The sequence below is a fragment of the Pelecanus crispus genome, chromosome 4 (assembly GCF_030463565.1).
Source record: "Pelecanus crispus isolate bPelCri1 chromosome 4, bPelCri1.pri, whole genome shotgun sequence".
NCBI classification, from domain to species: Eukaryota; Metazoa; Chordata; class Aves; order Pelecaniformes; family Pelecanidae; genus Pelecanus; species Pelecanus crispus.
The window spans coordinates 5,051,283-5,195,461 of NC_134646.1; the positions used below are offsets into that span (position 1 = coordinate 5,051,283).

The 144,179-nt window shown below is 38.3% G+C and overlaps 1 pseudogene; it reads right to left on the minus strand.

The window, feature by feature from the left end:
- Window positions 1-37,123: 37,123 nt before the first annotated feature.
- Window positions 37,124-109,904, minus strand: LOC104032107 (bifunctional heparan sulfate N-deacetylase/N-sulfotransferase 4-like; annotated as a pseudogene).
- Between the last annotated feature and the right edge of the window lie 34,275 nt (window positions 109,905-144,179).

Here is a 144,179-nt window from a genome sequence, read left to right on the forward strand (position 1 = left end):
GCTCTACTCTTGCTTCTGTGAGTTTAAGAATGACTGTTCTAAATCACAGCAAAAATCTGTCCAGGATACTGTCTCTGATAACAGATAATAGTGAAGTGTAGGGACTTAGATCAAGCACACAGTCATATTTCTCTTCTGTGCTCTCCCAGTTTCTAGCAGTGTGCAGCTGAGAGATTTCATAAAGCAAAGATCTGATCTTTGAATTTAGGAAATGAGGAAATGGATATTTCCTTCCTTCTTACGTATTTGTCTAATCTCTTTTTCACCCTTATGAAAAACGTGTGGTATCTGCAACTCTTTTGTCACATTAATTTCCAGCTTAACTGCATGTTGTGTGAAGAAGTCATCCTTAGTTTTGTTTGCTTGTCCTTCCTTGAAAAGGACGAGAACTCAGGCTCCTCCACCCTGGGCACCCTCCAGTTCTTGCTTTTGCTCAAGAGCTCACAGGCCATAGAGGGAAACAAATCAGACACGGGGTTCTGTCCTGGTTTCGGCTGGGATAGAGTTAATTTTCTTCCTAACAGCAGGCATAGTGCTGTGTTTTGGATTTAGTAGGAGAAGAATGTGGATAACACGCTGATGTTTTAGTTGTTGCTAAGTACTGCTTATGCCAGGCAAGGACTTTTCAGCTTCCCATGCTCTGCCAGGTGCACAAGAAACTGGGAGGGGGCACAGCCAGAATAGCTGATCCAAACTGGCCCAAGGGCTATTCCATACCATACGGCATCATGGGCAGTATAGAAACTGGGGGGGTTGGCCAGGGAGCAGTGATCGCTGCTCGGGAACTGTCTGGGTATCGGTCGGCGGGTGGTGAGCAATTGCATTGTGCATCACTTGCTTTGTACATTATTATTATTATTATTATCATTATTATACTGTTATTATTATCATTACCATTTTACTTTATTTCAATTATTAAACTGTTCTTATCTCAACCCAGGAGTGTTTCTCACTCTCACTCCTCCGATTCTCTCCCCCATCCCATCGGGGCAGGGGGAGCGAGTGAGCAGCTGCGTGGTGCTGAGCTGCTGGCTGGGGCTAAACCACAACAGGTTCCCACTTCAGCTGTAGCAGAGGGAAAAGCAAGAGCAGGGCTGACACCAGGTTCCTGATCCCAGGCATTTAGCAGGGACAGGAGCACGTGTAAGAGTCAGAGATGGGGGAGAGGAGACAGAGGAAATGGGTAAACCCTCCAAATGATCATCTCGTTTGTCACTTTTTTTATTCTATTGGTGGTAGATAGGATCAGCCAAAGTTAATCATTCCAGTGGGACAGGAAAAAAGAGCAATAGACTTCTAAGCAATCCATTCAGCTGAGCTAGTAAAGGGTTTGCTGATACCAATTTTAAAGAAGTTTATTACAATGTGATTTTTAAGTTGTTACTAATGACCTACAATGTCTTTGCACGAATGCACGTATTATTTATAGCGCAGGCAGAGTTTAATCCCAGGTATGAAACGGGTAATTGATGAGTAAGTTAAGTACTAAGGTATAAAGTCACAATTTATCCTGGATTAAGCATTGTGAACTAACCGAGAACAGTACGCTGACATGTTTCTTAAAGAGATAACTCTCTTTGAATTTGGTTCAGTGCACTTTCCTGAATTGAAAAACACACTTTGTTATCATCCTGGCAATATTTACCAATATTTAAGTACCTGAAAAATAAGTCACCTAAACTTAAGTAACTTTAACTTACCTACTTACTTTCACAATGGTATTGTGAAAATGGATTTATTGTGTTGGTGATAGATAGCATAAGCCAAAGTTGTTAATTCTCATGATACAGGGCAGAAAAAAAGCAACAGACTACTGTTTATAAACAATAAATTACTGTGAAATGGGGAGCCTATTAGTGGCATCATAGAACCTGTCCTGAAATTCCTACAGTCAATGTGGTTTTCTTCAGCTTTGTCCCTTGCTGTCTGAAAGGTGCAGAGAAAACACTTGATTTATGGCCCATGAAAGCGTGAGCGGAGATTAACATAATAGGAGAATATTAAGCTCTTGCTGTCTACTATTAATCGACTTGCTAGCATTACTTTGATCACTAAAATTGGTACAGAATTTTTCCCACCATTTATAATGCTTTACATTCTATTCCAATATTCATGACAAAACCAAGTATACTGAAGAGCAGAACAACAAGAAGTCACATCAGCTGGCTGGTTCTGATTAACTCATACCACATGATGAAAAATCACTCTCTTCCCTTTGTCTCCAATAGTCCTATCTACAGCAGTAGGCTCCATTCAGAGGGACCAAGTACCACAGTTTTGCCCTTTGCCATTGGCATGTGACTGAGGGACCATTTTAGGCTCCTTGAGGGATTGCTACCCCGAAAATGAATGCAGCAAACCACGGTTCAGAGTCAGAGTCTCTGAAAGGCACTTTATACCCTACTGCGAGGGCCAGCAACACGTGCACCACTACAAACACCACCGGGCCCAACGAAACCAAAATCTGGGAGATGGTGCGGTGTGAAGAAGCAGGCTCCAGGGACAAATCAGCAATGCCTGAGTACGCAGGCTCTCCTGACACAGCTCAGTGCCATGGGGTTCAAAATCAAAGTCAGGGCCTATTTATTTATTTTTAAAAATACTCTAACACTGGTATAATTCTTATGTGAAATTTCCCTGTCATTCACTTCAGGCAGCAAGGGGTCTCTTATTTGAGTCTAATAAAGCAAGTCCCTGCTGTTCTGTGGTACACTTTATGCTTTTCTACGAATCAAACCATGCACTATCGTATTCAGCCTGATTTGCTTTCTGGACCCAAGCAATAATTGGTGGTATGGTATTTATTTTGCTTAAACAGCAAGCAACCACAGTTCAGAAATGAAAGTATCCCAAATTATTCACAAATTATTCTTGGAGTATCAATACAAAAGGAGGTCAGTAACGAATTAAAACAACATTATTATTCCCAATTCCTTATACGCGATACACACAAACGCATTGCAAATTGGCAATACAAAATCCTGACCATCAGTAGGAACTAATGACTCCCAGTTATTTTCTCTGCCCAGCAGCCTTAAAAATCGATATTCTGAAGAACAAACAATTCTGATTTCAGTTCACTGATACTTGAAAGATACCTAAGATTATCCAGCTTAAAGTACTAGTGCCACATGAGGTCAAAGCTGTTGTCAATGCACAAATCACAGTGACTGCAACACTTGTAATTTCTGATACGGTAACTGAATCACGGCCAAATAGGCTGGGAGTTACACTGAGCTTAATTTAGCTCACAGTGTTCAGAAAAATGCCAGTTTTGAGCACGAGAGACATGCACACATTATTTTTCAGCTAACTTGGGGTTAATTTCAATACCAGAGGATCCCCTCACAGAGGCTTTGGCAGCAAGATGGAAGTGAGGTTTAAGCAGCCCAGGAGATGTGTGACCAACTTCACGTAATGCTCAACCCGAATTAATGAGCTACGTTACGAGTCATGTCTTCATTAATTCGTAGAGCATTTCCCATCTCCCTAGGGAGCCCCAGCTATATTGCATGGCTAGTGCTCTTTAGGACCACGGCAGTGCTGGGAAAGGGCACAAGGAGGAAGAGGAGGAGGAGGGAGCAGCTCTGAGCAAGGGGAGCGCTGTGCTTCTGTTCCCTTGGACCAAGGAAACCATGTTGCTTTTGAACCCTGCGGGCAGATCTGTGACGTGCGTTTAATAATACAGGGAGAGTTATTATAGACAACTGACTAATTAACCTTTTTCTTTTTTTCCTGTCAATTTTGCAAAATTTAGGTTTAGATTTAAATTTAAGGCAGCCTGCGGTCCCAGCTTGGTATTAGAGCTGGCTTGTATTCTGCTTACTCAAAACCCACGCTGATATTAGGTCACTAGGTTGCAGCTGAGACACTGAATATCCAGATTTTCTACTTGATACCATAATTGTCATAAAAGGTTGTCAAGGGGATTAGTGTTTTTCTTGTGTTTGCCATAAAGATATACGTGAACAGGTATTTAACCATCTCCTTTATTTGAGCTGGCCCAGCAGAGATCTTGCACATACATCTAACATGGAACTGTGTTTAAATTTTGGCTACTTGCATAAACCTAAACCCAGACAAGTGTCAGGAAAGTCAAAATTCAGCAGAATATCAGCTTTTGTCTGGAACAGAAAAAGCAAGGACCATGGCTTTCATCTAACTACTATTCTGAAGTTTCAGCACTTGCTAAGTATTTTACTTGGGATGCTCCTAAACAATCTGAAGCCTCCAATAACACTTTTACCACGGCAATAAAATGGAACTTTTGTAGATTGTTTAGGATCCCCAGAGAATACATGGTGGGGGAAAGGGGTGAAGCCTGGTGAATTGAAATATAAAGTGAAATTGGAATTGAGGCAGTTATGGAACACTGATGAGCTGAATGGCAGTTCACAGAACCCTCACTAAGTGATGTATAAAAACTTCAATACAGTTTTATTTTAGGCTTGGCTGCACAAAGAAGTACACGCTAACAAACTGAATCATCAAAAATAAATTGTTTCAATGTTCATTTCTTTTGAATTAGTATCTGTAAGCTCGATCTCATCACATTCATTTTAGCTTGTGTTCTGATCTTACACATGACAACATATTCTGAGGAACTGTATTCTGTTTGTAGAATTGGGCTACTTGTTTTTCTACAATGAAGATGTTCTTTTCCCAGAATGGTAGTTATCTACAGTGATGTTTTTTAATTAGGAAAAATACTTTATGTACAAAAGAGTGTACAGTGCTCAGTATTAAAGCTGCAGGGGGAAATTTTGAAAGGACACTAAGGAATCTAGACACATAATGCCATTAGCTGAAATACTGAAGAACATATGTATGTTCTCTGTAAAGAACCAAAATTTACTGGCTAATGTTACCTACCCCTTGGTAACTGGTAGAAGATGCAACTAAGGCAAGCCCTGTTTAACTAGCCCTCTTACAGCAGAAGAGAGAAGAAAAGACGAACACCACAAACTGGAAGATAATTCAGCATCATCTGCGTGTATGATCTGGAGACAAGACTTAACCACTCTCATTAGATGAGACTGGGATGAACGCACCTTCCTCCTCATCCTTTTCTTTCATTGCACTGAGCAGTCAACAAATTGGGCAAAAGCTGTCGCAAAAGACGTACGGGCTCTGTTCTGAACCCCTTGGACCCAGCCCCCTCCCCTGTGCCAGCCGGCCCCACATAACACACCTTGCAAAGAAAAACAGAGGAGTCAGAAATGGCAAAGCCATGTTGGCTTTATGGCTCCACCTGCTTCAGCTCACTAAATCCAAATTACAGTTGCAGATCATGAACTTTATTAAAGCAATATGTTTTTTGTTCATCAAGGACAGTTATAAGCATCTCTTTGTTAGAATTTCATAGCAGGTTAAACAAGAGATAGCTATTACAAATGCTTTTTTAAAACCAAACCAACCAACCAACCAAAAAAAAAAAAAAAAAAAATCAAGATTTTACAATGGTTTTACCAGAAAGAAAAAACCTGAGTTCATTTCATCTCTCCTGTGAAATATTAAAATATTTAAGTACTATCTTCAGATTAAAGCTTGCTATTTCTGTTTCAGACTGGTAACATATTAGTTATCCAAACAACACAACTGGGCTTTTCCTGGCTATGTATTTTAATCTAATAGAAGATATTCTCTCTTGCCACAAACCCCACCTCTTTACAGCCTTACACCATCACGCATACAACAGTATTCTCACTAGTTACTCTACAGAGAGCATCCCTTGGAGCGAGAAGCACGTTTTTGAAACTACCACAGTTTCTGAAGTCAGTGTCAATAGAGCCTTTGGACAGCAATATTGTTTTCTAAATACAATTGATGATTTTTCAGTGATAATAGATGACATAGTTCCAGCATATTTCACGGAGACTGATCAGATGATAATTTTGCCTGTCCTAGCATACCGAACTTCCACCAGCAAGGACATAATTTAAATTTCAGAAAGCCTCCACGGTGCTACAGTTATTTCTCTGCCCAGGTCTGAATTGCACTTGAGAGCCCATCCCCTTCTTTCTCACTTCCACACTATGTGGTAAGGTGCGTTTAATGAGCACAAGCAAGGTCAAATTCCAGCTGCTTCTCTTTGGAAGGGTAGAGGGATCTACACAAAGTTTACTGAAATTTGATGCAGTTAGAAATGTCAAGAGACAATACAGTAACCCCTGAAGACAGTGGTCTTAAGGCTAGTACGCTGCCCATCTAACCCCATCAGTGAGATCCAAGCATGCCTGCGTCTGAGGCTGTTGATTAAGAAAATAAACTACACACATATGCATAAACGGTCCGCTGTGGCAGTACAATATTAGACTTGGCTGCACTGGAACAAAGTGCCTTCATTACCTTTCTATGATAAATATCTCCCTTGCACTGCTGCAATTATCAACGGGCTTGATTAAGGGATTGATTTGAATGCAAACAGCATAATTGACCCAGGAGAAAAGATGAATGGATATGGCTGACGCAGCCTTTAAATAAGTGTGTTACAAATAGATGGTAGCATTGGGAAATGTCACCAGTCACAATTTATTATTTTGCCATTCTCCTTCAAATGAAAAAAAGGAGATTTCCTTCTGTTGCATACAGCGTATATACAATTTTCCAGCATATGATGCCTTTTCACATAGTCTTCAAAAGTTTTAAATGGGTCATTTTATTTAGCACATCCATAAAGTCATGATATATAGTAGCTGGGACATAAAAAAAAATTGTAATGAACATTCAGCCAGAAGCCCTTTTATAAACAACAATAAACAAGAAGATTATTGGAATAATACTTCAGCTTGTTGTCACTTTCTACTGAGGGGGAGAAAAAATGGAATGAAGAGCCAGAACTTTTTGAACTACTGAGATCTGATTTCCGAATCATTCAAAGGGTAATAAACTTGCCACGCGGTGTATCTATCAAATGCCCGGGACATCTATCCTTTATTTACTACAGTTTCATCCCCGTATGGACTTAAGTTAATAGCAGTTAGCATTTCTTTTGTGTTTTTCATCTACAAATTGCCCTATGCATAACATCTAACATCTTCTCAGACCTTTGCGAGATGGGTGAGTGGTTTTTATTATACCCCCTTCTTAAAGATGGAGAAACTCAAAAGTGAGGCAAAGACTTAGGAAAGTTAAGCTCGATGTGTCAAAGCTGGGTCTAGCTGGATCCCACTGATGGATTAAGTGGAGAAGACCTTGTCCTGCAGACCTCTGCCATGAAGCACCTCCCTCAGTTTTCACATTGAAGGTTCTTGAGACTGGCCTGTCCTGAGGTCCGCTTTTCAATTTAAGCTCACGTTATTTCCCTGCCTCAATGTACCCGATAGGGCTGTGTTTCAGAAGAAGGCCTCTGAGAGTCTGCTTTGAAGTCGTACCAGAAACCACGTTGTTCATCTGGACACCTGCTCCTCTCATGGGCAAGGGATGGACCCAGGAGCGTGGAAAACCACACTCAGTGTGAAAAGGACGGGACTGGCTGCAAAACGTGGCATTTTCAAAAACAAATTTCAGAAGAGTATACATGGAAGTGGTTTTCAGCTAAGTCGCATAAACACCACGTGGTCAGCCTAAAAATATGTAATGTCCTGAACTCTTTACTTCCACGCATTGGAGAGCCTGGGACTTGGAAATGAATTCCTTGTTGGCACTTGGCAACTTTAGCTTTTGCAACATTGCTAGTATTTTGAAGACTTCTCATATTTGTCCACAAATATTCATTCTTATGTATCTCAATGAAGGCATAGTCTCAAGAATAAAAACTGCATCAAGAAGTACACAGTAAAGAGAGTTAATAAACAAAGGAAAATAGAGCATCTTGGTTTTGCTTATGAGTATGCCTTGCAAAGGCTAGTCCCTAACCTATTTTTCTAAGTAAACTAAACGATGAATTTGGTTAATGTACAGAAGAATAACTAAGCTAATACAATTACTGAAATGACAACATCTATCTTGCATCCTAAAATTGCTGTTGATGGATGAGTGACACTCTCTGAAAGGTAAGGAGATTAATAGCATTGCTTTCATTTGTCCTGGAGCACTAGGGGAGTCTGCTCATCTCCAGTACGCATTAATCTGCTCTTCGAGATAATATTCTATAGATTTGCGTTGTTCTCATCTCAAACTCAAATTTAATTCCTAAAACCACAAAGAAAACTTTTTTTTTCCCCCCACAAAAGAAATGGAGGTACATTTACATTAACTTGAAGTTCATCAAGTGGCATGAAAAATATACACTCTTTGCATCATGGTTGCTTGGTTTGTAATGGTACCTGCTAGAAGTCACTCCATTCTTAGCATCACTTAATCCATTTCCTTCATGTACTGAAAAATAAATCTCTAAAACGCTGTCATTTCAGTCTGCATCAAACCAAAAGAGAATGAGGTTTAAAAAAAAAAAAAAAGTCACTTTGCATTGAAAGCAAGAAACTGAGACCCCACACTTGGCAAGTTCTTTTCCTTGCTGTCGCCTCAACTCTGCACACTTATTAGCAATGAGACAGTTATAAACTAAAGGCATCTTTAATCTAGTAAAAAATAATTCAGACAGACAGCAGGCTGTGCTGCTTGGCACCTCACAAACACTTGTAAAGTTGAACACTTGCTTATCCCTCCCAGTAACCCTAAGCGAATACCTGCCACCAGCCCTGCAAGCGAGCACAGGGTGCCACCCAGCAACTCTGCCAGCAAAAAGAAAATGGGCGAGATGAAATCTGAATACGACTGCTAGTTTGGAGGGGAGCACATTCTCCATCCAGACTGGATGAATGCATTGCTGGGAAAGCTAGGATTGCACATTTTGGAAGACTGTCTTCCATTTTTCACCCTTGAGCACCGCTAGTGAGACCGAGCGACATGAAAGCCACGTCAGGCTTTACAAACTAAACACTTTACAAAGGAAACCAGCTCTAGACACAAAATCTGAGTACCAGCTTGAGCTGTATTTTGTTTCAAAGGCCACTTTAATTAGTATCTGTTGTTTTTTCATATTTGTGCACCTACAGTACAGATGAAGCAAGAGTAGTTCAAGTAGTACCACAGAACGGTACTACTTAACAGGTCATAGTTATTGGACACGTTTATTCAGGTAAAAGAACAAAAATTTGAACTAAAGTTAGATTTCTTTAAATATGCCTGTATAACACAGGTATTTAAAGTCACAGATTTTTTTTACTATTAGGTATTGCTAAATTTAGTTATTATTAACTGGTAATTTAGGCAGTCTGAAAGGTTCAGGCTGTTTGTGGCAATTCCAACCAAAATCACACGACTAATACCAAACACAAGTTAAAACAACATCAGTCACATAGTAACCTGAAAGGACAGGAAAAGCCTCTTCACGCTATGAAATGGCTACTTTAAGAGCATGCTAATAAATCTTCAGGCCATTTAGAAACTAAATTATAGGCATCAAAGTAATGTAATTCTTCAACTGAACAAGGAGTACAGCTCTCCACATATATTTATTATATAAAAAAGGGTACAATTAGAAGTTATTTTGAAAGAATGTCTCTTCTCAAATGTCATAAAAACATGTGACTTACGGAAATGTGGTAAATGACACTAAGAATCCTCATGCATCCTGAGACTGCAGTATTCGCACTACTGCTTTGGAATACCTGAATTTCTGTCCATATTTCAAAAAGGAGGTAAAGAGAGATGTGAGTAGGCGATACAGCAAAACAAATTTAACTTATGACAAAACATATTTTTCTTTTATAAAACTGTCTGCAGAATTTTGCCATCTTTAAAATTGAAAAGCAAAACCAATTCCACCCCGAAAAAGAGCTGAAAAATATTTACTTAATGCAAGTTCATTAAGTCCAGCAAGTTCCTGGACTCCAAGGAGGATACAGTCTGTACAAGGCCTGTGCCTGTGAATGAAATGAATGTCAGCACGCAATTCCCTTCCTCAGATTTTCCAAACCTGCCTTGTCCAGTGAGTCCCCAGTTTCAAGAAACTCCACTTGCCAGCTAGACACAGGTACTGAAGCGTCCTTTGGATGTGTAAATCAAGTGTACAAAGATAGCCAAGCCTGCTCCTTCTGAGCCACCACTGAAAATAAAAGCAGCGCAGCTCTGTTAACATACCCAGTGATGAGAGGGAGGGACAACATGGTAGTAATACAGTCTCTAATAACTACGCTGAAAGAAATGTGGCAATCTTTTCTACTGTATAATATGGTTAGGTATTGCAGTAAGTAGCGACTGGCATCCAGATCTTTCCCTTGTCTCAGTAGATCCCTCTGACCACAGAGTCATTCATTCTCACTGTTCTAATAAATATTCACATATTTTATCTAACCTTGGGTGGGCTCCTCAAAAACAGAGAGAAGCAACCCTTTTAAAACTAATCTACTTATTGCTGACAGGGTTCCCCAGCTCCAAAGACGTTAAGTGCAAAATGCCAAGAAAAAAGATACACTGGTGCACCCATGTCCTGACAGAGAGTTCTAACCATAGACTTCTGGGTTCAAAAAATGCCCAAAAGGTTGTAGTGAGGTGGGCGTTGGGCTCTTCTCCCAGGTAACAAGCGATAGGATGAGAGGAAATGGCCTCAAGCTGTGTCAGGGGAGGTTTAAATTGGGTATTAGGAAAAATTTCTTCATGGAAGGAGTAGTCAAGCATTGGAACAGGCTGCCCAGAGAGGTGGTGGAGTCCCCATCCCTGGAAGTGTTCAAAAGACGGGTAGATGTGGCACTTTGGGACATGGTTTAGTGGGCATGGTGGTGTTGGGTTGATGGTTGGACTGATGATCTTAGCGGTCCTTTCCAACCTTAATGATTCCTAGTTTTTACTTTCATTAAAAAATAATCCAGCCACCAAGCCAGGAAACATGAAATTGCTACTCTGCCCTTAACTGGTTTAGTGGTAGACTTGGTAATGTTAGGTTAATGGTTGGACTGGATGATCTTAAAGGTCTTCTCCAACCTAAACGATTCTATGATTCTATGATTATTACCTGTAGTCATCTCAGCAAAGGCTTCCTTGATTTTTTTGTACGGAAAAACCCAAGCACTCAAATAAAAAAGCTGGTTTATGTCGTAAGTTTTGTGAATACTCGATGTAGTCATTGACTTAACCAGATCTATAATTAAATCAGCTATCAACAGTCTGTAGAGTTACTGATTAGCTTCTAGCTTGCCGATGTATTTCTAAGACAACACTGCCCTGTGAGGAGCAGCTAGGTCCTAACATGGTAGGAGGGGACAGAAAAGATGAGAACAAATCAAACTCACATCACTTGTATGTGGTACAGTGCCTGAAATCCTACTGCCCCCATAAATAAACCAGCAAAATAATAAGTACAGGAGCCCATAATTAGATTAGTTAACCAGCCATTTAAAAGGAAATCGAGCTCAAAGCACTTAATGTTGATTTTTCAAGCCAGAGCCCTTGATTGTCATGATTAATACAACTCTACCCAGGTTTCCCAGGCTGTTTACTACCATGTAACTGGGAAAAAATTGAGCAAAGGGAATGCAAATCATAGCAGTAAAAACGCTTTACAGCATAAAGCTATGCAGATAGAGGTCAACCCACCATCCTTCATGCAACATCTAGCAGCAAAGGCAACGTACCAGCCCAGCAGCCAACAGCAGCCGAAAAATACAGATACTCCAAACAATTCTACAGCCTTGAGCTAAGCTACATGAAATCAAATACAATTCAAACACAAGGAGATGAGAAAACTTGAAACTCTCCTGTTTTTACTTTGTGATCTAGCTCAACATAAAAAGATATGCAAGAATGCTTAAGCACCGCTTGGCCTCAGTTACGCTTGTACCCCTGCTTAGCCTAAGTATCCTCACCTGCACTGCATTTTCCCATCTCTTCATGTGGGTGTGGTGTTTCATTACACCGTGAATCCCGCAATCAATGTATCTTGGATACACCCACCCTTCTCTTTACATTGCTGCTTCTTTGCTTGCTTTCTTCTCTTTTTCTTTTTCCTTTTGCCTCCTTCAATCATTTGAAGACTCAGAGTTTAAAATATAAAATATTTATTATGTGCACTTTCAGAAGAATAAACGAAAGATGCTTTGGGGCTAGAGATGCAGCTACTCTTGAATAATTCAAGTCATGTTTTTAAGTGAAACACTTCACATATGGAAGCAGCCACCAATACCCAGGTGCTCTGCTCCTGCAAGTATTTTATCCCGTTCTGATCTCTAGTTGCCCTAAACAGGCTTAATTTACCTTACATTACCTTTCATCTGCTTCATTTTCAAATGTGTTTCAGACAAATAAATAATAGAGAGTACGAGATAAATGCACACAGGCAAAGTTGACAGCTGTCAAGCTTACCACCACCAACATATATTAATGTTCCATGTCTCTTCATCCATCCTTTTTATGTATTACTCTCGATGACTGACTTTTGTATTAAATGTGTTAAGAACAGATCTGAAAAGGCCACTGCAGGGAAAAAAAAGAAATATTCAAATGCTAAGCAACTTTTAAAAACCTGCATATTCTATATTCAAATTAGGCTTCCAATTAAAAGAAAAGGCAAAAATTTTAAAACGGAGAACCCAAAATATACTAACATCCCCTGCTAAGCTTTTAGTTGAAACACTAGCCTAATGCCTTCATTAACATTATGAGTGGCATTTATTATAAAAGTAATAAAGTCATTTAATTACTAAGGAGAGCTTTAGAAATATGCGAGCTGCCTTGAAAAGATGTGGCATTTGAAGACAGGGTGCTCTCACAACAGGGTTTTAGCTGCAGTTGGATAGTTTAGAAACCCAGATGTGGAGATCATCAATCACACTTCAATCTTATTTAACAATGTAAAAAGTATCCAGAGAGAGAGACTAGGCTATTTTAAAATTAAATACATTACACACTTCTAGGATTTTTTATGTGTGTGCAGATGGACTATTACTATAAATTGAGTTTTCTCTGCTTCTCTGTCCATCACAAACACTCATTTGTGTGTCACACTATCCGAAAGAAACAGTTGAGAAGAGCAAGTTATAATGCACTGAGGATCAGGTAAGCAAGGAGGACACAGGTACCTTGCCAACACACAGTGAAGATTTTCGGACTCAAAATCCCACTCTCTGTGGTTCCTCAGCCCCTTCTTTGTGCCTGCTGCAGGAGTGAGGGTGGCTTTGCCGCTTCCCCTGCCCTGAGCGGCAGGTGCAGAGCAAGAGGGCAGGTGAGGCTTCCAGGAGAGGGAGGTCACCTCTGCCAGGGACTGAGGGTGGTGGGCGTTCATGGTTGAAGAAGGCATCTGGAAGGGTGGTAGATGTCCATACCCCATCGATTTGAGGAAAACAGAAAAAGCCCCTGGGGAAGGAGTGACTCCTAAAGCCTCTCATAGGACCTTGCCCTCAGCATCCCTCTCACCTTCTCCTTTATGCAGGCTCCCAAATCCATTGACCCCGTTGGAAACTTTTTATCCTGCTCAAAATACTTTAAAACTTCCTTGACTTGGCTCCCATCAACCCCCAGGATGCTACCAACCTTTGACAAACACCTAAAGTCTTGCTGATAACTCAGTGCTCTGCTGCTGTCACCAGCACCATAAAACTGAATCCCAAAGGATTACTGGGGTGATACTATCACTATTTCTCCCACTGCTGTGGAATCTTAAACCAGCCACACACACATATGCTTGCTTTTCTTTCATGCTCACTTTCCTTTTCTCTTTAGAAGGCTTCTTGTATATTTAAATATACCTCTGCACACATGTATACATACACATATATGTGTGTGTGTGCTCAGTTACCCGGACACTCACTTGGCCTCTCAGAATTAGTTGTCTGGCTTGTAATACATGTTCAGATTGATGCCTGTGTGTATTTATCCTGTATTTGCAAAACATGGGTATTTGCATAGTGTCTAGCAATATGCTCGGTTCTATCTGGCTATCCCCTAACTCTCCCTACTGTGCTCAAGCTGTTCATTACCGATTGCCAGAACTGTGAGAAAATATCAGGGTCCAGTTGCTTTGTCCATGCCCCAGCATAGGCTGAAATCCTGAATTCACTTCCAGGCTTCAAAATGCTCCCAGTGAGATCTGGATGTAGGATAACTACACAAATTTTCACTTTCTCTTCCATTAAGCACCCACCCCCGGCCACCTTTGGGGACAGCTTACTGAGCTTAATGGACTTTGGCCTGACTTCAGTGGAAGCTCCTATGTTATTCTGGGGTGTGGTTTTCCAGTCAGTGCCTCTCCCACACATTTTATACGCTAGTATTTCTCACGGGGTCAGCATAGTTAATTGAGACAGAATTTACATTGACTCTCACGCGCATTATGGTTTCACACACATTTACTGGGCCAAAGTGGGCACTGACATTACTGGGACAGATGCTGTTAGGGGCTCAGGTCTTGCTGCAGACGTATATCCACTAATGAGTTCTACCTCTTTTTCAATTGCTCTTTGAGGAACAAAACCAGGAAAAATGTGGAGGTAAATAGGTGACTTGCAAAGAGAAACAGATTTAAAAAATAGCTTGACAGTTCTATAGAAATATTTCCTGAGCTTCTATCCGTGCATACTAACCACGCATTCGATATCATCCTTCATGATAGCCCAGTGGAAGCATTTGTCAATGAAGCTGTTCCTATTCATGTGTTTTTCAAATGTTTATGGCACTTTCATTTGTACTGGACATGACATGATGTCAGTGCAGCACTCTCCCTCCTTCCATCTTTGTGGTATTATTAGTGACAAGAAGGCAGGCATGCTGTGTGCATAGTAACAGCTTTTCAAAGGCAAATAACCCAGCTGCTGTGCCTGATTTTTATTTTATAAAGGGCATCAGCTAATGATTAATTATAAAATCAAAATAATGCAAGACAGCCCAAGGTATCTACTTTTTCAGAAGCTGTTCTGGTCCAGGCAAAGTGTCTGTATTCCCACTGTGAACTGCGTTAGGCAGACACAAAGAAGGGACTGCATCTTCAAAGGAACGAGTACTTACGGTCATGACTAACTTCTCTAGTCCCCCCCCCGAACCCTCCCCATATTCTCCACTTAAACCTTGGGAAGCTGCAGCTTTATTAAAAAAACCCCCAGTTTTCTAAAGCTATAGCTTCTTTTTTAATTAATAGTTTAAAGATTTTTGGATCCATTACAAGCTTTAGATACACAAAACGTGACTGGCTACAGAATTGAGGCATTTTGTCAATTGACCACCCACATACCTACAACCTACATCTACGCACCTACCCTATCTCTCTGTCCCCCTTGCCAGAACCCAGGCAGTTGCCTTCAAGTGAGGAGAGACCTTTCACTGTTAAGATCACAAAACTCTGTGCTGAGTTTTGACAGACTTTTTTCAATGGCTTCAGAAAATTCCCCTCTCCGCTCCTTTGGTGGAATTCCCCACCTACAAGACTGGAATAAGGATGCCTGGAGAGCCAGTACTGAAAGCAGCCATCACGAAAGCAGCCAGAGCCAAAAGCATTTTGAAATCCTACAGCTGGAAATGGGATGAAAGAACAAAGTTTTATCTTATAAAATCTTTTCTGATTTATTCTATTATGCCAGAAGATTAAAACCCTGAAAATTGCCAGCCCTATTTAACATGGTGTGCTGTTGCACAATGCCTTAAAGCTGCTACGTAAAATAAGCTTACCAACCAAAAAAGGTGATTCATGGATATTGCACAGGTCATTTCTGATAAGCCAGGTGATCACATTAATTACACAAAAAAAAAAAAGAGGGAAAAAAGAGAGACAGAGAGAAAAAAATAATACGTATAACTCAGTGGTGAGTGGCATAAAGAATCAGTTACATCCAGAAGAAAATCTTCCAGAAAGAAGCTAAGCTTATGCCACACTTCAGATCTGAAGCAAAGCGGTATTTCATTATGATGACAGAAATGAAGCAATGCAACGAGCTTTACCTTGAGTAATGAGTATCAGCTATCATCACCAAATGGCTTCAGGTAAATAGTCCAGTACAGAATCAACTTCTTGATTTTGCATCTACCTGTGTAAACAGCCTGAGATAATCAAGTGCAGAAATTTCTGCAGAATATTCATTCAGTGTTTTACCTATGGGAATCACAGCCGCTTACTGCAGTGAAACTGCTTCTTCAATAATCACCTAATACTGGTCATTAGTCTGATATACAGATAATCAGAGGAAATTAGCCGGGGTCATCTCTTGGTCTGCATGGCCACTGGCTCCCTGTAGACACAGCCTGCAGCGTGGGTCCATCATCTCCTGGCAGCAGCCCGCTGATACACTGCAGAGCATCTCCCCTGATGCTGGACGCCTGGGTTTGGGCAAATTAATCGCTCTCCATCTTCCACGCCACTGAAGCTACTGTGCAGCACCTTTGTTATCATCTCACCAGTTAGCTGGGAGCTATTGCAGAGTTTGGAAAGCCAGTATAATTTTTTAGCCATCTTATTCTCTTATTTCCTCTTTTTATTCCTGATGTAACATCCATAGAAATCACTGCAAGGGTCTGGGGTTTTTTTTTTTGGGTGCTGAGGCCTAGTTATATTTTCTCTAATGAAATGTTATTTGCCAGTGTCATTGTGAGTTAAGTACATACCAAAATCAATCCCAAGTTCTTTAAGCTCCTAAAGGTTCTCCTTTATGCTTCGATTCTTAAGGCAGTTTTCATCTAACTACTGCAACATATTACTGAAGCCAATGGTTTAGCAGGCTTCAAGGATGAATGGGATCTATCTATAGATAATAAGAGCCTTCAGACTTAACCCTTAACTATCATTAAAAAGGTTTAGAAAGAATGTAAAATCTCATACTACAGATCTGGAGTCTCCAGGTAACAAGGGTGTGAAAGAAATTCATCCTCTTGAAAGGTGAATCTGTATTTACCTACTGCGGAATTTCTGTAGCTCTTCCCAAACCATCTAATTCTAGTCATCACCAGTGATCTGGTAGCCTTGCTCAGTCACTGAGCCCATCTTCTTGCTCAGACATATTTTCTTTTGCTGTGTTTACAGCCTGCCCATTTTCTTTGCTGACTTGTACGTTCACTTTTTTCATCTTCTTTGATAGTTTTCTGAAGAGCACACTTCCGTGTTTCATTATTTCTAATATTGGATACAACTGTAAGATTTAGGCCAGAGAAATACAAGTTAAAAGAGTAATTTCCCTTGTAATTTATTCATATCCTTCTCAAAGTGCGGCTATACTAATTAAGTAATGGTTAAGAATAAAGGTAAATTTACTTTTGATACAGATATCATATTTTAAAGCTATGAAGAATTAATTATACTGTAATTACCAGGTTCACAGTCTGTGAGCACTGGTCCTTTGATACACCTGCTAAGCTCTGCAGCATACCACTGTTCACCCTTAATGTGCCACTAAAGTTACAAACTTCACGGACAATGAACTGGCAATAAAGAGTTTTAAATTCTGATAGGTCTACCAGAAGCAATTAACTGGACGGTGTTCTAGTCCTCATTTTTAGTAGTTCAATGAGTTAGCACTGCCAGTTTTACTTCTGACTTCACTTTTTTTTTTCCCTAATCCCAGCATTTTGTAATGTTTCATTATTTGCGGCTTAAGACTTTGTTTTGGCTTGCTTTCCTTTATCCGTCTCCTTTGGAGCAGCCCACGCACGCTGTGGGCACACAACGTGGCTGAACGGAGAGCAGCATCCCTTCAGCTCCTGCCGAAGGAGAGCTGGCCATGGCACTGGCACAGCCCCTGCCGATGCCAAGGGGGTTGCGGCCGCTTTCTGGACCTGAGCCCATTTCTTGGCACAGCATTGCACTGGCCCATGCAGAGGTGCCCTGTGGAACTCCACCTATCTATTCAGGGAGTGTTTTGGATGAGGTTTCTTTTTGCTTTTGTTTGATATCTCTGAGTTTGATTTTATACTGACTCTGAATCCAAGAGTTGAGTTTGACCACAATAAAGCATGTATGTGTTGGGCTGAAGCCGAGAATACTATCTAATCTAATACCTTTTATGCCCTAGGATCTTCAGTCTGTAACCCGAGTAGTCCTATTCGCAGCATACACTGAGTTTTTAATCGTTTACATTGAACATAATAGCAAGTGTTCTTAATACTACTTACTGCCAGATGGGTTTGGGAGGGTGCACTTGACCTTGCAGTGTCGCAGACATATCAGTTCCCTGTCATTTGTCCTGGAAATAATTCAGCAGCTGGGAATATTTCTTAATTATTATGAGGTTCCCTCCTCAGTCTTTGTTTTTCACTCAGACTCTCCAGTGACTGTAATAAAGATCAAATGTGCCTTACCATTTTAAACACAAAACCAAAATCTGTAAATGTTGCGAGTTTTCCCCAAAGTTCGGTTAATTCTACAAATACTGATCAACATTTGAAGTGGTCTTCAAAACAAAATTGCAGTTCTTTTCAATTTACATTAATATTGGACAGACTTGCAAAAATCATTAGTGATGCTTTTCTCTTTTATGTGCCTTTGATTTTACTGTGCAGCTTGAATAACAGAGCAGCAGCTTGCCTGGTCTCTCTTCTCTGTCACGGTGGAGTTAAAAGTGTGGCCAGAGGATGACATATCCTAGACAAAGGGAAGGAAAAGTGGGATTTGTGGTGGCTTCACAGGTGCCCGACGAAAGAGGAAATAGGAGAAAATGCGGGAGGAATGGGCAGTGAGGGATATTCCACATTCTGGCACGGGGAGGAAGGGGGAAAGGGCATGTCCACAGGGATCCTGGAGCTGAGCAAAAATGAAAGCACAAACAGAGCTTTACACAAGGATGAGAGAAGATGACTTGAGAAGAGGAAAAACAGCAGCTCAGGCAGAGCCCCGAGCAGCCATGGCTTCAGAAACACAAGGGTGTGCATCTGGGGATCAGGCAACAAGCAACTGCCCTGTCCCACGGTCTCAATGTGTCTAACACTGTGAACACCATCATCTACACCGCCCAAAGTAGAGAAAGGCACGTTTGCAAAGCCGTTCTTTGGGCACCTCGTAATAACAGAGTTCTCTCACAGGCAAATATTAGAATTTTAGCCACTACCAGACGTTTGCCAAGTGTCTCATGAAACCAGAAAGTCCAAGCTCCCTCTCCAAATTCAGCTTTCAGAAAGTTGAATGTACTGTTACAAGTCAATGGGGCCCATTTCTTAATTAAAAAAAAAAAAAAAAAAGACAAAAAATCATGGCTAGCTAGCACATCCCAGCTCTCTCCCCAGCCTTGGAGGTACTCTTGAGGTATTCCTGCCCTGCCTACCACTGGCTGCAACGCTCAACTTAGTTGCAATTGATATTCATTATTTCCTTATTTAGCCTGAGAAATAATTAGGTATCCTATGTCCTTCTACGGACATATCCAGAATGGAGTCATAATGTAGCCCATAAATAAAACTGATAATAGTTCAGTAGCTTGACAGTTTGACATTCCACAAATGAAGAAAAAAGGACAAACAACTGAAAACGGTTGTTTCATTTTTTTTTAAGTATAATTAATTACATGTGTAAATACATTAGCTACAACTCTGCACAAGCAATTAGACAACTAATTATAGAGAAAACGCAATTGAAGGCTCAAACAGATGACCACCCGTCTGCTAGCCATCCCAGGTGTTTATGTGCTCTCTGGGTTGTTTATTTAGGTTTATAAAAACACATCTGTTCACAGAACTCGGACACAACTACAAAATGTAATACACAGAAGTACAAACAAACACAGCCCTCCCACACGCAAGATTTTTTTCCTGCCGCTGCTGTCAGCCCAAGAAATAGTTCTTGTACCCACCAAAGCACACACACTTCAACACACGTGCTGAAATGCCGCTCTTGTCACTGGGTCTTAAACATGCGACCAGGTGTGCCGCTCAGTAAGTCCTAGACTAGGTTTGTGTTTAATTGCTTTTCTTAAAATAGGGGGGTTTATAACTTTTAGATGTATTTCTGATCATTCTTCAAGGCAGAATTATCAGCCAGAAACAGATACAATTTTTTTAAAAGGATCCTCAGAATCGGATCTTTCACTGTTCTTACCCTTCTGTAACGTACCCTACTTAATGCCCAGAGTTACATTTCCATCAATCCAGACATATGCAGGACAGTGCATATGGTCCACGGGACATACATGGGATTATGTTGCTTAGAAGAAACTGTAATGCGAAATTGGTACCTTTGCCTGGTTTTCATGTGTCCTTTACCCTCCTTCAGAAGCAAGCCAATGTCCTACGACCTCCATGCTTAAATACTGATCTAAAATTTCAGAAGCAGCCTCTTTTTCTTGGAGTTCTACTCCTTTTCTTCCTGTTTTGGTACCATTTTCCTGGTAGAAAAAAAAATGGGATAATGCTTTACGTGAGAATGTGCCATTTCTGCAGGATTGCTGTGGTTCTTTTAAGATCTGCTGGTTTACCTCACTAAATACAGTATTTGGGAAGGGATTTTTTTTCAGTAATTTATTCCCTTGAGACAAGTTCACAGCAACTAAACTAATTACGCATGAGTCTAAGTAAACATGAAAATGCTAATATGCTTCCAAGTGTCTGCACTTAATGAATTAGTTTTTGTTTTATATTTATCTTTTAGGCTGCATGAAAGTCTCCCATGTGACAGGAGCACTTCATTTCCTTTCCATGTTCAATGCCATCTCACTTTCTACAGCTCCTGTCTCAGTCAGGATGGGAGAGGTTGCCCCAATCTGCGCAGCAATGCAGGTCGGACAGCCCAGCAATAAGCCTGACAAAAAGGATCCGGACTGAGAAAATTAAAAAATAGAGTGCAATTAGGAAGAACACTCACCTTTACGTAACTGTTCATAAAGACTTCATCAGGTTAAAAGTGCAATTTTAAAATAAAATTTTGTAAAAAATTTAAGTACAATTTTGCACTGAAAATCAGGTTTCTTTTTAAAATAAATTTAGACTTTTTCTAGACTTTACTATACTATACCAGATAGTATTTGCATCTATACTACTATCCTCTGGCTGCGTTAATACTGCAGTGCCCTAAATAGTGAACTTTAAAACTTCTGTAGTTATTTAAAGGTTACCTGCTGGTTCATGGACACATATTTTTGGTCTTCAAACTCTTCTGTGGACTTAGTCTTTTCTTCTTCTAGCAGCTGGCACCAAAACCCCTTCTCATGGTCAAATTTCAAAATAATGTCATACATAAAAATACGGACACTTTTCAGTTCACATACTAATAAGTTATGAGCAATGGGGGAAAAAATGCATGGCTTACGACACCTCTTCCAATCTCATTATCTCTCACACACTCATTGAAAGTTTCACACAAATAAGATGCTGTAACCTGCTGTAACACCTCATCTTAGTTCTGTTTGACTCCCTTACTTTTAATGTTTAGTAAAACTCTTATGAGAACTGTTTTCTGTACCTAATGAGCAAGAAGGTAACCTGACTGCTCCAGAGTTACACAACACCCTTTCTTGACAGAATACTATTTTCCTAACGTAACAGAAAATTATGAGCGGAACTGCAAGTCTGATTCTGCCACTTTTAAGAAGTAGCAGGTAGAACAGCAACACTTCAGTCTTTCAGGTATAATAATTATATTACTTTCTCAGCATTAACGAATGCTACTTACCCATGTAGGATCCTTGATGCTAAGTAAGGCTATTTGGGCAGCAATTGTGCCCGATTAAGAGATTATCACTCTACTTTTTGCTGATCCCATTGCCCATTTCATCACTGCTGGAGGTTGCAGACTTCTCCAAACTGTCAAGTAATGGCATGCATAATTGCTTCTAACCTAGTTCTGTCTAAATGAATCCAACACTTCTAATAATAGGGGTTATCTAACACAGCTCAGTTCGGCAAAACTGGCTTATGGAGAGAGTACGCCTGCAGTTACACTGACATCTCTGAGAGGCTGGTGATTTCAGGGAATGGGTGATGAACAGCTGAAGATGAGGTGTGGAACAGCAGGAAAACTGGTAACACAAGTTAACTGAATCCAAAATGGCAGCCCGATAGTAGTGCTACTGTGCTCTCTCACCTTCACCTTTCAGATAGATGCACAATAAATATTGATGTTGGGTTTAACGAAGCACTGTTTAGGCAACATCAGACTTTATCAGCTGGTTCGTTCTCATGCCTCCTTTTTCTTTTTAGATCTCGGAGTATCAGCAGAGAGAACGCAATTACGGTACTGTTAGTGAAATCATACAGCCTAGCTGTAAGCTTTCATCTTGTCAAACTTAGGGGGAAGGAGACACTGCCCTTTGTTTATTTATTTTTAATGAGAAGCAAGTCAATATTGACACAGCAAAGACAGACCAAGGTGCTAACGCTAAAGCAGGTAACAAACGCTTTCTAAAAGTATGAAATAGGCCTCCTTGTGCTGAGTTACAGACCGTGTGAAGCACCGCTTTGAGTGCCGGCACGTTCCTACTGGAAGGGCTGTTTCACCATGGAACGTGACAAAGTCACTCGGGAGTGACTGTGGGAAAGGCTTAGGGAGCTGCTTCCTCCCACTGCCTTCAGACACACACTGGCTGAGTATGAGGGTGTCAAAACTGTTGACCAGTTTGTAATCGGCTTCGTCTGTTCCAGAGGGCAACTCAAGGGAGCTTTTAAGGCACTCTCAACTGGCTTAAGGTCTGAAGTTAATCAGAATGGAAAAGCATGGCTGGGGTGGCTGGGCAAAGTAGACCTTACATGTGTATAGCAGGGGAGAGCTAGTAAATATATCTCTGTAACAACTCTCTCTGCCAGGAAAATACTCTCTTCCTCTGCTGTGCCAGCTCAGTGCATCTACCCAGGGCCCTCCGTCCTCCCCTGACGCTTTTAGAAACCACCTTCCCACCTCCTGCAGGTACCTGTGAACCACCTTACAAGCAACTTAGTAAATCCTCCTTCCACCTCTCTTCAATTTCCTGCCCCCTCCCCCTTTTTATTTTTCCTCTTTTCTAGAAGTTAACTTATTCAGAACATCAAAACACCAAGCCCAAATTTTGAGAAATGGCAGAGCTCAGGGGACTGGTATACTGGAGGGCTACAGAAGTTGGTTTCTGTATCTACAGACAGTTGTAAATCTGGTTGCGTCTGATGGCTTTGTTAACAAGATCCAGAACTAACTACGTCCCTAATTCCTCCTTTTCTTTCATCTTCAGAAAATGCAACAAAGTTCTGTGTATCTACAAGTGAAACGTTGAAATTCTGTAACTCAAAAAATCTCAGCTCCACTACTTGAGACTTTCAAAAGTTTTACAGGCAACAGAAACGTATCACTGAGCTGAATATATGGCTCAGCTAAAAATGTCTTTTATAATCTAACACCAAGCCATGAAATGCAACAAGCGAAAGAAAATAATCATCAATGTTTTTGTTGTTTTTTTCCTTTCAACTGCATTAAAAAGTCCACAAAGATGTTCCTGAGGACATGAAACCAGTGGGTTTCTAACGTGAAAGATGTGAAGAGTCACAAAATTAGGTGCCTTATTACTTTTAAAAGTCCTTGGTGATACTTGAATTCTTTGACAGATTTCTAGTTAATTTTAAAACAAGACTATTTACCTGTGTTTGTCTCTTTTTGCTAACTATTTGGCTGGCCCCACTGTATCTAACATTAATTTTGGTATCGGTTCCAAAAAGGCAAGATTTCACTCTGCGAGTCTAATTTCTTTGGGGGAAAATGATCTCTCCTTTTTTCTACCTTCTTATAATGTTCTCAGAACTGTACCCATATACCAATTATTTTGATAAGTGAAGGACATCTCCCATACTCTTCCAGCCTCTGATTCTCAGTCTTGCCACAAAAGATGGTGGCTCATCACTACTGGCTCTCAGCAGATACTATTATTTTCAAAATAGTGAGATATTGAGATTTGAGCAAAAATTTTGAACATAAAGCTTAATTTAAAATCTTCCTTGATATATAAATATTAACTGGAAATAGCTGGTTTAAAGAATAACGTGTTCTGAAAAAAAAAAAAAAGTTCTCGATATTTTCAAAAGGAGAATGTTGTTTCTTAGTCTAGCTCTTTTTAAATTTTAGTTTACACTGGTTGTTTGCTGGAGATTCAGTGCTGGGAAGCATTTTGGCAATTAACAAGTCTCAGACATTTTGTAGCTACCCAGGAAGGACCTGAAGTTCAGAATTCATGAATTGGAAAAACCCCTGCACTTAAGGAATGGTTGTTGAGAATTTCTGAACAACCGTTGTAAGGATCTGATGGCTGCAAGTTACCATCAGCTTCAGCCCCCCTCAACTTCTCCCATGCTGAATGGTGTGGAAAATGTTTTCATATAAATCTTTTTTTCTGCAAAATAATCATCAAATAGATCAAACAAAGACAGCAGAATAATTACAATGCAGAGAAATTCCAACAAACTTCTGAACTTCGTCCATTTCTATAACTGCATCATTTCTCAGTAGCTGCCCATCTATAATTAACAGCTGTAAAAAGAAAAGAGTATCTTTAACAAATTTAGCACATACCTGGTTAAGCTGCCACAGTTACAGCTTTAACAGAAGAGAAAGAGAGAGGCAGTGGATGAGGAAAGCCGGTGTGGTACAGATCCAGAGTGGGTATGGGGGATGTTATCTGGCCTCCTTTGTACGTTCCCCTTGTGCCTATCCTAAGCGTTTTTATCAGTTTGCCAGCGATACGTTTCAGCGATGAATATAAAGTCAACGCCATTTCAGAAACTGGCCCTCCATCCATTCAGACAGAGCGGCTCCTGCATCCCTGTTCACACCTACTGAGTGTGTTGTTTAAGGCTTGCTGAAGATTCGGGCAGAAATTGTTGAATCAGTTTACATTTAATGACTGCTTCAAGGTTAGTTTTACCACTTTTCGAGCTAGAAATTTAGTTATAAATTTTCTCTCCACACTTCACAAGAAAACTTTCTGTTCTGGAGCCCGGAAGATAACATTTACCACAACTGATAGAGGCAGTGGTGGCAATCCTGATGCAGGGTCAGACATGATCACTTGTGACTTAAACAGCCAGGATTTTCCTGGGAGGAAGCTGCGGGAGGAGAGCTGCCAGGGACTGCAGCTACGACAAGCTGATCAAATTATCGTATCAACACCGCTTAGTAGTTTGCACTTGAGGCGCAGAAAGCTTTTACGGTGCCTGAGGTTTTTACCTCTTTCCAGGCACACGAGCTCCAGCTGCTTCATAATCAAAGCTTTCAGCAACCAACACTGAAATTGGAGGGGTTTTTTTGAAGCTTCCTCCATCCAGCCTACAAAGTTTTAAGTGAAAGAGATGGGATTACTTGAGTAGCATCACAGACCCACTCCACTACCTCCTGTCCTTATCCCTCAGCTCGGCAGGAAAGCCCACCAGGCTTCAGGTGCCGCCCAGCATCCAACGCACACATCCCCTCAAATGGTGAAAGTAGGTGGTTTTATGTCACCGTAATAAGTTTTTTTTAAGTGCTTTTTATCCAAGACTTGGCATTGCAGGTTCCTGATCGTCATGGAGCCTGAACAAAAAGCAGTATGTGTAGGTCTCCTGTAAAATAGCATTTGCTCGTCACATTTGGACTGACACTTTCATTCTTCTTCTTTTTTTAAAAAAAAAAATCCTAATTGAAAGCCCCGCAGAGAAGCCGTCAAGTTAAATTTATGACAAAGGTAGCTGCTTCTGCAGGTTGGTTTGCAAATTGCCAGGTAGAAATGTGACTGACACGTGTGTCACATGCGTGACAGAAAAAGAGCTCGTTCTGAAGAGCTTTTAAAAAATCGGCATTTTTATGATTGATCTGAGGTTTGTGAAACGGGAAGACAAAGAGCATTTATAGGCCATGTTTCAGAAAATTACTTCCTCAGGAAAATTTCTCTTAAGGACAGCATTTAAGCATAAGTTTAAGCATAAGTCCCACTGAGATTTCAGCAATATTGAAGGCTGAGTACAGATTTAAATGCTGTGTTAAGAGGGCTGATTTTCTGACAGACTTTCAAAACCCACTATTCAGGGAATATGCATTTAAATAGGGGTTCACACCTCCAAGCTACGCAAACATTGCCAGCAATAATGAAATGCCCGTATGCAGACATTTCTGAACCACAAAATTCCAAAATTTCCTGTTAGCTGAAATTTATTCATGTCCTTTTGTCTGAAACCTTTTTCCCAATACTCATTTTAACAGAAATTAGTAGATTAACATATTTTATCAACTACTGGAGTTCTACCTTTGATTTTAATTAGGCTTGGGTCAGGTCCTGAAAAAACAGACAGGCTATTTCAACAAATGAATTGAGAAAGTCTTTGCGTCTTAGAAGTGGTACATAACAGTGAGTGGAATGTATATTCATCTGCCTTATTATGTAATTACTTTGAATAGAAAAATCTGTTTTTCCTTGTTTTCAGGAAGAAACACTAGGTCTGAAGAATTTTCTTAAAGAAATCAAAATTGCCCTTATAACAATGTCTTTGTACTTTTGGATTATTTTATCATCTTTTTTTTCTTCCTTTCTTTAAACAGTCTGACTAAAACACACTTCTACTTTCAAAACCTTTATTTTCACAAGTTTCCTCATTTCATCAACACATACGTTTTCTCCAACGCCTTTCAGAAAACTCCATTATAATCAGAACTTGAATTTAAAGTGAAAAAAGAAAGTGTGTAGTGAAAAGGGCAGAACAGATGGGGGAATAAAATAAACCCCAACAAAATGCAAATTCTTTCAGCTGTTGCTTAAATATAATAAAGCCTCTAACATCACAAACAAGGTTTTTCTTTTCCCAATGCTCTCCCTCCTTGCCTTTGAATTTTTTTTGCGGTAATTCCTAATATTGCTGCTGTAACTTAGGCCACTTGGATATGAAAAACCTTGGGAGCCCTAGCACACGTGGCACAGGATACCAGTTGTGGTGTGTATTGATTAGACTTGCTAAGAGCAGGTTTTACCACCAGACTACTTCTGATGTCAGTTTCTTTAGTCATTGTTATTTTTATCATATATTTAAAGTCCATGATTAGGAGTATTTGCTCTAGCTAGCCTTCGATGTCTAACATGGCTGCCTAAATTAGGAGGCTTTTCAACAGTGAGTGGAGAGACGCAGAGTCCTTCACAGTCTGGGGGCTAATTTCCACATCCATCATCAGTTATGGTCATACAGGCTGTCTAACGCCAGGAAGGCAGCACACCCATTTATTAGGGACCCTTATTTCCTCTTCTAGTCCCCAAAAGGAGAGGAAGGTCACCAGGTTTCACAAAGCACAGAAGGAGAAGCCTCATTTGTTGACCTGAGCATTCATACAAAGCCACCAGTCTGCATTAGAAGAAGTAGGTATAACAGATGGACACACGTTTTTAATGTGAATTATTTTATGTGTGGGCAATTATATCTATATGCAAAAAAGAGCAGCCCAGCCTTGATGGTGAATTTGGAAAGCTAGACCTTCAATAAACTTACAGGATCTAGCTCTCTATTTCTCACGTGAAAGCGGGAAATACAAGATCACCATCTTCTTATGGGAATACTGTACCACCCAGGCTCAAGGCGTCCCTTCTGCAGGATCTGTATCTCCCCTGGGACGTGCAGTCCCGCTATGACCACATCAGGGAAGGTGTGTTTCAGGGCTGCTGGATCCTGAAGCACACCCTGGTGCTGCTGGAAAATTGTTTTTAAATCCTAATGCACTGTTGGAGTGTCATAACACTACCACAACCATGCTAAATTTATTCAGTGGGTGACATTAACAAATGTGACTGTTCCAGATATACTGTGGTAGGTGTCATACTGCACTCTTTTGATAGTTTAACATAGTGGAAAAACTACAATGAATGGTAGCAACAAGAGGCTACATCATTATACCTGATCCCAGGAGTATGCCTGATCTGATGGATCAGTGAGAATGGTGATAATCTTGGCCTTGGGGGCCAGAGAAGGTGCTCATTTGGGAGCTTTCTCAGAATAGAAATAATTGGCACTTTTCTCAAAGAGGAAATGACTTGTTGCATTGACTGGAATGGGGAAAAAATTCCAGGTACCTGGACAAATGAGGGAGAGAACTATGGATTAAAAAGCAGAGTTATTCTAATCCCTAAAGTATGAACTATGAATATTTCTATTTATTTATTATAGGTAGGATGTATCTCCAGGATATATTTATCTGTGCGTGTAAATGATGAACATTAACTGAAATTAGACTGTAAGGATCTAAACCCCCTAGGACTGTGTTTATAGAGAAAGCATCAAGCAAATATATGTTACTGGTATTGTCACTATTTAATAGCAGAGTAAGGTGAAAAGCAGATATCCAGATTTCCACTCCAGTGCTAGTATAACTGCTATGCTACGCTTCCTCCCAGAAGAGCCCAAAGTAATCAATTTATTTATCAGAGCAAAAAATATTTGAAATTTTACAATTTCCTTAATATTGATTCCTGCTCACTGATGAGCTCTAAAGAGCTCTGATTTACATCACATTCAGTTAATATTACCAGTTCATTTATAGTCTACACCCAGAGTAGCTTATGACTTCATCCATGTGTAGTCACAGAAGCATGGATGAAATTAGGTATTTATGAAGCTCAGGTACTAATTATTGGAGACTGGGCTGGCTGAATGATGCCTTTTATCTGCAGGGTACTGCAACTAGACAAGTCTAATCTGGTAAGCTTCAAAACGCAAGCTAGGGGTTCTGATCACAAACTAGCCCACTTCTCCCAGACAAGAAAAAAAAAACAAAAAGAGTAAGAGGAAAAAACCCTGCAAGTCTTCAGATAATAGTTGACTGACTGAGACCGACCTGTTTCCTCCTGCTGATGGCTCAATGTTTTCACAATGTTGTGGAATCACCCATCCTCCTCCCTTGTCACCTCCTACCCTCAAAGATGTACACAAAGGCTTGTTGTTCCTAAGAAGAAAGAAGCATCTGCAGATGCTGCAATGATTTGGTTGGTTTGTTTAGGGGATGCCTCCATGCCTCCTTCCTGCTCGCACAATCCTGACAACAGCGGCTAACTATTGCTGCTCCCCTAGCTGATGGGCAGCCAGAGCAAAGGGTGCCTGTTCCTTGCTATTTAGGGCCTCTGGCTGACTTCTGACAAGAAACTGCTGGTGAGGCAGTTCCTGTGATTGGAATTCTCAAGCTAATCCCAACAGCTCCATTCTGTCTTATATGTTTGTCATGAAATAAACATTATTGGTACCTGAAATGGAGCCACGAACAGCTGTGCTAATTATACCAAACCAGCACCTTTATTTAATCACCCTTTTTATCATTATTAACTAACTAGTAAATTGAGTATTTACACAACACATCAAAAAAATGCAGAGTACACATACCTCAAAAAAATCTGCGCCTGCCTAGAAACCATTACCACCCACAGACTGTAGAGTTGATAAGAAAAATGCAGTTAAAGTAGCTTGATTGTGTAAAGTGCCTGACAAGCATTCTCTCTCAAGCATTTTTTTCTTTAAATTTATGGAATAATTACAGTTGCTACTGGAGCAGTTTTACGTATGGCTGCATTACTGCATAGTATTAATCGTAATTGCATAATACAGTTTAGTACATTCTTCCTTCATATACTGACTTACAATATTTTGATTCAATACAAAAAGTCTCCCCTCACACCAGTTTACTTCAGTAATTCTCAGATCTAGTACTTTTCCTAAATACACTATTTTCAATATGTTAGTTCATTTTGCACATTTTGGTGACCTTCTGTGAGAACCAAAGGCACTGGATCTTGCAGAATGCACCCTTTGAAGTAATTTTCATAATAGCTTTGTCATTAAGCACTGCTTTTTACTGTAAAAATCACCAAAGACTTTCAATGCCTTTGACACAAATAGCTCCTGCTATTTAAGGTATTGACAAAACACATAATAACCATACCTGGTTGCTATGGCAGGAAAATTTAAACTCTTGGGTATAAAGGATTTGGCACGGCAAAATGGTGGGAGTTAAATGGGAAAGGAAAGCTCTCTCAGCCAGTATGAACTTGCAGGATTTAAAGGAGGAGTGGGTACTTATGTAGTAAATGGCAGGACTATTCAATTACTGTAAGGTATGTACGAAAGAAACAACAGCTGTTCTGAAGCAGATACAAGCTAATGTTCAATCACTAAGGTTACGGGGAAACATCTCTTTCGATAGATTAAACCATTAACTACAGTTTTCCTGGATTTTTTTTCAGTCCATCCTCTGAAATAAGTCAATGAAGACCATTATAACCGATGCTATACTGAAATATGTACCTCTACAGTCAGACTCACTATGGCAGTTTCTTATTCAAGCAATTCCTCAAAACAGAGACTTTGGAGAAATTCGATAGTAATAAAGGGAAAACAGTGCTTTTCCCAAAATGGACAAGAGTTATATGAAACCAAAGGGATTTGAACAGTGTTCCTGACAGAGGCTGCTATCAACTTGTAATCCCCAAAACCAAAACCACAAATGGTGGCAATGGTAGAGAAACATGTGGCCGCAAGCATCTTCAATAGCATCATGTACCTATTTACGCTAGAGAACAATCCTTATCATTAGCGTGAAAAGAAAAAAAAGCAGATGCAAAAAGGTGTAGTATTTATCAATTTGCTACATTTAAGTAATTTTCTTACCAGCCAATGCCCTTACATTAGTTATCCCCATCAAAAAACCTGCAGTTTTCCAAAGGGTCTTGATCCATGGATATTACCAGCAATTGAAGAATGGATCATTAAGAGCCAGCCCAGAGTAGCAGCACCTTTTGAAAATGAAAAACAAACCAAGTCAATCTCAAGAAACAACACATTTATTCTATTTTTCCTAAGATGTAATTATTCTGACATTCATGATGGAAAATCTATGGTCTGGACATATAAACCATCTACGTCAAAATTTTACTCCAAATAGTTTAAACTATTAACAGGAACAAGATGTTAAACCTCTAATTTTCACTGCTTGCTTTGCTGCTTCTCCTTCTCCTTTGTTTTGACACTCAAGATAATGAGCGAAATCAATTCCACTTTTGCTACAAGAGTGAGTGCTCCTTTTTTATCATACTCAGATAATAAACAATAGAGCCTACCAATACAATACTTGGATACATTCAAAATATGTATCAATTAAAAGTGTGGTGTCTTTTAATCTTGGAAGCACTGAATTGGCATTGAATATCATACATTATTTTGTGAGAGGCTTTATCAGAACATAAGTTTTAGAGAAAATTTGGCTTATTATTATCAAAACATGCACACTACTAAAGAAATTCCTCCTCCAGTAACACAACAACAGTACCTCATGGCTCTCTAGGAGGCAAACAACTGAGTTTTCTATGTATCAGTGAGACTATATGAACTCCTTTGCCAAATTCAATGCTTAAAAAAAAATCTTTTAAATATATTTACATCCTACACAGTTAAATTCCTTTCCTACATGTTTCTTACCAGTTTTCTGAGGTCCTATTTTGATCCTATTTTGAGTAATCGGTCACAACTCTTTTCCTTGACCAGATGTCTCTTATCACTGCATGGATCCTCACAGAAAAATACTATATTGCAGGTGAACAGTTTTCCAATCTCAAAAATGCTGAATTTCTTCCTGCAGAAACTCTTCACTGCTCAGTGCTGTAATACTGCTCAGCCTTGAAGCTGACACCTTTCTGGTAGGTCCCTTTTGTCCAAGCCATAATGAAGAAGATGATGAATAAATTTTGCCTTTTACTCCCCCCAAATTAAGTTGTTCAATTACAACTATTCAAATTATTTCAAATAGCCTTTGTCAGTATGAATTTTGTTTCTCTAATGAGAAAGATCAACCATTCCTTTCATAAGTGCATATATAAATCTTAATGAAAAAGTCACAAATTGAAAAATGCATTCAGTACGATTCCCACCAAATAGAAATACCTTCAAAAATAAATACTTTCACAACAAATTAACATTGCTATCAGCTCTAGTTAGAGATTTAGGTAAAAGTAATTCCAAAATTTGTTAATGGGTATAGATGTCCAGGAAACAATATGATCTTACGTACACTTTTCCAGGTGGAGCTGCCTGGCATTCTCATCTCTAGCTGAGGGAATCACAGTAGCTACAGGACTAGGACTTTGAGACACTGACTACTCCTAAAACTTGCAGTTTCAGGTTGGTCCACTTCTGAAAAAAAGTTGGATAGGTTCAAAGAGGTGTATAAACCCCAGCTGGTCGTCATCATCACAACTGGACAAACAGGTCACGAATGTGCTGATCTCCAATACAATGACAGTTTTGAGCTCACTGTAGTCTTTCAAGATCATGATAACACATGGAAGGAAATGGAGAATTAACTCAGGGAACTCTCCTAGTACTCTAAACTTGGCTAGTCAAGAACTAATGACAAAATGTCTTTGCAAGACTCAAAAATTGCTCTCACACCAAGAGTATGCATAAATTTGTTCCTGTTAACGTTTTGTAGAACAGTGTTCACTAATCATCTTCTCATCTCTGAAAAACCACATAAACATCATTGCAAAAAAGCAGTTAAAACAAGTAATCCAAAGTGGCATAACACTTAAATTTTTTATAGAATCATATTTGACAAATATTTAGAATTTGAAACTAGTATTCATTCTTAACATCCCAACCTGCATTTATTTTTAGCATAAATGTAGTTCAGCTGACCTAAGCAGAACAATTCATGATGCTAGACTTGCACTTAAACTATCTTTAGGGCCAACATAACCCTCTGAGATGTAATTTTACTCCACCATTATATTCACTGAAACCCTAGCATACAGCGTACTTCAGATGTAATATTAAGACCACCATCTTTCTTAAAGATTTTCTAAATTAAGGCATAGTACAATGAAAATTAAAGGTATGATAAATGCCCTTACAATCAAGGAAGTCTTCATTTTCCCTCAGATTTATACTAAAAGTCTCCCTCTACAGTTCTGTGCTCCAGATGCTAACCTGGAACACGGAAATCTTGATTTCCATCTCTGCTCCAGTGGGACTTTAGGCTAATAACTTCCTATCTCCATGTCTTAAATCTCCCCTCTGTAAAAAGTGGGTAAAAATGCTTCCCTGGAGCTGTTATGTTGTCAACTGGCTGGATACTTCAGGCACATTTACATAAGTAGCTTCCATGATGTGATAATAATAAGGGAAATAATGGATTATAATGCACTTCATTTCACTATCATTTTACTGAGTCCAGTTTAATGTATTTATTTCTCTTCACACTGTTATCTTAGCACTTCACAATACAGTATGAACTGTGAATTTAATTAATAATTTTATTAATATTCCCTTTACTTTTTCACAGGATTGTTAAGAAAAATACAAAGGAAAGACTAAATCTAACAGCTCATCTTGAGATGCTAAAATGAGTCCACTTCCTGAGTAAAGCGTTCATCATTGTCTTTTGGTTTTGTTCTTTTGCTCATCTAATTAGTGTCACTCCCCTTTGTACATTTCAACTTATTGCAAAATTACTGTACACTTATGGTATTTTCTACAGAAAAAATATCACGGCCGTGCAATTAATATTACCAAAATATAAGTGGAGATAAATTAAGTGTGCCCTCGAACTGTTAATATCAGCTATTTCCTAATTTTTGAGACACTGACTGTTGATATGGGTTTAATTGACTCTGTTTGGATAACATAGATACTCTTGTACATAAAGACACGCTTTTCTCAATTATCTTAATATGTGTTATACCAACTATAACTATGTCTACAGGGAAAATATATTACTAAAGTTGTTATTTAATAATTAACCAGATTCTAATCACATTTTCTATGTTTCCAGCCAGCTCAAGCATTTATGTTTTTCAATATTTACCAAGTAGTTACATTTTTATATAGAAAGTCCCAGCAGAAAAAAATGTTGAAAATGTACATGGACACAAGCCCTTCATTTCTCACCATTCTACTTAATAATTCTCTCTTCTTGCTTTATTTTTGCATTGCATAAAATCTGTCAGTTTGGGTAAATGTTTTTAAGAGCAAATATATGGCTTAAAACATACAACTCTCATTTTCAAAACATTTTCACTAGATGTCTTTTAATTTTGGAGTACAATTTGCATTTGTCATTTTAAATGACAACGCCTATTTTTAGGTCTCCAACGTGCTTTAAATCATTTTAACCTCACTACCTCAGAATATTGTTTTTTTTCCCCGTTCTTCCTCTCTTCACCATAAGTTTTAGAAGTCTGCTCTTTCTTTGAATTCGTTAGACCTAGCTTCTCCAGATAGCTATGTGCACTCTTAACATTAAATGCATACTTGATTATCCTGGTGCTATGCCTCACTGAAAACAGGCGTAGTTCGTGAAGTGGAACAGAAGGAGATCAATAAAACATCTATCTGCGTTGGTAGCAGAGTACCTCATGTACTGTGCATATACGCTGTACATAAAGCGGCACTGTAAAAGATGAAAATAACCTTCCAATTGTCTCAAACAGACATTAATCACTTTGCTTTATATAATCATTTTCACTTGATAGGAGACCAGCCAATACCAATGCTAAGCACACAGCCGAGAAACAGACAAAGATGGATGCACATGATAAATATTAACTAACACATTTTTAGGCTATAAACTCACTTTGTATCCTTCTCTTACTGAAGGATTAATTCTCCAACTTAGTAACTGTAAACATCCTATCCCATAATGGTTCTCCTTCCAGCTAGCTGTTTTCTCACCTCATTATAACTCTTCCCAAGCGTCTGCCTGTTAGACACCAAGCTGAATCTCATCCGGAATGATTCTGCTGTGTGCCCATAATTGTAACAGTATTTCAGAATATTTTGGAAAGTCCCCTGAAACAGCTAATAATCTTGTCTTTTTCCTGAAAGCTTCAGCAGCATGCAAAATTCTTTGGTGAAATCAGGATCACGGTGGAAAACAGATGTTGTGTCTGGAGTTGACCTTTTTGGTGAATAAATTACAAACAAAACAACTATTCTTCCAAGGCTTGTGGCATTACTCTGCTGTTAGTATATGCCCCTGTGTATTCAGCTTTTTGCACAGTAGAAATGAGAAGGCAACATTATGCTCCTCCTCAAGGCAAAGTGACCGTCTCCTCTGGGAGGATTTTTTCAGGCTAGCAGAGGGGAGACTGTGCTTAAATCAGGAAAGAAGCAAGGAGGAAGGAACATAATTTTTAGTCTAAAGCGCTTCCAAATCTTTGGTAGAAGAAGTATATGTAAGGTAACTAAACTGAAACTAAATGCCAGATGATTTCTACACACAGACCTTTCCTTCTTCATTGATTCTAACTCTATTTTTGGAGACATATTTTAATAGAAACAAACTGTTTTGGGGAAAGTTCTGCAAAACAATAGATACAATGGGCTTGACCTCAAACAGCAAGACATGTATTTCCTTTGTCTTCTTCATTTTCAACTTGGGTTTTCATTCTGCTTTGTACCTTTCTGTTTACTTGTTTGTTTCTGCATTTTGAATTCTTGTATTTTCGCTTGTATCTGAATTCTCCAAAGGCCTACCAGAGGATCCCAAGAAAGTGACTCCTACATTCTCTTTCTCTAAATGAATCTTACTCTAAAACTCTTAATGATTTCTGTTCCCAAACCATAGCACCATTTGAGAACAATTTTGTTCTCAAACTATAGAACCTTTTCTTCCAAAGATGTGAGATCATGGTAAGAATCAACCAAAATTGTTAGGCTCCACCTGACTGATAGCATTTGTTAAGACAGAGGGACAGTTGCTTCTCAGTAAGAAACTTGTTCTGGAGTTTCTCAGTAAGATCAAACACACGCCTCTCTCAAGTTCTGATTTCAAGTAGACAGGAGATTTTCAGAAGCTCATTACATTTGGAAGCATTTATTCTGCTGAAAACGAATGAGGTTTAAGATCCAAAATCAGTTCTAGTTTGAAGGTCACTGCCCACATTTATCACTTCTTACAGGCCTTCCTGGAATCCATAAAACAGCGGCTTTGCTAGATGTTTTCTGAGAAGAAAACAGTAAATTAACAGTTGGTACAAGTCAGCACTTTCCCAGATGGCTTATCATAATATTTAAATCACCGCAGCAAATCTCCCTTTTCCCACGTAGAACAGTAGAATGGAATTGGGATGAACAATATAAGTGTATGTTAAAAAGAAAAGAAATGGGTTTTGGTGATATTTTACTAAGAAGCAAACATTTAACTTAACTCATAACAGAGAAAATCACTGAAGTGTGCTATTAATCATCCCCTCCTAGTAAGATTGCTTTCCTGAAGTACTGCCTGAGGACCACAAAGCCCATAGACAAAACACGGGAAGTACAACAGAACTGCTGTAAATGGCGTGTTCAAATAAATACCCAGATTGCACTTGATAGCTAAATTTGAAAGCTCACTTATATCCTGTAAATATATGCATTTTCAAGTGTGATGGAGATGTCTTCTTTGTCCCACAAGCCCACAGGAATAAGATGCATTCAGTTTACTTTATTAAGAAATGTTATTAAACCAATCAATCCAGGACCTAAGACTTATATGAATCAAAAGTAAGCTTTGTTCCTGTATGCTGTAACACCCTGTATGTCCTTTAAATTAACTTTTAAATCACAAAAATACACTATCTTGGATCTGGTCTCCAGAGCAAAGCTTTATAAAAGAAGACATGGGGTAGTTATTAATTAAGTAACACTTGCACAAAAGGAGAAATAAATGGTAAGCAGCTGCATTTTGACACTGGACACTTTCCCTATGGTGAATTTGCTCAGAAGAATCACAGCGGAACATGAAAGGATGCGTCACAAACTCCCAGCACATTGACTAATTGAAAACCACATTTTGAAAGAATGGCCACTACACTCACTAAACTCTCCTTACTAGCACCTGTTTCTTCTTTGGTTTTCTGATTTTTTTTTTTAAAAAAAATGATAGCCTTCAGACACAGCATACTACAAAGGTATGTGAAAGTAGTAGGGCTACAATAAATCCCTAAAAGAGAAATTTTGCTGTGGAAGAGCACTGAGTAGTAGGATATGAAAGACAGGCAGCTTCTCAGATGCTGCAGAAAGCTTCAATTATTTAGACCAGATGAAATACTCTAAAAAATGGATTAGATGAGAAGTAATAAGGCCAGGGGTAATATACATGCAGGAAGACCGTTATTAAGTCTCTTTCACTCTTCATCACTGCCAAAGAATAACTTGTTTCTGTTATTCTGTTATTGACTTCTGTTGAGTCACTTCCCATTCATTAATTTAGAAATCTCACAATGTTACCACGAGCAACAAATATGCCTCTATATGTCATATAGCATCACCTAGACAAGTTGTACCGAAGGTCTCCTCAAGGTGGTTTGCCTTCAGTGGAAAGCTGGTTCTCTTCATACTGGAACACACTTAGCTCCGTTTCCATGAATATTCTCTTACAGTAATATCTTCTCATGGGCTACAATTTAAGACATTAACAAGAAAAACAAGACTCCCGAGCCAGATTCTGCTGTCGCTCATGCTACTGTCTCTCGTATTTTGCACTCGGGTAGCTCGATGGCTGCAGCAGCTTTTGCATCCGACCCCATCTCACCACAGAGTAAATGGCTTCAAGCCTCTTTTGCTGAAGGTCTGCAGAAGGGAATGAATGAAGCAGCTCCTGCAAGGCAATACTTTCCTCTTGAACAGGAGGGCCGAGAGCGATTAAATAGAGATTTAGCAGGGCTCCGCCAACATATAAGTCACCAAAAGAAATAATCTTCACTAGGTGATATATGATTGGGATATAACACTCCTTATTCTCCAGGCACTTTTGTAAGGTAGTGCAATTATGCACTGGCCCAGTCTCAAAGCCTCACTCTAAGCCTCATGCTACTGCAATAGAGCAGACTTGAGCCTATTGATTAGATACCTATTTATGTTATAAAGATACTTTACTATATAAAGGCAATTTTTTCTGAAAATCCTATTTCTCTGTGGAAAAAAAAAATCTATTCAATATGTTTTAACTTAAATAAAATGACCAATTTGAGAAAAATTAAGTAATATGTCTAATAAAATAATAAAATGCAATTTTAAGCTACAGTGAGCTGAGTAAAATATGGAATAGGAGCTTGCATTTTTTATTAGAGTTCATTAATCTTGTTAATGACTTATTGAATATCTTTGAATCGCTGTGCATGATAAAAATTGATCCCAGTGGCTACATTGTTATATGCTTTAGCAACCTCTTTCAACAGCTGCATTTAACTGACAGAGTATTTCTCCAGTCCATTCTCTGCAACATTGCAGGGAACACTGCAGCAGATGTGATTTATGGCTGGAAACTATTTAAAAAGTTTAACATTGTTCTGAACCGAACATCAATATTTACTTTTTTCCCCCTGCATGGATAAGGGGAGTATATGGATACTCAACACTAGAATAAGTTACCTATGAAAGCAAGCTATCAGCTTTGCTTTCTCTATTTTGCTGTCCTGAGTTTGGCTGCAACTCTCTTTTAGATGTAGAACATTTCAGTAAATCTTGTATGTAACAAGAGCATTTCTGTCCCAAGTTAAAAAGTTTAAACACACGCCATGTTTCACTAACGGCATCCAGCAATGCAGAAGGACCCTTCAATTAGCTCCTTGCAAAAGACAGGTTCGATTCGAAGCGCTGCCTTGGCCTCGCTGCGGGCAGCTTTGTGCCTTCCCTGCGGAACTACCTTACAGCCTCCAAAATGGATCCGCATGTGTACGTTAAGCACAAATCCAAAGGATGCCACCTGGGATAAATTAATATCCCTTCTGTGATAAAGCTTTATCACATCCTAACCCATACCAGCTTACAGCATCTCAGCCGTACTGTTCCAAAGAAAGTATCCCCAACTTCCACAAAACCACGCTGATATAAATGCCAATCTACTGTGTTTGTGCATTTTGTGCAGGCAGAGGTAAGGTATTTGATGTGCTGTAATATAAAAAAGAGAAGGCTTACATTATAGTCCACATTCTCCTGTATTATGGACACATAAAATACAATCTAACACAATAAATACAAGCTTGAAAGAAGCAATGCCTATGATATAAACACAAATCCTGGAGGGAGGGCTGTATAATGTAGCCAGCATTCCATATTAATGTAAACCACTCAGAAAAGACGACAGACACAATAAATCTGATTTTAAATGAAGGAGGAAAAGCTGACGTAGGATTACTGGCTTTTCATGCTTTTGTTATCCAACCTGTCATACACTTATTTGTTTCTTTTGAATGAAGTTTACTGGCTGAATAGTGGAAGTGAACATACCTGTACATTTATAATTCCTTGTTTAAATGAAACAGAGATATTCAGGGACAACCTGGATACAACAAAACACAAACAAGGGTTCACAGTATGCATTAAAATTAATTATTTCAAGCCTTGAAACAGAAAGTGAAGTAACTGACAGTATCTTTAAATATTATTACCAACTCACTATTTTAGCAAAAAGGAGGACTGGGACAACAATTTTCCCCTAAAAAAGGACAGAATTTGTAATAAAGACAAAACCAAACTACTTCAGATAATACATCACTACAGGAAATACACTATTGACTGGATCATAATGCATTTAACTCCAGTAATGATCAGATAAATAGCACTGTTGTTTTGTATTAAAAAAAAAAAAAGTGTATTTATTACAACTGGAAGCTAGATCCCATAAAATGTGATTCTTTTATTAAGCAAGGCACTGGTCTTCATAGCTTTGTCATACCAACTAGGAAGTATTTTTTTACGCAAAGTCTTTGGATTTCTCTAAATTCTCCAAGCTGATTCCCATTCCCTTAGTGGGGCAAAGTCATCTGTGCATTCACGGACTTTCCTCAGATGTATGTTACTGAAAATGAAACAAGAAATCTGCTCCATCTAATTTCTCTCACAAACCCATTTATCATTCATACTCTCATTTATCGTGTTCCTAGGGCACCCAAGAATTAAATAACTAAAGATGGCAATTAATAATTAAAACATCCAGGTAGATTTAATAGGAAAGTAACTTCTTTTTTATCTCAGAGCTTTCTAACTCACTACTGCAGTTTTTGTAGGGCTTTTTCCCATTGCTGTTTTTGCTTATAAAAGTCAAGAATCCTGGCAAAATGCTGGAGTCAGTGATACGCTTGCTAAAGCAGTTCAACTGGAAAGTATGCCATGCCAATTTATTTGTAGGTGACCGAACCAGCAGAAATAAATGCACTAATTCATTTTAAAAATAGAGGAATAAATCAAATGTTTGCAAGAGCAGCCTAAGTAGATATGATGGAAACAAGCAAAAGCTGCATACTTGTTACAATTGTTTGAGAGGGAGGATTCACATTTCACTAAAATACCACATTTTATGTTCTTGAGATTAATCCTATTACTCTTTGGCTGGAACCCTGATGCTGCTCCCATTTAGCGGACAGCACATTTAATCATATTTTTATATGGCTCATAAAGCAGATGAAGTCTCTTCTACGTACGTCGCAAAGTCTCTCGTCCGTTTGTCACAGCTCCCTGTACACGAGAGGGAAGCTGCTGGTTTGGAGTAAAAGCATTTTCCAACTGGCGAACAGTTGCAGGCTGCAGCGTGTGGCAAGCCTTCCCCCTCGTATGGGGTTACTACTAGGAATGATTACAGTGCTGCAATAGATTAGCTCGTTTGGTTTACATTATTACACTTGATGAGCACTGTATAAATCCTTTATACAGGTTATTGCTTTAATCTTTGATATTTCAGGTGGCATGATTAATCTCCTTCAGAGAAAATGAAAATAGTTGCAGTTCTGCTCCCTTCATTTCTTGCTTGTACAAGCCAGGCTGTCATTACGGTTTAGCTGTACTGTCATTTGGGGGATCATGTACTTTGGTTTTCAGATCTTTCGCTGCTGAAGATGGAAAGCATAATGGATATTTACAAAATGAAGAAACTCTGAGAAGTTTATTAATGTACTTACATGTATTTTCTTCTCTTTGCAGTTAGCTTTGCTTCTAGTCGTATTTCTTTTTACTAAAAGTAGATGACCTCTTCTTTATTCTCTTCTTGCCCTTCCACTTTGAATTCTGCATTATCCTCCATTCTGGACTGTACACAATTCCACCTGTGTTTCTGTGGTGTCCAGCAGATCTCATCATCTCACTTGAGAGCCCTCAAGTAATTGCAGGCTTCCCCTTAGTACCATATTAAATAATGCCACTAAGCATTCTTTAGTTTCAAAAAAACCCAAATGCTCCTAAAAGTATTTTGTGACTCTTGAAAAGCACGTTTCCTGGAATTTTATCTTCCTTACAGAAAATCATGGTAGCTTACCACATGAAGTTCTGTCATTTCCATTTTGAAAATGGAAACTCTCTGAGATAGAGAGTTCTATTATCTATTAGATTTGCTATTACTCCCTAGTACCTTGTATCATACATGATACACTGTTATTTATTGCTAGTATAAGGGTATAAATTTGAAATACTTACTGTGTCAAGAACAATGACAAAGAAAAGTTCCCCAACCTGAAATGTTTTTCTCTAGTTCTTCTGACCAGCAGGATGATCTCTGGGGGATACAGCACATGTGAGACGGCGATGGGTTTGTCAGGGGAGCACCTGTGAAGACAGCAGCAATAAGAATTCACAAACACATAAACATAGGCCCAGATCAGTCTGTAGACATAATTTCTAACTCTCTCAGCAACTCAGCAGGTTTTGTTTTTAAATGGATGGTCTGGATTTCACGTCCACCACAAAGTTGCCCAGTTTCCCGTGCTCAGGCTAGGTTCACCACTGGAGGAGCAGAGGGCTTCACCATGCGTCCAAGACAAGTTCTACCCGGGAGACGATTCACCCCGACATGGAAGAGGCACGGCACGGCTGCTAGCATTCCCCAGGGAGTCCCATCAGGAGGAACCAACTTCACACCTTTTGTCTGAAGATCTATGCCTGAAACCACCCAGAGCCCTCAAACTGTCGTTTGCTTACACAAGTTTTAGATGGCATGCACGCGCTGGAATGCATGATGTGGCTTACCCCATAATCCCAAAGCAGGACACTTGGCTTCTCCCTGTGCTAAGAATATCATAGCCATTTCCTAATAGGAAGTAATTTAAAAATAATTATTTTTCCTTCTGTGTCTGAACAATCATGGCAAAGATAGCATGACAATAATGCACAAAGATCTCATAGGGCATGCTTTTCAAGCAAAACTTGGAAAAAAAGAAAATCTAGAAAACACTCATGTAGTCCTACTTAAGAAAAGATGGTAACAAATGAGAAATCTGTATTTACATACAACTAGTTACCATGATAACGTTAAGGATAAAACCTTGGCTATGCCGTGCAGGTTTTAAATGAGGGTATTCTTCTGTGCTGCTGACTTGCACAAGTCAGACTTTCACCCAGGCCTGTACAACTGAATAAGGGGACAGACCACAGAACAGGGCAGAGCCACTGCATGCCCCATGCCAGCTGGAATGCCATGATCCTGAAATATGTAACAGTAGCGCTCATGAGCAGAACTATACCAATACCTGCTTTTCCAATGCCACGATTTGTATTTGACACTTACTGACATGGCGTTTTTGCCACAGAGAGCTATAAGTGGTGGTGGTTCCAAGTCAGAACTTGACTTCATCTGAAATTTCAAAATTTGACATTGTTTCTGCTCCAAGGTAACCAAACCAGATACTTTCAGAAGCTAAGAGCAATTTCAGAAAAAAAGAATAGCTTCACGTATTTGATTTCAGAATTGCGAAATTTCATGTCAAACAATTTTAGGATATTTTAATTTCTCTTTTACATAACTCAATAGCATGTTGGTAGTAGTACAAAATCAGACCACTGCTTGCCTGTTTCAATGGGATGTAGCGTTAGCTTTGCAGTATTATTTTTGTTTGTTTCCTGAATCATTAAGGAAAGTGCTGCTATTACAAAACATCAACAAGGAAGAGCTCTGATACACAAAGGATCACACCTATGCAGAAGAAAACATCATCATTCCCTACAAAACACTTTCTTGTTTTCAAAATACTCATTTTCTGTGGGAATTTCCACTGAAACGGCTATGATGCCACATATTAAGAAAACAAGGAAACATCCATATAAACAAATGAACTGCTCCCAACCAAAGAATAATTGGCAAGAAACTCTGCCGAGCTGTGAGATTAACATACACCTAAAACCACTCTGGATAAGCCCAGCCTTCCCCTCCAATTCTAATTCCAGACTCAGAAGATGTTCTCCTCTTCTGAGTTTGTGCTAATGCTCAAAAGTATGCCACAGTCAGACAGATGTATTGTTCCCAAATGCTCACTTGCAAAGGTCAAATAAGGACTGGAAAGCAATAAAAACATTTGCTATGTTGTCACTAGAATGATGAAAATGTAACATTATTTCAGATGACAGTAATCGGAAAAATTACTGCAGGATTTAAAAATAGTAATACAGTCTCTAATTACGAAAAGAATCAGGGTCACATATGACTAGTATCAGCCAAAAAATGTATTAGAATAAAGGAGCATTTCTAAAATTCTGCCATACTCCAAGGTTTAAGTACCAAGCCCGCTTGGGAAGCGTATCTGGAGCTCTGAAAGTAAAGGTTTATGCCATTTTTCCCAAGAACCGCAGCGGACATGTTTATTAGAAGTTTATTGTGATGATCATCTCATGCTGATGACAGCGGTGACTTGTTTTCATGCAGCTCTGTATACTAAGCAACAACAATGTAATTTATTTGTATAAATAATAATACTCCTGAGCTCACAAAGTTCAAATCTGAGGAGTTTATAGTCTCAAGTACCTTCTCCTGCAGACTTGCCAGATGCCAAATGCGACGCAGCTTTCAGGTCAGATGTGCAACGTTAACCACTGGAAGTCCAGCTCAAATGGTTCACAGCGCGCAAGCCCAACACGTCTGCCTGGAAAGATTAAGAGAAAGAGCTAGTCAGGCACTGACTGCTTTGGTGTTCAGGAAGACCCTGGAAGTCCAGCCCTCAGGAAAGCATTCAGACCGCAGACATGGCTGGCCTGCATGAGAGTCACTGTCTATCTTGTTGAAGTGATACCAGTGTGAAGAAAATTTTAGATTCATGGGACCACAAAAAGACCCAAGAGGCAGAAGAAAAAAATGTTGCCTGACTGGGAAATTCTTAGATTTCAGTCTGTGACAGAAAGGCCCTATGTTCTATTTAAGATTATTTAATGTAAAGCAACCATTGCTGTCTGTTTGTTTTTTGGGAGGTTTTTTTGGTGGGGTTTTTGGTTTTTTTTTGTTTTTTTTTTTTTTTTGGTGTTTATTTTTATTTAAGAAACAATTGCCACAGTTGCTTTTTGTGAAGACCCAAAGGAGTTTTGCCCAACTCCTCTATTCACTCCTTTCAATGACCTTCTTATCATCCCTGTCTTTCCTTCTTTAGCTAAATTATTGTAGCGCAAACCTACCTAAATTAAAAAATAAACACATGTATAGTGTAATTTGGCAGCTACAACAATATCTATCTCCTTAGGTATTATATCCTTTGTATGAACAGGTTGGATTGCCTATTTCAGTTTGTACAGTACCTGCCTTCACATCAAGGCACTGGTAACAGAAAATCCTAAGGTGATAACACCTACCAGAACAGGCACTGATAACAACAGAAGAGGACATTCCAGTATCAAAAGATTTTGTTGGAAGATGACTTCCTCTCAAAATCAGCTCCACAGGAATCCAAAGCAAAGAGAGGAGGAAACAAATATGAACTACATACTAAGGACAGGTCATATCCTTCTGGCAATGTAAATCAGGATGAAATGTTTACAAGCTTATTACATCAGCTGAGTATTAAAAATTTAAATAAGCACTAAAAGAGTTTTGAGAAAGACTATTGACAATGGTGTCAATGAAAAGGAAAGGAAAGGAAATGAAATGGCAATCTGCATTTTGTAGTAGCTTCCAAAGAATTTACTGTTTTCAAATGGCTCTTCCATTCACAAGACCATCCAGTGAAGGAGAACATACAACCCCAGAATTATTTTGTACAAGATGCTCTCTCTCTAGCACCGCTCAGTGAGCCTAGCATTTTGGCATTAGGCAAGACGGCACAAGTCAAATTTATTTTTCTTCAAGGTGCTTTTAAAATCAAACTTTTATTTTAATCAAATCAATACAGATGGGTATTTGTGAACTACAAAATGATATCCCAAAAAGCTTAGCTTCTGATAACTATCTAATAAACAACCTGGTTTGCCCTGAGCAAAAAAAAGAGAGTATTTTCACAGTATTAAGTGTTTTTGCATAGATTATTGAAATATTTGAGTAATGTTGCAGTTAGTAACACAAGTTTGAATGGGAAGGATTTTACTAACGTCTATCAAACAAGAATACTAATCATTCACTACAAGAATTAGAGTAGGACATTTTACAATCCCAGTTCTTGCCAGGTAAGCAATTCCCGTTACTAAGACGTGTAAAACATTCTTTGCATTCATATTATAGGTGCTTTAACCTACTTTCCAGCATCTGGAAGCTGAACCCGCTTTCATCCACATCATGTTTTTACTGTTACACATTCATTAAAGTCAAGGGACTTGTTCTTCTTTTAATTGCTAAAAAGAACAATTGATCCACTTGTGTTTTGGAAAGTAGTTCTCAATAACTAAAATAGCATTCCTGAGCAAGAATTCTTTATTATTCCTTTGATATCTTTAGCACTTATATAAAAAATTTAGTGTTCACAATCAAAATATGAGGATCGCCTTCATATTGTTGTACCTATGTAAAGACAACAGGTTAAATCTTTCAAGCTGCCCAGTCTTTTTTATATCTTCTGTATAAATTTTGTTCTACTGATGAAGTAAGTAGTGTAAGAAAACTTTCTCGGAGTTCCATTTTATCAGGATCATCACCAAGGTACATGATAAACAGAACAACCAGGTTTCCGGATTCTCTGCAGCTACTAGCAAAAATGTATTTCCACTTACTGCCTCAATTAAATTCGAGCAAATGCTAGATTCTTTACTTGAGTATTTCACTGATGGCTTTTCATACCACAGTGACAGCTAAGGCCCACCTAGAATTTACACCCTTTCCCAGAATGAAAAGTCTTCGCTGGGTAAAAAAAATGGTTGGGTGGCCGAGCCCAGAGTAGTGGTGAATGGAGTTAAGTCCAGTTGGCAGCCGGTCATGAGCGGTGTTCCCCAGGGCTCTGTTTTGGGGCCAGCCTTGTTTAATATCTTTATCGATGATCTCGATGAGGGGATTGAGTGCACCCTCAGTAAGTTTGCAGACGACACCAAAGACAATGTACTGTTAGTGCTCATTGTTCTGTAGTTTTGAAAGCTCTTCCGAAAGACGTCCTATAATTCCCAAAGTCAACATGCCTACGTTTATATTGATACATGGGTTTAAGCTCTCACTGCTTTTTTTTTTAATCGCTTGGGTTATCTTTTAGCTGTTTCTAATTTATTTCATCAATTTTACCTAAACAATCATAATCACCATGTTGAACTAGCAGTCTAACAAATACCGTTCTGCTCCTTGGAAGAGGTCTTGAAAAGCCAGCTACGAGTGTCTATTTGGGATTAATTAAAAGTATCAACCAAATACTCTCACTGAGGCAAAGAAGTCCCATTGAGTTAATGGGATTTACTCATGTCTGTGACTACAACATGGGCACTTGTTTTTATACCAGTCTCCCACTGTACTATTTTTTTGTGCAATTCACCCAGGGGCAGTGGAGATGAAGAGGATGCTGGCAATCCTAACTATATTCTAGCCAGAAAGTGCAGAAAACGGATGACGTTTATACTGGTGCTACAGATCACCTTCCTCTTAGTGCAAGAAGCTGGACACATTTGCCTTCTCTCTGATAACCTTCACCTCAAAGGAGCAATTCAGCTCTGCATTACTGTCAAAGCCAAGTCTGTAAAAAAAAGCTCATTTGTCTGAAGTGACTCACTCAGATCTATATAGAAACCGATCTCTGAATGCAGGTGAGATACACGATTGTCATAGCTCCGCTGGTGTTCCTGAGCCACCATGAAGAGAAATATTTTCATAGATTTAACAACAAAACAAGAAGAAAAAAAAAAGGAAAAAAGCGGGGGCGGGGAAGGGGGAAGGACACATACAAATTTAAGATCTGTTGAAGGTAATATTATGATTGTTCATTAGGTTTAGTACAGCGATGAAGATTGATCTATTAATGAAAAATTTGAAAGACATTCTCAATAATGACTCAATAAATGCCCCAGAGACATTACTCAGGCTAGTAAAAACTTCAGGGCTCTGAAAAATTTAAGAAAAAAAAAGACTTTAAAAAAACCCCAAAACCCTGCCTAGAAAAGACACCAATAGATTTCATATAATGATAGTTGCACCAAATGAATTCATAATGGAAGAAAAAAGTAGGGCAAACTTTTCATACACATACAACAGACATTAAAACCAACCGAATCATCAATGGCTAAAGACCACTTGCTCAGAGCTTTGGTCATGAGCTAAAAGCATGTTTGTTTGCATCAATGACAAAAAAGAAGTTATAAATTAATTGTGGCTGCTCATGGTGGTAATGGAATTCAGTTTTGTCCATCACATCAGGAACATAATTTTATTTTCTATGTCTGTCTGAGCTTTTTCTACTTCGGTTATGCTACAGTAGGCTATGGGCACATAGTTGCCAAAATAGAAAAGATACAGAGATGGGGAATAAATTGATTAGGACAGACCTGCAAGAGACTGGCACAGGAAGAACCAACTGGGGAGGATAGGGACATTTGAAAAGGTGAAATACATGAAGTAATGCAAATATAACAGAATGTTTATTTTCCACGGTGTTTTCTGTCTTTAGGCAATTATTAGCAATGCTTGGCAACACTTCCAAAAGCAGCAGACATTTAGGGAATGAAAATACCAGCTAGTACTCCAGTGGGCAAGTGAGACAGTTGCAAGCAATCTCAATCTTTATGTGTCAATATGCTAACTCATTATTTGCTGGGGTGGGAAGGAAATTCTAGCGTCTTTTCCTCACACTCGGCAGTAATTTGCCTAACAGATCAGGGACTAGAGACATGTTTATTTCCTTTCTTCTGAAATGTTAGACACGGATGACTGTCCTCAACTGGATTAAATGCATTTCTCATGTATTTCATGCACAGAGGGAACAGACGCTGGTCTGGCTTTGGCAGAGCTGGGGAGGCCAGCTCTCTGCTCCCCACCTCCCCTGATGGCGGAGAGGCACTGCTCGCACAGGCAAGGAAGGAATCAGCTACTCGGCTGGCAGGGCTGACCTGGTTTCTGGCAGGCTTCACCACACTTATTTGAACTGCAGAAAGTTACTTTTAACCAGCTGAGCTACAAAAGCCTTTTCTTTGTGAGGCAGAGGCCAGCTGTTTCCAAACCAGCCTCAACCACAGTGTTTGCTGTGAACTCAACGGGGATGGAAGCAGCAGCAGCCTCACTGAAAGCCAATGACTCTAGTTTACCTCTACGAGAAACAACTGATCCTTCTGAACTCAACTCTGTGCTCAGAATACAATGCTCACCTAAAAAAGCATCAGTGCAATGGCATTCAGCAGAAAACACGGGCTGTTTGGCACAGAGCTGGCATACAGCTCTTTGAGCAGTGCTTTTGCATGGTAACCCCCTCTGTTCTCATAACACAATTAAGACAGCACCATTTTTTGCAAGCACCACCCACTTCGACTTCTACCCGCTAACTTCTACTTTGTTTTCACCTTCTGAAATATTCTCTCCAATTCAGAAGAAAGTCTTTAGAAGTTCTTAATATTACGGCCAGTTGTTCTACATAACTCACAAGTAGAACAGATTTAGGTATCTCATCACTGAAATTAAAATGAAGCCAAGACAAAAGCACAATGTCTCTGAGGCAGCAGAGAAAACTGAAAACATTGTTTTATATCATCATTTTTTGGCAATTTTCCACATATATGGAGGCTTCACAACAGCTTCTTTGCATTATTCCATAAGAAGTGCTTATTTTTTACCGAGCGGAAAGTTTCCTATATGAAGAGTAAATAAAACCATAGAAATAATCCCTAATACTAAGGATACTGAGGTTTTATACAAGTTAAGACTTCTTGTCAATCTGATTGATATGACTATTTTTCCGTATCATTTCTATGTGATACTAAAAAAAAAACAAATGGAGATATTCCATGCATGCTGCTGAAGAAAGATCATCGCCTGCATCTGTTTTTGCAAGAATATCCAGTTTGGTTCCTTCATCAGGAACCATTTAAAAGCAACACACCAAGCAAAACTGCATACCATTCTTCCAGAATCCTAATTTTTTCATCTTTACTAAAGATTCATCTAGAACTAATTCAATACTTTTCATAGCCATGTAACAGAAGCGTATTTTTCTTAATAAATATATGAATTAATAAAGAAATAGAAAAAAGAAGTCTTTGAATTACAACTTGGGTAGGATTTCCAATTAAAAAGTAGCTATAAAAATAAGGACAAGATTTGCCCCACTACATTAGAATCTCTCAAATCATTCTGATCCATAAATTTTATAATCAAGATTAATCTACCAGAGCTTTTTTCCACTAGCTGATTCCATCATTGATCCGATGCATGAAGTAATTTACATTAATTACCACAATATCATACAGATTATTTATAATGAAAGCAGAAAAATATCAAAGCCTGGGCAGAAACTTATATTAAAGGGTTTCTAAAGCATCAGATTTAAATAGCTGTAAAATAGTTTAATTGTACATATTTGGTAATGCAAATCTAATGGCTTCAGAGGGATTCTGATATTCTGTAAGGCAAGCTGGGACTAGGACATATAATCAGAAAGTGTTCTTTTCACCCCCCTACATAATTAGGAACTGTGAAGATATTTCTCTTAATTGGTAGGGGGGAAAAAAAAAAAAAGAAAATAACAGATGCCATCACTTTCTTCTGCTGACTTTTTATGTCATAATAGTGTACAGCTGACAAGGAAACCCTATTTCAGGTGGAATGAGGGACTGCGGAAGCCCTTGCAACAGACTGAACTAGACATAATTTCTATGTGTTTCACTGCCATTAATTATTGAATAGCATGGTTTATTGCTAATTGTTATATTATAATTACTATTATTGTTTCATTGCTACTAATTAAACCACTGAAACCATCACAAATCAGTTGAAAAGATGAATACACCCTACACAGACTGCACACACTACGTTGTGGGACGTGACTGAGAAGGACTTCAGCTCTTTCCGTGTTGCCCGGGATTGTACCTCTGGCTCCCAAGTTCAAAAGGTTTTGGCTCAGAGGAAAGCCAGAGGCTGTGTGCGTAAGTAAACAAGAATGTAGACAGGTTTCAAAAATCTCACGAGGGGGAGGTTTTCCATTAGAAGTTAACAAAAAAGAATGCTTTCAAGAAAATATTGCTATTTGTGCTCATCAGCAGTTCCTGGCATATATGATTCAGTGAAGTCTTCCAGCCGACTCTGATCCTGAAGCCCTGTCTCATGCCCACGTAGCCAGAAGCCCCAGTGAAGAAAGGCAGAAATAAGGAACAAATTTGGAGATTGCTCCTTCTTACTTACGTAGCTCTGCTCCTCCGTCTCCCTGCGGTATAGCACAGCCACGCATATGGTAACGCAGAGTTTGTCATACGTACAGCAAACCAGAAAATGGATTTCAAAAGAACAGCCTGTTTGGTGCAGGAGATGAAAACCACACAAATTTTAAGAGCAAAAAGCATCATTTGATCATTTAGTCTAACACTTGATGTAGTACAGCTATCCAGATAATGAAGCCCATACACAACCTTCCCCAACAGCACGTTTCACCCGCCCCGTTTCTCCTGTGACGCTTTGCTCCCACTGCACTATTCCCTAATTCTCCATCTCCATACATTCCCTGCATCTCCCCACAGTGAGGGAGAAACCTCCAAGGCTCTTTCCCATCTCCAGCTACCTCCAGCTGCCTTCCACATCCTTTACTGGTTTGAGGACTAGAGGCAGCAGAGAAGCGCGGGCTGACGGGGCTGGCGAGTGCCCCTTGGAACAGACGGGCTTTGAATTGTACTGTGGTTCCTCTCAGCGAGACTGTTATTCTGGCTTTCCCCCCACTTCTCAGTCACTGATTTTCATGAAATGCACAGGATAGCTATTTTCTCTTAACTTGGTTAAAATTACCTGCTAAGTTAAAGGGAAGGAGGGAGATAAAGGCTCTCTGGTACAAACAAACTAGCAAGAGCACAGTCTTATAACCATCACCTCCTTGAGAAAGGAGAACAGAAACGTGTACCAGATGGTGAGCAAAGTCTTTTTTAATGAGACTGGCTCTAACACACTAGAGGCACCAGTTCCCAAACATCTTGGGAGAACCTGGTCTTTCCTGGAGGTGCCCAACATACAGAGTGTGTAGGGCCACCACGTGGAGGCTGTTACTTCATCTTTTCACACTTGCAGAATATTTTTCCTGTGCACATCTTCTCTTACAGGGTCAGTCTGCCTCAAACCACGTGATTTCCCATTATTTTATTATCTCTATTATTTTATTATCCCAGTATTTTATTATTTAAGAAGTTCTGTGCACAGATTTTCATAGAAAATATAGATACCCTAGTAACAGAGGGACCCCTGGGCCCCTTGTATGCACTACTCTTAGTTTCTTTATTTCCACTTGACTTGTATCTATCCGTACAGCGTTCTCTGTTCTTTGTTGAAAAATTCTCCACTGGGCACACTTTCACTTTATATTCTATTTTAAGAACACTGAATGTTCCATCCCTCATCTGCTTTCTCCACAAAACAGACAGGACATTTTAATTCTTCTTTCCCGTGTATTGTGCTACACAGCCAGTTAGTAGCCTAAAAATCACAGAAAGCCCTTACCCATTTCTTAAATTCCTGTGCATTTGCTGTTCCCCTAATTTAATAGCTCCTTTTCTAATAACATCTTTCAAATCATGTTTATACAGTACAAATATGATCCCAGGGTTCTAAAAATTAAGAAACCGTCTGTAACACTTTAAGAAATATTTTTCCATCTGGAAAGTTTCTGAGTCACCTACTTGTCCTCCTGATTATTAATATGAAATATAAACTTAAAATCCCAGAAAAATGTTCATGTAGGATCTCTCTGTGGACGTGCACCCTTGCTGCCTGTAGCCATAGTTTAAAAAGCGTCATTAAAGCCAGGATTTCTAGGCAACCTTTTCAGCTCTTCAGCAGTGGGTATTTCTGAATCCCTTCCCCACCTCCAGCTCAGGTTTGCAGAAGTAATTTACGCAAATTTCAGTTCTCCCCGATTCAAGCAAACAACAACAGAAGCACCTTGCAAAACTCAAATGTTGCATTTTGGCCAGGTCGGAATAGCAGAAGATGGATAAGAATGCAGCACGTTGTAGAGACAGGAGACAGAAGATGCAGAAGATGGGAGACAGCTGTGGATTGAAGCCTAAGCAGCTGAGACACCGACACCATGAACAGCAAATTGTGCAGGGTCTGCCTGCCTGGTGCACAGCATCTGCCAAAGAGACTTACAGACTGGCCTGAAGATGATGGCAGCTGTTAAACAAAAAGCTGGATTCAGGATGGATGACCTGCAGACCAGCGCACACTCACCCTTCTGAGACAGGCAAAGCAGACAGGAAAGCGTCTTTGGCACTGCCCTTGCTGCTTTCCTCCTGTGCTAAGCAGAGACAGGCAGGCATCTGCATGATAATGCAGCACCCCTTCACACCAAGTATTTGAAAACGCTTAGCTGAAAATACTAATAAACTACCGAATTTCAGAGTTACCTGCCAAACTGTGGATTGCTGTATGCTGGTGACTCTGAGCTGAGCTGGCGACAAGGCTTACAGTTTTCTATTGAAGAACAGACATAGAGATTTCAATTTTTTAACACAGCAAATCTGAGGATTTTACAAGGAATCTGAATCAACTGCTATTTACTGTTTTGCCCAGCCAAAGATGGTGCATCCAGACATTAACCTAAAGGCAACCAGATCACTTCTGGCAAGCTAATACATGATATTTCACTGCCACACTCCTAAAGCACATCCTAAACAGACTATGATTGTGGCTACACGAACAAGTGACTTCAAGTTGGACTACAATTACAGACTTCTAGTGCATGACCTGTTCACCATGCTACAGCCATTCCCTTTCTCCACAGTACATGAAAAGGAGTTTACCTACAAAGACAGACTGTGCTATCTTACTGGAGGCAACAGCGTGAGCACAGCCAGCCAAAAAACTTCTCTGGCATAGCCATATAGCAAGAAGCAAGTCCTTTGGCAAAGTATCAAAGTATTTTGCAAAGCGCATCCTTCAGTGTTCCCAATGCAGAAAACCTGTTACGGAAGTGTCCTGGTTTCTATGGGCACATAATGTCATATATAATTGACCATCCTTGTGTGTCATATATGATTGATTATAAAAGTCAAGATTCTTCAGCAAATTTGTACTAACTCTATTCATTATTTAGAGACAGCATCATCACAACTGGAACTTGCATTCACTCTGACCACAGTAATAAAAAAAATGTGGACTCAGTGATCAGTGAAAATGGTCAACAGACGTGCACACACACACAAATGTCTTTGACAGTTAGGAATCAGGCAAATTGGTGGGTTTTCAGCAATGCTGGCATTGACATTTATTTAACTGTACCCATTAGATGTGTAACAGATTTCTAAGGCCTTCAGCTCCGGCCTACCCAGACCTCTTCATGAATACACAATTATTTTCACTTATGAACTAAAAAAACCCCACCACAATTAGTAAGTAGCTTCTTTTCCTACCTGCCATAACACAAACTTGCAGGTCATTAACTCCTCCTCCCACTAGAACTGACAATGTCATTAACACATGCAACGGTGCTAATGCAGAAGCACAGAAGAATGATGTTTTCCATCATTCTATGTTACTTCACTAAGCATCATGGCTGAAAAATAAAGCATTGAATTCATAGCAAAATCATTTCAATTCACCTACCCCCAGCTAAACATTAATCAGTCTCTAACTTGGTCATCATACCAAAATAATTTCCCAGAACAAACTCTAAACTTGTTGACTGCTCAACAAACTGAGCAAGGAAATAGCTTTTTGTATTTTTAAACATCTAATTGATTCTGTGGCTGTGGTTGCTAGTCAATACAACAGTAATTGGAATCATCATGACTAATGCGCAGATCATTTTACAGGCCTTTCTTATTTGCATAAACATCTCCTCATCTGCCTTCTCACCCTCTCCAGCTTTTCACAATATTTTTTCTACTTCTATCCAAATTCTCTCTGATGTGTTAGACAGGCTCCATAGCCAGTATGTTTCCCCAAATGTAGTATTCTCCGTTCGACACTCCTCTACCGCTACTGCTGTGGTACCGAGACTGATTTTCACCGTACTGCATCTAAGCAGCTATGGTTAGTTATTGCCATTTAGAGCTTTACTTTTAGTATGAAGTATCACCTTATGGAAGAACAGTGCTGTTTATTATTATTAATAATAGTAATTAGTTGTTAAGCTACATACGCAGTTCTTGTTAGGCAAAGCAAAAAATCATGTTTATGCTTTAGTTTATTGAAAACATTACTTAACTTGTTATTAAAGTATTATTTTGAGTATGTCTGTCTGATTATGTGGGCCCTTATAGTCAAACAAAAACTTCCTTTTTCACCTTGTGTGTATTAGTGGCCTTGCTTGCCATTTGTGTATCAAAAAGCAAGATTTCCAAAATACTTTCCACCTTCTTAGTTATCAGACGATGGGCCTTCATTCTCTCAGGGAACCAGCCCTTTTTGGAAGCGTCAGTTTGGACTTTTGGCATCTCACTGCTCACTTTTGGAAAACCTGAAAATAAAGTCCAGTGTACTCTGTCCTTGTCAGAAAGAGACATTATCCTACCTCATGCATAAAATGTGTTCCTCCTGTATCTTCTGATACTCTTGTATTTACTGGCAGACAAATAATCTGTTCCTCAAAGACTTTTACACATTCCCTTGCCCTCAACTTGTACCTGCAAAGCAATTGTGATTCCAGCTGTGTCACTGTTAAATATGCCATTAATTAATTCAGTAAGACATTATACCATACTCAGAACAGACTGTAAACATTTTATGTCATTAGGTAATGCACTGAGGCTTTTTTTAATGCCATAACAGCTCTATTTATATACTATGTTCTGCATAATTAGCTACTAATGAGGCTCTAACTTTCACTGCTGTAAGGCCTAGATATCTGTTCCTCTTTCAATGAATTCATTTTTGCTGTCTCATTAACGCACTAAAAAAACCTGAAAATTGTATTTTAATTAAAAGCTAAACTATCTCTGTCTGGAGACACTAATGAACAGATACACTCCAAGGGAAACACAGAAACTTTGTCAGTCAAGAGGACAACATGCACTTATTGCAAGAAGAGTAACACCAAAAGATAACAGCTCACTTTCTTATTTTCAAGGGCACGGGTCGTCTTTACTTTTCTTTTCTTCCCCCCCCCCCCCCTTAACTTTCTCCTTTTCTTTTTTCTGCCTCGTGACCAACTAATCTTTAAAAAATAGCCACGAGTGGAGTTTGTTTTCCAAAAATTTTACAACCATTACCTTTACTAAATCATTTAATACACTAGCACTCCATTAGATAAATATATTTGGTAACACTAACCCTAATGCACATGAAGAATCAAACCACCTCCTGTGTCAGACTTGGTTTTGTATCTTCAGCAACACTGCCTACCCTCAGACTGACAAATTACAAGCTAGACCCTAAGAAATGGGAAGACTGTCTTAAAATCATGAGGTGTGTGCGTATTTTAAGTCTTCCTGATGCCTTCTATTCCTGTCAGTCTTCTGAATCACATTTCCTGCCTTTTTTCCATAGCTGCAAGGGCTAAAATAATAATAGCAGAAATTCATCTAATTACATGACTTCACAACCACTGCAATAAAATCACAAGCACTGACCACGATGCTTCATTTCCTGACTTCTGCAAACACTTTAAGCAATTAATCAAGTAACATACTCAAATACATCAAGTTGTTAGGTAGAAGCAGTGAGTAATTTTGAAATATACTGGAGAAGGAACAGCATCCCAATAATTTTATCAACACACGTACAATGGCAAATGATTTTACAATGGTCTAGTGGCAGAAACAGAGACTCAGTTTTTGAAAGAGACCTCGTAAGAGAATATACCAATAAAATATTATCATCTCCAAATCTAAAATAAATGCAAAGGAAAAAAAAACCTCTTTGGAATTATGCTATGGGTGGATGTTCAGTGAGCAGTCTGATCCAAAATGCACCAAATGCACAGGCTCTCAGCACATGCTGCATGACTTAATGTTTCTTGTCACCTCTGGCAAGATAAGGAAGTCTGAAACATATAAATCGGCTGGAAATGCCATTCAGATAGATGAACCAAGGTGTCTCTTGGATTCACCTCACCATTTTCTAGTTCTTGCTAGGAACAGAGAGGTATAACAACTCCTTCAGAGCCTGAATTTTTTTATTTATTGAAGACGTGCTGTTCTACTTCAGTTACACAGCCTTCTTAGGTTCAGCAGTCACCAAAAGATCCATCAGTAACCAGAAATTAGCAAGATCATTACCCACTCTTTTAACTTCAACCCATCACTACTTCTAACTATTAATTATTATGCATCAGAGCAATAAGTCTTCAGGATCAGTAAACCCTCACACCACTTAAATAAAGATGCACTGGCACACTTCTGCTTAAACCTAATTAAAATTTTAGTGTTACAGAAAAATCACACTGGCTCAATGTTCTGGTTTCGGCTGGGCTAGAGTTAATTTTTTTCCTAGGAGCAGGCATAGTGCTGTGTTTTGGATTTAGCATGAGAAGAATGCTGATAACACACACTGATGTTTTAGTTGTTGCTCAGCACTGCTTATGCCAGGCAAGGACTTTTCAGCTTCCCATGCTCTGCCAGGGGCACAAGAAGCTGGGAGGGGGCACAGCCAGAATAGTTGATCCAAACTGCCCAAAGGGCCATTCCATACCATGTGACATCATGGGCAGTATAGAAACTGGGGGGGTTGGCCGGGGAGCAGCGATCGCTGCTCGGGAACTGTCTGGGTATCAGTCAGCAGGTGGTGAGCAATTGCATCGTGCATCACTTGCTTTGTATATTATTATTATTATATTGTTATTATTATCATTACCATTTTACTTTATTTCAATTATTAAACTGTTCTTATCTCAGCCCAGGAGTGTTTCTCACTCTTACTCCTCCAATTCTCTCCCCCATCCCACCGGGGCAGGGGGAGCGAGCGAGCGGCTGCGTGGTGCTGAGTTGCTGGTGGGGCTGAACCACGACACTCAATGTGAGCAAAACACCAATGTCCCAAATGCGGAACATCTGCATATCCCAAATAAACGTTGTTCGCTACCTTTGCAAACACCTGCCAAACCAGTTATCTGTATATACTTTCGCTGGGGTTTCTGGTAGCTTCCAAGTCACGGCTTATGTAGTAGGAAAGATGATACAATATACTGTAAGAATACACACAAACCCCACAAGTTAGGCCTTACAAAAGAGGAGATTCATGTCAGATTTATTATCCTTTGAAACTAATTACACTGTAAATTATTTCCACTGAAACTGAGCTGCTGCTCTCCAGCAATTTACCTTCTTGTATTTCCTACTTTGAATGAATTTGAAACATTACTATTACCAAGGATGCCTTCGACAACCTTAACCATGCAATCAATTTTGTCTTCCTTACTGTTATTTCCTAGCAAACGCATTCTCATGCCAAAGTACATGAGTTGTCACCAAGATGCGTATTGCAAGGTACTCATATCTCGTCTTTCCACCGACATTCCCACATTTGCGTTTCCCATCTACTTGTTTAATGCCATTTTCTATGCAATGTATCTTACATCTCATAGTTCTATCCCAAAACATTTAAAAGAATCCTGCAAAGGACTTCAAATGAATCAACGGCATGGATACAGGAATCCAATGACAAGTGTTGCCATAACATACAACATCTCCCTTTCTCTTTCTACCCCATTTTAAGCTGTTTCTAATCAGTGCCTATGGCACTTTTAAAATCACTAACAAATTTGTCCCATCTCTTCAGAATCACAAGAGAACAGTCTACAGTTCAGCATTCAAAACCACAGCGCTCCTTGATGATTTACTATGATATCCTTTTCATTTACGAAGAGTAAGCACTGGTGAACCCAAAATTTTTAAATTGCTTTTCAGGGAAAAAACCCCACATTTTTAAAATTGAAAACATTGCTTTTAGCTTACAATCATCTCAACTTATTTTTTATTCTTAAAAAAATATTATTAAAAAAATCATTTATTATTAAAAAGCAAAGTTTATTTGCTTTTAATAAAAAGCAAGCAAAACTCATTTTCTGTACCAATGAGAAATTAAGAGCCAGACTTCCAAACAGTGGAAGTTAAACACCTACACATTTTTGAAGAACCTATTTGGAAGCCATCTCAACATTTAGGTCTCTGAAAAGCCTTAACATAGCTTCTTCATACTGGTCTGTCACCAGGTAAGTAACTCAGACAAAGTATTTTGACTTGCATGATTCAAATAGTTTTTTGAATGTATGTTTACTACCCAAATATTTTTTCAGCACCTACTTCATTTATACAGACTGACTGTTATTAATGATTCAGTCCCTAGAAATAAATAATGAAGTTTCCTCTCATACTAACTGGCTAGACTAGTGTAGTTTCCAAACCAATGTGAAAACACATATCCATTTGCAAACAAGTAACACAGGAGAAGGCCAGTATAAACAACAATTAACACACAAGGACCACAAGATGCAAGGAAGCAGAACTTTTGCAACAATATATACAGTTCTAGAAATATTCAGAAATAAGATTCAGTACTCTTATACATAAGCACCCATAAGATACTACAATTAGATGACAAGGAAGGGACTGTATAAAGGACTGCATTATTCTTACTGAAAATTCTTGATAGAAGCCGTATCAGAGAAATACTCCAGAAGGAAGATCATCATGCAAAGAATTCTGGATTAAGTGCCTGCCTCCTTTGCAAACACAGGATTCTGAACTTGCCATTTTGCCTCACTTCTTGGGATAATCTGAAACTCACTTAGATGACACCAGACCCCTATATACCGATACGAGTTCTGGGTCTTAGTCTTAAATTCAGGTACTTCATTCTGATCTCCTTAATGTGAAGAGTTCCTTAATCTCTTATGAAGGCTCTTCCTAATATTAAACTAAGTGATGGTATTGTGAATGCTTAGCAGCCTATTCTCCCTAAAGATGAAAATCCAAAGTAAGCCAACTTAATTAAGAATTAATTCCCTTTAAATCACAGCCTGAATTGTTCATTACTGCTTCAGTCTCTGATCAATTATTTGTGGCATGAAATGATTTACAAGACACAGGGGCAAATTAATTTAGGTGACAAAAGTGATTGCATCTCTCGTCAGAGATATTCCATCCCATTTAAAAAAAAATCATGTATTAATAAAAAGTTTTGGCCTGCTTACAAGGCTCTATGTTATGACTTTGATATTTCTTCACATAGACCTACAATGCCATTTTCATTTTATTGCAACCAGCCCTCTTTTCCTGCTTGAAGGGATAATTGTCAAAACTGTGTTTTAAAAGAATGCATTAACTCCTTAGGAATTCTCTGAAAGTCTTCTGACTCCAGCTGCTGAGAAAGTGCTGGCTTCTTTCAAACACTTCACATCAAGACTGTGAATATAAATAAACTTCCAATTAATTAAAATTGTTACTGCCCTTCAATAGATAACTCAACCCAAATGTTGATTTTTTTTTTTTTATGGTGAATGAAAGATCCTGCTATTTAAGCAGCTGAATTCACAAGGAAGGCTACACAATTATGCTAGAACATTTTAATTTCTGAATACTACTTTTTAAATATCTTGATATGAGCTTCTGGATCTAGCAGTCAGAGGTCATAACAGCCTCCAATACTTACCTTTTTTTTTTAAAGCTTGTTGCAAACAAAAAGAAAGGCTGGTGAGTACTAAGAAATAAGTCTTTTTGACAAAAAGCAAGTAATAAAAGCAAAACAATTTTTTTATGATCAACTACGAAGACTAAGCAAGTAGGATTAGTCAGCAAGCTGCTCTTAAAAAAAGTTTTAAAATGTATTTTAATGTATTCTGGATATCAGTATAGCAGGATAGGAGATAGTAGTCTTCAATCCAGATTTACGGAGAAGAAAGTCCTTTAAGAGGATCTATGGCTTTACTCTTCAAATATTATTTTGAATTATGTACCATATTGCACAAATCTGATATATTACAAAGGCAAGAAGATTGCTTTTGGAAACATTTCCATCTCTCTTGTTGATGAGTATTATCTGTTTATAAATTACAGGATGAGTAGCTGACATATTTTAACGGGTGCTTCTTGTAAATCCCAAAGAATCCTTTTCAATATACTACTGGATGATGATTTTTAAATGCTCAAGAGAATTTTCTTTCAAATATATGTATCTTTTAATGGGTCATAGAAAACAATGACACAAGTAGCACATTAGAAGGTAATATATAGAATCACAGAATGGTTTAGGTCGGAAGGGATCTTCAAAGATCATCTAGTCTAGCACCCCTGCCATAGGCAGGGACATCTTTCGCTATATTAGGTTGTTCAAAGCCCCATCCAACCTGACCTTGAACACTTCCAATGATGGGGCATCCACAACTTCTCTGGGCAAACTGTTCCAGTGTCACACCACTCTCATCATAAAAAATTTCTTATTTATATCCAAATTAAATCTATCATCTTCTAGTTTAAAAACATTGCCCCTTATGCTGTCACGAAAGGCCCTGGTAAAAAGTCTTCTTCATCGTTCTTATTTGTAGGCCCCCTTTGTACGTTGAAAAGCCACAATAAGGTCTACCCAAGGGCCTTCTCTTCTCCAGGCTAAATAACCCCAAATCTCTTCACCTTTCTTCATAGGAGAGGCATTCAAGACCTCTGATCATCGCTGTGACCCTCCTCCAGACCCGCTCTGACATGTCCATGTCTTTCCTGTACTGGGGACCCCAGAACTGGATGCAGTACTCCAGGTGGAGTGTCACGAGAGAGGAGCAGATGGGGAGAATCGCCTCCCTCGGCCTGCTGGCCATGCTGCTTCTTATGCAGCTCAGGATACAACTGGCTTTCTGGACTGCAAGGGCATATTGCCGTCTCATGCCCAGTTTTTCATCCACCAGTATCTCCGAGTCCTTCTCCGCAGGGCTGCCCTCATCGCCCATTCTGTTATGATATTGGGGAATGCCCCAATCTAAGTGTAGAACCTTGCACATATTATCTAAGCTGTTGAGATCTCATAAATTATTGTAAACGGTCCTGTACCCCCAAGAAAAATATCAACGGATGTCTCCAAAGAACCCCAAAAATGAAACTCTACCTTAATGGGCAAGGCTGTACGTGAGACGATGTGCCCATCTGTGGTGTTGCAAGGCACTGAAAGAGCAAAGTCTCAATAGTTACCCTGATATTTTCCTTAAAATTATCCACTTTCCCAAGAGCATATACCTTAAAAAAACCAAGGCGGCTACAAGGTAGAAGGCAGCCTTTTACTAGTCTGGACCCACAAACGTACCTGATGCGTGCTCTTAAAAGGATTATGTTGATTTATCTAGGTAAAAAAAAACTCTGTTCTTCCCCTACCACCACCACACTTTCATGCTGTCTCTACAGCATTTTGTTTAATTCCTGTCATGTGTCAGGGAAGAAACTGATCATCCACAGGGATCACAAAAGAATTTCCCTCCATCTGCTGTACAGCACTGAACACAGAAATAGCTAGTTGCATGAAAAGAATGATTATCAGCAAGTATTTTAACAAAGAACGATGGAGTTGGTATTTTTCACATGAGTAATTCTTATACTTGTCCCATTGTCATCTGATTATGCCTGAGAAATGCCATTAGTCAGTGGGACTTCGTGTGTGAATAAGGGTAACTCTCATGAGAAGTTGAAGAATTAATTCCTGAATAGTTAATTTTAATATACAATGCAAGCATTTCAAATGGCCTATTTACACAATGTTAATCTGAATAAAATAGAAAATGTCACCTCAATGCTAATACAACATTCCTGTAAATTATGCACATTTTTAAAGCTAATGAAGCTGTCATTATCCTATTAAAATTTGGCATAGCAGTTATTTTTAAGTTATCATCATGCCTTTTAAAATATTTTGCAATTAAATTACTTTAATTCATTTGTATTACTTGTAATCTGTATGAAAACTATTTTTTTTATCATGCCTATTAAGATGAATAATGGTATTATGTTTCATTACACATGTTCAATTACGTTCAAAGATTTGGCTACCTCCATTTCCCACATCAATATGGATTATTTCAATCCTGGTCTCAGTGAAATCAGAAACAAAATTTCAGTTGATTTCATTGGAAGCAGGTCTAAAGAATGAATTTATGCTGATGATAACAAGGATAAAGAACTATATTTAACACCACATTTTTCAATAATTTACTGGTATATATGGAACAAAATAATCAAAGAAATACACTGCTTTTAAGTTTAGATTTAGCTGGGTGAATGCAGGTCGGGCTTTAACTAGCATAGACACACATATCTTCATTTGAGGACTTGATCTTTTCCTTTTATCTCAGTACACAATTGCAGCATTTATAATCAGGAGTTCATAAACACAACAGTGTGCGTTGTTGCTGGGCTCCATAATGAATGCAGTAAAAACTAATCACCCTAGCAAACCCTGGTAATTAAAATTACACGTTCACACAATTGCCCTCTTACCAGCACATCCCCGGCATTCATTCTTGTTCCCTCTGTCCCAACACAGACGCCACCTGTAGCAATTGGAACATACCTACCCAAGACCCAGGTGAGCCTTTTCTGTGACAGAAAGGAGATGGCATCTACAAAGATTAGCTTGTGAAGCCAGAAGTTTTAACTGCTGCAAACAAACTGCAGCATACAAAAATACTTTGAGGAGTTCCTTCTGGGAGCTGACTCAATGATTTTTTTCAAGCGAACAGGATTTATTCACGTATGGAATGACTGAATTGCAATATCGTCCAGTCTTTACCAGCCAGTGGTCTCACTGCAATTTCAGAAGCTTTGGTTATATGAAGTAAAGGAGAATGGTGGTTAACACAAAAATCCTTAAGACCTGAGCTGTTTTACAGATGCAGTGGAAATCCTTTTAACTGGACATTGAGCAAATTGTTCTCATTAGCCTTAAGAAAACCAATCATACCAACACTGCAATCCAAGCAGTACCTGTCCAAAATGTGTCTGTGCTGTGCACCTGTATTTACATATTCTAAATTTTTTTCATAAATAATTAGTGCATGTTTTCCCCTTCCTTTATCAATAAGACATGGAACAGCAACTTTGCCCACTGCAATCTCCATGTTGTACTGAAATCAACTCGTTCTGGGACTGCAATTAACGTCCTGCTCCAGCGGTGAATGCTGTCTCTCCACTAATAGCAGGACAACAGCTTCAGTTCTGGGTACATCAACTGCTTTTCTGTTTTCTCCTCAAGTAGATGAGAAAGTAAAAGCTCGATGTCTCCACATCCCATTCTGAGGACTATCTTAGAAACTTCTATTTCTTGCTTATGTCCACTGAACGAACAGTAAGCAGAAACAGCGACACTTACCATACAGAATGAAGTCAAGAGACCAGTCTTCAAAAATGTCTAGGAAACCTGACCAGAGAGTCCACGGTTCATTATTTTAAACTTACTCTGTTCCATTGTCCTCATAATCAGCAGATGCCCAAGCAGGGCCACCTTGCAACATTATCCAAAATGGAAGCCCCCAGCTGCACTGCAGCCTTCTGGCCCTTCCCCAGCAACTCCCACCAGGGCAATGCCATTGCCTCCTCCAGGCTCGACTAAAAAAAGTAGTATTTTGTCTCTGACTTCGTGCAGGACAAATGTTACAAATGCCAGGAAGAGAGAGGAGAGCCCTTAGCAGCTATGGGTAGCTAGAAAAAAAACCACATTTAGTTTAATATAAATTAGATCACTGGTGAAGGAGGAAGAGGGAGGGAATTTCTTTTAGATGGTCACCATTTAATCTCTGGCTGCAGATAATACAGATAATGTTAGGCTCTGCTATATCAAGACACTAAGTCATACTCCCACCCTATTTACAACAGGGTAAATCAGCAGTAACTGTAAAGTCGAGTTCTACCAGTGTTGCGAGTTCCAAAAAAATTTCTCCCACTGATTTTACACACAAATTCATTTTGCTGGAAACGAATTTGGGAAAATACTGTATTCCTCTCACAGTCAAGTGATGGATTAGACAGCCCCAAAGGATGTTCTGGCTCTGTCACGGTGCTGCTGCACTGTTTGCTTTCAGATTTAGGCAGCTTCTTAGCAGAGACCTACGAGTGTCATTTGCTGCTACCAACACAGACAGCCGGAAATGTCCCCTGAATAATGGAGAGCTTTCAGTCACCAGAAAGAGTGAAGTAGCAACTCAAGATTAATGTGCAAGTAAGTGAGAAAAAGGCCTGCAATTAATCAGATGCTTCAATAATTCCTAAACACTTTTTCTTTGATTGTGTTATCCTCAAGAAAGTGTAAACGAAACTTTAAAAATGCACTTAATTTTTTTTCTTTGTAATGAAGATAAAATTCTGCGGCTAAAATGGGAGACAGACTTGTAAGGAAAATTAAAATGCAGCTTTAAGGTGTGGTGATACCAGCTGTCTGCTATGTCACCATCTATTTATTGGCACTGTAGCTGCCACTGAGCAAACTGAAGAACAAAACAGAGTCAAAAATCATGGATTTCATCACTCATTTTATATTTTGACAAGAACTCATCTAAATCCCTGTCCAGTAACTGCATCTACAGCAGGACTATATAGAGTCTTACGGGAACAATACTAGATTAGAAAACTAGAAGAAGGACTTTTGCAGGCTTCATTAAGCTTAAACAAGATACAAGCTAGCGTACAACAAAGACAACATATTATTTCACAAGAAGAGGCTGAAGAATTGGAAATTGTTTACCAGACAATAGAAAAACCTAACTAAAAATATTACCTTGCAAAATTAAGCGGAACATGCTAAACTGTCCCAAGTCAATTCAAACATTCACACAGATGTCACAGTAAAAATGGTGTTGGTTATCCAACTAACCACTAGCAAAGCGACGTAACTATGAGAAAATCTCTGAGACAAAAGATTATAAAGTGCCAACTGCCAATTGCTTATTTGCCTTTGAAGATTTCAATATGACTTGCCTCAGCATCTAACAAGCCGCATGGTTTTCTGTTGTTGCCTCTGAACCCCCAAACTCAGTCTTGACAAGAGATGCTTATCTGAAGTAACTGTTATTTTGACTCCCAACTACATTAAGTTTTGGTGTGGGAGACCATTTTAGTCAGCTATGAGTCAACACAAAATTAACCATGCTCAGGAATGCAAAACAAAGTATTTGATTCTCTGGCAGGCTTATTTTGCTATCCAAACACTGTATTGTTGCCTGCAGCCTAGCAAAGAAGCTTCCTTATTGCTCTGGATAGAACAAAATGGTTCTATCAAGGAGCAATCTTTTGTGCTACCAATATTTTAAATGCCTCCTATGCAGTTGCAGCGTTATCACCTGGTGAACACATGGTCCTAAGTTAACAACCCAGACAGGACACTAACCAGCTCTCATAAAGTGGAGGTCCTTTCTCTAAAGCTTTAAGAAGCTGATCAAACGCCCACTCCAATCAAGCAACTTCTTGTTTGAAGATCTAGGATAAGTAGTGTATTTCTTCATTATCTTTCAAGAACTTGGGACAAACTATTTCTGTTTGTCAGAGGTTGGGGGGGCTGAATGCTGCAGACTGCCCCTCCCCAAAAAATCCCTACCCCTCGGTGTGGTGTGAAATGTTTTGATTTTCTTGGTGGGACATGTAAAATGTGAAATGTTCCTGTAGATAAACAAGCAGAAGAACTTCATGGGTTAGGGAAGAGAAGGGAACTCATTTCTGCAAATGATATACACTCTTTAGAGTAAGACAGACAATTACTTTCTACTGAGTTTCTCTCTTTAGCTTCGGAAGTAGAACAGAAGAGATTTTCCATTGGGTATCTGAATACTCTTTCTTATCGTATCACTATCTCAAGCCTATTTCCTCACTCAGGAAAGTTACTTTTCAATTACAATCTCATGGAAAATGGAATTAAGATGAAAAATATGTATTATTAAATCAGTTACAGTGTTAACGGGATTTTTCAATGGCAGGCCAGAGAACAGCATTATTTTTTAGCTTGTCTGTTATCCTTCTACTAACTTATTTGAACACATAAAATATACTGCAAGAAATAAACAAGAAATAGAGAAAGAAAGAAAGAAATATAGTAAGAATATGATTATATAAGTTCCACATTTGATGTAAACTGATATGGCTCTAATAAAGTAAATGGAACTGCAACAACGTTATGAGCTGAAGCACTGTCAAGTCTTGACGCTAGTTCTGGCTAGGGGTTTTATACAGCCATCTGTAATCAGGATTTCTTTGGACTTTCTTGGGAAAAACTGCTTAGGAGAGGGGCATTTCTTTGTACTTCACTGAACATACAGCTATAATTAATGTTATGCTGCAGCGTTTCAGAGATACTTGTCAATGATAGCATATACAATGTGAAACAGTAAGTGGCAACTACATCTGGGTGGTCATAGACAGCAAGACCTCACAAGTCTGATTTGCAGTCCTCTGAAGATGCCATGCCATATGTTCTGAACAAAAGAAAACACAAATGGCTTTTCCAGTTAGGAGAGTTTAGGTTCACTTAAAGCCATTGCCAAGAAAACCTGTTTGAATTTTGGGTTTGCTTCATTTTTAAGATCATTACGTATATAATTTATCATCTATTTGAAAAGCAAATGGGAAGGAAAAAAATTTATCACCTATTTGAAAAGGGAACGAGGCAATGACACAGTCAGTCAGTTTTGATAGTGGTAATTTTGAAAGGCAAAAATCAGTTTAAGTGTGTGGTTTGCATGGGGTCAACTACAGATTCCAGATACCACTCTCAAGGCCTTCAGTCAGTCAATTCAGTGAAAAATTTCAACTATGGAGGTTTTGTTTGTATGTCGTAACTGTGAAACTGATTGTCGACAGTATCTGTTCAGTCCTGAACTGGAGACATGGGTCTGTTACCCACAAATGTATGTGGTATCTTGTTTGGCTTCATCCAGATCATACTATGCAGTGAAATTACCCACATTTTTTGGTGAGGAAATCACTGATGTTTGAGTTAGTTTAGTAATACATTTCAAGCTCTCCCTGGACATACAGAATGCTTGTTTACTGTATTATTTTGGTGACATGTTAGATGGTTTCTCTTTTTCTAATTTCGAAGGCAAGGGATAGTAGGCAGAAAATAAAATAAAGGGAAAAGCAGCATCCTTTCACATTCTTCTTTCAAGAAGAACATTTTGGTTCCCTCCCACCACAATTTATTTGGAAATTGGGAAAAATATACTTAAAAAAAGAATTTACTTAATAAAGTAATCCTGAAAGCTAAACCAATCTCATTTACATATGGTGAATGGCAAGGCAACAACAACTAGATAAACAATACAACTACAGCTATCATGCATGTTGTCTAACATGGCATTTTGCAGATATATAGATACGGGTTTATCCTATCACTACTTAGATTAAGTAGAACCATAGCATCACGATGACAAGCCAAACCTACCATATCTTCTATCTCAGTCGGTCAGGCTGAGCACTGCACTAATTCAGGTGGAAAGATGTTTGGTTAGCTTGGAAAAGGAAAAAAAAAGAACCCAATCCTGCTCTCAGTCTTCTAGGTAGACAGATCCAAATTTAACCAAAACTGATTATTTATTTAGAGCTGGCTGTCAAAAACTGCTTCAGTGACACAGCTAAGCTGCTCCATCCATCCTTGTAAAAATTACAGATTGAATGATCTATGTAGTAGGATTGCAAGGTTCTTGATTTACCCATTTACCTATGTTAAGAAGTTCACACATTAGAGAGAAAGAGATTCCTGCTGACATAGCATGGCAAGTATGACCACATACCTACCACACACAATCCTGCATGAAAAAAAAAGAAAGCAGCAACTGTTCTAACACACATGCAGCTTGTATAGGACACAATGTAGTGCAATACAAAGGAAACCCCACATATCTGTGGCAAGAACCTATCCTCAGTAAGATCAAAACCATAACATTGAAAATTTCCATATATCTGAACTGTAGGAGAAGATTAGTAAGTACTCACTGTTTAAACAAAGGTAGGAAATCCACCTTGTCTACAGACTTTAACCTGTTCCACTGCACTTCAGAGAAGTGAAGAATCTGGAAGCGTGCCAGTCTTCTGTACTCCTCCCTTCTGCAAACACAGAGGCTCCGTTTCAGGATGCCACAGAATTCAGGACTAGGTACTGCAAAAGGCAGCGGACATCACTTTCACAGCTTCCTGGGCACCTTTTGCTTGAGCTTGTACTGTTGCCGATTTGCTGACACCAAAAAGCCGTTCAGAAAGAAAGGGCTGATTTTGATGGTTTTTTTCATTTAAACGAAAAAGAAGTTTCACGGTTGTCACAACATCCCATGTCGATATTTTCTAAATGACAGGTTCCAAATTTTGGCTTGAGATTACTTTTTGCTTAAAGATGTAAATTACTAATAGTATTTTTCAAATAGTGTTTTCAGAAAGGTCAGCATCAAAATTAAATTTCACAGGTGATGTAACACCAAAAACTTTCTCAATTCTTAGCTTACAAACACTTCCAAGATTTGGCATTTCAACCCAACTTGAGCTGGGGGGGAAAAAAAAAAAACAACCCAAAACCCCACTCTGGGTACATACAGGGTGATAAACAACTGTGGGCAATGAAGCAAACAGAAGCACTAGACCCCCTTGACTGTCCACAAATATTCAGCTGTAATAGAAATGTTGGATCTGATATGAGTGGAGAATGAATACGAATGTCTGAGTGTGGAAACATTAACAGGCAGGGCAAAAGAAGGGCTTGAGCATATATTGATGACTCCTACAGTAGCAGGTTACCAAAATTCCAGCATGTCTATATGCAGCTTCTCCCAACACAGAGATGCAGAGAAAAAGCACAATGAGTAAATCCTAAAGATTCACAGAAGTGGTACAGAGTGGAGGCACTGACTGCTGTCAGCTCTTCTCTGGCTCCAGAAGAGCCAACCAGCAACCTGAAAAGCAGTCCAGGAGACATGCTGAGGACTTCAGTACGAGCCAGTGTCCCCATCCTCTGCCACACTGCAAAGAATCTTGGCCAGGCTGCCTGCATATGTGCATCTTGGTGCCTGAATGCAGAAGAGATCGCTGGGGCACACAGATCTTGGTGCCTGAGAGTATGTGGGTATATGAGTGTGAGTACAGGTAAACTGAACCAGTTTTAAAATGATTATCACCTCCTCCTCCTATGAAGTCTCACAGTGTGATCTGATTCTTGTTTCTAAAATGTTGCATGACTTTTTCCTGCATTAAGTGATGGTAAATGCAATGGGAACATGTGTCTGTTGAGCCACTCCAACTAGCTCTAAACCAAAATCTGGCACCTCTTTGAGGTCATTCCAGGAAGAATTCCCAAGTGGTTGTATGAAAGAAGCTTCACAAAGCTCCGTTCCCTCTGCCTCTTGCAACACTGTGCTAATAGGCAATGCACTATCAAATCCTCCCACATTTCCTGATGGCACAACCCATGGCATGCAACACACAAAAGACATTTTTTGGCTCTGTTTTCCTTTTTGGTTTTGTTATTACATGACCTGAAGATCCATGAACAGTTTCTTATTTACTTAGATTTTCAGAGATGCAGTTACAGAGAAGATTCTTCTAAAAGAATTTGTAGATAGACCTGTTTGGAGTGGTAAGAAAGATGTAGAAGGGAGTGACACATTTTGCTTGTTCCCTTAACAAAAAGTGTAGATCTCCTAGTAAGTGTAACCCCTGTTTTTTCACAGACTTCTTGTGTGATATTTACTACTAGTCCATTTAGGATGAAATCCACAATAAGTTTTACGTACATAAACTGATCTGTAGCTGACATTTAGATACCCAGAATCAAAATTACAGTCCTTAAAATGTCTAAACTCAGCTACTTATAACTCCACAGACTCCTACATTTCTGCTTTTGCATCTGTGCAAATGCTCCTCAGCCTTCAAAAAGAAAGGCATTTCTCCACCTGGTTTTTGTGTCCAGAATACACATTAAGAACAGCTCCGGGCTGGGCCTCCAGACAAACACAAGCACATCCACCATCTTCTTTTTGAAAAAGATGTCATGAATCTAGGGAATAAAGTCATGGTGCTCCCCTTTTATATGGCTGCTTTTGAGTCTAGCATTCACAAGGCAAAGCATGCTCTGGGTTCAGCTGTCTATATATTTTATTCACTTCATGCTTCATCTAAGGAACATATCTTAATTGTCCTTGGGGAAGGAACTGACCCCGTATCTCTTCTGTCCCATGCAGTGTACTGTGCAAGTTATACTTCCTCTGGCTCAGGAAATCTTTAATGATCTATTTGAATGGCACAGATGCAAAGGGTGAAGTAGGGTTTTTTTACAGTCCAAGCTGATCTGTAGTAATACAGCTAGGGCGCCCTTCTGGCATGGACGTTAGCTGTGAACAAGATCCAAGGTTTGGAAACTTGCACTGGGAAAGGACAGAAACCTCGGACTCCTCAGACCATGCGAGTATTACACGATGCAGCTATGGAATAATAAAATAAAGGGCCTTTCTATCCCCCTTCGTTTCTGAGTAAGATAAAACAGTGCTTTGTACAGAATCTACCAGTTTATACAGCAGAAGATCACACGAATCCTACCTTAAAAGTCCATACAAGTCACACTGCCTATTAGTCTCTCTGTGTCTCAGCGTCTCCTTTATAAAGGGGTTCTTAACGTTTCCCTGCCTCTGACTTGTTGTGCATGTAAAGGCACTGAAGGCTGTAAGGAACTCATGTAGTATCTTAATGCAGTCACATAAGCCCTACTGATTACCGTGGGGCTGGTGCCGTGATAGCTGCTGGGGTTAGCTCAGTTCCTGTGGAGTCCCCCAGCCAAACAGCGATCTGGGGGAACTTACACACACATACGAGGGGATCTTATACATGCTCTGCCTTTCCTGGAGAGAGTGCAATCCCCTGATGTATACCTCTAATTGATTCTTCTCTGACAGGACACAAATGAAATTAATAGACTCAAGTAATTTCCCACCCTACTATATTGGACTGTCCTACATAATTACTCTGAATAACCTTTATTTTAAATGCACCAGATAATTTATGAGAAGTCCTCCCGTATATCCTTAAAGGTATTCAGGTGCTGCTGAGAGGGGCTTCACTTCTTAAATGATGGGAATAAATCTTTTTTTTTTTTTCTGTCTTCTCAGAGGATCCTTCTCACTACATTAAAACAGACATAAATCTACAATGCTGACTCATCTCTATGGCTTCTACTAATTCAAATTTTATATGCATGCATGAATGGCCATATATTATAATGAAGTCTTCAGCAGTAAATACCATCATGTCAGAATCTTATTAAAAATAAAAAAAATAATTAGAACTGGGCTTATATCTATGATTGGGAGAAAAATATTAATTTGTCAGGTTAATATCCATTTACTCAGGAGCCTTAAACTAGTTTTATAACTCCTGCTCTGTGCTTTGTGGGGTCATACATACATCTAGACATTGTTGGATAGAGTACTCTAGAACATTCACTTAACAAATGAGTTAACCTATGCTAGGCCTGGAAATACTGATCAACCTAATTACATATACAATGGTTTGTCTCTTAGTGACTTGTGGTCTTATATCAAACCTCACCTTCTAACCCATCAGTGCTTTTGAAAAGCCTCCAACCAGCTTCCACTGATCAGAGAAAGCAGTCCACAGTAAGCTAGCTGACAGGATAGATAATGCTTTGCCACTAACAGCACATGATAATCTGCAGGGGAAAAAAAAGTGCTAATTTTCCCATCAGAAACACAACGACAGAGTCTCGTTCTGAAATACCTCTGTCTGTCATACTAAAAGGCAAAACCAAAACCATCACAGCAAATGATTAAATAAAGCACAAAGAGAGAAACATTTATTCAGGCAGACGCTAGGTATTTTCCACAATGCCAGACATTTTTCTTACCTTTTGTTCAACGGTTTTAATAGACACTATTAGCTGAATTGGACTTCCGTACAATTCTGGATTTGTGGTTTCATTGAAAGGGTTGAGTCTTGGGAACTGAATCTATGTTAAATCAGCTAATGATATCCTGATCCTCAAAATAAAGAAGAAATTGATACAACACTGGTGAAGATGGGTTTTCATGAAAATCTTTTTATAATAAATTCTTTGTCACAGTCAAGCTTTATGCAATTTTTAGATTTGATCTTCTATAAATTAAACCTTTAGCACTTGTTTTTAAATATGCCTGAAGTAGGTTTTAAAATTCTTTCCTCCACTCAGTTCCCCCTGATACTTATGGCATACTTCCATCTTCCATTCTTCCAACTAATGAGTAACTCTAGCTTCCAAAGCATTTATCATTTCTTTGAGTCTATCATTCAAGACTACTCAAGTTCAGACTTCTGCAACTGCTCTTAACAAGTTTCCACTTTGCTTTTAAACCATAAAAAAGTGACTATTTTTTTCGTGGACTAGCATGTTTGATCAGGCAGCCAGAACTGACTAGGTTACTTAAGTAACCTGAGTTAGTCACACTTATTTCACTTACTTTCCACTCTGAAGGTGTGCTTTGGGAGTAGGGTTAATGCTTTAAGCTTTGCTATATTGTATTTCAAGATACATTATTATATTTCAAGATACATTCAGTCATAGAAAATTCAATTTGTCTCATTTCTACTGATATTTCTGAATTGTGTTTTCAGAAAGATGTCTATGAAAACTATGAACCTGTAAATGAAAATTCACTTCAACATGTGACAACATCTAATTTACCAGTGTGTGTGGGGAAATGTTATTTTAAAATAGCATTTATATATTTCTTAATTCTACTATAAATGATTACATATACTATGTACATGACAAACATATTTGTAGAAACATGAAAAATAAACAATAGCTGACATATAAGGACTGACACCAAACATTCCCTGTCCTCCCTGCACATTCCCCATTTATATAAGAAACACCAGTAGAATATAGACATGACAGTTAATATCTATGTATGTCTTAAATAGACATAAGCACCTGGAAGGTTGTGGATTGTGTTGGGTTCCTGCTAGCTTCTGCTTCTAGCCAAATTTTCAGTCCTTTCAACAATACTCAGCTGGATCACATCAAGAAAACAGCAGAAAGTGATGAGAAGGTTAGCTGGGTTGGCTCTTGAAAAGAAGGGGGGCAAAAAAAAAAAAAAACCAGATTCCACACAGAAAATTTACTTTTATCTTTCACCTCGCCCTACTGATCATGGTCCTACTGAATTGTTTCATAGCACACACATTTTGTCAGGACCAGGACCAGCCTAGCAATAATAGGGACAGTTGCTGAAATTCTGCTTTAAAAATAAGAGTAAAAATAGAAACACTAGCAAATACTATTGAAAAACACATATTCTTTGCTTTAAAAAATGATCATGATCAATAGAATGTTATAAATACATAATCATTATTTTCAACGGATCAGAAGTATTATGATGGTATCAGGGCAAAATACATGGTAACTTATTTCCAAAGAACATATATAATAATTCTATTCCTCTTGCTTTTTTAAATAACCTGAACTTAGATAAGGATAACAGTATTCATAGATAAAGAGATGGAGAAAGCTAGAGAGGAAGGTAGATACAAAATACACACATACACACACGACTATATTGTCTAAAATAAGAGGAAAAACTGTCAAAGTTTAATTTGCCTTCCTCTATTCTGGATGAGTACATTAAAAACACCACGGATTTTTACAAGAAATTCAGAATAATTTTGAAAGTCCCAAGCTATTTCTGCAAGTGTCTCAAGGTTGAAGAATTATTCATAGTTTGGAAATTTCTAAATTACCGAGATAATGGGCTTATGAAATGTTACACTGTCAAATATTTAAAAGAATAGATGCATTTGCAGTGAATCAGCTGTGATTCAATGCAAATATATGTGGAGTTATTCACTGAAAATAAGGCAACAGGGCAAAAAATGAAGACCTATTCAAAAATTGGAAAACACGCAAATCTGAAACACAAGCAGATACGGAAACTGATTTTGCCTCTTGCATGACACATTGTGAAATCTTCAGCAAATTATTGATAACAAATCTGACCTGGACTGAAAACCTAGGGACAGGTTGCCATAGCCAACTCTACAGGGATGCAAAAAGAGGCAGAAGCAAAAGAGGCATAAAGAATTTTCCCTATCCTAGAAAAATCAGTCACAACAGGAGGGGTAGCACCCTGCAGAAAGCAATCTGCAATATATTGAAGACAAACCTGTGGTTTACCACCCCCATTTCAAAGGCCTTTTTTGATCTTAGTCTGATGTACGTATCTCAAGGAAGCATTCATTTAGCTGTTGCCTTTACAACAGGAGGGATTAATGCAGCGGTCACAACACCTTCTGAGGAGCAGATGCTGTTCAGCAGCAGCTCCATACAAAGAGATTCTTGGAAGTTTTGGAAGTGTTTGGGGCACAACTGGCTGGAAGGGCTACCTTTCCCTGTGGCTACATTTCCGTGTAGGAAAACCAGAGGAAACAATTCACTTCAGAGTAGCTATTGCCTGGAGCATCTCCCTTGGAGGTATACTCAGCAAAGCAAAAGCTGTGAGTATAAATTAGCTCTTGGGTCTGTGTGAGCACTGAGCCTCCAGTGTTTACAACCCATTTGTCTCTTCCAGAAGCAAGGACAAATTTAGGAAGTTTGTGTGACAAAAGCCTGCAAGGGGACTCCCATCTTCTTTCTTTTCTCCATTCCTTCTTCCAGCCCTGCTAGTTTTCCCCCACTATTTAATGGGGGGGGGGGGGAAGGGTAATATGTTCCCTAGGCAATTTTTCAGTTTCTCCGTTATACTATTCAATAATCTTTGCATTTCTGAATGGAGAAAAGCCATGAGCAGACTATGCAAGCTTCGTATCCTCCTCTTTTCATCTGCATCTAGCAAACACTTTACTTGTCAGGTTAGGAAAACAGCTTGCGCTCTAGTAGCTTTCTCACCAAGGTTGCTATGCTGTTGCCAGAGCTCATGACATTGGAGCTGAACACAGCCCCAAAGACACCAAACTGTCAGCTCTCAGCCAGTTCTGTGTTCTGCTCTCACATAGAGTCATCTTGTTTGAGCTACTGAAGCCCGAGTGGGTCAGTGAAGAATTAATTTGGAAAGACTCAAGGCATGCACAAAGCAGAAGACATTATGGAGCAGTTTGTTTGTTGCTTTATTTAACTGCAGACAGGCATTCAAGAACTGGCACGGTACTGTCATTTTCAGAGAAGTCTCTTCAGCATTTATTGCCCTTTGATTCTTTTTATCTTCATTCCCTTGAAGCTTGACTTGAAACAAATAGCCTTTTTGTTTCCCATCCTCAGAGAAGTTAGTTCTCAGCCAATCTCAAAACCTGCGTTCTGTTGTCTGAGAAAAGGCCAGCCCAATACATAACCTACCTCATCAGGCTTCCTGCTCTGAAGAGGATCTCGTTGGAGTAGACAGGAAAGAGCCTCTGAACCTCTTTACGTTGCACTGAACTTTAGGCTGGACAGGATGAACTGACCCAAGCGTAACTCAAGAGCAGCCTCAGAGTTGCTCTTAATCTCAGGCAGCTATGGAAAATGCTCACACAGCAACCTGGATTGTCATAAAGAAATAAATAAAACACCAAATGCTTTACACATAGAAATTAACTAATGGTCTCAGGACTTATCAGGTAATTAATCCTGGCATTGATTTCTGTGTAGTGACAGCATCAGGTTATAGATTTCTACTTAACATTTCTTAGTTTTGAAGTAAATGTTTGCACTGTTTTCTCCCAAGATCTGATTTCACAAGCTGAAATCGGTTCACTCATTTCCCACTTCGTATGTTAAGTTAGGCAGCCCACGCTGTCAGGGGGAAACGCTCTGAGGACTCAGCTTGCTCTTCTGTACACAAAGAAACTAGAACCGTCTTCTCATTATGCCTTTCACAACACTTTAACCACACCACTGAAGATTAATAGGGTAGCACAGGTATCACTGATGGCATCATCTGAAGACAACCACACAGAGATGTGTTGGAGGCATAATAAAGCCTGCAGAGCCTCTATCACCAGCAATGAGACATGGAATGGAAAGAACCCAGGTTGACTGTCAAGAGCCTGGGGTGAATGTGCTGAGCAGGCTGCCAAAAGGAGAAAAAAAAAAAAAAAAAAGAAAGAAAGAAAACAAAGAAAGAAAACCATATTTCTACTTGTGAGCCAAGCAAGTTTGATGTGGAAGTCAGTGAGCTGTATCAAACAAGGAACCCTCCTGAGTCCCCTTCCCCTCTGCCTCCTCCAGGAGAGTGCTGCACTTCTGGCTTTCCGAAGACAGTAAATTTCTAAACGAGACTACATAGCTCATTTGAAACCAGAGTCTACATCTGGGATGATGTTCTGCATATGCAATACAGTGTAACATTCAGTCCTTGTGACTGGAGGATTCCACTTCATAAGCCTGAATAGCAAGCTTGGATGTTTTGTGTATATGTAGTTTACAAGCTGCCATATTTTTTCATGCAATAATTAAATAAAAATATTGTAGAATATTTTTGAGTGATGAATGTTTTGCAACTAATGCATCTGGCTCACGTGTCCTTGGCAAAGCCAAATTTTGAATCACTGAATATTAACTGATTTTCCATAAAAACTTCATTTATTTACTGCCCAATTCCGCATAGCAGGAGTAAACAACCTATTGCAACCACTTCTCTACTTCCTTGCCTTTCATTTTCTCCAGAAATTAAATATAGCAGTGTATCTTTAATGCTTATTATGGATGAAATTTAACTTATTCAGATATAAAAATATTTTGAGCCCTGCTGTTATATGTATAATTTTATAATAGATAATCCAAATTCAGGCAGTAAATGTGATGCCATAAAACATAAAAATATGTATTTTATTGTGAGAAACGTGTACTCTTCGGATGTAAGTTTGATTTAGTATCTGTTTTGGCACTGTATGTTACTGAGTTGGATTTTCATACAGTTACCAACAGCTGTGATATCTGAATACTTAAACTACTGACACTTTCTCTGTGTAACAGCACACGCCAAGAGCACGCTGGCTTTTGTTTATTAATTTAGGTAGATACAGGTAGATTCAGCAAGTATAATAACGCTATGTACAGCAGCAGTGCGGCTCCAAAAGGGATCCTAATGTACCTGGACAGAGGTATCAATTTAAGATGACTGCAACATGACTGCTGTTTTACAATAATGCTGGACCCTCCTCTTATGTCACTGTAATGCCACGGTGAATTTGTTCTTGTTATTTGTGCAAAAACAATTGCAATACAGGCAATACTGAACACTCGCTTGCATAAAAACAGACTAATTTTACCCAGCCAGCCTGCTGACACAGTCGGTCTAAACAAGCTGCGCTGTACGTGTACACTCTGACACCGGTTCTTGAGGACGTGTTCTCCTTCCACCTCCCTAAACCAGATGGCCTGAGGAAATACCATTCCTTTTTCAAGGACAAGGTCAAAACAAAGCCAGAGGATTCACTCCATCAAGGGATGGAGAGATCACAGCTCTGAGTAACAGCTAGCTTTTAAGCACCCTTCCACTAAACAGAATCTGAACAACTGAATTGGCACGGTGGTTCCCTCTACAGTCCAACAGAGAAACCAGCAATGCTCCCAGAAGGTCTATGTCATTACGCTCTGCAGTGGATAACACAGCGCTGAAGTCTTTAACTGTGAACCTGGACTGTGCTTGAACACAAGACAGATACTGATGGATCCAGTCTGCTGAGCACCAACATATAGCTCGACAGGCCCCAAAACAGGCTTTGAGACCTCGTGAAACTTTTATTCCATAGTATCTGTAGCGGCAAAAAGATTTTGAGAGGTCTGGAATTAAACACTACTGAGTATTTTGACAGATCTCACTACAAACTTTTTCCATTACCTTTCTCTTGTGGATCTTGCCTGAATTCTTGCGTCTTTCTGTTTTGTAGCATCTCCTCCTCAGGTTCCCCATCTGTAAAATGAAAGGCATTGTCAGTTGATGGTGCTGTTGCTGCCTTAAGAAGTGCTGTATGTTAGCTACATGTGCGTGCCAAGTAAGAATGGGTTGGATCCAAGCCTTGCTTCCCTGTGGTGAACCCAGACAAAACTCATCCATGTGCCGAATGCAAGCAAAATTCTGCTTACCTGAGGAGATGAAATCAGAAACCCCTCAGGCTAGACATTTCAGATGGACTTCAACCTAATCTAAAGGAATATTTAGCAACTGTTGGAGCGAAGTCCAGAAGGTTTGGATCTGGAACATCATTCCAAAAGCGTTTGTGGGGTTAAGCACAGGTGTTCAATATCGTCTGGAGTTCTTAACAGTTTACATGTAGCCAACCCAATAATTTCTCAGAGCAGGCTGACATGCTGGTCCATCCCATGGAGAATCTGCCCCTTCCACCACAGTTGCGCAAAGCCCCCTGCTTTGCTTTTCCTTTCCAGCCTTGGCCAGTGAGTGCCCAACAGCACTAAGGATCGTAGACACTCTTGCTTCTTTTCCATCCCCTGCAGGGACAAGGTCAGAGGAATGTCACTCTATTCTGGTAAGCAGAAGTAAGATGTTTCCCTCCTCCTGCTTCCAACTTTCCCACTAGGGAGATGCTAGCTGGCGCAGGAGACTGGAGGCCCCTCCAGCACAGCCAGAGGGACTGGCTGCCTGTCTTTGAACCTGTCTGCCACCAAGCAATCTGCCTTCCCTCACACTGCCTCTTCTGTTTATTTTTTAAAACACTGCCCCTTTGTAAGTTTTAAAAGGATAGCCTGTATTTGCCATAAGAACAAAGATCTGACATCGAATTAGTCTGCAGCTACAGAGTTAGTACGCTGAAGTATCAATGGAGTATCATTCTAGCAGTATTCAAATTTCAAAAATGGAATTGCAGAATAACCTGATATCTGATTCCCAGAAGAGTTAACAGATACATCTCTGGTAAAAATTGTATCTCTATTAGTTATTAAAGTTTTCACCAGCTCAAGACGTATCTTTGATACATTCACACTTACTCTAGTTTAGCTGATTTAACTTTTAGTACAGAAGATGAGTAATAAGGATTTAAACTATTTGGTTTTCAAACTGGAAAAATAATTACCTTAGCTATGTGACTAGTTTTCACTTTGAATTATATAAACAGTATTGCAATATTTAATTTATTACTATAGCAATCCGTACTTTGTACTGCAAATAAAATAAGAGTGTGGACAACCAAGTTAAATTTCTTCATATTTTCTTTTCATTCTTTCAGTAGATTAACAGAATGGTATAAGTTGATACAGTTCATACTTCTTTGACTGAACTTTAAGATTGAGGGAAGGGAGGTGCCTATTTACAATGTAAACCTGGGACAAAAAACTGCTTTTGGAAATTAGGATCTCTTCACAGATCCTGACCTGACTTGTACAGTTGCTGAAATTAGGCCTTTATAGACTAAAAATATTGTGATCATAAGATGAACTTTTGAGAAGATACCAAAAGTCAAGCATGTGTATCAAAAAGAACGAATCATGGATTTCTTTCAGAATGAAATTCATTGGCCTGCTGTATTAAAACGCAATCCGGTAATATACATATGGGACAGGGAGATAATGGATGACACCTACAGTAATCACTGAAAAACCTGACAGAAATAAGAATAGTTTAATATTGGAGCAGCACATTTCTAATTTAATATTACTTTCTTAATATCCTTAACTACATATTACAGACTGTAATTTTGACATGCTCAAATATTTGCTTGCAATATGAACAACAGCCTGTATACATTGGAGAAGCTGAATTAGTTCAAGATATTTTTGATTAAAACCACAATTGTTAAATAGCGTTTCCCATGGCTGCAAAGCAGATGTTTTAAATAAGGTAATTGAAGTTACTATGAGAAGAAACATTCTGGCAATGGGAACTTTGTAAATACTGCTGGTAGGTATCACTGTCCATACATTTCCTAGTTAAGCAACGATCAATGCACTGGCAAATGCTGTATCATATGAAGCGAAGGAGCCCCATGGTCCATCTTGTCTCTCTGATGAATGTGCGTATGTACAGAAACAGAGAAGAGCTAACAACCCCAGAGTAGCGTTCATTCAACATTAAAGCACAATTCTACTCTAAATGGAATGCCTTTTTGTTTAACTGAGCTACTACCTGCACAAATTCAGAGACATGGCTGATTTCCCTAGTAACTAAAATAAATGGTTATTCATTTTAAGTCCTGCTAGCACTGCAAAGCTAATAAGAGTCCTAGAAAAGTGAGCTGGTTTCAATTTTGGCTTACCGGCATTGGCATAAACTGAGCTCTCACTGCAAAATCTTCATGACTGATGAGGCAGAAACCAGAAAAGGCACAGCTTTGGCTTTCAGACTACAGACAAAGCTTCCAAAGATTTGCTGACATCTCTTCTTCTCTTTTGTTTCTGACAATTAACCGTATTTCATACAAAGTCACTGTGAGCAACATATATGCAAGCACATACCGTTTTTGTACCATATAAAGGCAGAATTGCAGTTGGAGATGAAGCACTGAAACACACAAATAGCAAGCAATTCCAGAATTAAGACTCTCACTGCTGATATGGTCTCTTCTTACCGTCTATGTATTTTAGCAAGTGCTCCCCACCCCCTGATTACTGATGGCATTTCTGACATGACATGAACTACCAAAGCCTGGTTTCATAATTCTGCTCTCTCTCTGCTATGTCCAATAGCATTTTTAGGATTTAACTAACCTAAAAATGGCTAGGATCCATACCTTCTGCATGTTACTGAAAATGCAAAAAAAGGTTCCACCAAAAATAGTACTCATAGAGAGACTAGGATTAAAGAGATACAAGGCAGAATAGGGAAATTCTGCCTCCACTGAACTCAGAAGCATAATTCTTATCAACTTTATGAAGCCAGGATTTCATCCCTTTTCTTAATGCCACTGTAGCAATTTCTTAGCTTATTTACGAGTGTGGAAGCCCAACGTTTCCTTCACATTTTACAGCTAGGACTGCTAGCACTTGGCATTCTTTGAACATTAGATATTATCTTACATTCTTCCAGCCTGAAGAGCTGACAAAACGTAACAGCACTCCTTTATTTGTTAATTTCTCTTAGGTGTGTCAGCTTGCTAATATTGCACTGAACTGGATTTATGCAACAGATTAAGGAGGTATTTTCAGCCTGGAAGAAAATGAACAATTTTCAAGTTGGTGACAAGCTGAAGAACTCTGAGAAACTTGACCTCAAATGCTACATAGTACACATTAAATCAGCTGCAACAACATTAGCTGTTAGGAAACCAGTATATACTTTAAGAAAAGGCATATTGACAGTCACTGTTCATATACAACACATGCGAAGCAATCCAGTGTTCGTAAGAAGCACTTGCTGAACAGAAGTGGCAGGCAAGAGAAGGCCTACCTAGCATGCTGCACTGCAACAGCAGAGGATAATTCAACAATGAGAAAGTAAGAGCTAGATAACAACTTCCTCTACGAGACCAAAAAAACCACAATAGCTCTAGCAGTCTGTTTTCCAGGTCAGTAAACAAAAATATTTCAGACTATGTGAGAAGCACTAAGGTTAAGTTATTGAACAACGCATACATAATCTGCTCTATCTTCTCCATTACAGCAGCAGGACCCTTTCTCCTGCGAGTCCTCTTTGCATGCTGGCTTATCTGTGGATGGGAAGGTTAAAGACAATGTCCCCAGCCATGCCTGGGACTAGCTGCAGCTGCCACTGGCACTAGCAGCTTCTACTACTGCTTGATTCAAGACAGAGCATCAGAAGAGAAGACTTTGACTCGGGTACACATACAGTAGAGAGTAGATGTAAGCAGCACGCATTGGCATGTTCACAGTAGCAGGATCTTGCTGGCTTACGTAAGTAAGAGCTCCCAGGGCGCTGCAGGATTTCTGCTCTTGTACTTAACGTGTCAAGACAGGCTGTACTCACATCTACATTTTTCTGGGTAGACTTATCCAGCATCACAGCAACTCTTCTAACATCTTGTCCTGTACCAAGTAGGAGAAAAAGTGTCCTCATCACTGTTGGCATAACTTTTGCCTACATTAAGCTTACAAACCTGTGCCAGATAGTGTTGAAATTACTTTTGGGGGTTATTTTAGGGTTTTTTTCCTACAAGGACATCCCCCAGGGAACATTTCCTAATGTAAATACAATTGCCATGCCATAATAATTAGGGGTGGTATGCAGCTAGCAGTTAAAACATGTAAAACTGAGTGATGTGAAATTGACTGCAATGACAGTTCAAGATAAAGCTAATAGATGCTTTCTGCAGATTGAGGTGAAGAATGTAAACATTTTAATATAAAGTTTTTTAAAATATGTATTCTATGCTACTTTAATTCAAGCTACAGAAGTGGTTTGATAAATTTCCTATTTCTAATTGGCATATAACAAAAGATCTCCTACGCCTCTGTGTATTAAGTCCTGTATATTTAACAGGATTTTACTCCATGTATCCTGCAACATTTTTGCACTGGAAAACCTAGACTTATAAAATTAGTATCTTCAAAATTTTTGATGTACCCTGCAGCCAGACCGTAACATATGGCACATTTGAAGTCCTAAAATTCACAGCTTTAAAATTTCTCTGAATGGAATAATTAGATAGCATCTTGTATGCCTGCTACAATGTTTTGCACATGAATTACTTTTAAACCACTGTGAGATTCAAACAAGAATTTGACAGAGAAAAAAAAGCAGTAACTCTTATGAGTAATTCAGGCATGTCAAAAATATAAATAGTTGCCTTACTTTTTTCTTTTTATGATTTGTGACATAAGAATGGATTACATCTGCACTATTTTCTACTTTGGTTATGATTTTTGTCATTCAAATGAAGACAGAGCAAGAAAGAATGAAAATCAATTCTTATTGTTCGATGTAAACTATTTGCATTATAGTATAGTCTTAAAATGGAAATTAATAGGAAAAAATATATTTTACAAGTACAATTATAATAATGAGAATTGGAACCTTAATGGAAAAATCATATAAAATTAACTAATGTATATGTAGTTCTGGTACAATTATTTAATTCTCCATGCTGCAACATCTGAGAGCATCTAAAGTATGATGACCTTGAAGCTCTCAAAATAATGACTAGGATTTCTATCTTTCTTCTCCATTGTTGCAGTCAGTGTCATTACAATTAATTTACCAGGTGCCATTTTTCACTCTAGTTATAATTCTTGTCTGTTCCAGTTACAATACTTGTCACACAAACGAAGAATTTGAAACCTTTTATGGATCATTTTTAACATTCTGCATTTGGTTTTGTTGGTAATTCCACCTCCACATTCATCTACGGGCACAGTCTCATGAATACATATGCAAAGGTTCACTGAGCCAACCAAATGAAATATGGAATATTAACAAGATGAAACTTCTTTCTCCTTGCTGAATGGCATGCTACTACATATCACTAGCAGACATACCAATTCTTAATAAATCATGCTGTGACACGCATAAGAAAGAAGACAGAAAACAGAAAACTAAAAAAAAACCCCCAAAAACCCCAAACCCAAACCATCATCGGAGTGCTTTTAAAGTAATGCTAGAGTCGTTCTTAGATGCCTACAAGTGCGATCAGACTACGACATGTATGTATAGCTCACTAGCCATGGAAGGGATTATCTCCATGCACTGTAGTTTAACAGTAGAATGATATACTCTAGATAATTTTGCTTCCCAGAATGGCACAGGTTCTTAAGTTCATGAATTCTAGAGATAATTGTGATCTCTGCATATTGCTATGTATACCCCGAGTTTCAGGTTTAAGCCTCAGGATGAGCAGAGTTACCCGGCAGCACTAAGAAAACCCCGAAGAACACTCCCCAGTGACATGGATGATCTTCCAACATCTCAGCCATGCTGCCAGGCAGTTATTATAGAATCAGGTCTGGTGTTCTTACAGCATTTGGGAGGCCTTTCATCTGAAAATGACAGATATCAGCACCAGCATTTTCTTGCTGTGTTTGTCAACATATTTGAGAAATTTAGATCCTTGAGGAAAATCAGTAACATTATCAATAAATTAAGGATTTGTTTACCCTATACAGAGATCCTAGATACTGTTCCCATTCTGGTATCTACCCAACTGGTACAACACAGAGCAGAAAGAATACATCATATTTCTCATATCAGAGTGGAAGGCGTTTATTATCTTAGCCGCAGGGATGTACTGCTGTGAAAATATCATTTCCAGCTCTAGAAGGAATGCAGATGATGATGGATCAAAACTATGACACCCCCTCATCGTACGGTATGGCCTTACTCGTAATTCCATCATAAACCCATCATTCCATGAATCCTGCCATACAGACAAAGGTCAGCAAACTCACCATGTTAGTCATAGAGACTGTTAAGATTTCTTGAAGTGACTTTTCCTTCAAGTATTATGAAGTTTCAAAAATTCATGGAGCACGAAGGAAATGCTTAAAAGCACGAGGATTTTGCATGCTTCCTTTGGCAGCAAAAGCCATGCAGCCCTGGTAGAGACCCCCAAAGAGGGACTGGACTGCTCCTCCTCGTACCGCCCTGCAGCCTTGCTGCTGCTCTCAGCACTTTGCACAAGCACCCGTGGTGGCAGCAGTCACAGCCTAGCGGGGAGGAGGGGGCACCCTGTGCCCCCTCCCCACATCACGAAGCTTTGCAATGGGCACCAACGTGACAGGTGCTAGCAGGAAAAGGCTCACAGTCTTTTACGTTGCCAGTAAATTTGCACTAGCGCTATAGCCTTCAGCTAAACCTCTCCTTGCAAAGAAGTCTCTTGCCAGACAGACGTGCACTGTGTCCCTTTTTTTTTTGTGATATGTAAGGTCTAATTCTCTTGAAGAACAGAATTAATAATAGACTGCAATGAAGTATCACGAGCATGTTCCCATCCCTTTTCCCTCCAACATGCATTAATTAGGTACAAAATACAAAGCAAACATAAGCACCAAAACATTGAGAAATGCAAAATGTAGGCAGACCATGCTACCCGTATGCATCTGCTCTAAATACAAATTTAACTGCCTGAGGACAAACTCTCTTAAGAGGACTTCTGCTTAACTCTCCACACAGAGTGGTCAATGCTCAGATAAATGGCAGCCAGTCAGCATTTAGTTTTCTTCCCTTTGCTTAATGTGTGGCTTCAGGCTTCCTTTGCTAAGCACTATTCTGCTCTGCATACAGATTCTAAATGTCAGTGTGATTCATGTACACTTATTCATTTAAACAAACAAGGAATTGCATACTGAGACCTGGGAAAAACCCCACACAAGTGTCCCTCATAATTTTAGCTCATGATTTTTAAAAAGAGAATCTTCACTGTGAACTCAGTTGCTTCAAGAGATTTTCTCCTATTTTAATGTAACAAAGAAGTTACCTGTGTCTTTTGTCTGCAAGAGAGGGACTTTTTTAACCTCGCTCATTTCTGGCTTCATTGGTAACTCTAAGGGGTCTATGCAACTGCATAATATTTGTCAACATGCATGTGGGTCCTAAACCCCACACAATTCTGCTATTCGAGAATTTCGTAAACTCATTTTAGTGTTTTCCCACCATCCCTCTTCACAGCAGTGCAAAATGAAATGACACAGAGCATGTAAGAATTCAAACAAAAAAGGTGTCATTTCATCACAAACTTAACAGATGTTTGTGAATGTTTCAGTATTTTTATTTTTCTGCTTAAAAGGCTCTTGGTTTTATGTCCAATTTGAGACATAGCTTCAGTGCTACCACCAATGAGTCAGAAAAGCATCTGCACTATCTCTGCTGCATTATGAACTTACATTTTATATGTATGCAGACCCATCCATCCAGTCATCTACACAACTAATGTAACTAATGTTTGCCATTTTTCATTCTATCAGAGGTTCATGACTTATTCAAAGCTATTTTACAAAAATATTTTCTACTTCTACTCCTACTGCTAGACTGATAACTGCAGAAGGTAAAGAAAACAATATTAATTTAACTTTTTTTCTGACAGAAATCACATATATTGTTGGACTACTACTTAAAAAAATAGATTTACTGATATATGAGATTCATACGTTATTCTATTTTTCTTCTTAGCACGGACAGAACAGAGAATCATAGGCTGGGAAGTTTACCTTTCTTTTCTGTTCCTACATACTATCTTTGTATTTTAAACAACAGTGTAGTGTTTAAAAAAAATAGAGCAGAGTAGCTGTGGTATATAGTATTGCATCTGGACACTATCCATTTTGAAGAAATGCCATCTACATGACTGAATTTGGATCTAGTCTGGGGAGAAGCCAAGATATTTCCAACACTATTGGTTTTAAACTTGGTTATTTTTCTTTTCCTTTGTTTATAAAAGCATGTAGATTTATGAGAAGAAAAAGCTGTTCTGAATGTGATGTGTTTATAATCAACAAGATGGTCTATAGTGACTTGGACTTTCAGACATTTGGATTGAATTTCAGCTGTGTCTCAGCACAACAATTGATTATCACAAAAGTAATTCTACCTTCATCTGAAGTCTATCAGACTAGACAATTCAAAATGTTTTTAAGACCTAGGCTATTTTAAACACTTTGTAAAGTGCCAATCTACCAGATGGAGAAAGAAAACCCTAGCAAGAAAATAATGGGATTATTTATAGCTTTAAACTATGAAAGTTTCTTCATAGAAAAAAAAATCTGTTGTGTGTATGTACGTGTATATGCTTCGCAGAAAAAAAATTGCATGTCTGTGTGCACTTGTATGCGTGCCTGCATATAGTATAATAGTTGAAGGTTTTTCATTTGAGAAAGCTATTTCAGCAAAACTGATTTTTTTCATGTTCATATACGTTTTGTTGAAGTTCCTATGGAAAAAATATAAAAGAGCAAAAGAAGCAGTTCTGCTAACACATGAATTAATGATGTCTACTTTCTTATGAGTTTAGTCTGCTGGTTGCTTATGTCAGTGTCAAAGAAGGTCTGGCTAACGTCCTTCCAGCTGGGAAAGAATAAAAAGGTATCTCTCTTAGAAGCGTGTGGTAGTGTTTGTTTAATGCAAAAAGGCCTAAGTTGCAGCTTCTCTTTTAGCTAGGGCATTTCTGAGTGGGAACAATGACTACCTGCTACTCAACAGTCATTGTATCCTTTATCAAACCTGCCTGAAAGCAGCTAACAATTTCCAAAGCTATCAGCTTTGGAGCGAGAGGGGGAAAGAACAGCCGGTGGCACAACAACGGGGTCACACAGACAGACAGACTCCTCACAGACAGACAGACTCCTTCCCTTCCTCCGTCTCCCCGGCCCTCCCTTCCTTTCCTCCATGTCCTCTGCCATTTCCCATGTGATTGCATAGGTCTAGTTTCCCTAGGAAACCATGCTAAAAAGTCCATCAAAACATAAATAGCAAGATTTATCCTTCCCCTGTGAAAAGTGCTTAGTTGTATGGCTTAATGAACTGCTAGAAGGCAGCTGGGTGGTGGTATTTTCTGTTTCACAGAAGAAAGAATAAACATCACAAGTGCTTTTTTTGGTTTTTTTTTTCCCCACCAGCAACTCTGGAGTGAGAAAATGCATGAAAAGAAGTTCATTTAGTGGTGAGAGACATCATTATGATCAAGGGAAAATAAAGCTTTAGAGTTACAATCCAATTTTCCCTTCTTCTTAACACTATAGCTGTGCCTGTGCTGGAATCTAAACACTGCCAGGGCAGGGGCTTGGGCAGAGACCCTGGCACACAATCATCTCTTCTGTTACACTGGGGCAACGTCCATGGCCTGATTTTGGCCCCTACCAATTAGCGCTTTCCAAAACAGTTCGTGAGCACAAGTCAGGCATTAGCACAGTCCAGGGACTATTCCCCTTAGGCAGCCTCGATGCAGCCTTCCTGTTTGAGAGGTTGAGACAGTTCAGCTCCATGAACTTGAGTGATATCGTGCCTTTTGGCTTCTGGGTGCAAAATAGCCTGAAATTTTTTTTTTTTTTTAGAAGTAGAGATGTAGACTGCAAGTTCAGCTCCTAAGGCTGCAGAGATGCCGTAACTACCACACTGCTAGAAAGGCCTCTTCTACTACAGGTCAAGTAAAGCAATTTGTACTTTACTGACTTTGTTTTCAGAAGGCTATTTGAAGCAAAAGATGCATTACTGAGATTTCAAGCTTTCCTTCTGATACAGAGAAAAAAACCAAACCTGTGTCAATCAGGCGCATGTAACAAAAGTAGTTGTTTTGAAACTTACTTATTTGAAACATATGAATCTTACCTAGCATCTCAAATCTTGGCTTCAGCCAAAATTTCAAATGGTAGTTTCCCTTCATCAAGGTTCTTTGTACTTGTTTATCATGAAATGTGCTTAATTTCATATCCTTTTAAAGTCAGAATCAGCACATTTCATGGTTTTTAAGTAGCTGTATGTAAGATTTGTAAGTTTTGGAGTAGCACAGGTACGTCAGTTCCCCCTAGCCAGTTATGCAGTTTATTTCAACTGAGTTGGCGTCTATTTTGGGTAGGATTGCAGATCAGTTGGATCATCTTAATTTCGAATAGAATCTAACAATACCAGCTCATACTCTAAAATGTAGCTGGTGGGGATTACTTCACACGGACTCAAAAGATGATATACTGTGTATGTTATTAATCAATTCCTGATCATCCCAATCCTTGATAAAGCAGGTGATTAAAAAAAAAAAAGAGCCCACCGGCAACACAAGCAACTAGACACAATTCTAGTACAAATTGCATCTCAGAGAAGCCTGAGCCAAAAGTCAGATTCTGCAAAGTAGGAAGAGTTTGTTGCTGCACCCAGGCAGGACTTCAGAACTTGGCTCCAGTCTAAAAGATTTTACATAGACCAGATCATGAAATTAATGATGATCAGAGAGGAACGAACAGAATTACAGATGCTGAACATTATTTATTTTATTTGTGGTTGTTGGTGGGGTTTTTTGTGGGTTTGTTGTTTGGCTTTTTGTTTGGGTTTTTTTTTTTAATTGTTGGTGTTTTTTTTAATGTAGTTGAGAGCTCACAGATACCAACATGGGGGGAAATAAACGAGAGTGCTATGGAAACCCTGCTAGCACAGTCATTATCAATGAGACTTGGTACAAATGCAGTCCTCAGAATCAGGTACAAATGCCAAGAGCCCTACAGAGTGAATAATACAGGAAATAAAGCAATTGAAATTAGTTCCCCACATTTCCATTCTTAGCTGCAAAATACAGCAATTTAGTATCAGTAGACACCACCAGTAGTATTTTGCCTATTATTTCTGAAAACAAGGGAAAGGGATGGCAAAAAATCGGACACATATACCCTGATCTATTTCCTGAAGTTCAAATAGGCATGGTTAATTAGTTGTATGTATGTCTATGATCATTCTTAAACAATTTACGGAAAGATTCTCTGTGGGACATTATACAACATTTCTCCTGACCAATATTATTAGGGTTATATAGCTATTAAAATTAAATTTTACGAGAAGCTTTGTATGCATGCTCTCCAGGGAAATTTCAAGAAAATGTCTGGCCACAGTTAACTCAGATAAGGCCAATTACGGGAAAACTTCTCTCTCACATTAAAAACCAAAAGCAAAACTGTCCAACCCAAACTCCTGGATTTAAGTACCTGTTGTCAAATACTGTGGTCAGTAATTAAAAAGACTAGGTTCTAAAAGGGAGCTGTAGTACTCTGAGACTTAGTAATGTCTTACCTCACTGAAACTGTGATTCCTCCAAATGTTGAAAGTGAGACCATTCAAGAGGTCCATGTATGGCTTTTGGCTACGAAGAATCAATTCTGAGTGGAGACAGTTATCTAAGAAAACTTAGCACATTACTTTTTTTCCAGAGTTCTTTGAACTGCACATACTACGATCATCAATACGTAATTTCTGCGAGCATACTTTTACAGATCTGTGAGATAACATGTTGAACTATCACATAGCTTTAATAAAAAAACTAATGCAGATGTAGATTACTCGGATGTAAGGCATGCTCTATACATTTGAAAAGCATTAGAAACAAGCAACGAGAGTTCATATATCCCATAGATAAGTTCAAATATCTAACACTTTACTGCACACACTAAGTCAAAGCTGTTTTGAAATACAGACAATGGAAGAGGACTTTTTTCCCCTAAATAATGTAGTATAAAAGTCATAAGCAAAATAAAAAATGAGACTAAATTAATTATTAAGGACTGCTATTTCTAATGTTTTGCCATTAGCATCCAAATCCTGAAAATAAGCAGTAGATGTTTGGATGAAGGATCTAAAAAGAGAGTACCATTTTATTCCAATATTAGGACACTGAAAAGGTATAGATTAGTGCTGAAATAAGAGAAACAATTTCAGGTGGTTTTTTACTTGACGTGATTTGCCAGGAACATTACAGAAACTCAGATCAGGTGTCAAGAATTTGGTGGAAATGCACCTCTTTATTCTATGCCCGCATATGCCCTCTCCGTTTCACAAACCAATTGTTCAGATATAAGAGACTTAAATACATATTCCAATGTCTTGGTCATTTCTCAAATAGACTTGCCAAAAATTTGGATCCATATAGGCTCTGATTTTGCAACAATATACAATAGCAAATGTAGCAAATGACCCTTCTGGCACCATGAAGCTCTGCTAGTTTCAAACAGTATCACATTAGTTTAAGCATCCCCCTTCGCAAATAGAAGTATTCAAAGATATGGGAGAATCTTTTTAACTAAGAGCTCTAAAATTAACTATCAAACAGAACTTCAACGCACCCAAATCTTAGACTGATCAGGAAATTATGCTTGGATCTCTATTTACATCAATTCTTTCTTTAACTTCTGCCTCTCTTGTTCTTGTCCTGTACTCAACAACAATTTTCTTCTGCTAAATAGCATGCTGAAGCGTGCAGAAAGGCCAAATCTGTTTCAATGTAATTCAATAAAAAAGCTGTTACTATGCATTAAGCAACCAGTATTAATCCTCTTTTAATTCTTTTAATGTACTGTTCTTTGATTAAGGATTTTTTTTATTGTGCTTTAACATTAAATCCTACCCATCTGTTCAAAAGAGTAGTGCCATTTCTTCAGTGGCATGAATAAACTGAGAAGGATTTGCTCTGGAGGTGTCTTTTGGGGGTTTGCTATTGTTAGCTAATGCTTTCATCACAACAACTGTATATGGCAATTTGCAACAGATAGAAGAATGGCACTGATTAACTCTAATGGATAATGCCTGCATTTGCTACAATGAGACAGATAGTATGGTCTGTTTCCCAGAAAAATTCTTCCATTAGTGATATTGTGATAATTTCCATGATTATAAGGAATTCACTTTGCTAAGGCAGTAAAAGTGCACCCCCAGAGTTTTATTTATTGTCCACTCTAATTTTGCTATTTCAGTCTAACACGTTTATGTTCCAAGTGTAATAGCATTTTTGAATTCATGCCCAGCTTACATTATAAAAATTCATTTACCACGAGGGCTTTCTTTTAATATCCAGTATCATCTGAAAGGACAAATATAGCTCTGGCATTTTAGTTCTCTAATCACGTTACTAAATTATATAAAGAAAACTTGAGAGATTCATGTGATCTGGCTAAAAGAAAATGATTGTGCAGGTATGATGCAGTGTCCTTACCACCTACTACCGTAATTGAAAAGTCAAGATAATGAAGGAGAATAATGACAGCTCTCTGTAAGTCTAGTTGGATACCGAAGAACTCTACAAGAACAAAAAAGAAAGAAAAAAAAAAAGAATCTATCACTAACAAACAAGGGCACAGAAGAAATTAATTTCAGAATTTTGACAACAGTTGTATCATGATCAATTTTGAGGATACTACTTTACCAGCTTCTTAACTACTCACACTAAATACTGCTCAACTCGCATGTATGTATGGAGAAACCAAACAATAGAGCATTTACATTCTAAGCCGCAGGTCACACAGCACTTCAGTGGGAATTTTTCTTTTTTACTTCCCAATCCCCAATAGAAATCAAAACTCTCAATAGTAAAATATGAAAACATCAAAATCAATCATTAACGCACTTTACTTTTAGTATCATTTTAATAGCTAGCATGTATGATATCAGACTGGCTACAGAGCGTTTTTAAACAATAAAAATTGTTTTCACAGTAGCTCAGACATTAATTTGAAAGACAGAAACGTCTTTCATACAGAAATATTGGCATGTTATCCTAGCCATTCCTTTAGAGTAAAATCACTTTAGTTGTTAAATGTATTTAATGTATTCATAACACTTACATAAAATGTATGTCTATGGATTACAGGAGTCGACAATTTTAGCCTCAAACTCTTCCTTTGAAATAAGCAAGTTCTGTGCATCATCTTCTCTTACGGATTGTACTGGAGTGAAGTTGATAATGTGGCAAAGTCTCATGAACACTAAAGCAAACTGGTGAATGCACCCCACCTCTATAGCCCTCCAGCCATACTGTGTAACCTTGCTATAAACACTTTATTCCGTTTGGGTTAAAATGCAATGTGAAGATGAACCAGCACACTAGAATTAGCTTTGCTCCTAAAACCTGAGCCTCCTTGCTGACGATGTATGATTTAGCTGGCCTTTCTGGATGGAAATACTAATGCCCCAACCTCAACCCTGCTTCACAGACTAAATATCACTCTTCTCCCTCTCACCTCTAAGCTCATTGTTTACAGGAACTGCCTGAGGCCCCTTTCCCTCAACACCAACCAAAATCCAGCTGTTAACAGAAACTCCTTGTGACAGTCTGCAATGACCTTCTCCTTTCCGGTCTCTGATCCATTACTAGATTTTCATACCCTCTGACCTGTCAGTCACCCTTAACATTTTTCTACCTTATTTATACTTCTGTTCATTCTTTCTTCCACGAGCCTGACTTCTCTCACCTCACCTTTTGCCTGTTTTCTGTCTATGGCCCTGACTGTTCTTTTAATTCATCCTTTGCTGAACCTGTCTCATTGCCCCTCCAGCTTTCAGTAAGGCACCTCATTACGCTCAATCTTTGATTAAGCACTTTTTTTTCTTCTTCACACCTTATGTTTGGGTAATCTCATCTGCCAACCTAAATTCAACTGACATCTCTACATCAAGACTTCCAGATTTCCCTCTGAACCACAGATGACTCCAAATAATTTTCTCTGTCTTCAGCTTCTGCACATGGATGACTTGCTATCATCGCAAAATTAGCTGAGATCTTATTTCTCAATTATTTTAAAGTGTCATAGTCTAATATTGCTAATACGCCACCTTCACTAAAACTGTCAAAACTCTCACGATCTTTGTTCTTCATTTCTGTACCATCCTTTTCTTTAGTAAATTAAACTTTTTCTTCTGTTGAAATCCCTTCAGAATTCTGCCATTTTCCTTTAGATATTAGAATCACAGAATGCTTTGGGTTGGAAGGGACATTTAAAGGTCATCTAGCCCAACCCCCCTGCAGTGAGCAGGCACATCTTCAACTAGACCATGTGGCTCAGAGCCCCGTCCAACCTGGCCTTGAATGTTTCCAGGGATGGGGCATCCCCCACCTCTCTGGGCAACCTGTGCCAGTGCTTCACCACCCTCAGATTCTCCACCTCTTTCACATGAGGTGTACATCTGATGATTTATAAATTGGTTCAATTTGGATAGATTTACACAGAGACATCAAAAATATGTTCTTGATTCCAGAATACTGATTTAAAGTTTCAGCATGTCACTGTAAATATGGAATTCATTGTCTGTGTATTTCTGGATACACACACATGCGAACATGTGCAAACTTAGCTATATCCTTCCTGAAGATCATGTTGGCAGTCTGTCTGCTTCTTTTGTATTTAAAAAACAAATATAAATACCAATACTACACATCTTTGCAATTTTCTAATATGCCAGCTACTTACTTAAGTAGATTCCTTACTTTCTGAAGATTTTTTAATAGATAAACCTTAAAGGTTGTTACAAATAAATTCATTAACAGCATCCAGACAGAAGCTAAAACCAGGAAAAGTCTTCCTACTGCACTGTTATAAAACAGATTAAAAAAAAAAAAAAAGCCAAACCAAACAAACCCCAAACCAAAACAACAACCACACAAAAAAGTAAATACATCTGAATAATTACATGGATGAGGTTTTGAAACTGAGTATCTGCATCAGTACAATATAAATGATTTGGCTGCATAGCAGCTAGCTCAGATACTGAAAGCAGAGCAACAGCAGTAGTATGCATGTGCTAAACTTGATGTACTTACAGAGGCCAGTGGGGGAATTTTGTTGACCAAATCCTATGCCATCTATTTTATTAGGAGCAACCTGTATAAAGAATAAAGTTTCAGTTTAGTTGGTTGGGTTGGGTTTGGTGTGCCTGCAAAGCTGGTGAACACCTTTGAAGACCCTATTTCTGTTCTACTTACAGAAACTTATCTGATAAGGATATGACACGTCCTCTTAGGCCCACGTCAAAAATCCCAACCTAACCTTTAACGCAGCAAGGTTGGGTGAGCACTGGAAGAACAAGGGGGGGAAGGAACACATTAAGAACAGGTTAGAGAAACATCTGACAGAAATGGAAAGTATAGCTGATCTTGCCTTCAGGTAAGAAGATAACCTCAATAGGATTAAAAGTATTCTTATTTGACATCCTATGTTATTTTTATTATCATCTTTTGGAGTTTTAAGTATACTCCAGAAAAAGATTCTCAAGCAATTTCACAATTTCTCTTATTCTCTAACAGAAACACCACATTAAGAGCAATCACTGAGATGCTTATTAAAACACCAGAAAGAAGTCTCATTTTAAATATCACATCTTGAAATTTAGGACTGTTTTCTGGACCTTTGCTTGTCTAAACTGTAATTATTACCTATTTTGCAACTGATCATCTTAAATACCATTTTACACCTTTTGCAATTTGAAAACCAGCTTGTTGCAAACATTTGGTTTTTTAACCTTAAGAAAGTAATTACTATTTGTATTAGTTACTATATAAAACCTTCCATCTATACCAACAATACTGACCCACTCTGTACTCCAAACAAGCCTGTGATTTATCCACTGATTAATTCAAAATATTACTTAAGGTGATCACATCTAGCTGCGTGTACATCAAACTATAAAACAACTAAGTGCAATTATATTTAATACAGTATATATATAATTAATCCATTTATAATAACATATGCTATATATATATATTTTTAAAACAGATGTAAAACAAAACCAGAAAAAAAAATACAAAAATGCAGTAGGGCTAGCAGATGTTTGGGAAGACTAACCAAATATAATAATTTAGCATTGTAGTATTTCACTACTTAAGAGGATAATTGAAGTTTGGGTCAGAATTCACTAACAGATTATTCAGAGGTATCCAGAATTTTGACAATGTATTATCTCTCTGATGTATACATCTAAGACACCAAAGAAAATGTCAAGCATGACTACCATTCAAACACGGCACACACAAAAAAAGTCTTCTGAAGTACTGTTCTGACAATTTCTCTTTTTATTTTTGGATAAAGGATAGAACTGGGGTTTGGCTCAGCAGCATTATTTAAAGTAATCAAAGACTGCAGAAGAGGACTAACCATCAATAAAAAATACAAAATGCTTCTAACAACTAGAGACATTCATTTTATTGAACAGAGAAACAAAAGAAACATCCCAGAAAAATGAATACCAAAGAAATGTTCAGTCACATTTATGAAAAAAATTTGTAACCTCTACTTGTATTGGGATTATGAAATGGCTAATCAGAAGGGGTGACTACTTAGAAGGGGTAGCAGGCTCCTACACCTGCTTCTTCTTCATGCTCCCTAGTCAGAAGACCAAGATAACTGCCTCAGTTGTGGAAGGCTCATGTTCAACTCCCTGCTTCATGGGATTCAGGGCAATCAGAGATGAAAAAGTCTGTTCTGAGGTCAGACTTCAATGGCACTCCCACAGTATCAAAGAATATCCTACCTAGACATCTTCCCAAATGGAAACACGTTTAGATCGGAACATAAACACCGCAGCATAAAAGTATTCATGACAGCTTTTGTGTCATTTCAGCAAAACATCTCAACAAGAACTGGCTGTGACACAGGTCCTTCTCCAGCAGCCATCCTTATCTGGCCTGCTTCTGGGGCCTGACAGAATAAGACAGCAACATATCAACCATCCTTTATGTAAATATTCTTCCTTTTTCATATAACAAAGGAATTCTTGCGTGACTCTTATGCTTTCATCAAAATGATGAAATATTTATAATAGTCGTTTCACAAAAGAACATTTCCACATGCTTAGGTAAGTATTGAACACAAGCAGAATTCCACGACCCGACTTGAACAAGTTTATATCCTCAGACTGAGGAAACACTGAGGTGAGCTAAATCTACCTCCCTATCAAGCACAAATGGACTCAACCTGCGAATGAGGCCAGCTGGCGAACCGACTGATTACTGTCCGTGTGGACATCCTGGCATCAGCATGTGACAGGAGAACTTTTTTCAGTGCTGAAAGAGCCACCCAATGGCACCTGTAATCAGTTTTCCAAAGGTTTGCACAAGGATGTCAATTGTTTTAATTCAAGGGAGTCGTTTTTGATCTCCTAAATGCATCATCAAAGTTGAAATTCGGAAACCAAGCTGCTGGTTCCAAGGAAATACGTTACTGCCTCGGAGCAGAGAAAACAACAAACTGCATACAAAGTCCAGATTTTTCTCACACAGCTGACGTTACCTGTGATCCTGAAACATTAATAAACTATATGAGATGAAGGTGTCTCGAAGATGCCAGTGTCCTCATTAATTCCTGCAGTAAGCACTGACATTGAAACAACTTCTGTAATAAAACCAATGACCTCACCGCTTCCTGTTCCCTGAGCCCAGCTCCCCAAATGGAAACTTGGCGCTTATTTTTGATCATTTGTATACAAACACTGTGTTGTTCTGTATGTGCTACAGTCTCTGCAACCTCCCAGGCCAGGAAGCGTACCCTGGGTCACCAGGGGATGGATGTTACTTGTCATGGGTGAGGGAAGACCCCTACGAGACTGGTTTCTCAAATTAGCCCAATGGAATGAAAGACATCAGGTTTAGCCAAACTGAGAAAACGTGCCCCCAAATGTACGATTGAAAATCATGACCTCGACCTCAGTTTGCAAAAGACTACCTTACACCCAGTAGCAAGGAGCTGACACTATGAATGAAAACGCCGCACGAAGACCAGCTTCAAAGATATCAGAGATGAGATAAAAAGACACTGGTTTAAAAGGAAAGCTGAACATTTAGCTTATCTAAAGCATTATTTTTGTAATAGCAGAACCATACTTAGCTAATGCATTCACACATGGAATTAATTAAGCTGTTTTTAAAGCATTCTATTTATAATTGTTAATTCTCCATTTCCTGCAAATCAGACTAATGAGGCATGTACTTAATTTTGAAAAATTTTTTTAAGAGTTTGCATAAATTGGCATGGCTACATTAAATTTATACTCACTTGGAAGATGTAGGCTGCTATGCGGTGAAAATAATTCAGTGTGGTGATATGGTAGGTTAGGGGGGCAAGCAAGCTTTTACCACCACATTGCTAATAATACATGCAGATAAAAGTAAGTTTTATTTTTACAGTTATATGGTTACAATCTATCAAAAGCCTGCCCAGACAAAAAGTTAAGTAACCTTTCAGAGAGAAACCAAGAACCATTTTTTTCTTTTACCTTACTATTTACATTGCCGCTCTTCATCTCTTGAATCTGCTTTTTTCCTTTTTGTTAATCACAGCACGTGTGCTGTTGCTTACTTAGAAGTACTAAACCAAACTCTAACCTGAAGTTTTAATATTTCAAATAGAACAAAAAATACTATCAGAGAGTAATTACTTTGGAGCATTTCTTGATAAAAATTGATGTAGAAAAGACACAGAAAATCTTAAAGACACTGGTTCCTAGATCACCAAAGTTTGAGGCTCACGTGCACAGAATATAAAGTTGAATCAGTTCTGCTGCACGAAGTGGCTGTAGGGGATGCCACGTTCTGCTGCCGTGTTTTTGGGGTGAGAACATGTCATTAGTGTATGCAGTTCCGTGAATGCACTGACTGAGTTACAAGGAGCAGAAAGTAGGTGACAGAGGGTAAAACCCCTTTTTGCCCATTTCCTACATCCCAGGCATGGGGAGGAAGTGGGATGCTTCTTTTTCAAAACTACATGCTTTCTCTCCATAAGCACAGATGAAGCAGGAAAGGCTCAGAAGAGGAATTTCATTTTTTTCATTATCATTTCCTGTCAGCACATACCTCATTTTCAAAGCTGTAGCTAGCCCGTAGCAACTGTTTGTATACCTGTGTGCCAGAAACACAGGTTTTCTGGTCTGGTTGTTAAAGTCTGTTAAAGCCTAAAAAGAAGATTAACATTATGCAAAAAAGATAGATGAAGGTCAATTAAGTTAAATTTGACTAACATTGCCTGAAGAGCCCAGTTTGCACTGAAAATGTCTGGCTGGTATTTGTAGGTGTATTTGTAAATTACCCACATGATTTTTCACTAACATAATCTTCTTTCCCAGTGACTACTTTAGGGAACTCCAATTCTTTTTTAATTAAAATTCAGTAAAACCAAACAGCCCAATTTAAAGCTTGTCAATACCATTCATCCTTTCTGGTAGTGCAGTTTAAACACAGATACATCAGGTGTCCTTGTCAGCCAGCAACCTCGCATTAAGGTAAATTGTTTAAAGATCACAAACATTTATTTAATTTTCGAGGCCCATATTTACTCACAGAGCACTGTTTCAGCAGATGTAAAGTACTTGGCAAGTTCTAAATTGAGGTAAAATACCTTTAAAGGAAACATGGATTTCTTGGAGCTTAGACTGCTTTGCAAAATGACATGAGGTAGCAGAAGCTGATATAGTTAATGGTAAAGAAGCAGAAAAAGCAGAATTTACAGTTGGCTCCCAAAAATGTGACATTGCAGTATTTTCTTATTCAGAATGAAAGTTATAGAAATGGCAATGCTCAGAATATATGACTATTTAGGTATTTCCAAACTGAACTGACCGTATTCCTATACAGTACCGCTCGCAGATCACCAGCTAGCACTGCTGAGAATGCTTTCAGAAATGGCTTAATATAAGTGGTGCAAATCAAAACCCAAAGTCAGCGAGTACTTTTCCATTAACTTCAGCAGCCTTTAGATCAAGAGTAGAATAATGCTTCAGCGGTCTTTAAGAAAAATGAAAAAAGAACCCACAAGAGAGAGGAACCTCAAAGAAGAATCTCTACTAAAAAGTGAATCTGGGACCTTTACTCAGCTTCTATCACGCTGTAAGAACAATGCGATATCCACAGAAAGAGAGCTGGTTCACATCATTTCTTTTTTCAAACTTAAGCTGTGAAGCCCACTGTGATATTTATCTCACTGTCTAGCAGTTGGGCTAGATTCCAAAAGGGACTCAAGAATAATATTATCTATTATGTTTCAGTTCTTTCTTTCGAAGTAGTAAAACACATCTGAGAATTACTCTCCTGTAGAAAGAAGGTAGTCAGTCTTGAGAGGCTGGCTCGTATGGAAACATCTTCTAAGGACAGCAGCATCCAGAGTCTGTCTACAGTGCTTCCCTCTATTGCTCGTCCCACACTGATCCCGTAGTGCTTGTGTAAAGGTAGCTATCTGAATTACAGGGAGGGGTACTTCACAACTAGGAGCAAACCAAAATCAGACAGGTGCAAAGATAGCTTCAAAACACCTGAGTCAGCCCACTCTTGTGAGCCACAGGTTCTGTGCCATAGCACTTACTAAAATTAACAGGTTCACCAAATACACTTATACCAGAAAGCAAAGACAAACAGTCCATTTGTTGAGACAGAATTGTATTTTTTTATCATTCAGAATGCTAATTAATTGAAATCGGGTGTAATCTTTCCCTAAAATCAATGATTCCCACATTGCCCACTACAAAGGTTCTGGAAATTCTCCTGAACATTTAACTGTGGCTACTGCTTTAAGATACCAGCACACATTCATCACTGAGCTTTTTCCGGTACGAAACTCATCTAAATAAAGCCATTTTGAGGAAAAACCAGTTCCCACTCATCCAACCATACAGTTTGCTACACTTGCAGCGATTTTTACAAAACCTTATTGTTCATATTAAGAGCAAACATTTGGATTAATTTTGACTAATACTTGTACAGAGAAAAGCACTACACAATCCTAACACACTTTTTGGAATGTTTTAAATGTTTTTTATTTTAAACGTGTTTCTGTAAGACTGTCATAGAAAATGCAAGTTCACAGCTAACAAGAATCTCATGGAAGTCGGTATGCCCAGATCTGAAATGTCGGGAGTTTGTTAATTTTGTAACTATTCTATCATTTCATTATTATTTAACTTCCCAGTAAATCTTTCCTACAATCTTCTTCTGTTTCAGAAAAAAAAACCAAACAAACAAAACAAAACCGCTATCTTCCTAAGAGAGAACTTTAATCTATTTAATCTGCCAGAATTCTACTGCTAACACTACCATTCAGAGTTATATTGAAAAGAGTGGCTGAGCAAAAGAGAATAGAACTGCGAGTGCTTTGAGGCATTTTGCCAGTCTTTCTGTGTTTGTCCACAACTTGTATGAGACTTAAATCTCTGGTACAAGAGTAACTATCTAGCGCTATTGTACAAATGAGCATACTCTAACTTGGGATATTACAGGCAAGAAATCTTTCTCACATCCTTTTCTATTTTGTCACTAAAAAAATTTCCAAGGAGTCATTAAAACTTGTCAGGCTGGCAAGGTATTACAAGAGGACAGAGAAAACATGCTGTGCACAGCACAGTCTGTTTCTCACAGTCAGAAATAAGGGTCAGTTGGAGTGAAAAGAACTGTAAGCTCCAAGGAAAGATTTAGGTGAAAGTAAGGCTTTTTATCATTTTCACCCTTTTCTTTACATGCTTGGAGCCTTTGGGGGGGAAAAGAAAAAAAAAAAAAGTGTTTTTTGAAGATGTTGTTTCTGAGTAAATTTAATCAACTGCACAGTTCCTGGGAGTTAAAGAACTTAGAGGTACCAACTTCAGCTGGATTGATCAGATGAGCACAAATTGAAAAAAGACCCAGTGCTAGAACACGCAGGTCACATCATTTCAGCCTCAATGAGATGTCAAATGTCAGGCCCGTCACTGGAGACAAGAAGAAATATATGAACACATAGTATACATGCAATTCCCCTTTTCTGGTCTCCACGAATTAGTTCAGTCCGAATGGCTCCAGTCTCAAACACCACATGCAGAGCTGACCTGCACTGCCCCCAAGTTTCACAGCCACTGCTGGTTTAAGCTGAGACACGGTCTTCTTTCCTCTGAGCCTCACCATGCCCTTCCCTACTCTTTTCCTACCTGTCCCCCTCGCCCCAGCATCTATTATTCCCCCCGTGACATGGAGATTGCTTGCAGGGAAAGGGAAGGCACCTGCCACATTCAGACTATCCTCAACTGCAGCCTAACATTCACCCATCTGAAGTAAAGGAAAAGAGAAGCACTCACTCTCTTCTCCCTCGTCTTTCTTGCTTAGACCTTTCCTTAGGTCAAAGAGAAGTGGAAATTCTTTGTATACAGCAGCATTCACACTGATGAGTGACGGTTGTTTGGGTAGCTTATTTCACAGCTTATTTAACCATAGATATATTCAAGTCATTTTCCTAACACAACTAAATCACCTACAGCTAGATAAATGCCTGAGGCAACTGGAATAATTACAAAAATACTAATCAGGGACTACAGCCCAGATCTTATCCACTAGAGCTGTGTGGTACACACATTGCCCCAAGGATCCGGACCTGAGAAGCTGTCTGTCCTGAAAAACCATTCCAGGAGCCAGCAGCTGGAGCACATGGCAAACCACTTCACGCTACATATGTTTTTGAAAACAGCAGCAGCATACACATGGGAAAAATATGGGCTTTTTAATAACTCTGCTTTATAGACAGAAGAAATAATAATGCTAGTTTCTTCCAGCTGTCCACTAAGACAACCGAGTTCATAAACAAAAAGTTCATAATCTAAGTGTAATAGATTTTGCTTCCTCGGGCAACACAGTGCTATGGAAGTGTTTAAAATGGACTTTTCTCTATGTAATCAATAAAGCTTTCACAGAAAGATTGGTTCTGTTCCAACGACTTTTCAGCTGCTTGCACAGGACTCCCAAACACCAAGTAAGTCTTTTATCAACTTCTATCTTATAACTCTCTCCCATTTCTTTACAACCCCTCCTCAAAGTACACTGAATTTAATGGTGAAAGATTTATTTAAATCACAAATCTAAATAAAAAAAATTCAACTCATAGTTTGTAACCTAAATTGACACTATATGCAACTTAAGCTTTACTGACAGGAAAAAAAAAAAAATATTTTATAGAGTATTTCATGATATCCTCATTTTAAAATGTGTGCAGGGAGTATTCTGCAGGTAAAAACTTTAATAATAGTGTCCAATATAAGAAGAACTTAAAATATAACTCATAACAACGTATGTATTTTCAAAGAGTACACATGAAAGTATCAGCTTTTCCCTCTGAGAGCAAAATGCAGGTCAGCCTCAGTTTCCAGCTTGCACTGGATAGTTAAAGCACATTTAGCCTGTACCTGACTAAAATAGAAATTCACAGTGCCAGAATGCTACTAAGTCACTTTGTTCTTTATCTTGAATAATAAGAAGCAATAGTATAGCAACTGGACAGTATGTCCAGGTTCAGCATGATTTTTAATCTCCTAACCACCATTGAGGTGTTTGGGTTTCTGCTTACATTTACATTGATTTCCATTAAAAACTGGAGGTTTAAATGGTTAACATAACCAAAATCAGAATATTTGCATTCTTATTGAAATAGATTTACATAGATTTCTCACTTTTGGTCTTTATCATAAAATTTTATCTTTCACCATAATCACAAGGCAGAATTTTGATTGGGCATACAAAACCTAGAATTTTAAAAACTTAATTTGGGGTTTTGTATACAGTAAAAATGTAATCAATTCAGATGGAAATTCATTACTCCTTCACCCAGAACAGTGTTCACCCACTCATTATGGGTAATGAGTGGCATTTACCCACTCATAATGACCATAGACATTGGCACATGTAATCCAGTGGTTGAGCACATAGTACAGTTTTGCCTGTATTTTTTGTAAGTTACACCAATACATTTTTTTGCATATACGTCAGAATAATTCATGACTTTACATGATATCCTCAGGTTTCTCTTGCCATAGCAGAGGATTTGACTGTTCTCCTGGGATCTTTTTATGAAATGGATCCCTTCGTATGCAAATCCCTTGGTCACAGTGTGGGACGTAGAAGAGCCTTGACTCACTGTTAGCCTTTCCTCAGAAAGACTTTCCACAGAGCAAAGGCTTAAAAGATGAGACAGAAATACATATTTTGACTAGGGTTATGGGACACACTTGCTTTTGTTTGGTTCTGTGAATAATTCAGTAAGAGGCAAACTGCACTACTTTTGCATGGTGCTTAGCACATGGAAGCACTGACTTGGAGAAACATCAACAGCATGCTTTGGCAAACGCCAGGAAATGAAAGGAGTATCACAACATATAATGCCAATCTAAAGAACATAATGCCAATCTAAAGAACAGCACCTCAATATGCTCTGTGATGACAAGCTTAGTGCTGATAAAAGGGTAAAGAGTGGGTGTCCCTCAGCCCTCCTTTGGTCTTCTTCAGGGTAAAGGATTCAAAGAAAGATTCTGGAGAGAAATATAGCTGTCCCAGCCCTATGGATAGGCTTTTCACCATGGGGGTACCACCTAGTCATGAAATACGCATTTTTGTAATTCAGTACTTTCAGTCCATACCACTGCAGTGAAGGCCACCTCAAGGATCAAAACTCCACTGTGCTACATGTCAGTGTACAACAGAACAACAGACAGCTCTCAAATCCCCTGTGCGTGCCCATTTTCCTAGTCCACAGGCACTTTCTTCCCCACTAAAATCAAACTGAATACACTGCTGTGAGGAGTTCTTGCTCTCAAGAATTCTTTTCCTCTGCTGAAATCATTATGCTAAATTTCACCTAGAGAAAATGGTCCAATAGAGAATTTAGTAGAGATCTTATCCCTCATTCCATATTGCTGATAACTGCCATAAAAGGCTGACTTCACTACTTTTATAATGCAAAGTAAGGGAAGTTTGATAGTGCTAGGACTAGTTAATGTGTTAATGTAACATTTGGCTTTCCTCATATGCCAGCCACTTTCTCTAATAGAATTACAACAGAAATATTGAGCATTCACTTTTATACGATATCCAGTCTCATTTCAGGACCTGAACACTTGTCTGAATGTGAAGAAAAAATAAGTGCCTACAGGCTCAATCCTGCAAGGTGCTAAGTGCCCACAACTCTCAGAGAAAATCATCTACATTTTAACCTGTTCTTATTCAAGCAATCTTCTCTTCACTTTTCTTCCAGAAGGAGTTTGCACAAATGAGGAACAAGGAATAATATGGGCTTGTTTGCAGATGGAAGCCACTGTAAGATAAATCAGGCAGTGAATTTCAAGTCTAATTTATTTATTTACAGAGGTTGAATCCAAGAGTACTTGTATGTACAGTGTATGCCACGGCAGGAGTCTGACCTGTTGGGTGCGGTAGATGCTACGGCAATGTAAGTTATAGTGGTGTCTTAGTGGTATCTTATGTGGGTTTCCTAAGACTGCTTCTCATGACATAAGAAAAGAAACAACCATCAGGCATTGATGCATTAAATGCATACAGCATTTAATACCCAAATTAAGTTAATTTAGCCCTTCTCCTCCTACTGCAGTGTCAATCCGTCATATTACTGACATCTGCAGCAGAGTGCATGGCTACATGTCCATTTGGTAGTGAAACACTGATCTGAAGTAGTAGATTCAATTTATTTCAACTATTGATTTCAAAATCAATTTCAACACTCAGGAGGTGGTATCCGCAGCTAAGACATCTTGGTAGCAAATTTTTGCACTCTACCATTAAGTGTCTACTGTCCCTTCTGTTTCAAATGTCACCATTCCTGTGTTTATTTTTTCTGAATTAATAGGAATAGCATTGCGTTTTACTGCAGTACGTCAGAATGATCAAAATGCTGGCACTCGTGGCTATCTGTATTCTCCATGACAATTAAGTTACTGCAGATTCATTAAACAACAATGAAAAAAATTATCTTTGAGGTGGTGGATCTGCCATAGAAAAAAGAAAAAAAGACTGCAACTGATCTACATCAGGTATCTGACTGATGAACTAAGACTCACTATTCTGTACATATAATATACAAGAGAATGGATAAGCATTTACCTCAGTTACACTGAGGAATTTAACATCTAGTTACTTGCGTTCCTGAATTAACCCAGTAACCTTCCGTAGTGCCAGCCCATAGCTTTCCTGGGCAGAGTTCTCTTTTCAGTCAAGAGCACATGCTGAGCTTATTTCTATGGAGTGTTTTTTCACCTGAACTTAACTATCTTACAACTTGCCTACTACATCACCTAACCTAGTTGCGGCTTTTTTTCCTGGAGTCTCTTACCTGATCCTCTCCTCTTCAGATTTCTGCATCTACTTACATCAACCTCGTAATTCCAAACTGCTTCTGGTACTTTGGATAAACAGCTCTCTCTGGTGGGGACCTTTAAATTAAATCATTCACAGTGTATTTTATTTACCATCTTTTAAAACTTTGTTTTAACCTGTAAAATATTCTCTGCATATTGCCTGCCACAGAGACTCATTTTGTCTTAGTTTTCCATTGCCTAATGCCTTTTATATGTATTTTTTTAAATGTATTTTTTTTTACAGTCCAAAAAATTGCAGTGGAGTGAATATTGAAACAAAAGCAAGTATTTATGAGAAATGTGGGCCAAGGAACATTCCCAAAGACAGATATGGTTATTATATGTTAAATCATAAACTGCTTGAGAATCAAATATAAGATGCTTATACTGCAAAAGGACAAATGCTACACTTGATTATATTAACAGTAACAGCATGTGTCAAACCAGTACAATAATCCTTCTGCTCTGCTCAGCAACGCTCAAGCTTCAACAGCAGGACTGAGTGGATTCAGTTTGGGACATGACATTTTAAAAAGACAAATTGAAAACCAAGCAGATGAGAACAACAAAGATGACAAAAATGGCTTAGAAAACACAATTCAGAAGGGTTTATGTTTTGCATTCTTTTCACATGTATAAAGAAAATGCAGCTTGAGAAATATCCCTAGAAGAAAGATGGAGTCAAAAAAATGGCAGTTTCCTCCAATACTAAAATTGCTGTGTTTATCACTGTTTAATAATTTGAGTGAAGAAAAGAAAGATGAACAGGCAGAAGAGTGAGGTTATCTTCCCATTTGTTATGACACAACATCAAATAAAGATGTCGTAACTATGGAATGTGAAGAGGTACATACTAAAGGCAATCTGAATGCCTGAGTATTTTCATGTGTATGCTGTGGTGAGATCCGTACGTTCTGTGATTGGTAAGTGAGTACCTATTCACTATTTAATTACCCATCCTCACTATATATGTAAACACAGTGCTGAGTAAAAGGCCTTTCATTTCCTGAAAGGGCACAATTTCTCTTCTAGTAATTCCAGATTCTTGTATAATGTTCAACACTATGATTAAAATTTTATAGGAAATTAATTTCCTTAAAAAAAAATTAAAAAATCAAGCCAGAACACTTCCTTTTTTCTCCTCCCTCCTTTCCCTAAAAACATTTTGCAGAATAAAATAAAACTTCAAAAAAAAGAAAAAAAAAAAAAAAAAAAGAAGTAACCCAATGCTAGTAAAATTAGATCCTGAATGTTTCATCTTGCCAGCCACCCATCTGGAAAGCCTTCCTAAATTCAGTTTTTGTAAATTCAGAAAAGTACTTCTGAGTACATGGACTTGAAATCTTGAATTTAATTAAACATTACATAGCAAATTTGTTCAGTGTATCTCCATTGCATTCTGTGCAGCCCATACAAAAGGACACTTCAGGTTTCTGTATTAGTGCAGTGTCCCAAGCACTCCATGTTTCACTGTCTCAGCATGTCCTGTAGTCAAGAGCTGGTACTAGCACAGCCAACCAAGGTCAGTCATTCTGGTCAGGATGGAATGGACTCCTCTCTTCTGGTACCACAGGTACCATTTGCAGATGCTATTAAGTTAGAGAGCTAGTGAGGAATTCAGGCTGTCAGGTCTCCATGGTCTGAATCCCTGCAAGAAAATTAATTGCAGCGGGGAGGAGTGATAACAGCAATAGTTCACTCGGAAACTGTATTTCTAGAGAAGGTTTAATGCCCAGGGCATTTTCAGAGACTTCAGCTACCAAACTTCATATGTTTCTAGTAAATGTCCGTAAAATGAGATTTTTCAGAGACTGGTGACTTGATAGGCAAATTTCATAAAGATGGAAAAAACTCATCCCAGGCAAAAGATAGTTCCCTCTGATGTCAAGCCTCTGCTCCACCATACAGAGGATATGAGATCATTTGGATTAAATGATGATACGATTTTATTAGCATGGGTAATAAGAATTTTTCCTTAATTCAGTTTCAGAAAATGGCTGAGCTATTTTAGCTGAAATAGCAGGAAAAGGATATCTAAAAGAGATACTCCGTATGTGGTGGGGGGAAGGAGGGAAGGTCACATGCATTTTAAAGCTACACAAGTACCTGAAAATAAGGTCTTACAGTAAAAAGTGATGGAAGACTCTGACAATAAGAAGCACTATCAAGTCCACCTTTCCTATCTATGGAATACCAATTACCTGAGGCAAATACAATCACTGACAATCTTTTCTAACTTAAACGCTGAAAGAAGGTAGTCTAAACTGAGCAGAAATCTAACTCCAGGTTTCAAAACATTGGCCCAAAGGTAGCAATATTCACTACTGGTTTGGGGTTTGTTTGTTTGTTTGTTTTTTTAAGAAATACATGGATGCAAGACTAATATATCCATTTTAAAATCCATTTTTTGATACTAGACTATCATTTAAATCCTGATTTTCATATTATTTGTGCGAACTACCATGGAAAAGATATTTTCAGATCTGGCAAAAGAAACTCTTACCTAATGCTGTATGCACATGTCGCCCTCTCCTCACCCAGGTCCCCACACAGTGACACTTACGCAATGCTCCCTTTTTTCTTCTCCTACCAGAGGGGACAAGAACATTATGGAGTGAAAATGCTCAGACTAACAATAGTAACAGAGGTTTACTGCTTCTGAGGAGTCTACTCCCCCAGCACTAAATGAAGTGTTTTAAAAATAAACAAATAATAAAACAGAAATACCATGCCATAGATCTGTCATACCTAAAAGTAACCACCTGGTAATTCATATATGTCTATTCAGTGCTGACACTGCAAACAACTGGATCATGAATGTTTGTATTCGTAATATCCAAGAGCAGACAAGTAGCTCTAATGCATCACAGAGGCTAATGAATAAATGCCTGTCTGCAGGGCCTGAAAATGAGTCTCAAAACATGAAAAGCTCAATTTTTAAGTTATTGCTTATAAAAGATTAAATATATATAGTAAGAAAACTTAAAACAAGACATTGACAATTACTTAGCAAAATGTAAAGTCTTTCAGGTGCTGTATCACCACACTTGGACAATTTTTGCAATTATTTCACTGCTCTTTTTTGAACACTGTTGCAAACTTTGCCACGTTTAATGGTTAGAAATCTACTTCTAATTTTCAGAGTAAATTTATCTATGGCTAGTTGAAACATATTTCTGTATGTCTTCTACCTCTCCAGTATTCACACTTCTGACGTATTTTTAATATGCATATAATACCGCCTGTCAGTCTCCCTTGTGTGTAAGCCTGTCAAGCACTTTTTTTCTGCTACACATTTTTCACTCCCTCCTAGGCCCTCTGCATCTCTCCAGTCCCCACCTTTCTTGAATGGGTGACTCAGATTGTATATGGCTTCCCAAGTGAGATCTCATCAATCTTGTGCAATAGTATGAATATTTTGCTGTTGGAAATACCTTGCTGGACACATTCTACAGTCACATCTGCCTTTTCTTCACTGTTGTGTCCTGTTTGTCTCTCACAGACATACTGACATTTATAGCAGGTCCTTCTCTTTCTCTACCATTTCCTCCAGATCATCTATCCAGTTTTTAACATAAATTCTTGTTACCTGTCACCAAGAAAATACTGCATAGTTTTATAAATCCCATTATTTTAGTTTTGAAGATAATCCAGTTCTTTCTGTATGATATCCTGATCTTCTATTTGATTAACAATGTCCTTCATTTTATTCTCCTTTTTTTTATACACACTAAAATATACTTGAAAAATTGTTTTAATAATCTTTGTAAAACATAACTTTGTTTAACTTTTGTCAAATCTGATCTTACCCCTGGTTTTTTTGATCTCCAAAATATGACTGTCATTTTCATCAATCCATTTGTTCCACTCTTTGGAGGCTCTTTTTCTTAAATCCTACATTCTTCTGGAAATGATCTTTTTCCCATTATTTTTAGAGCTCTTTGAACATTTCCCCTCCCCTTTCCCACACTTTTTATATACATTTGTAATAGATTTTCCTCTTTTGACTCAAAGAAATTCCAGTCTCTCCCCATTCATATCCACCCAATTGACTTAACACTAAGAGCTCCAGCGAATCAAACTATGTCCTATTAAAACTGACAACTTCAATCACAGCTGTGCTTTTGCCTATAATTCTTCTCACTTAGAATGAATTAATTCATACTTAATCTGGATTTTGCATACTTTTCTCTCTCCCATTTTCCTTCCCTGAACCATGCAAAACCTTCAACCCATCTGTTACAGATATTATTCTGCCATGTTGGTTTCTTTCAATAGTATAATACTATATATTCTTCATAAATTCACTAAGTGGCTCCATTTTGTCCCATAGGGTCCTTGAACTAAAAGGCAGACTCTTGCTCCCAATGACAGTGTCGGGACTAGCTCTAGCTGTTCTCCACTCACTCTGCTATTTATCTGACTACCATTCTCATCGTTAACAGGAGGTGCTGTTTCCATGTCGCTCTTTCTCCTATCCAGTAACATTTCATTGCCTTTTGTCATAAACTCATTTGCCAATTTTTCCTTCACAAACAGATACAGAAATTAATAAAAGCCTTTCCCAATCACCGGCCTTTATATCCTAAACATCCCCCATCACTGACAAGCCTCCAAGGGTTCTACAGGGTACCCTTGGTAAGTTTATCTCCAGGAAGAAAATCTTCCAAGAGGAAAGTCTCTTTCCATGAGTGTGTCTCAATGGTTGAATATCCTAAATCCCTGGTTATTGCAACAGCTCTTTGCAACCTTACTCTGACAGTTAAGGTTATACCTATGAGCAGAAAATGGATCAGGTAAGAGAAGTGTTTTATAAATAAGAGAATTAGTATCCTGATAATGCTTTATCAAAAGGGGGCAATTTTTGATGTCACAAGATCTGTTTTGTTTTGTCCACAACTAAGTTAAGTAATTGCAAGCTGTTGAAAGTTTTACTGTTATTTTTCTGCTTTGTAATATATGTTGGTTTTAAGACAATCCATATGGTAGATAGAATTTGACGAAAGTCATCCCAAACGTGGCACATACCCCTCAGTCCATATGCAAGGACAGATCATTTCTCAAAGCTGACATCCAGTCACAGAAATAGTGACATGGGGCCACGCACAAGAGCACAGAGGCCTGAGGCTCATGAATACACTGATTAAGCAGAAGTCATAGTTCAAAGTGACATTTACAAATAGAACAACAAACTCCGGGCTAGTTTATCTAGAACAATCCCAAACTCTTCTGCATTTTCAAACCATTTTATCTAGGAATAAAGGATAGACACAGTTTCAGCTATCCTTAACTGCACAATAAATACATACCTACTATGAAATACACACAAGATATTATTTACCCCTAGCCCTGCAGTACTGACAATAGCATTTAGGCTAGATAGTGATTATTCAACAGCTAAATTAAGTTTTCTCCATGTGTACATGCATTTGCACAGGCACTACATGTTTATTATTGAAATTACAAAAAATAATAATAAACAATATTGCTAGTTTTAAAAAGCTAATTCCATTTAGTTCTTGCAATAACACATGTACTATAAAGAAAAAACAGACATAAAATTAATGCAAGATATGAAAGTAATTTTACTTGTCTTGGTTTAGTTTCTAGTTGAAAAATAATTTTATCGATGAAAGAAACTGATCTGGTTTTCACTAGAATTTGGAAAGCCAGTGAGAAGAGCAGAGAAAAAGTCATCAGCAACAAAGCAAAATTATACTACAATAAGATGATTCCAACAGCCTTTCCTGTGAATACACTGATCTCTTTACATAATTATTCCATTACCAGAGAAAATAATGTTGCTAGGTTCCTTTACCACTAAATTGAACTTACACCAATTTCTTCCTTAGTGATGTTGATAATAGAGTCTGGTCTGATTACTCATTAATACCTTACTCTTCCCCTTCAAAGAAAACAGAAGTATAATTTTAAAAATTGCTACAAGACAATCCAGATAAAATATAGACTGTTTTTACACAAGTGTTTAACATAAGCAAGGAAAATTTCTGCTAGTGCTAGATACGGTATTTTCATATACACAGTGAGTGAAGAGAATCAAATGCATCTCTGAATTAGAACAGCAACAGCTGGAAAATGTCCAAAGATTTGCTTTCCTCCTTGATGTATCCATGGGTTTGAACTGTGTGTACTAGTTTGGGAAAACATATTTTTCTCCATTATTATTTAGTTCTCTCATCATTTCTCAGCTTCTTATTCATTCCTGTGTGTTGACTATAAGCTCTATTACAAACTGTCTGGTATAATGGCCATCTTTGCATTATTCATCTCTATTGATTATTTCCATCTTGAGGTATTACTGCAACAAAATATACAAACTGACCAAAGAAGCAAATATGAAGAAACAAGTGACATGCTAGAATCTCAGGCTCATTAAGGAATGCGCATGCTTTGATGAAATCCTGTTTTCATTGAGTCACAGAAAGCTATAAAAGTTAGGCCACTTCTGGTTTAACCATCTCTTGGAGACAAATGAATGACGTTGCTTAATGACATACTACTACCTCCCAATTTCTGGACTTAGCACATTACTAGCTCTATTTTAATACTCCCATCTGACTGGAGCTCAATTTCTATTCTTTGCTCCCCTTCTCATCCCCTGTTCCCCCTCTGTATCAGTAAAAGTCTCTTTACATAGGCACATATGTATGTCCTACATACATAGGAGAAGCTATTCCATACTTCTGACGCACTTCTTGCAATAAAAGAAACTAGAACTGCACAATTCATTCTAGATGTGGGCATGAATTTTCATATTCTCTATTCCTTCCCTAGTAAACATTAATGCTTGATTCGCATTTTCACCTTTAATTGGTGAAGGTGATTAAAGGAAACAAAAATCAAAGTGCAGTAAAGACATTTGTAATGGAACATTTTAGAGAAGTAGTAAGCAATAATTTCTAAATTCAATTCCTTAATCAGAATTCAAGACTGTCAGCAGTCACAAATGTTTCTGAAATGGATGACAAGATGGTATACTATCAACAGGTATCGTCCTATATTGCAAAACCAAGCTTAATTTATTTCAGAATGGCACGGCCAGCAGACTGAGGAAAGTCATTATATACTCAAGACAAAATAAGCCATGTGTGCTTTCCTTGCTTGTTTTCAATTTGGCAGATTTTAAATTCTTTTGACAACAGAAGATAAGCTGAGAATAGAACTCAATTTGTGAAGCTGACTGTAGCTTTATTTACAAGCAAAGGAGTAAGGTTAACTGGTTATCTAGATGTTATCCCATAAATTTTTCAAGCTCATTGGGATAGTGACTTCTAGAAAAAATACTAAAAGAGGGCAGAGCCTGTTTGGTTTTAGCTTTAAAATCTTCTCTGTCCCACAGAGAATGACCAACCTCGTTTTCATGGACAGTAGTCCAAAACTTCCCTCCGTAGTAGCTATAATTTTCTCTATAATGTACAATTTAAAGCCAGCAGTATACTTCTAGGAATTTAAACCTCATGTCTCTCCATAGGTTAAGCAACAAAATGGCGTGACTTTGTATTATTCAAAGGAATGTGAATAGGTAATATCTTTGTATAGATCCAGGTAAATTTTCTGGCAGATCAAAAAAATTGGACTGCAAAAGACCTTTAAAATTAGCCTACAGTTACTTCTGCACTAATGAAAGAGCTTCCTCTACAAGGCAGTTATTTTCATTAAATTCTTAGCTCTCATAAATAAAGAAATACGTTTTTGAATACAGAATGAGAGCTTCAGTGCCAAAAAATCTAGTTCAATTTGACTGATGAGAGCTTCAGTGCCAAGAAATCTAGCTCAATTTGACTGAAAAGAATATTTTCTAAAGATTTACACTAGATTCTTTCTACAACTATCCAGATTTTTCATTGACTCAAATGGTATCTTTTTTGCTACTTTCAGAATTGACAATGGTGTAAGGGTCACAAGATTTTAAGCCATGGAAACTGAGCAGTCTAGGCTTAGTTTCTTATGAGAACTTACATCCGAGATAAGAAATATCCACAACCGATGAACTTTGCCTGCTGCTTCTTAGCCCGTTTTGTACAAAACCGTAGTTAGAAACTTTAACTTCATTCCAGGCAATGGCAACTGTTCATCTATTTTAATAGGGCCAAGATTCCACCTACACATTTTCTCTTAACAGACATTCTGCAGAGTCCTCCAAATAAACCTAATTACATTCCACACATGCAAAATGCCAGGACAGAATAGTTAAGAATTAGAATAGCCACTTTCATTGTTAAAAAGCACAATCAATTGGTACAAAGCCTTACTGATGCAAAAGTCACGTTCCCTGATGCAAAAGAACAGCTAATGCTCTGTTCTAAAATTGGTTATAGGACTTATTCATCACCAAAGAGCTCTACTAGAGTCAGCTGAATGACCTTAGCTACAAATATTTTCCCTAATACAGTTCCCAATATGGAACTTCACTGTAGCAAAGCGAGGGAATTTCAGGGTAAGTTTTAAAAAAGAGAGATTAAACATTTGGCATGCAAGGTGTGGGCAACCATCTCAGATACAGAGGAAAAATATTATTGCTGACCACCCTTTTAAAAATAATTAGATAGTCCCCAAAAATGCACTAAACTTCTATCAGTACACAGCTGGGACCATTGTAAGGCAAGCACAAACACTGTGTGTGGTGGCAGAAAGGGGAATGCTTTTAAAGAGAGGTTGGGGAACATAGCTGCAATTCATTATGCTGGAGTTTGCCAGCTTAACTAGGGATAGGAGAATGGCCTATTTTTTTCTGGAGTTCACTGACTGTGCAAACTATTCACTTGATAACATTGCCCATTTTTCTTGCTTTATGCACATTGATTTCCAATCCACAAAGCTTCGGATGTTCTCATTTGTCTTCCAAGGGTAAATCTATCAGAAACATTGTTGTCCTCTCCTTTGAGGAAAAGGAAGAAGGAAGGAAGATCAACCAATGCCTTTTTTTTTTTTCCTTTCCCCCCACATGTTGTGCAAGAGTGAATTAGAGAAACACACATTCATTACTGAAAGGAAGACAAGTGTGACATAGCTGAAGTTAGTTGTTGTTGTTGGTTTTTTATTGGAGTAAATTGTAACAGTATCTTCAATTACATTGCAGACTTCACTGTCTCAGTGGAAAATGTGACATTGGAAGAATGAAGGAAAAACAAAAAAAGAAGGAAATGTGGCAACAGCAAAAGAGGCACAAAAAGAGAAACTGGAAGTGCAACAAAGGCTAAATGAAAGAGAAAAATGCTTCTTACTCCTTAAGCTGATTCTTTTGGCCTAGTTTTATGCTGATATAATCTCACTGGTTATGTAAATTTATACTTCAACATAACTGTAGTCAAACAGACAAATGACATACTATCATTTTTATTTATGTTTGTGTTTTCTTTGATCTTAATTGGGGCTTATTCTCCACTGCCTTTAATGCTGACACTGAAGAATAGTGAGCATAAGGCACACATTGCTTCCTAAATCCACAAATAGGTAAGGGTAGAAATAATTTTGTTCCTATAATTAAACAATGGACAGAAAAAATGACCTTTAGGGACTGAATACTCATTAAAAACTCTATTACTATTGACAAGCATGAGGGGCTTCATTACCCAGAACATCTTCGAAAATGTTACCCTGACTAGAGGGTAGCAATCCCAACAAACTTTTAATACCTCTCTTTTTTAATAATCTCTTTAAAAATATTTCTGCTTACACTATTCATAAAATGAATCACTCTCACACGCATTTCAAGATGAAAATAATACTCTCTCCGAGTACCCCAGGCACACAGCTCGTAATGCTATGTTTTCTTAGGAGACAAACTATATTTATGTAATTATGTGTATATATCGACAAAATGTTCTCTCGGAAAAAGCTTTCTAGTAGAACTGTATCGGTTTAAAGACAGAAGAAAATGAAGAGAGCTGCTTGTCCATAATGGTAGAAAATCTTATCTTTTGTTTACTTTGGCTCTAGCAGGCAACACAATACTGAAAAAGATTAATTTATAACTGGAGAATCACAGAATCACAGGTGTGAACAGAGAGCTCACAGCAAGCAGAAGTACCAGATTGCAATGAGCTCACCTTACACGTTCTAGGCAGAACTCATCCACACATGAGGAACATCCAGAGGAGACCACTGGAGCATTCCTAGTCCTGTGCTTCAGGATTTGTTGTAGTTTCTGAATATAAGCATACACATTTCTCCACCAAACAGGGACCAGAAATACAAAGGTTTGAAAAATAAAATGTAAACTGGAAGTAATAGCAATGACTCTGTAATAAAACCCAAAAATAAGTATTTAAGACTAGTGTCTCTTACTGTTAGTAGACAAAGCGATAGCACTGGCAAGAAGGGAAGATGCACAAGGTCATTTAGCTAGACTGTGCAAACACAATCTTCTCATTTTGGTGTGTGTCCCCGCCCTTTTTTTTTTAATCACAGTAAAGAAAATGATCAACAGCAAGAGAGTGCAAGCCAACAAAATCTTACACTTCTGTCTAAGCTCTAGAAAATAAAACAGCACAGAGTATAAAGCTCCGGAAGAGACAAACTTTAACATGTAAGCATCCAAATTACTGTAGTAGAACTTTTAAGCAATTGTTTCATGAGTCTTCAAATGTATTTTAAAGGTGAAAACACAGAAAACTGTCTTAAAGCATGAAAAAGTTTCTCACAGCCATCTAAACTGTTATCTGATACTTAAAACAACAGTGAATATAGTTAGGATTCTTAAAGCTAAGAATCACGGCTCTACTGAAACCACTGGGGGTATTGCTGAGATCAGGGTTCATAACAATGATTTATAAAATACTAAAATATATTAGTATCCAACATACTGCACAGTCTGGTTTAATTCTTTCCTTTCATACTTAAAGTCTATCAAATACTTCACCAGATGACGCCATGAGGGCTAAAATACTCAACAGGAAAGACAAGGGAGGGAGGAGGGTTTAGACTAAACAAGCCACTATCGAAAAACCATGGAGCTGTCAGTGACTGTTTTCTCCACTAAGCCCAGGTTCTCGTCTACCTCTATTCAAACCGGCTCTCTAACTTACCATTGCCTAATGCTTGAACCAAGTTACCTGGATCTGAATCGTCTGCCCTACAGTTCTTTCCATACCATTTTGAAAAAAAAGTTTAAGGACAATTCCAATTACTCTGAAACTCTTCAGTGAAGTATCTTCATTTAAATATAGCAAACATATTTTTGCTACCAGCCTACAGAACAAAATGATTAATTCTTTCAAGTTTTCTATGAGCACCATCTGGTCGTTGTGATTGTTGCTATTTTACTTATCAACATGTTTTAACAATTTTTCTTTTGACAATTTAGTCTTTGACAGTGTCTTTTTGCCTGAGAACATGGGGTACTTTGTACTCTCACCACATTTGTGTTACCCACAGAGAGTGCTGGGAACTGTCAAGCAAGATGGAGAACATCTTGGACAAGCTTTGTGCAGGGAAACAATTTCAGATGGTACTTTCTTGGAAGGAGGGGAAGTTTTTTCAAGTCCAGCAGTGGACTGCTCTTTCTATAGATGTTGGGGTGTGCCACTGAATGAGTCTGAGAAGGTATTTGCTCCTTAGTGAATAAAACTTGCACTGAATGTAAAACCAAAAAGCTTTGGAAAACATGGGAACTCCCATGTCAAAGTAGTCACTTATGCTTAGGAGATTCCTATGTTTGAGAAATAATAAAAGAGGACTGTGGGAAATGAGTTTTTAGTGAGATAGCTACCCATCTGAAATAGAAGGAGGTGAGGAAGGAGAACTTAAGATAATGCGAAACTGCAGCGGGATGCCCCATTAAAACATGTTAAACTTGTGGTTGATGATAGGTATGAGCTAGAAAATATATAAAAATTGTTCTAAGGTGACTTTGGTTTTTTTGGACAGTATTAAATCGGGTCCTTTTCTGGTGTACCTTTTGAAATCTTCAGCTCATACAAAACACTGACATTTATGCACTCCTAATTATACCTATAGATTCACAAATATTAACCACAACCATTACAAAAAGGGTTTTCAATGGATAGCTACAGAGAGGGAACACTTCTCATCTATGACAGGAAACAACTTTTCTGTGAAAGCTAGTTTTATTATAGTCTATCACGTGTTTTGGTCTTCAGCTGATTGTCGAATATCAGGTATTTTAGAGAACTAAAACCAAAAATAGTTAACATGCTTGAAATTCATAGACAAACATTTTGGACAAATGCCTTCAAATGCAATTGTTCAGAAAATGTCACTGATTGGGTGAGAATTTGCATATCATTTACTTGAAAATGTATTTATACAAGAAGTAATACATATGCACTTCATTTTTTCATATTTGCCTTATGAATCATTAAGCAGAGGAGCATATAATCCTCAGCGTAATCAATGACAATTTACAGAAGGAATCATTGCATGCTGTTAATTATGATTAAATTTTCTTTTACTTAGATCTCTACTTTGAACTAACATTTACCAGCAAGAGTCTGTGTCTACTAAAAGATAATGTTTAAATTACGTATTTCCAGCAAAAATTCCATACTACCAATCATCTACTGTTACCAAGCAACTTTCCATCAACAGGGAGGATCAGAAAAATATGTGAAGAACAATCTAGAAAACAGGGAATTCTGGCTTGCTTCAAGCCTCTCAAGCAATCTACTTTTTCAGCATCACAAGAGCTGATGGAGAAAGTCTTTGGAGCAAGACTTCACAGTTTCTCTGAAGTGCTATGCTAAAAATGCTGTGAAATAAACCCCACTGTTTTAAACTTGTTCAACTTGTCACGACTTCATTAATCTCTTCCTGCTTGTATGATCAGCCAGACAATAGAACAATTCTTCCATTGTCTATAATCCCACATGATTAAAGGAGCATGTGCTCCTTGTAGAGGGCAGATCATAAAGATGTATTGATGAAAAGCAGACTTTGGGTTTTCTTTTGGTTTTTTTTCTTTCTTTTAAATTTATCTAAGCTTTGTGTTGAGACTGAATTTCATTAGATTCTAAGTGAACAAAGTCGAAGTGGTTCAAACCGTGTAATGGTACAGTAAACTTTCTAAGCTAATACCCAACCAAAACACCTAGCTCTAAAGCAAACTTCACAAAAAGCCTCAAGCAATAGCGTCTAGTATGGTTTCTAACATAAGCATATCTAACTTGAACAACATTTTTTTTTCCTTTTTAGTAACACAAAATTTAAACCCGCCCCCCGCCCCCCAATACCTGGCTATGATTTAACCTACACACACAATGGGGAATGGCAGTGTACTCATTCAAATGCAATTGGGACCTCAGTGCTCCGTAGCATTTATATGTGACCTTTATGAAGAGAATATTTCTCTGCAACAAAACTGCAAAAATTACACCTTTTTAAAGTTCTAATTGGAAAAAAGTTACATTTTAACTACATGAAAACAACTGGTTTAGGTCTTCTGCTGGAATAAGAAAAATGGAACTGAGAAAAAAAAAAAACAATGTTTACACCTATGTTACTGTTTTAATATATTCACCCTTTGTTAAGCTGATTAAGCATAAATTGATTCTCTATTTCAGATATGGTTAATTCATGTACTTCCTTTAAATCTAGTCTAAAGATGATAAAAAAATTCTACTGTCCTTATTCTCAGAGGAATCCATGTGACACCTAGCCTGCAACAGCCCCACACAATAGCCCCAAGTGTTTAATAAGCTGCCTTTCTGCCCACCACAAAGATGAAGGAAGATGTACTCCCTTCAGACTGGGAGCACTTGATGTAAGAACTTCATATCTTATTTAATATATTTCTAACAACAGCCAAGCTAGACAAGTGTTCTGAAAAAAGTGCACTATTATTGATGGGTTTCTATTTTGTATAAAATCTTTAATAATCACTGGACAAACAATTTTCCACCTAAAAGCTAAACTGCAGAAAAGAAAACAACAAACAAATTTGTACCTCTGTCATCAGAAAATCCCGTGAATTTGATTTTAATACTGATTCAGTAGTTTTCCTTTAGTCCTTACTCAAGCCATTTTTCTAGTAACATGAACAGTTTTGCCTGATAACGCCTGCAAGATTTTACCTCCTTTGCCTGCACACATTTTCTAGAAAACAAAGATAATAATTTTAAAATGTCAAATTACTGGTTTTGATAGCACGTTCCTTGCACCAAATACGTATGTACCGTTACATAGATTTTAAAGATAAAAGACTAAGGATTAAAAAGATAGATATACCACATATTGAAATATCACATATATTCAAAGGCCAATAAAACTAAGAGTTTAAAAAGCCAAATGTAATCCCATACTTTTAATACACACAGGCACCTTCCAAGCCTTTCGTACAGTTACCAACTAGAATTCACGAACTGCCTCCTTCCCAAGCTCTCTGTTTTGGATACAAGAGTCCTGTATTTCCCCATCTCTCCACCACTCTACATAGAAACTTTTTTGGATGGCAACATCTTTGAAATGTACTAAGACGTTCAACAGGAGTGTGGTATGATACACAGGAAGCAAGAGTTTAGTTGACCCTAATGAACAAAGAAAACGTTACTATCACCACTATGCTTTCTTTCTGTGTCTTAGCTGCAAATTAATTTTCTTTGCCAAGGTTCATTTTTAATCTTTGGGATATACTAGAATCTGGTTTTAATGAATACCTGGGATAAGCAATTGTCTTGCATTTTCAGCGCTCAGAATTTTAACTACTTGACTTTTATTTGCTTTATAAGTCTGAAATGACACACAACTCCTACTCCTACTCACAGCAGTCTGAGGATTAACATAAAAATTGACTTCAATCATTTCCATGCTGATTTTTTTCCGAAACACACTAGGAAACTAAAACCAGAACTGCGTTGATGATACAAATTATCCAGGACTCCAGTCCTGAGCACAAGCACCTCCTGTGGTTCATGTAAAGGAATTTAGAAGGTAATTGCTATCCTATTTCTCATTGTGCATTGAACTTTCAACTGCTTGAACATAATCAGCCTGATTATACTTGAGCATTCCGTCGGTCAGACAGTTAACTGCTTGAAAACAATGTGATCCAAACATTGGACACTGGTATAGGTGCAGATAGAAAACACTAGCAAATAATGAAATTTTCCATCAATTTAATTTCTGTTCTGCAAAAACTCTACAGACTGCTTAAAAAAACCCCCACAAAACAACAAAAACAAAACCCCCCAAAAACCAGAAAGAACCCCTCAAATTGTTTGAAAGACCCAGAAGGACTCAGCAATTTACGGCAAAGAGAGAAAGGGCTGAAGAATATCTTATTGAACGGATGCCCTTAGAACATAGCAAAGTGCAGACATATATTTTAGGTACTTGATCCTAGACCTCAAAACTCAACTGCTTAGAGGCATGTCTGTGCAGTCAAGATCCAGATTTTCACTGCAGTTAACCCAGCCTGAAATATTGTAAAATGTCATCTACAGTAATTTTTGTTTCTTGCTTCTCTGCTGAAGTCATAATTTAAGGAAGCTAAAACTATCCTATATTGTGATCCTGGTATTACAAATCAGGAAGAAAAAAAGATCTAGTAAATATATTATAAGCCTTAAGGAAGGATTGTATATCTGCTCGTATTTCCATAGTTTTCTATCCTTCATGCTATCCTTTAGCAGTAAGTTGACAAAGCAGTTAAATATTCAATTTTATATATGAGGAATAAAGTCTTAAGAGAGACTAAAAGACTTTTCTGTTAATGACACAGTAAACATTCTAGTAACATCACTACAATAATCCAGATCTTTTGACTGCTAAAGCATACTGCTTCCTATTAACTTCATCTAACCTTTCTGAACATCATTTCCTCATCCACTTACCCTATCTATTTCTAGTTGAAGATACAATAAAGTCTGCAGGCTTTCAGGTTTTGAGCAGGGTTCACGTTATTTCCTTAATTTTTAAGTGGACATGTAACGCTTCTGAAAGGCTAGTACTAGGTCTGTTAGAGTAGAGGTAAGGGTGGAAGAATTCCTAACAGAAATGTAACAGTGCTGACTTTGAACATGAAGAGCCAGAAATGAGAAAATCTATCCTGTCCACGAGAGGTTGCATTTTGGCTACTTCCTCCTTTGCAAGTATGGTGGAGAGGAAAGGAGGCTCCCTCTGTTAATTATCTCCCATCAACTGTTCAACATCCAGAAGGGATGTTAACTGAAATAAGAAAAAAGTATTTGGGAACATCCGCAAGTTTGGGGTCAGGCTTATATAGGGACTATATTTCCCTGCAAAGTTGAACTGCTCACGTGGTTGCATCCTCTAACCCTAATAAGGATGTCTGAGCACATTACAAGAGTTGAGGTAACGTTCATTTGTACTACAGCTGAACATATAGATAGTTCTCTTGCCCTATCTAAACATTATTCATCTAAACTACCTATGTGAGCACGAGTGGGGTGGGGGGAGGAAGGGGTGGGAGATGGAGAATGCTTGTAAGCTGTAGCATTAGGTCAAAAAACTTACTCATTTTTTTGCCTCATGCTTTTAATAAAACTTTTACTGTTCCATCTAGCAAACAGCCATTCAGTTCAAATGGGAAGCTTTACTGTAACCTTCAAATGAGTGGTGGGCCCATATTATGGAACTGAACATCTTTGGCAGTTATAAATAAACAACGAAATCTGCATGGTGCTCTGTCATAAGAAAAGAATTTCTGCTGAATGTATTTGAGGGCAAAATACAGCCCATAGTTTTCCTCTTTGGAATTAAAACTCTTTCTTCACAGGAACTTTAATACATAGAAATCAAAATGGGGTCGTCATCCCCCCCTGCCCCGCTGCCTTCAACATCAGGAAACTGATATATTCTGAAATCTCTTTCTTTGTGCCAATCCAGCTTTATACACCAATTAGTTGGGGATTGTGGGCTGGAAGGGAAGATAATTAGATTTTCCTGTGCCTTTTTCTTTTATGCATTCAGATTTTACATATTTTTCATCCACTGATCCTCAGATAAAACATATCTACATTCATGCTAAATACAGTCTGATTATAACAAAGAAACAATAACAACACATTCTCAGAATATCCTGGTTTGGGGTTTTCAGGATTTTGTTTGGTTGGGTTTTGGGTTTGTTTTTTTTTTTTTTTTGGGGGGGGGGGGGGGGGGGGGGGGCGGGGTGGATTTTTTTAAAAGGCAACCTTTTCTAATGGACATCTTGACTTCCATAACACATGCAGGGGAAAAAAAAGACACTTGTAAGTAAGGCTGGCAGCCAGGTGCACAAGACTTATTTATAAACCTCTTATGGTCTTGTTTTCCAGCTATCCAGCCACGTTGTGGTTGGAATGCCTCCTGATGTTTTAGAGCAACTAGATATAAATACATACAAAGCCAGATGTCCACGATGGCAGAAGTTTTACAGCAACCAGCTGTAAACAGGGAAACTGTTTTGAAAGCGAGGGAGGGGAAAAAAAAAAAAAAAGCCCTAAGATTTTTAAGCCTGCTAAAGCATAGTAGTTACAGTGATGAGATGAATAACCAGCCTCTCTGGCTCTACACAACACATCTCAGGATGCCAGCAGGGAACAGAGCAAGGTGAGGTGTAGTCCATAATCTGGGCGCCTACCAGAGGCTGTTTCCAGTATGATAAACAGGGGACTAAGTGACTTTACTGCATCTCCAGGGAAGAGAGCCAAGTACTACCATGACCTGGAAACTCTGACCTCTGGAGACCCTGCTCGTTCACTGCCTCTCCTAGGCAAGGATTTATGATCAGCCTTTTGCACCAGCAGAATCCCACTTACACTCACTTGATCCGTTCAAGCAGGCAAGGGCCCTTTGAACTATTCCAGAGGCACACAGAATTTCAGACAACTAGAATCCCCAACTAGGGCTAGATGATAATTCTTCTGGCTCAGCCCAAAACAAGACCTTTTCCACTCTATGCTAATAGACCTTTTCTTGGAGTTTGGAATAAAAACCATCTTTTGTGCTTTGTGTACGATATCTTTGGTCCCAAATAAGAGTACTTTCTAACATGAAGCTGTCAGCAACTAATTGAAGTTGCTGTGTTAATTCAAGCAGGTCTGCTGGGGACAGTGTCATGTTAAGAAGGAATGGATCATGCAGTGATCAACCCAGATCCATTTATGACTCAGACTAGCAGTCTAAGAAGCTTTATCATTAAAATTCACAGAGAATCAATTAAGAGAGGTCTAAAGCAGACTGGAGTTACCACAGTGCCTCTTTACAGTTTCACAGAAGGTAACAAATGTAAAGGGACAGAAGATGTTAGTCCCAGTAAGTTAGCTCTGCTTGCCTGGTTAAAGGTCATTAAAGGAATTAAAGATTCATACTAAGAAGTGGAGGACCAAGGTAATGTGATATCGTTAGCCAGTTGGTTCAATACTGAATCATACAAATAACTGACAGAGTCAGTGACTTCTAATCATTCTGGCTACTTGGATTCTGAATCAGAGATAAAAGTACAAAATGAATACACTGAAAACTTTATCCTATTAATAATTAATTATACTCCGTGTGGATAAACTTCTTAAAATAAATCTCTTAATCTACTGCAAAAGCAAGGCACCAGTTACAAGAATGGACTTTGGAAATTTTCTTAAATAAATAAATACATACATAAAAATTTTTAAGGGAATTAAAAGTCAGAGCTGCGGTTTACTGCTACCTGTCACACACTGACAAGCCTGACTGCTTGGGTTTCTAAAAGACATACATGGGGGCTGAACAATAACTTTATGCTTGCTTTATATTACCAATATAAAGCAAAACATTTGAGACTACTGAAATGTATCATAGGGATTAGTCAAAGCTCATAGATGGTGCTAATAATCTTGGAAAAGAAAAGACAGACATTGAAGTGCTCCTTGTGTTCAACAACAACAGATAAACTGTAACTGGAGCATGATTTAGCCACCTGATAATCAGAAGCAATGCTTTGCTAAACCAATGGTGAAAAAGCAGATGCTGACCTTGATACTTACCAAGCATGGGAAAAAGAGGCTTTGTCTGGTCATCTATGGGACTTGGATGAAGAAAACATCTGCTGTTGTGATGAGACAAGGTTGGTTTGGTCCGCATTAGAAAATGGGATGTGTGTTGTTAAAGATTTTCCTGTCCCTGTATGGGGGACAAAGGAATGAGTCATGGTTCTGTTCTGCTGTAGCCTCTCTGATAGGGGTAAGTTGTGCCTCTGCTCCAGGAAAATCAAAAACCACCAGTATTTTGCCAGGGTTCATAATCTACCTGAGGAATACAGAAACAATGAATTTACCAGAATGAATGCTGCTGTGTTACGGACTAATTCAGAGATCATGAAATTCTGCCAAAGAGAATGTCCTTTTCTGTGAGAGAAACACTAAACCCTTCCCTTTTCAATGTAAGAAATTCTCTCACATAAAAGGTAGCTTATCATTAGATTTCACGAAAGCTTTCAACATGGGACCCAGCAAAAGCAAGTGTTCTGAAAAAAGTCTTAACAACTCTGCTAATGATTTTTTGAAATAGATGTGCACTCGTGCCAAACTGACATCACCATAAAAACAGGTTGTAATAGTCACATGCATAAATGGAGAGTTAAAGGCTGAACTGGTTATTTGTACATGCTCCAGCATGGCAACATGAAATTGCAGTAACCGCATGACCACATTAGACAGCCAAGTGTTCTTTCACAGTTGCTGGGGGGAGAGGAAAAAAAAAAAGTTACTAAGCATTACAAACAACAGGTACCAATTAGCATAATCAGGCATATTGTCTCACAGGCTCAATTTAATTTTTTTCCATAGAAGAGCAGCAATGACTGTTCTGTTCTTCTAAACATACTTACATTATGTTCAGTACAGCATTTCCATCTAGATTTACTACCTTAGACATATTCCAGCACTAGTATTGAGCCTAAGATAAAAGTGTGAAGTGGATTTAAAAAATTGCCAAAACAATTTAATGAAGTAAACTAAACCATCTTTTGCCTAAGTTTTCTATTTCAGCAATTCCATCTGACAAGAAAGCAAATGTGTGCAGCAGAAGGTAGATAACCTGACACAGTCAGCGGTAAGGATCAGAATGAGGTATGGTGGCTATGTACCCAGTATGGGAAAAGAGGCAGAACTGGTGTGATTGCCACAAAACGCGACCCTTGATATAAATGCATGTCACCCGTGAACACAGCTGAAAAAGCTCTGAATATATTTGACCTGCAAGTTTCTACTTTAATAGCTAGGCCTGATCTGGGAGTGCTACTATCATTGCAATTAGGAGTGTTAATAGCAATAGTTGTTGTATTTAATAGATTGTTAAGACTTTAATTAGATTAGCAATAAATTCTCTTTGTATATATAGTGTTTTCCCGTTCCCCTTAACAAGACTCTGCTGCTATCAAATAGCAGAGGGAAATAATACTTTTTTAACACTGCCTAGAAACACAGGAGTCTAAGTTAAAACTAAAATACGCAGTTCCAATGAGCAAAGGAATTATGTTCTATCCACCTTCCATAAGTCACAAAGACCAAAATCTTTTCAGAGCATGTCATTCACTTTCAGCCTTGCACAGTGAGCCCTCAGCTCAGGGATGATCACGGATCAAAAGATGCCTCACTAAATTACAAGAAAAATGTCTGTATTCTGTTTTGTTGCAATCCTATTAGTCATAGCAAATCTTGTGTACATCAGCTGAGTTCCAGGAAAATTATATGCAACAGCAACACCCTTTTTCAGAGGCTATACCAGTACCTTCTCTAATAACGGCTCCATGAAGACTTCCCCCCAGGCACTAAATCTACTAATCTTCCAAATCCTTATTAAATTCCGCATCCATCTACCTCTTAACACTCCTGCATAATACCGTAGAACTGCCCACAGGATGAAGGCCCAGTCTCACAAGCTGCTCATTTTCCACATAAACACTTACACGTCTTACACTGGAGCTCTTGAACAGCAACTTTCTAGAAGTGCTATTATACTTAGAATTAGGGATAAGTTTGTTTCTAATGTTAAACTCCATACAATGTTAGTTTTGAAACAGTTCAAGTTATATAAATTATTTATTATGCATCCTCCTGGAACGTCCCTGCACTTCAGAGCTCCAGCTCTACTGTGCTAAGCATTTCACGAAGCCAAACTCGAATGACTGCTGTCCCCAAATAAGTCTATGAGGAGTTCCCAATGTCCTTCATGCCTTCAGAAAAATAAAGACCATTCACTGTTGAGCTCTAGAAAACAAATTCAGTTGAGAAATTTTCCAGAATGATCCCCTTCCTATTTATGTTCTAACAAAACCACAAACAAAAAAGAAAGATTTTATAAGGAACAAGAGTTGTTTAAAAGCAAATCTCTAAACTAAGCCTGGGATACTCACCCAACACTTAAACACAGGAGAGCAGGCAGTCTTAACTACGTATTTCACATTAAGAGATTCCTAAACTCTACAAAATTAATTAAGAAACTGAACAATATAACCATATTTTAATTAATTTAAGTGTAAGAAAGAACACAGAATGTGTTTTTTTAAACTGTTTTTTATTTTTCCTAATTTAGAGCCTGATTAGGATTAGCAATAGGAAAAAAAACACTGAAACTGTAAAATCCTTTCTCCACAGGATGGAAACAAAAAGGTAATTATTTAAAAACTAGGAAAAAAAAAATCCAGTCAGAAACATAAGACATTATGTACCATGTATTATTTTTATCACCAAGAATTCCCCGTGTAAAAGGTATGGAGAAAACCATAATTCAAAATGGGAAAACAGAGGGACAGTGAAAGTGAAATGGACTTCTGACAAATGCTACTGTATAGAACATGAGTTCACAGCCTGACACACAGAACACTCCAGCACTAGTAAACTAGAAGAGTGTATATTCCAGCTGAAGCACAGATGTTTCAGTATTAGTCTTTTAAAGTGGCACACTTACTTGCCAAGGCTACTGAACTTCATTTTTTTAGTTTTGGGGGGCCGGGGTGGCTGGTTTTTTGTTGGGGTTTTTTTGTTTGTTTTAATGTAGTGTGAGGAGGGTTTGGAAGGTATGACCTTCCATTCTCAAATTCACAGGTTACTTGAATTACCAGACCTGTTTGTGTATTCCCAGCTTTATCCCAAACAGCCCAGCAACATTAAACCTTTAGGTAAGCATTGCTTGATTCAAACTCCATACCCTGCATACTCTCAGAATCTTTGAATATTGGGATGTTTATAATCTTTATGAAAGATGTACCTGAGTTAAAGTAATCCAGACTACTTAAAACAGAAGTAAGAGCAGCAAATTTGCAGAGTTAATACTTTTGTTTTGTATCAGACTATTATTTGTAATAACTTGCTCAAAACCCTTCCTACGCTATTATCTCCATCCAGCTGTAGAAATTGTGGAGACTTACAAATCGAGGTAGAGTAGGGAAATATGTAGATTTCATGACTGAGTTCTTTCAGACTGCTTCTTATAAGCATCTGTGCAAAGCGTAAGCCATTCTTCCAGGGACACACTAGCAACAGCAAGGAACACCAATCTGCCCTCCTTTCTCTTCCTCTGGTTACAGACTATGCGGTAACAAGCCCTACTGCTCCATACAGGAAGCGTTTGGATGTTTTCTGCCCAGTAATGTCCAAGACTTCACCTGTTTTTTTCTGTAGCTGTTCCAGTTTTCGCTTGCTTCTATTTCCTTCTCCTCCAGCTATCTATGGAAGCCAGTTACTCTGATCAGATAGCAATAGCTTGCCTAGTATCAAGCACAGACATACTCATGTTGGCTTTAAATTCCACACAAATCCTGACTTTCTGACTCACCCTATCTTCCTGTCCTCCAACAGTGATTTAGATCTGAGAGAACATCATTTAGCATGCTCAACTTTACATATGGAATCTGCCTCCTTAGAGGGAAATAATTTACTTCTGCATTAGAGAGACAAAGTAAAAATAAGAGATAAAAACCCTAGCACCTACAGCTCTTTAAAATCTCTTCATTGTGATAGCCATGCATGCAGAAAATTTTCAAAGGAAGACAAGATTTGTTACACCCTATCAGATCATTGGTGCATAGAGCCTGCTGTCTTACCTGTGCCAGTGCTTCTGAGGAAAGCAAAACAAAATCCCTGTGATGCTCATACAGAAGTCAGTTTTGTATCAACTGTTTGCCTCAGTGCTAGGAATTTTTTTCATGGCATTAAATCCTACTTACTGGCTAAGCAAAGTGCGGCCTAAAGCACTGCTCTTTAGCAGACACTTGAGTTGCCACTGTTTGAAATTTAATGCTGGTCTCTTTTATAAGCTGTTATACTTTCTCATTTGTCGTGTCCTTCATGCATGCAGGTATTTTTTATTTATTTAAAGAAAACTTGACTTGTCTACCACTTGACATCAGAATCACAAAAATGTGTTAACACAACCTACACTGCATTCTTTTTCAAAGAAAACTGTGGTTAGCCTTAAAAATCATTTGCCTAGTGTAATAAATGCCTAGTTCAGATGAAGGGAAGTTTTGCTGACCTACCTCAGCTAACGGAATTCGTCAAAATGAGCTGCTTCATTTCTCCTTTTGAAAACTCGTATGCTAGAAGAGAGTTACTGCACTGAATTGCATTACTTTTGAACTGCAACACACACGCACCTCCTTTCTTCCCGGGAACTGCTTTAAAATATTGAAATGGATCTACCTCTGATAGTTCACATAGGATTCACCTGTTATTGCACTTCGAAGTATAATCTGTCACTTACACGACCATATAATCAGTAATCAGGAAGTATACATTTAGTTAGTTACATCAATGCAGATAGCAAGTTAGAGCTCTTAAAATATCAGGAAGATATTTTATTACATCCTTTAGAATTAGATACACAAGGTAAATTGGGTAGAATATACTCACAAGTCATCTTAATCATAAATCCAAATTTTAGGCTTAGATACCAGCTGAGTATGCATCTCTACTAGTAGAAACAGCTCATGATCTCTGGGTATTCATACTTGCAAACCAGAAGTTATCAGGTATCTAAATTTTTGCTTTTGGTCATGCCCAAAGCGCTTCAGTCTTGCTAAATGGCAGTTCAGTGACTTACGTCATTCCTACACCTTGCTAGTATTCACAAAATGGGTTCGAAATCTGCTGGTGATATGATCTAAGGTATGTTCTCAAAGCACATCTCTAAATAGATCAGGAGGTACATAACCTATAGTTGGGGAAAAAAAAAAATCTTATCGGTATTCCTTGTATACAACACCTCAAATATGAGATTACTCATCCATAGCACAGAAGATATTCCTCAAGTCCCTCCCTCACTCTTTTGAAAATTATTCTATTTTATAATGAACTAAATAACCATCAAGTCAGTAAAAGAGTGTAAGGGACATACAATTAATTTTCAAACCGTGCTATAGCAATCTCAAGAAGTAGGCAGAGTCTAGAGTTCTGTCTTGGCTCCAAATATGTCAATGTTCTTTACAGCCAAATACACAGTATTCTCGACAAGCACAAAATTACTAAGTAAAAAGTCCACTTCTCTTTCTTAGTGCAGTTTTGGGAGAGAAAATTAACTTCTTTCTGATCTGTGGAAGAGACGCTTACCTCCAGTAAGATGTTTCAGAATACAGTGCCAAATAAAGAAAGTTATCTGTGCTAGAAAGTGACAGACTTTACAATATGTCCTTACCAATTTTTTAGCTCCTAGCTTAGTGCTCAGGCTTCCACCCTTGCTTTCATCTCTCCCTAGGTATTGTCTTGAAGACTATGTACTCCCTTAGATCAGTAGATAGTTAATAATTTGTCAGAAAACTCAACAACTGAGTAGCTAAGCACCCTCTGTTGATCTAGCTTTTAATTCTTACGTACATTTAAAAGATTTTTAATTATCAATTTGAGTTCTGGAATATGACATTTATATAATAAAGTTTATGTATTTTATGAATAAAATAAAAATAAATTTGTATTTTAAAATCTGTTATAGGAGTTTTAAAAGACTTTGGTCTTTAAGTCAAAGAGTACTAGATTACCTTACCAAATTCATTCAAGCCATTAGAAATTTAAATCTTATCAGGAACAACATTGTGCAATAAGCTGAAGTTCTGATGAAGTTTATAGAGAGATTACCTATTTTAAAAGTTCATAAATACCAAAGAAAGAAAAGCAAAGAAAATTACACGACAAAGACCAGCTGCCCATTACAAAGAAGCAGGGCAGGGGGGCAAATATCAAGAAGCCCTATGGCTTAATCAAGTAACGAGATGTCCAGAAAGATAAAAACTGCTCCTTTTCCATAGTACTTCATCCAGCACTGCCTTCTGATACTAAACCTGACCTTTCCTCTTTCAAGTCCCCTTGATTGTGAGGGGAGCACAACTGTCTTAACGGATTAAATCTTCATACAGAACAGCAGTAGTCCCTCAGCTTCCCTGGATATCACTGTCCCTGAATACTCTGTCTTCTAGAATACTCCTTTTAAGCACTGTTCAACAGACCTTCCTTTCTTATAAAAAAATAATAGTAATTTCAGCCTTTTGAGCTCTAGTCATCATAAACACAAATCTGAAAGACAGCATTAAGTGTATCATTTTACTTAACTTTTTTCTAAAATGAACCTTTTTTCATTAAGAAAAGCTATCATACCTTAAGTGACATAACTATGAAGAAAAACGCAGCAGAAACAATATTCTACCTCCACTGGAAGGGATCATCCAACAGACTTTGTGAATACCACGGGAATTGATTCAGGATGTCAGTCTACTTTCAGCTAGCTATTGTAGAAGAACCATAAAATTCTGCCAGAGCCCACTAGAAGATCAGACCTTTGTCACTATAAGTTTTCTACTGTTTGTCATTCTGAAAAGTTTTCAGAGTATTTTGAAAAGCTTGATGAAATGGCTGTAAGCTGTAATAGAGCTGTAGCTTGTATACGAAGAGTGTTTAAATACCTAGAATCTAGCTAAGAAGCCTTGAAATGTTGAAAAAGTGTGTAAATGCATTTAGCCTTTTCTGATTTGACTTGACAGTCTCCTTGTTCAGCATCTGAAAAAGTTCGTTAGTGACTTGGCAGTCTGACAGAATCGAGCCTGCATCTCCTGCTCCATGAACCAAACAAAGCTTCCTGGAACTGTGATACAAAGGTAAGAGCCTTTAAGTGACTAGAAAAAGAAGTATGGCCTGAAGCCAGATGATTGCACTGAGACAGAGTTCTCATCACTCATCATCCTTATTTTCAAAAGGACATAATAATTTCAGCTTTCAATTGCTGACAATTGTGTATGACTTAATTAATGTTTTTTGTAAAGTTCAGAGTGGCCATGTCAGTTGAACCCAAAGAGGAAACTGGCTGCATATGAAGAAAGGCCAAATACAGTGTTAACCTTTCCCTGAATATTTTTTTGACTGCAGCAATCAGAGTTTGGAGCACTTCTGAGCCACAGAATGCTTCCACACCACTGTATTTAATAGTTACGCATCAATTTTCTTCAGTTCAATTGCTTGTTGCCATTCTGAACTTCAATCCTGTGGAAATAAATTCCATAACGTAATTGCAGAATTGTACCCTCCCACCTGGTACCAACAATGAGTGGCCTCAATTTATTGTTATAAATACTGAACAACTTTTTTCCTATTCATTTTCCCTTACAGGTTTTTATTTATAGACTTAAATTATCTGCCAACTTGACAATGAAAGTAAAGGAATATGCAAATCTGTGAGGTTAAATTTAATAAGGATTTTCTTGTAAAATTAGTCTGTATATGTTACACTTTAACTCTTGCATTTCTCATAATTGCTTGTGTTTTGGAGACAAAAATTTCCCTCAGATGCATAAGACATTCCTATCTAATCTTTTATTAGGTCTGTATATCCCAGAGAACAATCTGGTCTGCAGTTTATAAGAATTAATAATAGACAACAAATGCTGGTTATTTCTTTTATCTACCAGCTGAGATACATTGCCAAAATGTTTAAGTTTGTAAAAATCCATGAGAATGGATTCCATCAGTTGAGAATGAAAGCAGAGAAACGAGGACTGAATTCAACACTGGATGAAAGCAAGCAGTGTCAGCTTCAAAGTAATATTTAAAAGGCACTAAGGACATAGAAAGGAAATGAAGAATCTTCAAAGTGAACACAACAGGGTTATGAATGACATGGAACAAAAAATACTGGAAGGAGAAGACAGACAAGGTAGATGAGCAAAGCAATGCAAAAAGAAATCAAAGGTTTGTAAAGGCTCACAAACTACACAGGACATGCACAGAGGATGGAGGGAAAGGCTGCAGAATAACATTGAAAAAGATCAGAAAAAGGAAAGCAAAAGATTATGACAGACAGACAAAAAATAGTGACGTCTAGCTTGCTGTTGAGGTTCAAGAAATACTGAAGACATAAAAATGTGCTCCCCGCCATACCTGTGCTAGACTTTGCCTTCCACCCTCAAGAAAACAGGTCTCACAAGTAATGTACAGAGGAGGGGCAATTCACCGGAGAGGAAGTGTTTACGCCTTGCTCCCCACTGTTATGCTCTTATCATCATAGACTCCACTAGCTCCAGGACTACAGGATGACTTACATGCTTTGCTTTTTCCTCATCGTATTTGTCACCCTTCTTTTCTTTGAAGTTGGAAAGGAAGGGAAAAAAGCTTCACTGCCAAATGCATACGTTATTTTCTTTCCTCAGCGTCAGCGGGATTTTCTGTGCAGGTACTTGTTCCACAAGAGAGTCCACCCTCCAATAAATTATGACATTAGAAGACAGCCTCCTAAAGCTGGATAGAAAAGTTTGATGTTTTCAGTTTCTAGTATTGTGCAGTATCAGCTCACATCCTGTGATAGAGCAGACTGCAGGACTGCAGGCAGGCTGGGACCAAGTGGCAAGAAGAAACACTGACTTCAGTGACCCCTAAAAAACAGTATCAAACATGAGTTGGAGAGGCATACCAGTGTGCACTATTCAGTTTCTTGCCAGGCTGTAATCACAGAGCTGCTATTTAAACCACATTTTATCTTCTCTGTCATGTTATATTATGTACTCAAGGCAGCCACAAAGCTCAAAGCCACAAAGTACACAAAGCTCCTAACTGTCACAAAGATCCAAACTAAATTATAACCCTAAATATATGCAGCTTCAATTAAATAGAAGTGATGCAATGTCTCTACAGTTGTTATTTATAAAATACAACTGGTCAGATGCTAAAAAAAAAAAATATGGCCAAGATAAGTAGTGGGTTTGGGTGATTACAAATAGAAATTACTGCTGATAAATCTGCCAGTCTTAATAGATTTACATCTGCTAGGAGAAAACGGAGAGACAAAACTGCCTTCTTATTATTAATAAAGCTCATTAAAAACTTCTAACTCAAGGAAAAAAAAAAGTTAACTTTTTTATTGCTGGACACTGGGAAAGAAGTTTTAGTTTTCAAAGATTTACCATAAACAAGATAAAAACAGAACAAGAAATAGAAAGGCTGTTTTTCTGGTATGAGAAGAATTTACTGATTTGTGGTAGTTATTGGCTATTAACTGGCTAGTTAGACTTCCATTACTAGAAAGAAAACTGCTTCTAATACCTTAGGGATTTTAGATAGACAGAATTAAAACTGTAGCGTGTATTGGGGTAATACCAGAAATAAAAATAGACTTAAAAATTATAAGATACTTTAAAACACTATAATAGTCAGTTCCTTTAGATGATCAGAGGAATTTCTATATAAACTACCAGATAAGATTTAAATGTACTAAAAATCTTCCTGTAAAAACATTGGGTTTTTTTCCCCCCATACAGGTAGCTTCTCCTAAAACTTCCTTGCATATATGGTCAGGATATCACAGAAGAAAGGATACTGGGTTGTTGTCTGTGTCTTGGGTTTAGGTCCTCCAAGCTTAGTTGCAAGCTTTCTATATAACCTTGAGGGAAAACAAAACTTGATCAGCCCTGTCTTTTAACTGCAAATAAGAGGAGGTTTTCCTCACCTCAGGACAGCATTTATTATTGAGAATAATAACTATCTTGTTGAGAAACATTAAAAAAATATTTTTGCCTGTAACTGGTCTCTGAACATTTCCTTTTATCTTATTTTACATCTTAAAACACAAAAACCTCCTCAGCCTTTCACAGAAATCAGTTAATCAAATGAAGACAGATAAAAAAAAAAAAATGTTTTCACAGTTCACAATAAGTTACATTCCTAAGATATACCATTAAAAAGATAAACAACAAGCCAGCAAGTATATAAAACTGGTACTTGAAGCGGTTGGGCAAAAAACACAGGAAACTCAAAGCCATGGTTAATATAAAACAAATGCAGATGTGCAAGGATATACCTAATTTTCCCAGTTTGGGATATAAGCTTGCATTATTAAAGCAAAACAACAATTTCTAACAAAAACGACAGGTTTTTTAAGTTGAATAAATTTTGTGGTGACCACTGATGAACTCTACATATTATTTCAGAAGTTCAATTGGCACTATCTTTCTAGATATAGGAAGGGAAGAAGCACCTGTTCTTTTTTTAAGTACAAGTTTCTAATAACACACAGTTCTGTAGCTTAATTAGAAATCTTTCAATATTTTTAATAAGAGCTAGGAAAGAACCTGTTTTGGTATCAACTATCCTTAGTAGCAACATTTCACAGCATGCAGCCTGAAAAGGTCAACCTGTCAGGCAATAATGCATAAAATACGAATGAAAATAAGGATACAGAAAATCATCTTGAGGTGAAACAATTCTACAAAACCAAAGCGATAATAAGAATCATCCTGTTAGTACGAACGACACATTCTTCAGCTATGAGAGAAAGCACAGTTCTTAAAAATCTGTTCAGTACATTAAAGATAATGAAATCAAATAAAACTCAGGTGTGAGTTTGTTCAGTAGTCAGCTATTTTGGCCATCATAATTATTATCACAGTATTAGCATAACAATTTAACAGATACATTCCAGATGAGAATTTTAATTCATTTACTAGTTTAAGACATGATGTGCTGTGATTCTATCAATACATCCAGCTGCCAAACAGTTAAATTTCTGTTTTCAACACCATGTATAATCAGCTACTTGACTAATGACTCACCACAGACCTCTACACAGGAGGTAGAGATCTATACCGATTTGCCTTTGAGAACTTTTCACACATCTATTCTGTGGGCAGCTTCATAAAATGGTGGAAAAGCTATTTCAAAGAACTGTATCAAGGAAGTAAGACAGCACTATGTGTTTTCTCCAGGCATGAAATTTTTAATGGGTTATGTGAAATAACACAGAAGCAACTCCTGTCCACAGAAGAGATTTAAAATGTTTTTGTTTCAAGGATAACCAACTGTATGTTTAGAATTTCTGGTCTTGAAAACTGCATTAGGTCTTTCATATTGAGTGCTGAATCTCCCTAGAACCTCAATTGTCAAATTACCAGCTCCCCAAGGAGACAATTTTCAGGTTTTGCAGGTCATCCCCAAACCCCAATAAAACTAAAACAACTGAGTGCTTGATTGCTTTTCAAATACTTTATTAAAACAGACTTGTTTTTACTAGGACAGCTGCCAAACAAATAAAAATCTGGGGGTACACCTAAAAGAAATGACAACGTGCATGAACGCTCCTTTCCATAGCAGTCACAAGCAATACCCTGATTTCTTTTATCTATTCTGTTGCAATGCTCAAAATGGCATCAGGAATCTTTTTCCTCCAAAACAAAAGCAATTTTTTTTTTTTTTAGTTTTAAGAATTCCCTGCTTAAATGACTTCTCTGTGACACGCTCTGCATATTGCTCCTTTACACCACCACCAGTTAATCACCTCTGTTAAAATACAGATCCCTCATTGCCAGCACGCGAATCCTGCTATTTACAGAAGAGCGTTAACTCTGACAGCTTGTTTCTCCATAGCTATACTGCACAGTCACCAGCACCAGCACCAGACGTGGTCTTCCAAAGTATCCTTTAACCATATCAGTGAGATATCAACTGGATAAGCAGACTATAAGGTGGGTGGAAAATTGTGTGGACGGCTGGACTTCAAGGGTTGTGATCAGCTATATGAACTCCAGCTGGCAGCCAGTTAGTAATGGCACCCCTCAGGGATCACTACTGGCACCAATACCATTTAACGTCGCTATTAATGGCCTGCACAATGAGGCAGAGCACACTCTCAGCAGGCTGGCAGATGATACCAAAAGGGCAGCGGGTGGTCATCAACACTCCAGAGGATAAGGCAATTCACAGTGATTGTAACGGGCTGGAGAAACAAACTCACAAAACCCTCGAAGTTCAACAAAAGCAGATGCATAGTGCTGTATCTGGGACATAACAACCCCATGCAACACTACATGGCCAAACAGCTAGAGAGCAGCTTTGCAGAAAATTCTTTGGGAGTGCTGGTCAACAAAAACCTGGTCATGAATCAGCAGTGTACCCTGGTGGCAAGGATGGCCAACAGTATCCTGGGCTGTAGTAGCAAAAGTGCAGGCAGCAGCTTGAGAGAAATCATAGAATAGTTTGGGTTGGAAGGGACCTTTAAAGGTCATCTAGTCCCACCGCCCCTGCAATGAGCAGGGACATCTTCAACTAGGTCACGTCGCTCAGAGCCCCATCCAGCCTGACCCTAAATGTTATTTCCTCTCTGTTCAGCACGGGAGGGAACAGGGAGGAGAGCCAACTTCATCTAGGATGTGCACAGTGACAGGAGGAGATACAATGAACGCAAACTGCACCATGGGAACTACGTTGTATCTTAACTAAAATGTATTCTTAACCTCAGCTCCACTTAAAGGTGTGTACATGTGGGAAAGGAATTTCCCTGGAGAGACTTACAATTAACTTCTCGGTGCTCTGTCCACTCATACAAATCCAATAGGACAAAAGATTACAAATCAACTTTACAACTTCAAAGATGTAAAAGCTACTCCATCAACTGCTACATAAGAATTTCACTAATGGCAACATTCAAAAAGAGATACCAAAACAACACAGAAAACAACTGGAAGAAGAAATGTTCATTTCACTTAATCAGCAGCTGACACCACCTAACAAACAAACAAAGTTTTCAATCTAAGTTCTCTAAGAGCAAGTTCAAGTGTGTAAATGGAGACACTTACACAGAAGTACTACCATTTGGTAGTTTTGGAGTTTCCTCTACTACCTGAGTTTCCTCTTCATTTTTTAACTTTATCTTTCACCAAAATAAGAAAGAACAAACAAAAGTGACCTTTCGGGCAGAGAAAAGATGTGGTTGGTCTTTAAGAAAACATTTTATTCTGCCTGTATAATAACCTACTGGGAAAAATGTGAGCTTTTAGCAAAATGTCACTGTGCTGTCGCAGTTGTTCTACCACTGTGATGAATAACGGACAACTCTCTAAGACTGCTGTAGTTCACCCTGAACTAGGGTCACTGACCACTTATCACTGCAGGGATCACTGTGAATAATGATGGTTGAAAATGTGGAGGTAGCTGGGATAAATAAATATTTGCCATTTCCCAAGCAGGAGAAAAAAAAAAAAAAGCTATAAAAATAGTTTGCCTCTGAATTAAAATTTAAAGGAACTATTTTATGTCTGCTTTTGATTCAACATTCATCAATCTGAATTTCAATATGCATAAGGTATGAGATTAAAGGTAGCTGAAATTTTAAAATAAATGTGTATTTACTTGCACATAGCCTATAATCAAAACACATTAGCCAGCTACGTTTTGCTTTAAATCTGCTTGGTATTTGCTTCATTCAAAACAGTTCTATACTCATTAGATGATTAAACACCTAGGGAAATACATATTTTGTTTCATGAAAAATGTATTATTAATCTGGAACGCAGAGCTTTACCAGAGGAACAAGGCATACGTTCATTTACTTTTTGCAAATAACTATCTTTTGTTTCACTCATCTCTCACAGCTATGTTACTACTGTCACTGATACTAGAACTCCTTGGATAAATTCAGTATATTGACACAAGAAAATGATAGCAGTAGCAATGACAGCTGATGTTCAATATAGCCCATGAAATAATGAAGATGCAGTTCAAGGTTTTTCAGGTGTTCTACAGTTGTTAAGACATCTGCAGAAAGAGGAGTAAACTAAAAATAGCACCCATTTCTCTGGACTTTCAGTCCAGACTTTCCAGTTTCTTTGCTTTCTTGTGGGCCACTGAAAACTCATAACATAGGGAATGAAATGTGGTTTTTACTCCTGAGTGATATGATCATCCACTTGGTTTTAACCTCATCCAATGCTAAGTGAAATCCTGGAAAGGGTAACTTCAGCAATATGAAATTTAAATCATAAGCACATAAATGGGTATTTTTTCCTCCATTCCCCCCTCCCCCAAATATATCAACACCAAGCAAGAATGCTTTCCTTTGAAAGAAAATAATTACAAAATTATACATTACACTTGGACATAACAAGTTTATAACAAGTTCTAGTAGAAAGAGAAGAGAGAGAAGAATCTGAGGTTGCCAAACTCAATATAAAATCCAGCTCCTGCTTTCCCCAAAAGCCTCATTTAGTTTATCCAGAATTTAAAAAATTCACATAATAACCGTTCACATATTCTTATGTTAAAGTTTATAATTTCTACCTTAAATATTCATCACTATGATGCTTTTCAGAAGTGAATTACAAAGCCATAGGCACCAATCTTTCCAAAATCAGAATGTAAGTGTTTGCACATTCATTCACTTAGGAAGCAGAAGTAATCCCTCATGTCTCAGGATCAATAAGAACTAACCAACAAAACTTGACAAAGTACATTAAGTTGTCAATAAAGTCAATAAATACTTTCCAGTGTAGAGGTAGGTATCACCAGCTTATGAATTTTGCTAGTAGAGGTTTAGTGAAGAAAAAACAAGTCTTTACTGCCAAATCACTTAGAAGTTGTTCTACTCTATTGCCAGTATGCTGTGAGTATAAACACTGTATTCTTCAGTCTCATCCAGAATTCCACTTAGTTTAAAATTAAGTATGTTCTTGGGTTTGATCAAACAAATAAAAATTATCTATTAAAACACAGCTATGGCAGCATTGTCACTCTTTGCAATGAATCTACTTTAAGAACTACTCTTTGATAATTCTGATGTCCATGATCACAAAGATAGTTTTAAAAACTAGCAATTTCTCATATTCACCAAACAGTTGAAGCGAGAGCAAGTGGAAAGAAAACATCAGTACTCCTAGATTACAGCCATGTCCATCTTTCTCTTGCATGTTGACCAATATAGGTTTTGAATTCTGATCCTCTCAACTAACTACAGCAAGTCAAATCCATGCAAACCTACTCCAGAATGGTAAAAGTGTGCACATGCTTTCTTTCAGATGTGGAGCAGATGGTGTGTTTTAATTTTATGTCTGGATGTCTAGGATGAGTAGGTGATGATAAAAAAGTTTCCCCTTTGGTGCAATAAATCAGTGGCTAAAGTATTCAGAGACCTTTAATCCGTAACAGCTTCCACAACAGCATTTCATTAGCCCCAAATTCCTCTGAGATGAGGAGCAAACATTCAAATTCTCTCAACTTTTTTCTTTATAGCTTCATTCAGTGTTATCAAGGCACCTATTATGACACAGAGCACATGTCAATACTGTCAGTATGGGGCTACAGCTACAGTCTAGCCTCTCACATTGCTTGGCTGGAAAGAGCACTGAGATGTTAACTTAGCTGGTCTGTAACCGGTTTGGCAGTGTCTTAAGGAGGGGAAAGCCAAATGAAACATGAGGACTGGCAATGAAGAAATTATTCCTCTGATGACGATCACTCATCTCAACAGTATGGTATCAGACAAGTCCTGAGGCCACAGGAGTATCTTCAGAACAGATGAACCAAAAAATGTGGGATTTGGGGGCGAGCACAGATTTATCATCTACCACTTACCATGCCACATGTTCATGACAAATACTGGCTAAGAACAAACATAGTAGACTCTTGATCAGATCTCTAAGGTCAAGTGTACGTGGTTATCATGGTGGCTTGGCCCTTGCTAGCAGCCAAACTCCCACCCAGTCATTTGCTCACCCCCTCCCCTCAAGGCACAGGGGGAGAAAATAAGAAAAAGAGGAAAAAGCAAGCTGCTTCAAGGTGAAGTCAGGGAGATCACTTACCAAGTACTGTCACTGATGAAAGTGACATCTTTGGAAATGATTGGAAAACAAATTGGAAAAATTCACTTATTGCCAATTAAAATAAATATTTAATTACTGATTCAGGTACTGGGAAACAAAAACAAACCAAACATTTCTACACTTAGGGAAAACCCCTTTCTCCTCCTTTTCCAGGCTCAACATCACTTCCAGGTTCAACTTCATCCCAGACACCTCTCCTCCCGCCCTGTTATCGCCACGGGTTACACTCAGTCCCTCCAGTGAGGCAATGGGCAGTGTTGGGCAGGGGGAGTTGTGGGGTCAGGACATAGGGGTTTCTCTCTACCACTCCTGTTTCTCACTTCTCCCACGCTCTGGCATGAGTCCTTCCCAGGCTGCAATCCCTTTGGGGGCATACCTGCTCTGGCAGGGGTTCATCCGTGGCCTGCAGACCCTTCAGGGGTGCACCTCCTCTGACATGGCTTTATCCACAGTCCCTTCATGGGGATTGCCTGCTCTGCTATGGAGCACCTCCTCCTTTGACCACGGTGCTCCCTCTGTTGCTCCTCACTCTTTTGTTCCCTCCTCTTCTACCTCTCTGGCATTTTTTTGTCCTTTCTTAAATGTATTTTCACAGAGGCACCACCAACTTGACTGATGGGCCCGGCTGTGTCCTGCAGCGGGTCCGTTGTGGAGCTGGCTGGAACCAGCTCTGTCCAGCACAGGGCATCCCCTGACCTCCTCCTGCAAAGGCCATCCCTGCAGCTCCCCCACTACCAAAACCGTGCCATGAACACCCAATACAGTTATCAACTAGCTTTGGTGAAGCTGTGAATCCCTGCTGCTGAACAGCAGATGGCAAGGCATCATTTGAGATGTCATGCTGAACCACTTAAAGAGGTTATCACATTTTCTGACTTCAGCACTACTGTTACTGACACTGTTTCATTTTGCAGGGAATTAATTACTTTTTATTACCATATAGGGTAGAACCTGATTCCACAGCAGTGTGGTTAATTTACCTTCAGAATAACAAGTTACAGGCATGCAAAGGACCACGACTAGATTAAGTAGTTGTTCCAAAGATTATTCATTTTCCACAAGTGATCATACCTACACCAGGTATTTTACATTAAAAAGCACAGACTGAAAAATGCATGTGAACACTGCAGACCTTAGATAGTCAGAAACAGCCAAACTGACCTTTAGTATGCTAGATCATGAAGCAGAAGCAGCAGGGCCAGGTAGTGCACATCTTCACAGGAGCTAATTTACCCATCTTTCTAGAGTAAATGAACCTGCACGGAGTTCCATGCTACCAATGCTAGACTGCTAACAGAAAATACCTATTTCTTTGACTGAAAGTCAAACCCCAATAAACAAACTGTATTAAAGGAAGAATGAAACATGCAGCATTTGATTGACCTTCAATGGCCTGAGGAGATTAAGAAGTTCCCAAAACACAAAGCAAAGGAGTGATTTTTATGGATCAAATTTTAAATAAGCCTTTAAAATTGCAGTTCTTAGACTGTGAAAGAGAAAAAAAAAAAAAAAACCACCACGAACCTTCAAATGCAATTTCAGATCCTTCTTTGAAAATCTGGCTTAAAAAAAGAGGAAGGGCTACAATCTACCCCTCTCCTCCCCCCTCCTTTTTCCTTTTTTTCCTGTTTCACAGATGTAGAGTACAATCAAAGGTCTGTTCCTGATTTGATTAGAAATGTTTCCTGTGCCAATTACTTCTTCAAATAAGTCAGGAAAAATCCTTTTTGACTTCAGCTCTCCTTAGCAATGACTTTTCACCACACGGAGCCTGAAAAGGCTCAGAACTCTGCCAGTAGTATATAAGAAAAACATGCAACAGAGGGTAAGAAAAATGTTTCTTTTTCAGTGAAAGGCAAACAAAACATGAAACTACAGAATAATTTTTTTTTCTGCTGATTTGAGAAACATGGATATTGAAATTACACCTACAGAGAGCAAGCTGAATTTTTAGAAAAGTTGGACCATAATGAGGAAGAATCTACTTAAATACAGTAGTATTACAGTAGTAACAGCAGCTCCATTCTGTGCATTGTATGGGTTCCTAATGCCAGGTCCCGTTCCATTTTAGAGGGGAGAACCAACACTGATTAAACAGGTGACTCACTGCTTAGAAAACTTACTGCAGAAGGAAATTCTTAGATCATACCTAAGCAAAAGCATCTAAGGAGAAAGCCCTGAGAAGATGCTGTACAGAAGATGTTTCTGGCAACGTCTCCATAATCAGGCAGTGCAGTACAACAACAGAAGAGCTGCTGATCAGAAGAGCTGGTGAGGAGGAGCCAAAGACCGTATCACACACATTTCAGAAGGCGTTGCTTCAGACCAGGTATGGTCTGGTTCCAAGGAGTGAATGCCTATTAGCGTTAGCATGCCTAGTAGCATGTTACACGTATTTCAGAAGCACACATATGATTTAGTTTCATCTAAAAGGAATGCAACTTGAGTTTCCGAGGCCAATCTATAATGTGAACCAAAGCACAGTAAATAGGTAGGACTGGTAGATTAGCTTCAAAAATGCACTCCTGAGCTGAACTAAAATGCTAGTATAGACTTACACTGCAAAATAATGCTGTAGCGGTTTGGCCCAGGAACAATCTTATATATGATACATGCCATTCTTTGAGTTTCAACAGAAAGTTAATACCTGATCAGGATTAAAACCATTTCAAATCTGTGAAAAAAGCCTTAGTGTTGTCTCTGCCAAATAATGTTTTCTTTTAATTCTTTTGTCATTACTATTTCAGAACATTTTAAGTCTAAATAACAGCAAATGAGGAAATTAAAGTTGTAATTCAAACACTTGAGCTCTGGGAATCCCCCGTTGCTTGAAACTTTATGCTCAATACTCTGCAATACATCTAAGCCATTTATTTGCATATCATTTGGCTGCTAAAGCTATAACTTTCAGTTCTACTAGCAGATGGGCCTGATTCTTGACTTACCCTGATATATATTAGCAATGCTGACCCTGACGTTCTGGATGGCTTATGCTTAGTTGATTAAAAACCTTGACCTTCCTCTCTGTAACACTGCTCTTTCTAAATCCAGCCTGAAGGTACTAAGCAGACATATGCACTCTGAAGTTTGCATTATTAACATCTGCCTCTCAGTTAAGATGCTTTGCAAAAACAATTAGTATCAAATGTTGTCTGTGTCTGCTGCAAAGACTAGCTTCTCTGTAAAAAAAAAGCCACACTTTTTTTTACTCCTATTTTTAGAACATTCTAGTTCTAATGTGATGGCAGCTGTGTACAAATATAGAGCAACGCCTTGAAGGATTAATAAACAGCAGCAACAGAAAACAAAAACTTTCAAATTTCCTGTGGCCACTTAAATGTGAAATTCCATGTGTAAATAAAGGACATTTATGCAATACAGTGATATGTACATGTTTCAAAGTAAATATATTAAAAACATGCAGCATCCATTTGTTGGCAGTGTTTTAAATTACTACTAGAAGCCAAAGAGAGATTTGATTGCTTCATGGGTTTATCTTCATGATTTAAAATATAGCAACTATTTAGCTTTAGATTTAAGTATTTTATCCCAATAGATTCATCTACCTAGTCACCAAGCTGATACAGAGAAGACTAGCACAGACAGTGCAAAGAACTAATTTTTAATTAAATACACGGACCTATCATTTGTGTATGACTGCTATTTTCAAATCCTTTCATGCTGTGGACTAATAGCCTATGCCCTGACATTACACTACTTCCTTC